We start from the raw sequence: 121,896 nt of genomic DNA, 5'->3' as shown, positions 1-121,896 counted from the left end.
ACAAAACAGACATACAATAAATGCTGGAGAAGCCATAACTCCTATTCAGTGTCTGACCAGGGCAGTAAGTAGAGAAAAATCACAGAGTGTCACTGCCTCTGTACAGAGCTCCAGTACATCCTTAAGCCACGCCCACACACCCAACCCAACTGCTTCAATGGGATAGCCCTGTAAAGGGATTCTTGGTGTATACACAGTGCTGGCTTTACTTTGCAGACACGATGCACCTCACCATGTATCATCTTTAGAAGTGAAAACTCAGACTACAGAGACAGGTCCTTAGCTGCTGCAGTTGCACCCACACACTCACTAATTTGACGGGTGATGCTGATGGAGTGAAAAGCTGATATTTCAGCTTTACCTCACTTGAAGACACTGAAAATGTGCACTGGGAGCACCTGGCAAAACCAGAAATACAGGGAGAGGCCAGCATCTCACACACTCCATTTATAAACAAAAAGAGACCACAGAACTCAAGGATGCACATAGTTAGGATTTTATTTGTCAAATTACAGTAGCTCAAAGACAGCTTTCTGGAAGGCAAAGCACACATGCATTTTTGGAGTTTTTTCCATTTACTCTACGGCCCCCTCTAGTGTTTGAAAAGCTCCAGGCCTCACAGGATGCAGGAGGAGGAACCAGAGTTGGGCCAGGACCTTTTTGCTCCAATAATGTGTCACTAAGAAAAAAAGAAGAAGAAGAAAAAACCAGGAATATGTGACCATAATTCATATTTCTAATCTCTGCTATGATTATCTGTCTCATCACCCTTGAATCTAGTAACCTTTCTGTTATTTACTGCTGGGTTACCTTTAGAAGACTTTGTTAATTAAAGAAAGGAAGCATATGATGCCTATAGAGGTTTTAATTTCACAAACAAGAAATATATGTAATAAACATTACCATATAACCTACTGAGCATGTGTTGAAGTTACTGGTAATTTACTTACTTGCTGAAGTATACACTTAAATCTGTTATATTTGGGAATCAGAATTTTAAACTTTGTATGTTTTAAGACCCCACCTGCATGGGATTTGCTGGTCAACCTGTTCAGTGTCAAGTGGAGATGGTGGTAATTGCGCCATGAGGATGGAGGTGGATCCAGGCAGGGCGGGGTAAAGGAACTCTGGAGGTGTCAGGGCGTGCTGAGCAAACTCAGCCCTGACTTTCAGGTGCCTTGGAAGAGACTGAGTGTAGAGGGGGTGACAAATAGTTCAGCTTCACTTAGTGTTTTCCGCTAATGTCTGCTCTGAGGCTGCACTGGCTGAGTGTTGCCACCACTGAGAGATAAAGGCCATCCATCATTTCATCAATAGCAAGCATCATACAGTCGTGATCTGGAGACTGACCGAGCAAGCTATTACCACATAGTCTTAACGTGGAGTATGATAAAATTTGGAATTCTATTGTTCTTAAACTTAATCTGCATAAACTGTATTTAAACAAATGACTAATTTGTTCCCCAATGTGCCATACAGCTTCTCTGCCTGAGAATGCTTTATTTTCAAGTTGTCATCTGCAAATATCACAAGTTAAGGGAGAAAGACTGGTCATTATAAAATGCTTTTTTAATAAAAGTCTATATTTATAATTGGCTTCAACATGAAGATATTTACAGTCAAAGGGAACAGGACATACTATGTTTAAAGTGCAACACATACTCTTTTGACTCAACATGAAAAATCATATAGCTGGAAATGACGGTGGCCTGTTCTCCTAGAACAAATTGTGAAGGCTGTTTTTAAAGTCATACACCAAATTTTAAACTGAGGAACACTGAAAAGTCATTTTAAATGAGCATATAAAATACAATTACAAATGAAACCAGCATAAGAGGTAGCACAAGTATAATCAAATAAATACTATATACAGTAACATAAAATTCAGCTTATAAAAAATTAAAAAGAGCATTCCAAAATAGCCATTTTCCTTGCTTTTGAGGATTTCACAAAAAAAGTAAAATCCAGATCTAGGGTACCTGGAAAGATTTCCCAAATGATATTAGTTACTGGCACTGTTTTTTGCCAAAACCTCTCTGATCTGCCGGTCGAGCTCGCTTATTATCCGGTCTTCATGGTTGTATACACCCGTTCTCATCAAAGTGTCCCTTTCTTCTATCAGCCGCGTCAGGTAGTCATCCAGGCCTTCTTCCAGCGCGGAGCTCCAAGGGCTGCCCTGTTTCCCACTAGCAATCTCTTTGTAGTCCTCGTACTGTTTCTGTTCTTGTTGCCTTAACCTGAGAAATCAAGAGCAAATGCCACTCCAGCAGACTATTTTGATTTTTTTAATAGCACTAAAGACAATTCAGAAGTTTCACTATTGTTTTCAGGAAGAAAACCAAAACCAACAATTATCACCTGATAGAAGTGATACATTTATAAAAACACAAGCTGTTTTTGTACTTACAGAATGCATGAAAACCCTAAGTTTCATGTGTAACATGCCCTTAAGCCCAGCACATGGGAGGGAGAGGCAGGAAGATGACAAACTCCAAGCCAGCTGGGTTATAAAACAAAATAATTTCAAACACAAAAGCCAGTGAGACAGCACCTGTCACTTAACAAACAAACAAACAAAACACAAACCACAAAAACCATAGAAACTCTGAAGCTGTATAAAGAAGACAGGTAGTTGTGGGCCACCTGATATTGGTGCTAGGAACCAAACTCGGGTCCTCTGGAAGACCAGTATATACTCTTAACCATTGAACCATGTCTCCAGCCCTAAGTTTGGTTTTATGTATGTATGTATGTATGTATTCATTCATTCATTCATTCAAGACAGGGTTTCTCTGTGTAATAATAGCCTTGGCTGTCCTGGATTCACTTTGTAGACCAGGCTAGCCTCGAACTCAGAGATCCGCCTGCTTCTGCCTCTCTGAGTGTTGGGATTATAGGTGGGCGTTACCATGCCCGGCTTAGCCCTAAGTGTTTTAGTGACACCAAAAATGCAATGCTTTGTCCTACTTTTTCACTTTTATCACATCTAATTTTGCAAGTCTTGATTTGTGTGTCTTCTGGTCACACTTTTTCTGACCTCACTGAGCAGATGCAGTTTGGGCATTCCAATATTTCAAACAGAATACGTTTGGCCACTGTTGCCGTGAAAATGGAGGAGTGGTAACAAGGTTACTAGCAGTGAAACTATGAACCCTGTGATGGGACATTTTAAGATTAACTTCAGGTCTCTAAAAACTAGTTACAATTCTGAGACTAAATGTGCACCCCGATCAGGAGAGAGGAAGCAGCAGAACAGGACACCTGGTCGCAGACAGTGCACCTTACGGCACTAAACAGTTTCATTTGCTCCAGTGGTTCTGGAACACAAACCTACAATTCTTTAAAAAAGAGAAATGGACACTAAAGTGCACAGCTAAAGAGGGAGTCAAGTGTCTTCATTTGTTCTTAGGGGAAAATGACAGTAGTGAGGAGCACTGTGTGCTGAGACCTCGGTGGGACTCACACAAATGAAGTGTAGCTACACATCCGATTTCCCACTGAACTCAGATGAGTAAGAAGTGATTTCTGGTTAGTTTCCTTTACTCTAATGTGTGTGTATGTGTCTGTGTGTGTGTGTGTGTGTGTGTGTGTATGAGAGAGAGCGAGAGAGTGCGCACGCATAGGCACATGTTTGCATGTCAAAGTAGATGTGCAGAGGGCAGAGGCCAACTTCAGGTGTTGGTCCTCCTTCCCGTGTTGAGACAGAACTTCCCTGTTGTTCTGTGCTGTGTGCCAGGCTAGCTGACCTGCAGGCTTCTGGGGGTTCTCTCATCTCCTCCCATTTCCCTGCAGGCGCAGGAGCATTGGTATTACTTATGTGCACTATTGTGAATTCTTTTCTTGTATTCTTGGGATTCAAGCTCAGGTCCAAATGCTTGCAGGTCAAACACTTTTTTATATTTTGAGTCACCTCCCTTCCTCCTCTATGTTAATTATTAGAGCTAACTAGGATGAAGGGACCTTCTAAACAAATTCATGATCCATGGTGCCAAACTATATACCAACAGGTCTAATTATGTCCCTTTTAGAATTACCTAGTTATGTAAGAAGGAAAAAATATAATTTTATACAAGTAATGACCCCTATCAAGTATTTACTGAAACTGTCATCATCATAATAGAATATTTACACTTGGTAGCTAAGGAAGCTCTCAGAATTCCAACAGCAAACTTTGCTAACATGCCTGACAAAAGCTGTGTGCGCCACTTACTTGCTTCCTGCCTCAGAACCCACAGGACTCTTGTTAGAAAGTTCCTTGTTGTATAAGCTCAGTTTGCCTCTTAATCCTCTTAATGCTTTTTGTTTTTCTACCCAAGAGGAGAGAAGCCTACTTCCTTTCAGTATGGCTGTCCTCCAAATATTTTCATACAGCTATTTACCCCTTTCCCAAGGGCTTGCTTCTCCATGGTCATTGTATCTCCAGGCTCCTAACTGTTTAGCTGCCATGACACATCATGTTTAGCTGGCATAGTCCCACTGCACTGAAGATGCTAGCCACCTGACTTCCTTTAAAGGATGTCACACACTGGTGAGAAGCCCAGAGACTTCTGAGTACAAACACGTGCCTCTGACTGTCATCAGTGGCACCAAGTCTTTGGCAGCAGAGCCACAATGCTAAGGACAGCCATGGCCTCTCTGTGTGGACTGCTTTCCATGTCTTTCCTATCACATGGTGACTTTTCCGCAACTGACACAGAGGACATAATATATCCGATCTCCCTGTTTCTGTTCTGAGTCATGATGCATGAAGATAGTATGTAGACGCACTGTGTATGGTTCACAGTTTGGTAGCACCTTTGACCTTCCTTTAAGCAGCCAAGTGATGTGAGCACATAGCAGTGTCCAGTTTCTGTGCTCTCCAGGCAGCAATGTTGGAAAGGGATCATGTTCTAACTCACTGTTTCATGGTTTCCAAGTGTGCAATGTTGCAGACACCAAATATTTGTTGAAAACTCTACCAAAGAGATTTTAACACTGTTTTATTTTGTTTTACATATCAAGCCTGTGCTTCCATTGACATTATTTAATACTTGAAAGTATGTTTTTGTGAGACTACTTGAGGATAACTGTTAATAAAGATTAAAGGGAACTCAGAATTAATACATAAGAAAATTTGAATTTAGTTGTTCATATCAGTAATACAATAACTCAAATTAAGTCCTATTGTACCAAGAATTGTTTTAAATGGTTTATGTGCCTTTTTTAAAACTGCAAGCAACTCATTCTTCACCTCTGTGCTACCCTGGCTGAGGTGTAGTGTTGTTTTCTCCTTTACCCCAACACCAAGCATTACATGTTAGGAGTCACTAAGCAGCAGACATAAACAAAGCAGCGGCATCCTGCCCTGTGCATGGCTCTTTCTGTGGTTTCAACTAACCCGCAGTACACTGTGGTCCAAAAGCATTAGAAGAAAAATGCCCCAAATAAGTAATTCCAGAGTTTTAGAGTTCATGCCCTTCTGAGTAATGTGCTGGACTCTTGGGATGTCCAGTAGATCTGGCCTGGTCATCATCATCTTTTTCGAGCTGTATCTGTCACCTGCCTGTTTGTCTCAGCTGTCAGATGGACTACCATGGCACCGAGGGCAAGTGCTCAAATAACCGGTCATAGTGTCCCACTCACCTATCAGGGACCATGTCATCACGAGAAGGATGAGCACAAGGTATTTTGACAGAGGCCCAATGTTCATATAACTTTTATTACAGTAGAGTGTTTAATTGTTTAATTTTATTATAAACTCTATCATATAGGAGCATACATAGGAGAACACAGTAAATACAGTGTTTAAGGCTCTGCTATTTGAGTGTCTTCTATGCAGTATTTTAGATAGTGATTTTGGAAGGAAAACTTTTCTGACTTCATTTATTCAAGAGACAGCACATTTTTAAAGGGCAGAGCACACTTACTAGGTTTGGGCTGCCGGAGCAAAATAGGACAGACTAGGTAGCTCAAAGAATGACTTATGCTTCTAGCATGTTCAAGATCAGGGTGCTAGCATGGTCCACCTTTTCCACTGTCCTCACATAAGAAGGCAAAGAAAAGGAGCATGTTCTCAGATGGTGCAGCACTAATCCCCATGTCAGAGCCCCACTTCCTCACGTCCTCTTCACCTGCCGGCTACAGACTCCATCTCCAAATACTCTCATATTGAAGGTTGGGGCTTCCAGGAGAGCATGGTCCAGTTCACGCACATCCGTGTCTATCTGATAGTCTATGGTGGCTCCATGTATAAAAATATGCAGTGACAACATAATGTAGGTCCAGAGCTCAACCAGATTAAAAGAACTTAGACCTTCACTGAATAATGTCAACTATAAAGGTCGTCTCTAGGTCACGATTAAGGGCTAAAAATGCACTACTATCATTCCCTTCAGCAAACATATATTTGGCAACCAAAGTGTTGTAAGCTTGGATGGTGTTGTCCATGTATGAAAACACATGACCCATACCTTCCAAGATGTGATGTCATATGAAACATTTTAAAGGAGCTGGATAGCTGGTTAAATGTGCTTGCTGCTCTTCTTCTAGAAGACCTGAGTTCAATTCCCAGCACCCATTTGGGTGGCTCACAATTGCCTCTAACTCCAGCTCCAGGGAAACTAACAACTTTACTAGCTTCCATAGGCACCCGCACAATGGCAGAAACATACATAGACACAGACATAACACATAAATAAAAGTAATAAAAGCAAATCTTTAAAACATGAAACAATTTAAACAGCACTGTGCTATGTGTTAAATACTGCTTTGGTAAGCAAGGATGGATGTCTTCTTTTGCCTATCAACTTGCAGGTCATACAAAAATGAACCTTATTCTTTTAATGTGCTTTATATCATATCAACACAAACATGTGCATGTGTGTATCTGTTTTACCAATCTTTGAATGGTCTGACCCCATACCCTCCTTGGTTCGGGGAGGACCAAGTTAAAAGGCTACGTGTTTGACCTATGTTGGTGAGAGAAGGAATCGTCTAAGGACGGCACCTGTTCAGTTCATTCCTTATATCCAGCAGTTCCTGTCGCTCCGTTCTCACTGTGTCCTTCTCCTCGGCAGCCATGTATCGCAGCCGCATCTGTTCCAGCTCCTCTTGCTGTTTTTTAAGTCGAGCCATTTGACTTTCTTGCTCCCTCTTAAAAGAAACAAAGAAGCTGCCATGTGACACTGGGAACACACCCATTGCATATGACTTGGACTTTTGATTGCAGGACAGTATTTGGGACAGAATGGTACGCTGCCAATTGTGGACCAGATGAAATTTAGAAATGCCCAACTTTTCTCCCAATTATCTTTTTTAATCCCCGCCCCCTCTATGATGAAGATATTCCATGACTTATAAGAGAGACTCTTGTCATGACAAACAGTGCTGCAGTAACACTTCCTATTATGACTATGTAACATGGAGCCTCCAAGTCCACCCATGTATTTCTACAAACAGTGCTATTCTTTCTTTAGGGCAGAACTTCAAAAGGCACAGCAGAGCCAACAGGTGGCATCTTCTGTGCCTGTGTTGCTCATTGCTGTTTTGAGATAGGATATCACTTGGTAGCCCTGACTGGCCTGGAACTCAAAGACATCTGCCTGCTTCTGCCTCCTGAGTCATGGGATTAAAGGTATGTGCTGCCATGCCCAGTTCATATTTTTCCTAAGTAAATTATTTTCTGATTATAGCCAATAAAAAATTGGCCAAACACAAGGGATATTTTGCTAAATTGTTACAATGTGAGCCACTCACATAACTACCATCCAGGTAATGAGGAGGTTACCATACTTCTGAGCCTGTTTCCCCATTCCCCCAGGCACTAACTCACACTTTCCAGAGGGAATCACTACCCCAACTGCAACACAGTTAAATGCTCATCATTCTGAATTCTGTGTGGAACTGTGAAGTCCAAATTACTCTGTATTGGACTTCTTCCACTTAACACTGACTTGAGGGTCATTTGTTCTGAGTTCATCGCTCACAGTAATGCACAGCCTTCCACTCAACTAACAGGCAGTTTATGCACTGCTGAGGGCCATTTGGGCAGCTTCCAACTTCACAGTGTAAATACTAGCAACGTTAAGGCAATTGTGCATGTCTTCTGCACACATCTGGATGCATGTCACCTGGCTCTGTACCTGAGACTGAAGCTGCTGTGTCAGAAAGCACAACAGCAGGGTCAGGAAACACGGCCTAGCTGTGTGCATGTAGACCATCACTGAAGAGTCACTATGGAAGTCCTTGGACCCTTTATTTTTGACCAGCTCTTGATGATTTTTTTTTCTTAACAGTTCTGACAGACCACAGTGGTCTGTCTTGATTTTATTTTGCACTTTCCCCAAAACGACGTTTCAACTTTATACATTTTAATAGCACTTAGATATGCTTATCTATAAAGTTCTTATGAATCTTTTCTTATTGGTATTTCATTTCAAAAAGAAACTGCTTCTTGGTACAGACAACCCCAGAACACTTGGCAAACTTAGTTACTTCCCATAGGGTATCTATGCACACTTCTTGGTTTTCTAAGTACAAGTGACTCCTAAATTAGCTTTTCACTTTCAATGCTATATGAGACATGTTCGGTACTTGTGTTGGGGGGAGTTACTCCCCTCAATCTCAGGATCATGAGTGCACTGTGCTGCAAAGCTGTGATGTTGGCCAGTAATGTACGTAACATATAGACTTACAGTATTTTCAGCTTTTGGTGAGTTGTCCATTGAGGGCGTTTGTACATCAATGCCCTCCAAGGAGAACAGAAATCTCATTCTCTCTCTGCTCTCTCTTCAGTGCACCATTCCGTCTACCCCCTTTGCTCGCTCTACCTTATGACACCAGGAACACTTAGAGCATAAGGTCAGAAGAAAAACAGAGTTTTAGGGGGGAACCTCAAAATTTTAAGAAAGATTTTTGTAGGCTTAATGTGCACATTTATTATTAAATTAAGAAATGTTGGTCAGGCATGGTGATGCACGCCTTTAATCCCAGCACTTGGGAGGCAGAGGTAGGCGGATCGCGGTGAGTTCGAGGCCAGCCTGGTCTACAGAGCAAGACCTGAACAGACAAGGCTACAGAGAGAAACCCTGTCTCAAAAAACCAAAAAAAAAAAAAAAAAAAAAAAAAAAAAAAAAAAGCTCTTGATTCTTGATTTACTATATATTACCATGAATGCCTGTAGATTCTTTCTATATCTATTCATTGATCTTATGACTTTCCTCCTGGAATGCTTTGTTTTGTTTTGTTTTGTTTTTCTTGAGACAGGGTTTCTGTGTAGTCTTGGCTGTCCTGGACTCACTGTGTAGACCAGGCTGGCCTCGAACTCACAGCGATCCGCCTGCCTCTGCCTCCCGAGTGCTGGGATTAAAGGCATCCGCCACCACGCCCAGCTCTTATTTTCTTTTTAAAGTCAGGGTTTCTCTACTTAGTCCTGGCTGTCCTGGAATTCCCTATATAGATCCAGCTAGTCTTGAATTCACATACATCTGCCTGCCTATGCCTCCAGAGTGCTAGGATTAAAGGTGTGCCCCACCATGCCCTCCCCTCATGTACTGTTTTTAAGGTAGTAAATAACCACCTTGATTAGTGAGCAACCTAGGGTATGGCCCTTCCAGGTTTTGTACGTGTTTGAGACTGACTGACTAGATATCCTCTTGTAATTTCTTTATTACTGAGTCTATAGATTAATTTTAGGATTTAGAATCATGGTTATTATGCTGTTTTCTTATAATTATTATTTTTAAGTAGTCTGTGGGGTTAAGGTTAGTTCTTCCTACACTGTTCACTTAAATCCACATGTTTGAGCCAAGCTTGTTTTCTGTATACACTATCCATTACAATTTGTCTAAGTGCTGTACAATTATTTAATTCTTGAATCACTTTTGTAGGTGATCCATTCACTTACCCCTATTTGTAGCATCCCAATCTTATCACATGCAGGAAGGCTCTGGAGTCCTCTCTCCCCTGTAACACTGATATTGATAGGGAGTCTTTCTCTTTCAAAGACTTCCTCTCCAAGAAACAACTTGTGGTTGTGTGTGAGTGTGCATACATGCTTGCATGTGGAGGCCAGGCGGAAGCCTCAGGTCTTCAGGCCTTGTTATCTGATGCTGAGACTTGGGGCTCACTGATAGGCAGATGTATCTAGTTGGTGTGGGCCAAGCATCTGCCTGCCTCTGTCTCCACAGGGATGGATTACAAGCTTACCACACCAGGGTTTACATGCATATGGGGTTCAAACTCAGGTTGTCAAGCATGGCAGGCACTTTAGTGGATGAGCTCTCTCTAGAAGATAAAATTTTTCTTATTTTGTAGTGCAGCTATGGTTAAATTTCTTACTGAGCACATACTCCCCCACTCTGATATATTATTTTTATTATTTTGAGTTCAAATATTTTCTAATCGCATGTGGTTTTCAATTTACAATGGGTTATGAGAAGTAAATACTTTAAAAAATATCCCATGGTATTGAATTTTTTTAGTTTATACGTCAGTATTTGGAGCACATTTTAAACTACAATTTTCTGAAATGTGTTGAATTGTGGCTTAATGTAGCTTATGCACACTGTGAGAAAATGTTCCATGTGACCTCAAAGGCATCCACTTTGGAACTGTTCATCCTATATATGCCAGTGGCTACATGTACTGTTTGAACTTAGTTTGTGGTCACATCATCAGGTCCATACACGTACACTATTGCTTTGGCTTTGTTTCAAGCTTGTATACACACCTATATTGTATGTTGAGTATGTCCTCCTTCATTCAGTTAACTTGCCTATTTTAAGTGTGTCCGCCGCCTCCAGGTTGCTTCCTGACTAAAGTCGGCCTGCCTGATGCTACTGCTATGCCAGATCTCTTCCAGTATTAACGCAGCCTACACTTTTTCCAAACTGAACAGCAGAGCACTATGGTGAAGGTCTGTTCCTTACACACTACACCACTGAGCTGCTTGGAGCCTGGGTTTTCATTTACATCTTCTCTATGGAAGCACTCGGTCCATTTAGTTTTAAAGCAATATGGAGAGTGTAGATTTCCATCTTTCCTTTGTGTCCTTTTCTATTCCTTAAATCTGTTTTGTTTCCGATCTTTAAATCTACTCTTTCATGTCAAATTTCCTCTCAGACTCCTTTTCCGTCTCTTTAAAAATAAAACATATCTACTTAACCGAAGCCGATATGGTTTAGAACTGTGACAATTTTATAGAAAGCAAAACATATTTCATACACTTTAGTCTGTTCTTCAATTATGCGTGTGTGCATGCGTGTGCATGTATGTAGAAAGCAGAGGATGCTGAGGATCTTCCTCTACCGTGGTCCACCTTAAGAAAAGGTCTCTCGCTGAACCCTGTTTTCAGTTAAGCTGGGAGAAGTGACCCTCTCTCCATCTTTTCCTAGAGCTGGGGTGACAGCTGTGTGTGTAACAACTAACTTTTTATAGATCCAAACTTAGGTCTTCATGCTTGCACACGAAGCTATGTCCCCAGCCCCAAACCTGCACTTGTGCTCTTTCTCCTTATTTTCCCCACTTCAGTCTGAATAGTTGTAACTGACCTATCTTCTACTTACTATGTCCTATTTCTGCCATTTTTATAATCTGCTTTTAATTCACCTGAAACAGATGAATTTTAGTTCTTAATCTAACTTACAATACTTTCTTTCAGAAGTTCTAAGATTCAAAATACTCGGCTTCCGTAACAATTCCTGCCACCTGTTTCTAGAGCACAGTAATTACAGAATTTTAGACTTCTTGCCTGATGCCTCCAAAATCTAGATTACTTCTTGACACATTTCTATCTATCAAACAAATGACAATCAAGTTTTCCACTGATGAGGACGACTGTGTAGGCCAATAAGCACACAAGAAGGATGCTAAAGGTCATTAGTAAATAGGAGAGTGAAAACTGATACCATAAACACTATTTCAACTTCATCAAACTGAAATTTTTATGACATTTAATAGTACGCAAGTACTGGCAACTGTGTAAAGAAAAGAAATGATCATTTCCTACTGTTTGTGTTGGTTTTGTGGTACTTACTGGGGCCTGAGCTTGCCTTACACATACATGCTAGGCAAGTCTCCCCAGGTCATACCTGTAGCCCTGTACAATTGCTGAAATGTAAAATTAGCAAAAACCATTTCAGGAAATAATTCAGCAACACTGAGTAAAACAAAGCAAAATGAATATATTGATGTATCTGAAATTCTATTTTTGGATATAAACATCTGAAAACTATTACCTGTGTGAGAACACTTCAGGAGTACCTTACTATAAGGAAACCTGTTTTTTTAAAAAAAGCTATTTACAGAGTTGTTTTTTTTTTTTTTTTTTTTTTTTTTTACAATTTTAAAGTTGCCCAGTGCTAGGCACTGCACATGGGAACTCAGACATGGGAGGCAATCACTTTCCTGACTTATTCCCAGTTCGTTTTACCTATTTTGTATGTGATTGCCATACAGGGGGTGGGGGAGGTGGGGGGAGGTAGGGGGAGGTAGGGGGAGGTAGGGGGAGGTAGGGAGAGGGTGGCTTAGCAGCGCTGCCCTATCACTCTCTTCCTTACAGCCTGGAGTCAGGGCCACTCACTGAAGCAAGGTCTCATCACCTTGCCCAGGCTGCCTTGCGTTCATCATCTTCCTGCCGCATCCTTTCAGAGAGTTGAGATTACAGCCCTAAGTCACTGGGCTTTCATGGATTTATTCAAAAAATATCTTATTGCTGAAATTACACAGAAAAGATTCAGGATAATGGTACTCACTGGAAAGCAAGAAGGCAGAGTTTAAAAGTACGAGGTTGAGGATAAGCTCAGTGTGCACAGGCACGCTGCACAGGCTTTCACATCCCCTGCATTACAAGCCAGGCTTGGTGGTGTGCATGCGTACCATGGTGCTGGGAAAATGGACACAGGCTAGCCAGCTGGTCAGTGAGCTCCAAGTTCACGCAGAAACCCTATCTCAATAGAAATAAGGTGGAGAACAATCAAAGCTGCGCGTGTGACCTTTGGGTAGGCCTTCATAGGTGCGTAATGGGTGTGCACGCCTATGCATACCTATAAATATATTCTTTAGAGAAGTTATTTTTAAGGAAGGAAAAATACCTGGGAAAGTACAATTAAATGTTTGTCTCTAGTTGGGGAGGAGGTAAGATTAACTGTTGACGTTCATGTCTCTGCTACACAATGCTGCATCTACAGTTGTTTGAGGCAGTGTCCTCAATGTGTAGCCCTGTCTAGCCTGGCACTTGGGGTGACTGATCCTTTTGCCTCTGCCTCCTGCATGCTGGGATTACAAATGTGTTCCACTACAACTGGCAACATTTACACTGTTTTTAAATAATGAGAAAAAGTATGACCACAAGGAGGAAAAAAGAACAAACGTTGATTATTTAGCTGTAGGCTACTTTATAAAGTGAACTTCTTAACCACCCCCCAACTTCACATATTTTTATTCTAAAACATACCAGAAAAATCTTTAAATGCCTTGAATTTTAAAACAAGTGTGCCGTATTGTTAATAATTACATATGCATGCAAAAACAAGGGCCAGGGCAAAGCCTTTCCAGTGCCAGGTGCTCTGGGTTACAGGCTCCTCAATCAAGTGAGTATAATCTTTATTTTGCCCTGGCTGCCTATAAATCCAGAACAGAGATGTAAACATGCATACACTAGACTAAACAGCGGCTACAAAGTGGCCACTACTTACTCTCCCACTCACACATACCATCCAAGTCTGTGGGAAAAACGCAGAACTAAACTAAGGAACTCAAGTCAAGTTTTCTGAAAATAACCCAGAGCTGACAAGTTAGTAGGAGGGCCTGGATGGTTTCAAGACACAGTTTTTAACCAAGACTTGGACCTCCAACTGTTTTCTTAAACAAAGATTTACATCCCTGTCCTTGGCTAAATTACTTATAAATTAATCAAATTAATTACTCGGAGTGGATAAGCAGGAGGCTGGACAAGATAGTGCTGATGTCAGCCGATGAAGTCTGTGCTGCTTTAACTAAATATATTGGCTTAGTTTTAAACACATCTACTGTGCACAAATATGGTAAGGGACCCACGTGCTACTAAATAAAGTCTTAGTTCTGTTTCCTGTCCTGGGAACAAATATACAGAGTTTAAAAGTATGTAACAGTGAAAATGTTAAATTTTTATGACTAATTCCTATTTCATAACAATGATTCATTATTTTTACACAATGGCAGTTTTTATTCTCCTTACAGATCTACATTCTAGAAGGGGTTGTGGTAACTATCATTTAGAGCATGAAGACCAATTCAGACAAGCTGAGGGATTTGTTACTATTCAAGCACTAATTTAGGTACCAGTTCAAAAACATTTCTACAGTGTATTTTTCACAAAGAGGAACAGGGAAACTAAATTGCCCCTGCAAGTCAACCAAGTATTTTTAATGTCCCAAGATACCAAACCCAGAATGTAAGAGTAGTGCTTCCTTATTTTCTAAATTGGGAGTCACTTGCTTTATTTATTTATTTATTTTAGCTGTTGCTATCAGTTTTTGTTTTTTAACTACAGAAAGCTTACAACATGGATTGAGGCTGAGAAAGAGAAGGTAAGTTTTCTTCTAAACAATTAGAAGGTTACAATTTTTTAATTCACAAATTGACTATACGAGGTCACCTCTGAGTAATGGAAATCTCTCTTTAAACATTGTTCTGGCAATGGGCACCACGCATTAGATCTTATTTCCAAACCTCACCAGCTGGGTTTTGTCATTAACATTTATTAACAATCTAAGATATGGCTTTCACCGTCTAATCCGTACTACACAAATGTTTTCTATGGCCCTCCAGAGGGATTCGGTGTGACAAATTACTGGCAGAGATTATAGCCTCGTGGCTATTCACCAGAGGCAATGTAAAATTAACATGGTACTAATCCAATTTAAACAAAAAGTTGCACAAACAATTCTCTGAACAAAAGCAGAGAGACACTTCCAATTTTATATTCAAATATGAAATAAATGTGTTTTTAATAAAGAGTTTTACAGGGAAAATTAAATGTAATTTTCACACATGTGAAATGTGCCAAATTTAATGAAGTTATTCATTTTAATCTTCCAAAAGCTGTTATTGGCATAGCATAATTCACTATGAAGACCCCATGGACTATTGCTTTTCTTAAGTTATTGCATCTCAGTATGGCCTGCAAAACATCAAAGGTCTCTACTGACCTCAAAACTTGTTTATCATATTGTTTCTAATGCAGAAAGTTTACGGGATAAAGGATAAAATTAGTCTACAGTGAAAAAGCACTAAACACATTGCATTAACTCAAACTGCTATTTTCAAATTAATATTTATTGTGCATGTATTTAGCATGTGTGTGTGATGCACACATGTGAGTAGATTACCCATGCATGTACATGTGGGAGGCAGAGCAGGACACTGGGAGTAAGAGTTTGCTTACTACTCTGAGGCAGGCTATCTCACTGAACTAGCAGAGTTGGCTGTTTTGGCTAGGCTTGCCAGCCAGCAAGCTCTCAGGTGAACTTGTCTCCTTCCACCAAAGCTGGGGTTGCTGGCACACACGCCACGCCCAGATCCTTATACGGGTGCTGAGGATGTAAAGTCAGGTCCTCACATGCACAGTGAGTGCGCTTATCCACTGTGCAGTCACCCCAGCCCTGAGACAGACGCTTTCAATTTCTTTAATGAGTTTGGAGAAATATTAATTCAACAGTTTTCTCTCCTTAATAAATTTATAATTCAAGAGAAAGAAGAAATCTGAATGTGATACTCTTATTAGGAACAAGTAATAAACATTATTTTTTTTTTTTTTGAGCCAGGGGGTAAAAAATGCACGAGATGGAAGAATAAATATGAAATAGAGTAAAAGGGAAGATCCAGAAGATACTAAAACATGAGGCTATAGGATTAAGAAAGAGGAATTTCAGAGGTGGGAAGATTCCATAATCCCCTGGCTTCCTTTTGTTCATGTCTTAGAATGCCCATGGAGGCCAGAGGTTGGCATCAGTGCCTTCCTCAATCACTCTCCATCTTACTTCTCTGGGACACAGTCTCTCAAAGCCAACCTGGAGCGTGCCAGTTTGGCTAGACTAGCTGGCCAGGGGACTCCTGCAGAGCTTCTCCAGTGCCCTGCAGCACCTCGCCTGTTTTAGATGTGCTGGTGCTCAGGATGGCATGCTTGCTCAGCAAGTATGTTACCCATGAGGCACCCTCCGCACACACAGCTTTTCCTTTGAGCCAGGGGCTCTCGTAGTCCAGGCTGACCTGTACTAGCTATAGAGGCAAGGAAAAGCCTCGGATTCTTGATCCCTCTGCTTTCATCTTTTCTTATTTTTAAAAATGACTCCAGCTAGATGCAGTGGCTCATGCCTATTATTCCAACTACTTGGGATACTGAGGCAGGAGCATTGTAAATTCCACACGAGCCTGGGCAGCTCAGGGCGAGGCCCCTTTAGCAGCAGCAGCACGTTGTTTTATCTACTTCTCCCACCACTTCCTTGTTTCTTGCTCCACAAGGCCTGCCTACACTTCTGTACTGCATGAAGTCCAGCTGCTTCTCCCTCACGGACAGTGAGTCTCATCAAGCTGCTCTTGCTAACAGAGGAGGACACCGTTTCTTCTCCTAGGATGTGCCAACTCATCACTTCTGCTCCAGAACTTATGGAAACCTTTGTTATCCGTGCACTGAAACTGCAATAGGAAGAGCTGGCACTTCAGTCTTAGTTTACCACTTAGCACCTAGACTGACCTCACACTCACAGCAAACCTCCTGCTTCAACCTCCAGAATGCTGAAAATACGGGTATGTACTACATACTTGCACAATGGCTCCAATTAGCTTCTTAAACTCCATTTCCTAAACTGGAAAACTTTTTCAGAATCAATGGCTGAGCTCTTGCATCATCTTCCACTCGAATCTTCTTGTTACAATTTTATTGCTACAGTTTAAGATCCAGACCTTGTTACCGGAAATGACCTTTAACACGCACCCTCTGCTTTACCACTCACCAGTCTTTGCAGTGACCACTGTATCACTGTGTTCTCCCTACTCTACTGCTATGTCACAACTAGTGTTGCTACTGATAACCTACTGACTTATCTCCAGAGATCCATCTGGAACCCTCCCCTTCAGACACCATCCCTACGTCATACTGAACAATACGTTTCCTGTGTGGTGCTCAGGTAACTGTTATAACTGTTTCTTGCCTACTGCTGAATCCTCGGCTCTCTCAGTGCAAGGCCCATGTCTTAAATTTAGGAGAATCTTATTATGTGAATACCCATGCTAGTCCTGCCAGCATTAAAACAATATATTGCTATTTTGAAAATGCAAAAATATAAAATGCTCTAAAATCCAAAACTGTTTGAGCTCTAGCATGATGGGGCTAACATTGTGGTCAGGAGACAGGCATAGTTAAAAACACTGTTAAAAAAAAAAAGAAAAAAGAAAAAAATTACCTCCTGGCTATACAATGCAATGGAACCACAAGTGGATTTTGTGTTTACATTAGGATAAAACACTCAAGATATCTCCTTACATATATGTAAATATCATAAAATACGAAAAAAATCTAAACTCCAAAATAATTCTGGTCCAATTTCAAATAAAGGCTACATAACTGAGTATACCCACTCTGTGCAGTATCAGTATTCCTGATCTACCTGAAGTGCACACAATCTCAGCACAGCTACGCGCTACACTAGAACACATGGCCAGCCACTTAGCCCCCACCCAGGCTGGCGGTCCTTTAAAGAGAAGGTAAGCAGTAGCATAGTATCACAAGGAGTTTGCATCGGATTTGATGTGGTAATATGGAAACATTTTAAAAAATACAAATCTGAAAGACAGCAGATTCCATTCAGAATAAAGCTGTTTGTTTGTTTTAAGTCAGAGTAAATTAACTACCCGTGGCCTTTTAATAGGTCCAATAAATTATATTCAAAGTAAAAGTATCATTCATATTCTCTTGGATCTTAACCATTTGAAAAAATTATGACCCAAATTAAGATTAATTTCTCATGAAAATAACTTTCTTGTCTAGTAAGGGAAAATGTCAATAATGATTTTTTTTTTTAACTATCAAACCAAGTTTAAAATTATACAAAACTTCCCTATGACAGCTTTCACAATTAAGTAATTGTGTCTTCCTTGGAAAATTGTTTTAAAATATGTTATGCTCTTAAATGTTGAGAAATGCTAAATTTAGCTTATCCCAAAACTGTCTCCTTTAGAGAAGTCCTAATGAAAATGAATCCTACGAAAAGAAGCACTTGTTTAAGTGAAAGTAAGTTGATTGTCTCCAACAAGATGATTGGTAACTAAAACTGAAGGATATGAGATTTTCAGCTTTTAATTATCAAAACAGAGGATCTGCATATAACACATTAAAAAACAATCCCAAGCAGCCTCTGCTCTCAGACCCCAGCACTGCAGATGCCAGCACAGACCTAACACAGGCAATGTCAAAATGAAACTTACAGAGCGGCGAGGGGAAGACAGTCCGTTCTGAACCACATACCTGCTTGAGTCGGGCAAGTTCTTTCAAGGCTCGGCCCCACTGCTGCTTGTAATGTAGCTTAGACTTGGTTGCAGATTCCAACTTTCTTTCAAGTTCAACCTAACAGTGATTAAAATCATATCAAGTGAAACACTATACCACTGTCTGCAATCACTGAAAGATAATATATACAAAGAGTCGGGCTTAAGAAAAGAGTTTATACAGTGTGACATATGACATCGTCTAAAGCTGTTATATAATTTACTATAAATATTATGGCACTTGAACATTTTCTTGTTTAAAATATAGTATTATTTTTATTGCCTTGCAGACTAGACTAAAAAGAACTGAATTAGTCTTAACCTCCAGACAGTTACTATAAATGTATTTAAACGTGTATATTCCACAGAGTGAAAAATACATTCATTTTTAACAAAAAGCAGCTCTAACTGTTAACATTGCACTTCAGCCGGCGCTCTGCTCTCAGTAGGCGGGTTTTCCTTGTGAAGCCTATCACTAGGTGGGATTCTGTCTTCAATAAGGAGAGCTGGGGAGATACTTTAATAACTTTTGGCAAAACCACAGAAAACTGGAAACAGTGCAGTGTTTTATCAGAAAGCAATTTACTAAGAAGTGCAAAGTCAAAAATGAAAAAATATTTTAAGAATGTTAAAATAAACCCAAGAGGAAGAAAAATAATGTTCCTTAGTAACACATATCTCACTTTTATTTTCTATCTTTCCTGAAATATATAAAGAAAACATTAAAGCGATTCAATTAAAAATCTGGTTATTTATGCTTGCAGCAGGCAATCTGTTGTGCCTGAACTAAAGCCAACTTGGCTATGTTCTGGAATGTACTCACTCAGTGCTTCAAACCATGCACCAAACAAACCCATGCAGCCAGCAGACAGTTTTACTATTAAGTGATAATGTAATAATCTGCTTGAATTACAGTAAAACACTGTTACTCTGAACTAGCTGATTTTTTAATATCAAGTTTAGTTTTTCCCATACATACAACTCCTAATGTTTTACAGAAAAACAAAAGTGAAGACACTATAAAAATTCTAATGTTAGAAAACTCAGAGCAAAATAAAATGACAGGAAAAGCAGACTGCCAAGTCCCTGTCACAAAAGGCCAGAACACTCTCAGCAGTTATATATGACTACTTGGAGTCGAGGTCTTTCTGCTTTACAAATCCCTAGTGCTTGGATTCTGATGTGTTGACATTTCACAACTAGACTCAAGCATCTTGAGTTGAATGATATTGCTGAGATTACTGGAGATAATCCCTCCACTTATGCCCAGTGATTCATATACATCACTTGGCGATTTAACAAGAAGCCATACCTCAGAGGAGTAGAGACGGTCTTTGAGAGCATGCATATGGGTCCTGGACAAGGTCTGTGGCTTGGACCAAATCAAGGATAAGGCCTAGCAGACCTGCTCCAACAGTAAAAAGGGGCAATTCTACCAGTTTTGCATAAATATAATTCATAATTCTATAGTCATATACACTAATTTAAAACACACTTGCCATTCTACATATAATATTTTTATTCCTAAAAACTTACTAACAAATCTGAGGCACAAACTCATCACTATCACTAACTTTTTTTAAGAATATGATATTTATGATTCTAAAGGATTATGTGGTTCCAATTTCTAGAATAATGCATGTAGCTAATTTTCTTGTTTTATTTATTATTTTTATTTTTTACTGAAACTTCAAAACATTAAAATATAATAACACTTCTTTCTTCCCTTTCCTCCCTCCAACTGCTCCCAGGCCCCTTCTATTATCGCTCGAATTTATGACCTCTTTTTATTATTGTTGAATGTGTGTGTGTGTGTGTGTGTACATACATATATATGCACAAATATATTTTTTTAAAAACCTAGCTGGATCCACTTAGTGTTGCTTGTATGTATACAGTCGCTGACCACTTTGTTGTAGATAACTAATTTGGGATAATTCCTGGGAAAAGGTATCTTTCCCTTTCTCAGCGGAATTTAGGTGTCTGCCATTCTGTGTCTGAGTGGGACTCAGTGAGGTTTCCCCTTCCAAGTTAGCATGGCTATTTACATTGCCTTTCTTTAGGTCTTGTTTAGAGAGCCATATTGCTGAGGCTGGTGGGGGGCAGGGGGAGCTTCCCTTTCATTTCTAGGACAGACATTCTCATAGAAGATTTCCAAATTGTTAATATAATTTCAGGACTCTTTTTTTAGGCAAGGTCTTGCCATGTACATCACCTGACCTTGAATTCTTGACCTCTCACATCAACAGTGCTTGCATTACAGGTGTTTACCACTCCTGGCTTTGTACTTGTAATTTTATTTAGTTTTTCATTGTCCTATGTCTGAAGTGACACACCACAAGATAAGGTAGATATCCCTGAAAGGAGACAGCTCAGGACCTAAGTCAACCCAGACTGCAGAAGACAAATTTCCTGATTCCCCTATCAAAGACATAGCACTCTTTTCTGTCATTAATCCATTCCCAGTCTAACCTGTCACAAGGAGCTACCTGTGTGTCCCTTGAAATATTTCCAGACTTCCCTTTCCCTTTCCCTTGACACGCGCACAGCCCGAGCTTCTCTCTCCTCACTTCAACTGTGTCTCCTACCATGCTGGCTGTAAATACGTCTGTAAGTCCTACAAATACGATGTTCTACTGAAAAATTTACTACAGCTATTTGCCTGGGATCCAAAATATAATCTCTGTACTTCTTGCTCCACTTTCTTCAGGATTCTTCAACAGAAACCCTACTGTCCAGCCATGTGCGTCCCCTGTGCCCTGCAACCCTCCCCACCCAACTGCCTGGCCTACTGACTCCTTTTTTCTTCTGCTTGCCTAAATCTTAAAGCTCACCTCAGATTCTACTTCTCAGGCTGTCTTGAACCTGTGACATATGAAACAGCCAACGATCTGCTTTGTACTGGATTAGTCATGGTCACTCACTCCTCAGTCATCTCTGAAAGCACCTAACAGTGTTTAACAGTAGAGAGCAACAGGCTGTCTTCTCAAAAGACTCCCTCTTTCCTGTCTCTCTAATTTGTTCTAAAAGTGGAAGCACTAGATAACAACATATTCTTAAATACTGCATGAATAAAAATTTTGACAATGTTTAACATGTTGATTTTTCAAAGTCTATTTGCCCTACTAAAACATATGCTTTCCATATTTTGAGTCTTAAAAGACCCAATAAAGTACAAACTATCAGAGAATATTTTCTAGGTGAAAGAAAACCACAAAGCTGGGTGCAATGGCTCACATCTAGAATTTCAGGAATCAGGATATTCACTGCAAGTCTGGAGGGAACCTAAACTACTGGGTGAGTGCCAGACCATCCTAAGATACAGTGTAAGACCCAGCTTCAAAGGGAGCTGTAAGATGGCTCAGGGGGCAGAAGTGATTGCAGCACAGAACTGATGGGATTGAGACAAATGCCTTGGAACACACAGGAGGGAACTGAGTCCCGGAAGTTGTCCTCCAGCATGCATGGCATTCAAGTGCCTAGATGTGTGTGCACACACACGGAAAATTTCTAAAAGGCCACAAACTATTTACTTTTGTAATAATAAAAGGATTCAAGGTTTGGCAAAACTTTATCTTAGTCTACTGTAGACTCTTTTGATGAATATAGATATATTAAGAATAGGTGGGCAGGCACTTTTAATCCCATCATTCAGATCTCTATGAATTCAAGGCGAGCCACAGCTACAATAATGGCTTTGTATGAGGGGGGGGAGGGGAGAAAAAGAGTTCTTCTTCAGGCACTGGTAAGGACTGATGAGCCAGTGCAGACACTGTCACACTGCCTGGCATTGCTATGCTTTATCTGTCACTATTTCAGAATAAGACTCTGCCCTCTTCTGGTTCCAAAAAGACTTACAAGGCAGAGAGAGAGGGAGGGAGAGGGACAGACAGAGAGACAGAGAGAAACCTAAAAATCTGTCTTATTGTACAATTCAAGTGTGCTGGAAGCATGCCTTAGTTCTAACACAGAGACAGTCCATGGTACCATTTCTCTTAATACATTCCTAGCATTTAAATAAAAAGTAGAAAATGCCCCAGATTCTATGCTAAGCACTTTGTTCACTTTATTAATCCTGTTTAAAAGCTCTGAAGTAAACTGAAGTGAAGCTGCCCACTGTGACACAAGTAAGTGGCTGAGTCAGAATGTGAGGCAGTCACATGCTTATGTGTTCAAGATAGTAACTGCTGTTATGCACAACTCAGAACAAAACCTAACTCCCTCGCCATGGCTTTAAAAGCCTGTGTTGCAGACTTACCTGGCACAGGCTACACCCTAGCCTGGCCTTCTTTCTGAGTTCTAGTTCTCGCCTCAGTGCCTGTGCAGGAGCTCCCTGGACACTTCTCACAGCTCTCTGCATTGCTGTCTCCCCCTCTTCTCAGACCTCAATGCCCATCTCTGGATGGCTGTTGGATATTCACACTTTTTAAAAAAAATGCCATATGGGGCTGGAGACACGGCTCAGTAGTTAAGAGGACTTGTGGCTCTTTCAGAGAACCTAAATTCAGTTCCTAGGGCCTGTAACTTCAGCTCTAAGGGATCAGGTGCCTTCTCTGGCTTTTCCAGGTACACTCACACATATATAAAAAATAGTAAAGATAAGTCTTATAAATAGCTAGGTGTGCATGTTAGTAGCAGACCCCACACGTGAAGACAAGGGAAACTGGCAGCAGTCCTTCCTGTCCTTCCTCTCAGGTCGGCAGGTAGGTAGCAGAGACAGCCCCTGGGGCATCTCGGTGTGCTGCGTTCCCACTGGGTGCTGCCTAGCCGCTGCACATCCTGGCTGTGGAAGAATTGCAACATCAATGGCAGCCAGGACCACATCCGAACCACAGAAAACCGAGTGGAGTGGATATCCGTTCTTCTAAACTAAAGGCTAGGGAGTGTGTGTGTGGGGGGGGGGGTCTCTGGGGGGGGTCTCTGCTCTGAGTGCGCCTGTGCAGGACACAGAGGGCAGAACATACAGACAGAGCAGTCACAAGGACCATCACAATACTGGACATTGAACACTAGAGTCAGAGGATCTGAGGTCCCAGACACGGCACTAGCAGGGGCACCCTAAGTAAACTGGGGCAGGACACTGGCTGCAACTTGCTTCTACACGTTCTGGCTCTTTCATTTTCTGACGGTTTTTAAAATTCCTTTATTCCTATAGTAGTCACTTCTGTTTGTGCAAGCTGTAACTGATAGAGAGCAACCAACTCAAATACAACTGATGTCACACTTTGCATTCTCTGCTGTGGTGTTAATATTAGAATAGAGTGCAGCACAGCAGGGAATGCACACATATTATTAGTGGCTTTATAAGCTGGTCACTGGAGTTGGTGATGCTGACAGAAGTTGACAATAGGTACCTTTTCCAAGGTGAGCAGATTTATTTCTGACTGCAGCCGTATTTCTGGTTTGCTGCTTTGTTGCTCCTTGAACTGCTGGAACTCTTTTTCCAAACCCTTATACTTATTTTCCGCATCATTAAGCTGTATTTAAAGAGAAAGTATAGTATAGTCATTATAAGCAAATCTTGATACTGTACAATCTGAGTTAACAGTGTCATTGTTAGTCTAAAACATGTTATGTTAGAACATCTGGAAAACAAAAAGAAAAAAGAAAAATGTTTGGTACTTAAGAATTTAGTGAATTAACTAAAAGCTTTTTCTTTTTAAAAACTAGGTAAAAATTAAGGATCAAAGGGCTAAACACCTAAAGGAATGCCAAAGACCCCAGGGCTAATCAGGAGCAGGGGCTCCTCATCCTGCAGAACTGGCTCTGATGAAAGCTCCCAATGTTGGTAAGTTATTGGTTAGGGGGAGGGCAGGCAGTCGGTGGCCTTAGTTAAGCAGAAAGATGTTCACTTGGCTGAGCGTGGTGGCTATATAATCTATGTAACACTTGTAATCCGAATGCTTGAGAGGCTAAGGCTGGAAGACTGCCAGCCATAAAATGGAGGTCAGCTTGGGCTACACAATGAATTCCAGGCTATCCTGAGCTACTTAATATCTTTCTTAAAAGGCAAGCAAACCGAAGTAATTTTAAAAGATCTTTTCAAATGTGACATTGTTTAGGATGACTTCTGTAAAGACACCTATCGCGAACCCTATAAGCTCTACAACATCAGATGTAACTAAGCTGAGACACTGAGAAGCTCTGTGGCTAAGGCAGAACTTAAGCCATCACTGCTGAGCTTTACCACAGCACAAGGGTGGCTGCTGAGCATGTGTGACGTTGCCTGCATGGTCCTGATGAGGATACATCATTGTTTCCCAAAACCAGCAGAAACCATTTTGAAGTGACCTCATTTTTAAGAATACATTCGTTTTGTTTTGTGCATGATGTACGTGTCTCTCTACGTTTGTGCATGTACACACACATGTGAAGAGGCCAGAGGTCAACATCAGTATCCTTCTCAACTGTTCTCCAACTTATACTCTGACAGAAGGTCTCTGTTCTCATGACAGGCTGGGATGCTTCCGTCTCTGCCTTCCAGCCCAGGGAAGACAGTACATATCACCACGCCCAGCTTTTTGTATGGGTGCTTGAGATCCCAACTCAGGTGTGGATGTTTGCGTGGCAAGCTGTTTCTTTGACCAAGCCATCTTCCTAGCCCCGACTTGCAGAAAATGTACTAATAGTACATTTGGTTCTTCACCTTTCGGGGTCGTTATCATAAGCAATTACAATCCAGTGGTAGAAGGTGAAAGCTGTTAGGGCGTGGAGAACCCTGTCCTGGAGAAGGCAGCTAGCACACCCACGCCTCCGAGTTGTGGTGCCTGCTCTTACCTATTTGAATACAGACACTTTCATCTTCATCAGCTAGTTCTCTTTGTGTTCAACTGTCTCTTCTACCAGTCTAATTGGAACAGCATATTTAATATATGTAAGCATGTCACTGCAATGACTGTAAATATCCCTTATGTATTTTCCTTGAGCAAATTGGAAAATTCACCAGCCTCTCCTCTGATTAAAACTGAACTTCAAGAATAAAGATGTACCTTGGGTAACTTTTTCCAAAATACCTATTTTCACCAGAACTCTTGCTATACAACTGTGAGTTAGTGACACCATCTTGGGCCAGTGTGGACATGACAGGGGCCGGTGTGACATGGCATGTGACAGAGGATGGACATGTGTGCTCTAAGAACTCCCTTGACTCTGCTTGTGATGCCTTTACTCTAGATGACTAAATCTGGAGCTGGAGGAAGAGCACCACTACTGGTGAGTCCCACGGCAAACACACACTTTTATCCGTTAAATGAGAGCCACAGTAATCACCAAATTGTTTCAGCCATGTAAACACTGTGGGCGAGCACCTTAAGCTACTATGGAAACTATTCATGACAGAAGGCCCTGAAGCATTCATCAGACACATCTAATCTACACTGAAATTTTTCAAGAAAGATTAAGCTGAATTTTTAACAACCTGATCTTTTCCTCCCTTTCTACAAATATTTATTGAGTCCCTATCACTGCCGACAGCTGGGCTGGGCTCCAGCACAGAGCTATAAACCAAGCAGTTTTTATGGAGCAACAATCTGAGACTGATTAAATTATCATTAAATGAAAATAAAAACTGGTGCACTGTAAAGAAAAAGAGCAAGTAAGCGATATTCCAGGAGTATATTTAACATAAGTCTGACCTGGACTTGGAAATATTATTGGGGTAAGTGACATTCTGCTGAAAGTAAAAGGACACAGAGAATTCACTGGCCCATGGAAAACAGTACACAATGACGTCTCGTAGGGGAAGCAAGCAGGGTGTTCTGACAGAAACCCATGTGGTTAGAAAGTACACAGCAGACGTGAAGGAAGTGGGGTTTGACATCAGACAGAGAGGTAAAAACGACGCTCAGGCTATCCAGCTACTGTCACCCTCTGTATGGTGAGAAGGCAGCAGTAGGTTTTCAAGTGTGCCGTGCTTCCTAAATTTGCAGAACTACCTGGCTGCAACACAAGCTCAGACGGCCCATCACTGCCATAACTGACAGAAGCAGGGAAAATGTAATGGAAAGACATACTGGTTTAAAATGTCCAGGTTAGGATATCAAAAAGGCAATGTGAAGTGGAGGTCTATTAGTGCAGAGAAAAAGTCTTGAATATACATGTGGAAGGGCAGATGTAAGCTCTAAGCTTGGAGCAAATTGGAAGATTAATGGCCAGCCAAGGGAAGAGATGGCCGCAGGACAGCCCGGGAGGCCTGAGCGGGGAGGAAGGGAGGAAGGCAGAAACAGTGGAGATGGGGACCGCGAACAACAGTGTTTACACGTGTCCAGCTCAGCAAACTCGGAAATGAAAACGCCCACTCCACCTTAGTGACCTGGCCACGGGTGGACTCTAACACAGAGGGACGGGCATATGAAGGGACTGTGAGCAACAGGAGGATGGCAGACACTCTTCTTACAAAGTGTAGGTTCTTGAAGCACTGGATTGTTTCGTATACTTAAGGCAGTAAGGCCCGAAAGAATGTCTACAATGCTAAAAGGAGATTTACAGAAAAAGCTTTTGCATTTTAAGTTACCTGGAATTGTACCTAGTTTCCCACTGTTTGTTCTAGGTGTAAGAAAATTATACTAACATAGGCCTTAGCTTTAACTTAGACTCAGACTCTCTGCAGTGAGTACAGTCTGGAGCGCAGGTGTCGCTCCCTGCGGTGAAGCATCTCTAGGGCCAGCCAGCGCTACCACCTGCTGCTGAAGTCGGTGCTTGTCCTCTTCCAGCTGCCTCAGCTTCAGCCGCTCCAGCTCCACTTGGTGGACACAGTCGTCTTTGACCCTGCGGACAGAGTCCTGAAGTTCTTGAAGGTTCCGCTCTCGCTCTAACTGCACTTCCTTTCTCTCTCTTTGAAGCTGAAAAGAAAAGTACCGTTAGGGGGCTAGCTTACCAGCAGTTGCATGACACTGTTGGTGTGCTGGCCTTGGGTCAGTCAGTGTTCAAATGCTATAAACTGAGCTGGGGAGAGAGTTCAGTCCATAAAGCAGTTGTCTTCTATAAACAATGACCGAATCATGACCCCCAGAACCCACTTATGAAAGCACAGTGGAGCACACTGCGTTCCTAGGGCTCGGGAGGAGGAGACGGGCAGATCCGGGAGCTCTGCAGCAAGCTCAGCCTGCTCAGGGAGCTCCAGGGTAAGGTAGCCTTGTCTCAAACAGGTGAAGGTGTTCCTCAGAACAGCGAGGCCAAAATGCACGCACACATGCAGATTCAACAAAGAGTACCTACCGACTTGCTTCATGTCCTCTTTAGTTATTACACTTAAGTGTTTATGTATATTGATTTTCAATCACTCAATGCTAGTAATATACAAACATATAGGAAAATACATGCCTACAGAAAAATCCATACACAACTTATATAAATTCAATTGAAAAGGTCCTAGCCACTTAAACCTCCCATATTCTTACTATATAAAAATGTGACTGAGTTTCTTTCTTCAACTAGAAGTTTCTAGTTTCTGTCTAACCATTTAGAAAAGTGGTTCTCATCCCCTGGGTCATGACACCTTTAGGGGTAGTCAAATGACCCTTCCACAGGGGTCACCAAAAAACCATCAGAAAACACAGATATTTACATTATGATTCATAACAACAAATTACAGTTATGAAGTAGCAACAAAAAGTTTTATGTTGGGGGTCACCACAACCTGAGGAACTATATTAAAGGATTGCAGCATTAGGAAGGTTGAGAACCACTGATGTAGAAGATAGATTTTAAATAAGCCGAAATAGTTAACTTACTAAAAAATGCCAGAGATGTAAAATGATAAGGTCAGAGTAAGATTTGCTGATGAAATCTTAAGAAACATTATGCAGAAGAGACATATAAGCTTAATAATCTACTCCCAAGGAAGTAGATACTTCCATGTTATACATAAAAGTTTATGTGTATTATACATTTATAATTCATAGAAAATCCTTAAGACCTAATGTACTGTTGACTATGTATAATGATACAATGAATATTCACGCATCTTAGAATCCAATCTCTTTTACTTTTTTCTGCTATGTAGCCCAGGCTGGCTCTAGACTCATGATCCTCTTGCCTCTGTGTGTTAGGATTATGGGTATACAGGATCAAATCTTAAATGTATAGGAGGGATATTCTTTTACCTCTGAGGCCCAGTCAGGTGTCTATGTCCCTGAGCATGACCCACTGGCTCTTCTTTATAAGAATGAAGTGAAAACAAAGCCACTCTTGCAGAGGTGAGCCAAAGTGGTTCAGTGACAGTGGCTTTTCTGCTGAATCCAAGCATCCTACTTGCTTTACCCAGCTGACAGCAATTGTCTCCATGCCTGAAACGCAATCTCCATACAATACATGCCACATTATGCAGAAGACAAGTGAGAAAGGGTGTGGACACCACAGCCCAGGGAACCGAGGTCAGAGAGACGTGAATACCTCTGTTTCCGCGCTGGTAAGCTGCTGCTCTCGGCTCTCTAGCTCAGCTAGCGCTTTTTGCAGTCTGCCTTCTAGAATACTGTACTCAGCTACCTAAAACACAGAAAAAGAAAAATGAGCTTCATGTTTAAGATGACACATACTTTCACAATCTGGTATAAGAAAGAGACACATACATGTACCAATCCAAAGTAGAAATTCTTTGCTTCTGCATGGACCTTTGCACGAGGGTCTCCCAAGGAAGCTCGTTGCACTCCCTCAGTTAACTCATCCGTCACCGGGATTTTCTAGAGCCATTTTTTTCTGCCTTTGCCATCACCCAGTCTCTAGGACCTGGGCCCTATCCAGATCTCCTCTTTCCCAAGACTAAAGAACACCTGGCTTGACACTTCTCAGAAACCTACCCTTTAATCCTCTTTCCACACCTGGACAGAGAAAAGAACAATTTGTCCTCACATCCCCGAGGCTGTGGCGGCCTTCTCGTCCCTTAACTGTTCTTCTTCAAGATGGACACACACTGCAGCTACTTCACATACTGTGACTTCTCTATTCTTTAATGCCTTGGATTTAATCCAGGAGACAGATGGCTAGGTTCTAGACTAAATCTTTTCAAAAATACAATATCCAGACACAACCTTACTGGTCCAGACACCAGTAACTGCACTGTCAAAGCCTAGAGCCAGCCGAGTCTACAGGCTCACTCTTCAATTCCCTTTGCTACTTATACATCTTAGTCACAATACAGTGGCAAAAATTATCCCTAAAACCTGGCACGACACCAGGTGTGGTGGCACATGCCTTTAACTCCCAGCGCTTAGAAGGCAGACACAGGCCTGTGAGTTCAAGACTAGCCTGGCCTTTGAAACCCTGTCTCAAAAAAGCAAAACGAAAACCAAACCAAACATGACTACCCTGTAGTGGATGTAAACATGGATGTAAACTGTCCATGTTCATAATCTGACACCACCACTTTGATTTCTCAGGCCCAGCACACCAATCAGTCTCCCAGCTCAGTGTTTAGCTTGGATCTATGTAAATCATGGTAAGCACACTTTACCACATCATAATGTAAAAGTACCCAACTGTCCATCTCTGTTCGTACCAGGGCTGTTTCAGGATACCTGTTCCGCTCATACAATACTCTCAGAGGACCAATCCAGACACCAAGGGCTCCCAGATTTATATTATGAGGTTAAACCTCCCTGTGGAGTTTCAGACATACAGACCTACCTAACTCCTGTTGAACATGTCTATTCCTTAAACATATCAAACTAAAAAAAAAAATGTATAAGAACTTCAAATCATAATCTTTTATTTTAGTAAATATTTATTATACACCTAGAATATTCTGGGCAAAACAAAGTCAGGGGGAACCTGAGTTCTGGAGGAAGATGGACTATAAATAAGCAAGTGCAAATCTAATGTTGGTCAGTGTTAGGAAGAAAACAGAGCCGAGTCACGGGAGACTTGATGCCTATGGCAGCAAAGGGGCACTCCTTTGGACATGGCTGACAAAGAAGGCTTCACTGAGAGTTTTCAGAGCAACCACGAAAGCCTCTCCAGAGAAAAGTGTTCCACACATTCCTAGAAATGGGGAGGCTTAGCACACGTGAGGAGTGGCAGGAACAGATAGAAGGACATGGGGTAGAAGAGGAAGCCAGGATGCTGATCATATAACACCATGTATGTTCTGCTAAGAACTCCACTTTATCCTATGATGAGTTTTCAATAGACTACGTAATGCTGTCTTGGATTTTAAAGGTGTGGTATCAGGCTGACAAGAGCACAAGGTAGAGGCCAGGAAGGAAAGAGAAATACTAAGTAAAATATAATCTGCAGTCTTAGAAGCAAGACCCATAATAGCTTAAACAAGAAGTACTTATAGAAAGTGGTTACGTTCCAAAATATCTTCTGAATGTGAGGCTAAAGGATGCGCTAATGGAGTAGGCACAAAAGAGAACTAAGAATGATTTGCTTATAGCTGAACAACTAAGGAAAGGTAGTGTCATTTATTGACGTGAGAATCAAGTAGAACACATCCAGAGAGAATGCTGACAAAAGCTGTGGCTTGAAACGCATGTCGGACAGTCAGCTGCAGTGCACACAGGCAGCTCAGAGGAGGCCCAGCAGAGTCCAGGGAAGAAGTCGGGTGGAAGCAGGAAAGGTGTAGCTTGCACATGTGTGTATAATATATACACTCTGTGCATACAATGTCAAGAAAGTGGGTGCGATCACTAAACAGGTGAGCACAGACAGGACAAAGACCACACACAAGGACAGGCCCCCGAGACAAGCCAATCAATTCAGTATTTAGACGTTGGATCCGGCAGAGAAATCATAAACAAAACAAGTAAAGACAGTAGAATGTGAGGGGCAAACAGAGAAGGAAGCCCAGGGTCTCCACAGAAAGGAGAAGCTCAGACAGGGAAAGGAGAGCAGGAATTGTTGAGTAAGAAAAGCTAGGACAGCAACTACCTTGGGAGTCGGAAGACCCTGAGTAGATGAAGCGCTGGGATTTTAGGGTAGCCCTGAGGACCCCATCAACTCTTACAAACCCGTTCCCTCTTCTCCATAATCCTCTTCCGTTCATTGCTGTGGGGTCAGAGGAAGGCCTGGGTGACTGTGTAAGGAGTGAAGGAAGCCCAAGGAAGTGTATTGTTGACATGGGCACAGCCAAGTCAAGGACCCAATGCCTCATTTACTAACAATTGGCCAGTGTGAGTAAAAACTGGATGAGGGCAGCTTGAGACTGCTCCCCTATAGAGACCTCCTCTTGTGCTATATATAATAAAAATACTGATAACCTTTCATGAGAAAGAGCACAGCCCACCAATCCCAGATTCTGTTTGTAGGCCTGTCATTGCTTCATACATTTTCATGTGAAAATACAGCTTTCCTGGTCTCCCTGACTTTCAGTCTTTTATTCCATACACATACATACACATACACATACACATACATCTTTCAGAATGATTATTACCTTAAATTAAAATGGAATCATCTAGATCCTTATACATACATTTGTATGTATGCAAAATCTTCTAAAGGTTTTCTAAATCCCTTCTTCTCAGCAAGGAGTCACACAAACCTCAGAACATAGAAAAGGCAGCTACTGTCCTCTCTTAAAATGGTGCAGTGCAGTCTAGACGTGCTGCACAAGAAGTTACCAGTGACAGCACTGCACACTTTGGAGCAAAAGGATGTCATGCTAAAAGGACACTGGTGAAAAAGCCTCCGCTCTACTGTAACCTCAGCTCTTTCAGAGCCTCCTTTATCAACCTGTCACACGTCAGCTCTGAGGCTCTTTTCCTTTCATCCTAAGTACATTTTTTGAACTAAGTATTTTGTCTTCAAGTGCCCTGATTTTGAAAGGATGCTGTAAACCAGGATGTGCTAATATGTTTCCTCCTCCTCCAAATCATCTCTATCTTAATGTGGCGCCTGTTTTCAAGCTTCTTTAAGGGGCTTTCTGTTTAGACTCACCTGACAGTGTCTACTAAATTCCAGAACTACGGCATGATCTTATCTGTCAAGTACTTCCTCACTCTCCCTTATGTATGGCCGCTACAGTCTGCTTTTGGGGGACCAGATAGCTATTTTATAGACACCTGGGTACAGCAGTCTAAGATTTTATTAGCTAGAATGCAAAACAGCAAGCAGGTGTACACTCATTCATTCAGGTAAACTACCAAAGTATTAAAGAAGTTATGTACTATTAAATTTTTTTCAAATGAAAATATCAAAGTGACAGAAAGGGCTCAAACACTGTGCACATAAAAATACTACAGTGAGCTTCTCAAAGAAATTGACTGTAAAGGACCTCTTAGTGAAGAAAAGTTGCCTGTTTCTCTCCACTGACGTGATTTTAGAGTGGCTTGTAAGGTTTTTAAGACCAGTCATGTATCTTAGCACTTCCCAGGTTACAAAATGCTTCAAAATAGAGCACTTGAAAACAAAATCTTTAGTTTCAAAAATGTATTTGGGATGAAAGAAATAGCAACTCCACATCTGCCTTTAAATGTGGGGAGTAAACATGAGGCAGCATTAAAATCTACTTAGTTTTCAATTTCCTTTCGTTATTTGTGGGGTTAGAGATGGAACCCAGGACGCTGTGTCTCTGCTAAGTAGGTGCTCTGACACAGTCACAACTACAGTCTCAGTCTGTTTTTCTGAAGAGTACTAGCTAAATTCAAACTCAGATGCTAGAAATAGCAGTATACATGGAAACCAATAAAAACTTCAACTGAAAAAAAAAACCTATCACCAAAGTAAGAGCAACCCAAAACTTACCTGGTGAGGCCTTTCTGTTGTGTTCTGCAGTGCTGAGGATCGAGCACGAGGCCACATGCACGCACCAGGTGCCTGCCTACCACTGCGCTGCTCCCTGGTTGCCATAGCTATCTTATTTTCTTTAAAACCTCATGATATTGAAACCAACTTCTTTGGGAAGGCAAGGGCATAAGATGGATTTGGCCCCTTATAGCAATTTTATTAATTTCTCAAATTAGTTCATCAATTGAATTTTATAAACTTTAATATTTAAAAACTCAATAGCATGAAAAGAAATGGTTCAAGGAAGAATTTAGCTAATCTTAAAGTAAAAATATTAACCTACTATCCAGCTCTCGTGCATTCAATAGTATGCAATATGTAAGTTATATAAGTAAACAAGTGCATTAAGATATGTGCAGGCCCATTTAAATGACCATTTCTTAGGAATGGAGACTTTAAAGAATCTTCTTCTTTTGGCTTTGCTCAAGGTGCATTAGTTACTTAAGTCTGTCTGGCTTGTGCTAGGAACTAAAAAATTTATTCTTTCCAAAGAGTCTATAATTTGACGGGAACTCAGGCTGAGACGCCATAGCAGGGGCCATGGAGATTGAAGAGGACATCCTCTATCTAACAAGACTCCCAGTGAAGGGCGGAGAACACCAACCCACCAGGGATTTGATCCAAAGCTTACCTTGCCTACAAGATGTGCAGGAATAAAGACAGAACAGATACAGCAGAGACTGAGGGAATGTCTAACCAACGCCTGGCCCAACCCAAGACCCACTCCGTGGAAGAGAACCAACCCATGACACTGTTAAAGACATTCCTCTATGCTTGCAGACAGGAGCCTATCAGAGTTGTCCTCTGAAAGGCTCCACTCAGCAGCAGTTTGAAACAGATTGGGTGAAGCATACAGAGTCTAGTGGAAAACTGGGGGAAAGGATAAAAGGACCTAGAGGCGATAAGAGCTGCACAAGACCAACAGAGCCAACTAACCAGGGCCCATAGGGGCCTGAGGAGTCTGAAGCACCAGCCAAGGACCATGCATGCACTGGACCTAGGTGCTCTACACAGATGTAGCAAATGGGCAGCTCAGACATGGTCTCTATCGCCTGCTTTTTGATCACATCCCTATGATGGGACTGACTTGCCAGGCCACAGGGAAAGAGGACAGACTCAATCCTGATGTGACCGGATGAGCTGGGGTGGGTAGGTAGGGAGGCTCACCTTTTCTGAGGAGAGAGGAGAGGGGAGGGAGGGGGCTATGACTAGGAGGTAAAGTGAAATTTTATAAAAATTCTATAATGCAGCTAGAAGTTACTATCATGAACATTTTCTCTTTCCTCTCTTAAGGTGTTTTTTGTTTTGTTTTGTTTTGTTTTTCTTTAAATCACTTTATAGCCAGGTCCCAGAGATGGCTCAGCTGTTAAAGGCTAGGCTCATATCCTTTCTCAGTTCTTAAACAAGCTTTTTCTTTACCTTTTTCTTCACTAGTGACTCTCTCTCCCGGTCCCTTTTTTTCCATTCTTCTGCAAGAGCTTCCATGTGAGCCAGTTCTTTCTGCTTCAGCTGTAAAAGGAGAAAAAAAAAAGTCACTTAAAAATGACAAACATTCACATAAGCTAAACAGTGTTGAGTTTAGGAAACAAAACTGATTATCAATGTCATATATTCTGTTTTATTCTTATTCTATGTAAATGGATGTCCTGTCTGCATGTTTGCCTGTCCTCGGTGCCCAGCAAGGCCAGAAGAGGGCATCAGGTCCCCTGAGACTAGAGTTATTGGTTGGCCTCTATGCTGGATAGTTTTATGTTAACTTGTCACAGGCTGAAGTCACCTGAAAGGAGGAACCTCAATTAAATGCTGGCATTAAATGGGGCTGTAGGCAAGCCTATAGGGCATCTTTCTAATCAGTGATTGGTGGGGTGGGCCCAGCCTATTGCGAGTGGTACCACCCTTGGACCTGTGACCCTAGGTTATTTAACAAAGCAGGCTGAGCAAGCCATGTGGGGCAAGATAGTAAGTAGCACTCCTCCATGGCCTCTACATCAGCTCCTGCCTCCAGGTCCCTGCCCTGCTTGAGTTCCCATTCCTGTTTCCTTCAGTAGTGATCAGTGTTGTGCAAGTGTAAGCCAAATAAACCCTTTTCTCCCCAAGTTGCTTTTGGGTCACGGTCTTTCATCAAAGCAATAGTAACCCTAATTAGGACAGCTCTATTTGGGTGCTGAAAATTGAACCCAGCTGCTTTGGAAGAGCAGCAATGTCTAAACTGCTAAGCCATCTTTCCTGCAAACCCCCCCTCTGCCACTTTAAGTTTATTTTTAAATTTTATGTGTGTTTTGCCTGCTTGTGTGCATGTGGCTGTCACCCACAGTGGAAATGGAGCTATGGATGGTTGTGAACTGCCACATGGGTGCTCTTAGCTGCTGAGCCATCTATCCAGTATCTCTATTGATTCTTTAAAATACTAGATAGATAGACAGACAGACAGATAAAATGAACCTTGGGCCAGGTGTAATAGTACATACCAACAATCCCAGCAATTGACAAGTAGCAGACCAGGAGTCCAAAGTCATCCTTGATATTATCATCCTATTTAATAGCCTGGCCTATGTGAGACAGTCTCAGAACCCAAATCTAGAGATCAGTGAGATGACTCAGGGCATGAAGGTGCTTGCTGCCATGTCTGAGAACCTGAAATTGAATATCCAGCACCAACAAGGTAGCAGAGAACCAGCTCTTACAAACCAAGTAGCTTCAGCAGCTTCCTTGCTCTCTCCCTCTCCTGCCCCTCTCTTTTGCACTGTCTCTCTCTCTCTCTCCCTCTCCCTCTCTCTCTCTCCCTCCCTCCTTCTCTGTAATTAAAAACTTTTAAGCATAAAAAGGGAACTTTCTTGGGGGCAGTTATCTCTTATGAGTATTATTCTGGAAACAGCAGAGCTGGTGGTGGGGTCTGGTCTCTAACTCTCCTTTTTTGGGACTCATGAGGTTAGAAACATGAGCCAGGCATGGCAGTGCATGCCTTTAATCCCAGCACCTGGGAGACAGAGACAGGCATATCTCTTGAGTTGGAGGCTAGCCAGGTCTACCCAACAAGTTCCAGGCTACCCTGGGGTATAAAGTTTATCTCAAAACAAAACAAAACAAAAACCCAAACCCACACCATTAATTTTTCCCAACAATAATGGACAAATTCAGGAAAATCTTTCTAAGTGGTGGCTGCAAAGCTGCTGTATCTCAAGTATTTGTATGTTTTCTTTGAGGAAGGCCCTGTAGGGATGGGGAGGGCGTGCCACCATTATGAGCTCAGGCTGCTCTTACAGGGAACCCAACCGTGGCTCCCGGCAGCCACATCACGAAGCTCACAGGCACCCGTGACTGCAGCTCCAGGGAGACGGTGCCCTCTCCTCATCTCTGTGGGCCACTCTGCACGCATGTGCTCATACCCACACCAACGCAAATACATGCACACACTTAAAAATAAATCTTAAGATGTTGTTAATAGTATAAAAACAACAACAACAACAACAAAACTGGGAAAGAACCCAGTTGTAGAAAAGGAAAAAATAAACTAGGTAAATCAAACAGAGATTTTAGAATACAATTTCACTCTACCTGGTTTTCAAATATGTCCTCCTGCATCTCTTTCCACATCTCAAGCTCGAGAGCAGCCTTATACTCTAGGGTCTCACGAGGCTCCACCTGGGTCTCAGAAGGACAAGGAGCTGGAGGGGGAGAAGGCAGCCTCTGCTGCACAGCAGACAAACCCTGTGGTGTGACAGGAAAGCGGACTTGACGCATCCATATACACCTTAGATCCTGGTTAGGGATTTGGTAACTACTGTATTTACCTGAGATGATTCAGATACAAAGATCTCACGCATTTTCACTAGTCCATAGTCTTCCAGAGTCACCGTGTAAGAAAGATCTACTATCCTGTTATTTGACCTACAAATAAAGGAAGAATTATGGTGAAGTTCACAGGAACTGATTTTTCCTTCCACTTTGCTCGCCTGTGGTATACAGGAGTAAGAACATCTCTCATACACCATTCTCAAGCTGGGCCAGCTTCTGTGGGCTTTAGGACTTCTCAAGTGTGGGCTTTTACTTGACCAGCACAACACCTTAATACTTACAGTATTAAAACTTACCTAAATAGCTGTTTGTTCCAAAAAATAAAAAGTTGTACAATCCACATAATTATTGCTAATGAGTATTTACTAGCTCTGCTATGTAGACCAGGCCAGCCTTATACTCACACAGATCCGCCTGCCTCTGCCTCCTGAGTGCTGGGATTACAGGCATGAGCAGCCATGCTGGACTGCTTTCTGCTGCTCTGCTCCGCCGTGGATGTACACATACGCACAATGACAGTTTTACCTTTTCTTGTTTGAATAAGGGCTGAGTTCTCATGTCAAACACACTAATTTTTAAATGTGAGGGTTTTTCTTTGTTTTGTTTTGTTTTGTTTTGTTGAGGGAGCTAGGGCTTTATACATGCTAGGCAACAGTTCTTCCACTGAACTAAACCCAGCAAAATAACGTGCTTTTTGCTACCTCTAAATACACTAATGAATTTACTCAGTGAGATATATTCAACACCCACTCTTGGATATGGTGGTTATTCAAAATTTGCCTACTTCCCTGGAATGAATATGCACACATGTTAAAATTTTCCTGGATATAAACAGTGCTTCAAGATAATCCATGAAAGTAAGATAATTATATGTTATTTTAGTCATAATTAGCATCTTCTATAACACAGAAGACTATTTACTTATTAAATAACAAAAAGCAAAACATTTAAGGAAAAGAAAATTTTAGCAACTAAAACAGTATTGTCTAGAGCAAATATCCTTTTAAAACAAAATTTTGATTTAAAGATCTCATATAATTAACAGCTCTTTAGTTAATCAAATCCACATTTTTTTCTTCCAGTTTCATAAATTAAAGAAGAAGGAGGAGGAGGAGGAGGAGGAGGAGGAGGAGGAGGAGGAGGAGAAAGAAAGAAAGAATTAAGTGATATAAAGTTCTTGGGTCAGCAAGATGGCCCAGAGGGTGAAGGCACTCACTACCAAGCCTGAGGACAGGAACCGGATCCCTAGAATCCAGAAGAAAACCCCACGATGTGTCTCCTGACGTGTGCAGACCACACACAAAATTAAGGGGAGAAATGCTTTAAATGAAGCATTATTATGATAAAGAAAAAATTCTTGAGCACATCTCAAGTTCTCATGTAGGTAAATCTAAACTTCTCTGGCCACAAAGCAGAGCAATAAAAATAACTACAGAAGCTTTAAAACTGTTCAACTACAAATAACTGCTCATACAGTCATTAGTCACTACTATATAATCATGTCATCTACTTATGTCAATAGAAAAGAATGCTAAGCTGTAAGAAAGAATTTTTTTCTAGAACAAAAATGAAAATAATATGAACTCTCTGTTAACCAAATAACTGGTTCTCCATGCACTGTTCCATGTCTACAAAGGAAGAAAGGTTTTCACATGCTTCTATGATAAAACAATGACCCAAAGCAACTGGAGATGTGAGGGTTTATTTGGCTGACAGATGACAGTCCATCACTGAGAGAAGTCAGGGTAGGAACTCAAGCAGGAACTGAAGAAAATATCATGGAGGAATGCTGCTTACTGGATCTTTCTGGCTCATTCTCAACTAGCCTTCTTATCTACTCTAAGCCCATCAGCCTAGGGACAGTTCCACCCACAGTGGGCTGGGCTTTCTTACATCCCTTAGCAGTGCCACACAGATATGCCCACAGACCTATCTGATGAAGGCAATTCTTCATTTCAGAGTCCTTCTTCCCAGATGACTCTACGTTAAGCTGAGAAAAAAATAGCCAGATCATTACTGTCATTCTTTTGTAGGTGCTGATGACCGCATCCAGGGATGTGTGTATGCCAGACAGGTATTTTAACCACTGGTATATCCCAAGCCATTAGTAATAATGTAATTTAGAAATTGCCACTGAATCGGGTGTGGTGATACACACCTTTAATCCCAGCACTTGGGAGGTAGAGGCAGGTGAATCTCTGAGAGTTCAAGGCCAGCCTGGTCTACAAAATGAGTCTAAGGACAACCAGGGCTGTTACACAGAGAAACACTGTCTCAAAAAAAAAAAATTACCTCTGAAAGCTGGCATTTATAACATTGTCAGTCTCTAAATTTCAGTCAAATTTTAAAATGTTTTTCAAGTAGAAAAAAATCCTATCATTCCTAATGAAAAATAACACAAAATATATTATAAACTTTACTTAAAATAATGAAATCAAACAGCAGATCTTAACAGTTGGGCTAGAGCTCAGCAGCAGAACATGTGCCCGATGTGCACAAGCCCCCGGGACTACAAATGAAACAAAAAAAGCAAACCCAGCATGAATAACAGTTCCTGAATTTTCAAATTATCAAACTAAGGGGCTGGAGAAGTCTCTAGGCTGTCAAGAGAGCTTGCTTCTCTTACAAAGCTGAAGTTTGGTTCCTAGCACCCAGATCAGGTAGCTCACAAGGGCCTGGAACTCCAGATCCAAGGAATCTGACGGCCTCTTCTGATCTCCACATGTGGTATATATACATATATAATAAGATTCACACATAGACATTAAAGAAAACTGTCAGGCCAAGGGCAGTGAGATGGTTTAACAACCTAAGTCCTATCCCCATATCCCACAGAACTGACTCCCCAGGGGTAGTTGTACACACACACACACACACACACACACACACACACACACACTTTTGTGTTCCCTCTCTTTTATAAAATATAAGTAAAAAAGTAAAATTTACACTTATCAGGCTAAGGGTGGAAAGGATAAATACTTAAGAATTATGGTATTGTAGCCTCAAAAATTCTTCCAGATTTCTAAATAAATGGGTATCAAAAAGCTAAAAAACAAAAACAAAACAAAACAAACAAAAACTACAATAAACCCACTCCCAGGTCAAAGAAAAGCCATCAGCAAGAAGACAGGAAGGACTGAGACTGTGGGCTTAGCCAGACTCATGCCAGGAATGAGGGCAAAGTGAAAGCTGCCGTGCAAGCCTTACCCCTGGGCTGCCATGACAGGCACACTGTCGCTGTAAGTCTGCCGCCAGCACTGCTCACCGTTAGCGCCTAGAAACCGGGACTTCTCGGAAGACAAGATGTTCGATAGCTGGATTCTTGCAATCCCGAGGAGTAAGTCTTTACTCATTTTATCCTTGTGCCATAATTCAACCAGCAGTGGGATCCTAAGAGAGAAGCCGTGTTCACATCGTCAGGTCTGCAGCAGCCCCTGCCACCTGAGAAGTTCTACAACACAGCTAAGGGCTCAGCTCCCCAGGGAACACACATGATGCCGTTTGTCTTCTGTAGCTCTAAGCAACAAGAAAACGCTTCAAACACTATTTTCTCACAAGTCGTTACAGAATCTGGAGCTAGCCTCCACTCTGCCTTTAAGAACTTTTAAGTCTGGGCTATGATTCTGAGAAAAGCAGATTTCAGGCCTTACTTCCATTGAAATATCTATTTCCTAACCTGGATTGAAATGAAACTGAAGAAAGCGTCCTACATTTGGTGGCTAATCTTTCTGCCTCCCTTCTCCTTATTCACTACTTTAACATGTTTCCAATGCCTATGCTGGGACTTACAATAGCCACGGGAGGCTCTGCAACAGGGCAGATGAGGCTGGCACCCTGGGGCAACATCTGCATCTTCCTTTCACCTGTATGGACCGATGCAGTGAAGGTGTCTATCTTATTGGCAAGGGCCTCTATGTTACCGTAGGAAGGTTCTATATGTTACTTTAGGAAAGTGTCTATATGTTACTGTAGGACGGTGTCTATATGTTACCGTAGGATGGTGTCTATATGTTACCGTAGGAAGGTGTCTATATGTTATCATAGGAAGGTGTCTATATGTTACTGTAGGAAGGTATCTATATGTTACTGTAGGAAGGTGTCTATATGTTACTGTAGGAAGGTATCTATATGTTACTGTAGGAAGGTGTCTATATGTTACCATAGGAAGGTGTCTATATGTTACCGTAGGAAGGTGTCTATATGTTACTGTAGGAAGGTGTCTATATGTTACTGTAGGAAGGTGTCTATATGTTACCATAGGAAGGTGTCTATGTTACTGTAGGAAGGTGTCTATATGTTACTGTAGGAAGGTGTCTATATGTTACTGTAGGAAGGTGTCTATATGTTACTGTAGGAAGGTGTCTATATGTTACTGTAGGAAGGTGTCTATATGTTACCGTAGGAAGGTGTCTATATGTTACCGTAGGAAGGTGTCTATATGTTACCGTAGGAAGGTGTCTATATGTTACTGTAGGAAGGTGTCTATATGTTACTGTAGGAAGGTGTCTATATGTTACTGTAGGAAGGTGTCTATATGTTACCGTAGGAAGGTATCTATATGTTACTGTAGGAAGGTGTCTATATGTTACTGTAGGAAGGTGTCTATATGTTACCATAGGAAGGTGTCTATATGTTACTGTAGGAAGGTGTCTATATGTTACTGTAGGAAGGTGTCTATATGTTACCGTAGGAAGGTGTCTATATGTTACTGTAGGAAGGTATCTATATGTTACTGTAGGAAGGTGTCTATATGTTACCGTAGGAAGGTGTCTATATGTTACCGTAGGAAGGTGTCTATATGTTACCGTAGGAAGGTGTCTATATGTTACTGTAGGAAGGTGTCTATATGTTACCGTAGGAAGGTGTCTATATGTTACTGTAGGAAGGTGTCTATATGTTACTGTAGGAAGGTGTCTATATGTTACTGTAGGAAGGTGTCTATATGTTACTGTAGGAAGGTGTCTATATGTTACTGTAGGAAGGTGTCTATATGTTACTGTAGGAAGGTGTCTATATGTTACTGTAGGAAGGTGTCTATATGTTACTGTAGGAAGGTGTTTATATGTTACTGTAGGAAGGTGTTTATATGTTACCATAGGAAGGTGTCTATATGTTACTGTAGGAAGGTGTCTATATGTTACTGTAGGAAGGTGTCTATATGTTACTGTAGGAAGGTGTTTATATGTTACCATAGGAAGGTGTCTATATGTTACTGTAGGAAGGTGTCTATATGTTACTGTAGGAAGGTGTCTATACGTTACCGTAGGAAGGTGTCTTGCAGTTGGTGGGGCATCGTTGCAAAATCAAATGCACAATAGGACTGAGGGAGAAAAACTTCCATGTTTTTCCGAACTTCTACAGGAGGGTTGGTCATAATCGGGGCTGCACTGCCAAAGAATGGGTAGGAGTACCTGGGACACGGAAGACACAACGTCATCTACAGACGACACGGAAGGCCAGAGGTTTTTAAAAAGAGTACAATAAATTATAAGCAAATTCAATTTTTAAGGTAAAACACTGGACTATGCGTTGTTTAAAGGGCTATTCAGAGCACACCCTTTTCTTAACGTTCCTAGGAACAAGCAATCTCTGCCATATAGAGGGACACATTTATAGTATGCTGTCTTTGAACGAAGAATCAAGATAAAAACCAAAGAAAATATAGTATGTATACACCAAAGGAGTGACACAATGTCTTCATTTAATCATAAAAATCACACTAGATTAAATATAAGAAACCTAACTGCTTTTTTGGCTTAAATTTTAATCTATAAATTGAGTTTAAGCTAAATTTAAGTCCAAATTTATAGATATTGTAATGTTTGCTTAAATTTCATATTGCATCTTGTGATTCATATATGAACCTATAATCAAATTTGAACTCAACTAGTAAAACACCGCTCTTCCTACAAAAACTATATCCTGTGTATCACTACCATCCTATGTAATTAATATCCACCCAACTAAAGCAAGTTATCCTAAGGGTCAGACGCTACAGCTCCAACTCCCACCATCTCACTATAGCATTTAGCAATTAAAGGAAAAACATCCAGACAGACCTGCAGATTACACTTATTTTCAAATACCAGTCTTATATCACAAAATTCATTACACATTGCATGTGTAGAGCATAATGATATAAACTTGGCCAAACAGAAGAAATTAAATGTTCAATACTCTAAAAAGTGCTTTCAATGAATCAAGCACCAATTTAGCATCTGGTGATTCCATGTTGAGTGCCAAATAGGTCATGAGCATGTATTTCCTGCTTAGAATAGTATCTCCCTCTTTCTTTACCAAGTGAATTAATTATTATTGTCCTTGATGCATTGGCTCATTTCTAAATCTGTCACCCTCCTAAATTAATTGGTTCATTGATACATAGTTAATATAATATGGGCACTTAACCACTACAAATGGTCCCAATAGTAAGAAGAAAAACTGGCACTGTTTAAGGCTCCTCGAATATCATCTAATCTGAGGTTATACCTATTTCCATACTCCTGGCCAGCATCCTCGTTGGGTGTACAAAGGCCAGACTGCTGCAGCAGCAAAGCTCTTAAGACGATGAAAGGGGTAAGAAGACCCAAACAAAACAAAACAGAAAAGAAAAGAAAACCTGTAATAATTCACTTTCTAAAATAGAGGAAACAACCCCTTTCAGGAAAGCTACATTCATGAGAGAATCTATTGCTAGTGTCTCAATTGGAGCATCTTAGTAATAGCCCCAAGCATTCTGTATGTCAACTGCAGAACAGAGCAGAGACAGAAGACTTTGATTCAGTGAGTTCACAGCCTCACCCTGTGCCGGGTCTCTGCTTCTGAGTATGATTTGAACCCAAGTATGGGAGATATAGAAACAACCTGAGTCAAGTGAAAAAAAAATCACACTCAAGTATAACTTGCTTTCTGCAGCTGAACTTAGGTATGCCTCCAATATCAGCACTGTATTCATTAACTTATATCCCAGTCCGCAATGTTGTATAAAGTCATTTAACTGATTATATGCAGCAATTGTTTCTATTGAATGGGGCGCGTTTCATTTCATGTTCATTAAGCAGGCTTTTATAAAATATAAAATATGGATGTCAGGAATACAGCATCCACTGTTAATATGGTCTTAGAGAGAAATGAGATACAAAACCATGGTTCTGACCTATAGTTCCTCTCTTTACAGAAAACAAGCCACTACAATTACCTCTTAAATGGCAGCATCAATAAATGGTTATAAATGCCTATAACTATTATACCAGAATAGGTAAGCCTGTTACTCCCCCATTCACAGAGCCTTTCTGGTTCAAATCTAGTCATTAGGATACTTTTTGTTGTTGTTGTTTTGAGACAGGGTTTCTCTGTGTAACCTTGGTTGTCCTGGACTCACTTTGTAGACCAGGCCAGCCTCGAACTCACAGAGATCCACCTGCCTCTGCCTCCCCAGTCCTGGGATCAAAGGCGTGTGCCGCCACACCCAGCAAGGATACTTTACTGCCTTTTAGGCCACTGGTTTCACAACAGCTACATATTCTTTGGTAATATTTCTCTGCACCAACGTGTACAGGAAGAGCATTTCCCCCAGAACAAAAATCAAACCACACCTCAATATACAGTTGACTGGAAAACTAATTTCCAAGCCATGGACGCTTCTCAAGTCTATGGAAAAGCAAAAGTGATGTGATGTTGCTGGAACAGCAATCTTCTGTCCTGATGTCACCACTTCAGACACACTGGCAGCTGCCCCAGGCTGGACCAGTGAAGCAGGTACGGAACTAATGCCTAAAGTAAACATTAAAAGAAAAGTTAAAGCTGTCACCTCATACATCTTCAAGGACAGGATCTACAGGTCTCCTTTATGAACATGTGAACTAAGTCTACCATATGAGCATTTTAAACAATGGTTGATTCTAAGTTTAATCCCTATTCTAGAACTATGTAAAGAAAAGGTTTCATGTGAGACATGGTAGGCTACTCCTGGTTCCAGCCTTAAAGGCTGAGGCAGGAGGATTACAAGTTTAAGATCAACCTGGGTTACACACTGGGAGCAAAGCCATTCTCAACACATTCTGCAAAACCTCAAAACAAATCAAAGTTAGGTAACAATGTCTGACCAAAGCCTCTCAGGTGGAAACTTCATTCTAAGAGGTACCTGTGCATAGCTGATCACTTGAAGGACTAGACTTAAGATTTACTATAGATATAATTTAACACTTTTTATAAATGTAAAGTTATTTGCACATATAAAATAGGACAACAAAAGTAACATCTTATTAAGACAAGAGATATGTAGTCCAATCCTAATGTGGACCAAGATGCGTAATGAGTGACTATGCACTACAGGTGCTCAGTGCTAGAGATTAACTTGCACTGCAGACACTGCCTCCTAGTTCACACTGCCTACTTCCACCACAGTTAGAACTATAGAGATTTAGGAATGGGTGGAACATTTTTGTGAAAGTGGCACATACGGGGCTGGAGAGAGAGCTAAGTGATGGTTAAGGGCACACACTGCTTTTGCACAGATCAAACTTTGGTTCCCAGTACCCACTCACAAGTGCCTGTAACTCCATGGGGAAATGATGCCTCTGACCTATGGGCACCTGCACTCATGTACAGACACATTAATATATAACTACACATAACTAAAAATAAAATAAATCTTCAAAAAATATATACATATAGATACATTCTCAAAGTCTCTAATTACAAAATTGATGATAGGAAGCCGTTAGTAGCTCTAATCTCTAAAATTTCAGTATAAACAAATCTATTTGAGGGATAATAGTCTTTCATTTCTTTTGAACAGACTATTTACAATATAAAAAATAAAATGTAGATTTCCCTTAACTTTTATTTAAAAAGTTATTAGGCTTAAGTGACATTAAGTTGAAATGTTTATACCCCCCACACTTTTCTGATTCCCAAATAAAGTTCTGCGATTTTCATTAGTGAATGTTCCCAGCCATGAATGGTCTCAAGTGTTTACTGACGGAAGGCAGACCCGCAAACCGTCAGTGTGTGAGAAGAGGACACCTTACCCTTTGCACTTGGTTTTGGGTCCTTGTCATACTGCAGGCTCTCTACTTCACTTTCGGTTGCATCATCTTTGGTTGGCGGTGTCTGGTTTTGAGGTGGGGCAGGGGACACACCTGGTGACTCTGGCTCCATGAGTGTCTTCTCCTTTATGGGGGTTAAAACTCTCTTCTTTGAATGCTCAGGCTCATGTCCGTTCTGGGTCTTTAATTCAATTAAAGACTAAAAACAATTTTTGAAAATAAAGTATAATTTGCAAAATAATTGCCTTCATAATTAAGCAAAACACTTGGCGTTGCTTTTTAGAAAGTACATGCTTCCTTTCCCAGTCTGGATATTCCTAGTCTACTTTTCTTCATAATTTGCAAATTTTCTTAAAGCATCTAGGACCAGAAAAAGGAAGATGAACAGAAGGAAATATAATATCCAGATCTGAGTCCGAAGTGCATCCTAATGGCTAAGAAGAAGTATCTGAGGAGAGAGGCCTGGCATTGACCCCAGGAACCAAGACAGTGCAAGGGCAGCACACCACACGCCTCATGGGACATTCTGCTCTTTGCTTGTGCACACATTTTAAACTCTAGTCCAGTCTTCCTATCTTCAGTTTATAACCTACATATAAATCCTTTGAAACAATAAGATAGTTAAATTTTTATACAGATAGACACAATAGAGTATATTCAGAGAGAGAGAGAGAGACAGACAGACAGACAGACTGGCCAAGGAGAGAACAAAGCACTAATACACCCAGAATCATGCTATAATTGAAGTCATGTCCAGCAAAGAAGAAAGCACTACTGCAGACTCCAAACCACAGGTCCGCTCCCACCAGCTGCCTCTGGCACTGTAAATAGCCATGAATTGGGAGCAGGAAGACATGGTTTCTACTAGGTTTCCTGTCCCCAAGGCTAAGGCCCTACATACATCCACAAACTGCAAAGCGGAGTCACTGGGCTTTCTGAAGTTTATTCAGAAAGAAGCTATGGTAAAATGCAGGGCACCAGTGAAAATGAATAAAACGCTTGTACGCCAGGGAATTCTACAATGTTTCAACCTTTGTAATCATGAGCAACATTGGAGAACTGGCAAATTAAAACAGCCACCACCTGCCTGGGAATGGATGTCTTCTCTCTGCAGAGCCACTGACACTCCTACGGTCGGGGCCAGCTCCAGAGGAACAGGTGCAAGCTTCTGCTTGGCTCGGTTTGGAGGGTCAAGGGTAAAAGCGCCCTCGACTGTGACTGGATGCTGGTTAATTTCTGTACTGCCCTTCTTCAGCAATCCATTTAAAGGTATTTCAGTGCTGCCAAGTGACTGGTCTCCACAGCAGAGATGGATCTAATATGAAGGAAAAAATCAAAACAGGGCATTACATTTCCCAGTCGCAGCATAGTTGATCCCACTGTGATCCCTGAGATTGTGAACTGTAACAACCCATGGTTGAGACCTAACACACACTTTAATGCAAGAACTTTGTTTACTATAAACAGGTGGATAAGGTGAGGCTCAGCCAGCCCTGGCACACACCTTTAATCCAAGAGCTTTCTGTACATAGAGTTTAATAAAGTTAACCCTAGGTCAAGAGGCAGAGCAAGAAACTAGCTGACAGGGACGAAAGAGCAGGAGGGACTTTGGGTTGACAGGCTCTTCAAAACTGTGTGTAGAAGCAGAGGTGGGCTCTTGGGCTCTTTAGCTTTTAACTCTTTAGCTCTTGAGTGCTTCAGCTCCTTGGCCTGTGGCTTTTGGGCTTTAAGCTAGCAAGCCTTTGGCCTTGGGTTTTGGCCTTTTCCTCCTGGGCTGTGAGCTGAGCCTTTTGGGCCTTTTCCATCTGGACATGAGCTGAGTAGGAAGGTCAGCTAGGTGCTTCCTCTGTCTTTCTGAGCTAGCAGGTGTTCACCCCAGCATCTAACTCATGAGTCTTAATTGGTAAAACTGAACAGTCAGGATTTTATTTAAAACAACATTTCTGGGGCTAGAGAGATGGCTCAGGGGTTAAGAGCACTGGGTGCTCTTCCAGAGGACCAAGGTTTAGTTCCCAGCACCCACATAGCAGCTCACAACTGTCTGTAATTCCAGCTCCAGGGGATCCAACAGAGACACGTGTGGGTAAAATGCCAAAGCACATAAAATAATAATAAACAAAACATTTCCCCTTTTTTCCTAAATATCATAAACTTTTAACAAGTTATAAAATAGTTGACAGAATGAAAGTATGAATTGGGCTAACTCACTGATTTCTCACGTGACTGTCAACACTGGTGAAAAATCAGTTTACTAGTGACTCAGTTTTATTACCTTTTCCACTTCTTCAATCACCAAGGATACTTAGATGTTACTGGCCATGTTTAGTGTCATAAATGAGCTGTGCTTACTTAGTATTTTCCTATACTACTTTGAATATACAAGTTGTATAATAAGTGTGAATTTAAATAGAATGAAACCGATCAAGCAGTTTTCTTTGTCATATTATTTATGCCGAGTTCTTTTGAAAAAGTCAGTGGGTCAGTCAGAGTTTGGATTTTAAAGCCACAAATAATTTTTATATTAATCACACAAACATACTTAGTATGTTCCTTTTTCTTTCCATCTTGCTTTCAGATGTTGTTTCTAAAACAGAATGTGAAACAGTAAGCCACTGGGAAAGAAGGCCTGATAGACAATGCCAATCAAGCCAGAACTCAGTGTCAACATCCCTTAAAGATGCCACACGCACACGTGGAACTCCCTTAAAGATGCCACAAGCACACATGGAATTCCCTTAAAGATGCCACATGCACACATGGAATTCCCTTAAAGATGCCACATGCACACATGGAATTCCCTTAAAGATGCCACAGGCACACGTGGAACCCCCTTAAAGATGCCACAGGCACACGTGGAACCCCTTTAAAGATGCCACAGGCACATGTGGAACTCCCTTAAAGATGCCACACGCACACGTGGAACTCCCTTAAAGATGCCACATGCACACATGGAACTATGTTTTCCTTTACCATGTTCAAGCCTTGGGAGAATGCACGAGAAGACAACAGGAAGTCACTACATTATGTTTCTTTCACATTTGTGGCAGTTTCTCACTACGTATGCAGAGCTGCCACTGAATTGTGTGTAGCCCTCCTAATCCTGCCTTCCAGCGGTTAGTGATACAGATGTATGCAACCATAACCGCCTGTAATTCAGTAGTAAGGCTGCTGGAGGGGACATCTTTTGTGGACCCTTTTTTTAGTTCTTATTGTGTGGTGTGTGTGTGTAGTTTATGCACACCTTTGTAACAGCCAGAGGAGAGCATCAGGGTCCACCTTCATCACTTTCCTCCACATCCTTTTGAGGCAGGGTCTCTCCCTGGATCTGCAGCTCATGTTTTGTGGTGAGGCTAGCAGCCAGCAGGCCCTGGGTATCATCTGTCTCTACCCACAATGGTCAAGGTTACTAGGTGTGAAACCACTAGCAGTGGATTACATGGGCGCTGAGACCCAAACATGTCTCAGCCCATGGCTGGGCAGCAAAGCAAATGCTTCTAGCATAGCCTAGCTAGGTTAGTTCTTTACAAGACTAGAAATGAAGTCACTACTGGCCTGTTTATTGGTAGTTTGTGTGTGTGTGTGTGTGTGTGTGTGTGTGTGAGAGAGAGAGAGAGAGAGAGAGAGAGAGAGAGAGAGAGAGAGAGAGAGAGAGAGAAAGAGAGAGAGAGAGAGAGAGAGAGAGAGAGAGAGAGAGAGAGAGAGAGAGAGAAGTGTTGAGGTCAGAGGACAGTTCTCTCCTTCCACCAGGGATCTTTTTTTTTCAGGGCTTTCCCACTGAGCAACCTCATCAGTTCTTACATATAATACTTTTCATATGCTAGAAACGATACATTTTCATTCATTTATTCATTTTTAAACTTATTTGTATATTCTAAATTAAATATACTTGAGCGTGTCTGTGTGTGGATATGTGCACATGGGAGCGCAGATGCCCAGAGTCTACAAGAAGACATGGGATCTCCGAAAGCCTGGATTACAGGCAGCTGTGAGGCACCTGACACTAGTGCTGAGAATCTCTGGTCCTCTGTAAGGGCAGTGTGCACTCCTAATCACTGGAGCATCTCTCCAGCTACCCAACAAACTACCTTCATAACTGTAATGTACTTTAGAAGCAGGTAGGTCAACCCTTTTGCTAAGGATATGATACAGAATAAAACTGAAAGTGCTTTTTCTCAAGTTTTAATATTTTATAAAGTCTATTGGGTTAAAAGCACTATCTGCTCTTCTAGAGGTCCTGGGTTCAATGCTCAGCAACCTGATGGTGGTTCACAAACATCTATAATGTGATCTGATGCCCTCTTCTGGAGTGCAGGTAAACATGCAGAGCACATAATAATAAATAATTAAATCCTTAAAAAAAAAGATTTAGTACCTCTTCTCACAAGCCCCCCAGACACATCGTGACTGAGATTTCTTTGTGAACGGCTATGTGGCTACACAGGCATCTCATTACCCTACATACTCATCTGATCACTTCTACTGGTTTCCAAGTCTGTATCTAAACAGAATCCAACTGAAACATGTTTACAGAAGCAGCTGTGGGCAGGCTTCATAAACATGTATACTCTGCCTTGAAGAATGCGATCTATGTACTGACAGCTGCCACCTGCACTAACAATAAAGTCAGCCTGTCTGTAGGCACAGGTCCAACATATGCCGATAGCCAATAGATCTATCTCTTCTTAGTAGCTGCTGGTAATGTGTTAACTTTAAAAAAATGATGACGCAACTGTGATTCCGATGTCATCATGACTTTAATACCTAAATAACTAACAAGGCAAAACCATCTCTCCTATGGAAACACAATACAGCTTTCTGCTCAGTGCTATAAAAACATCTCCAGTAGGAAATGCTTTGCAGAAACACTTACCTGCAGCTTAGAATGAAGAGCCAGGTAAGCACGAAGTATCTCCACACTGCTGCGAATGCGAACAGATGCTCTCTCGGGCTCAAAGTTTGGGTTGATCAAGTCATTGAAAGGCTCATTTGTAACATCATTTCCCAGTAATGAATAGTAAAAGAAAAACTCGGGCTGCCTTTCTGGAAGCTTCATGGTACATGGAATTAACTAAACACGAAAGGAAAAAGAGTATCAGAACCTAAGGCACACCACATGTGTCTGCTGCACTCTACAAATCTTCCAGAATGTTCACTGATTTCAAGTCTTAAAATTAACCGTATAGAAAATTTAGAGCTCTGCCAAGTTACTCTGTTTTCTTCTTTCTGTTTAGTTAGTAGTTTCTTCGCAATGCTGCTCGGAGCCAAATTGAAAGTTTTACAAGTGCTAGGCAGTCTTTACAACTGAGCTACAATGCCCACTTTTGGGTATTTTTTGAGATTTGATGTCATTCTATAATACAACTTGTTCTGAAACTCAAAATTGCCCTGCCTTAGTCTCCTCCTGAGTGGTGGATTTTAGGCTTGTACTACACTGCTTACATCTATAACTACTCCCAAATTACTCATCTGGTTAATTTTTAAATGATTTATTTATTTTTATTTTATGTATGTGAGTGTTTTGCCTGCATGTATGTAAATTCACCATTTGTAGTCAATGCCCGTGGAGGCCAGAAGATGGCAAAAGATTCCCTGGATTGGAATTAGGTGCTGGAAACCAAACTCAGTTCCTACACAAGAATAACAAGTGCTCTTAACAACTGACCCATTTCTTCAGCCCCTAATATTTTTGGGGGGTGGGGTAGACAGTCTCACTATGTAGTGCTGGCTGGTCTGGAACTTACTATGAAGACCAGGATAGCCTTAAACTAAGAGATCTGCTTACCTCTGCCTCCCTCACACTAGGATTAAAAACTTGTGCCACCACATCTAGCTACCTAATTTGATTAAATTTTTTTATTTTAATTTTATTAATTTATTCAGATTATAACTCAATTGTTATCCCATCACTTGTATCCTCTCATTCCTCCCTCCCTCCTGTTTTCACCCTATTCCCCTCCCCTGGGTCTATGACTGAGGAGGACCTCCTCCCCCACTATATGGTAATAGGCTATCAAGTCTCATCTTGGTAGCCTGCTTATTCTTTCTTTGAGTGCCATCAGGTCTCCCCACCAAGGGGAAGTGGTCAAATATGGAGCACGAGAGTTCATGTCAAAGTCAGTTCCCGCTCTCCACATAACTGTGGAGAATGTCTTGTCCACTGGGTAGGTCAGAGTAGGGGTTCAATGTTTACTTATTGTTTTGTCCTTGGTTAGTGCAATAGTTTGAGCAGAACCCCCTGGGCCCCAATCCACCTGTCAAGATGTTCTTGTTCTTCTTGTAGGTTTCTAGGACCCTCTGGGTCCTTCTATTTCCCCATCTCCTATATTTCTCTTACCTAGAGTCTCAGTAGGATGTCCTCACATCTATGCCAATCTCCTGGTAAGTGAAGATTTTCGTGGGACATGCCTTTTGAGCTAGTGCCCAATTATAAGTAAGTATATACCGCGTGAGTCTTTCTGCTCCTGGATCAAATATTCAAGTGACACCACATGCTGGCAAGGATGTGGAGAGAGAGGGACACTCCTTCATTGCTGGTGGGAATGCAAACTTGTACAACCACTTTGGAAATCTATCTGGCGCTTTCTCAGAAAACTGGGAATAGGGCTTCCTCAAGACCCAGCTATTCCACTCCTTGGAATATACCCAGAAAAGGCTCCACCACACAACAAGGACATATGCTCAACCATGTTCATAGCAGCCTTATTCATAATAGCCAAAACCTGGAAACAACCTAAATGTCCCTCAGTTGAAGAATGGATAAAGAAACTGTGGTACATTTACACTATGGAATACTACTCAGCTATTAAAAACAAGAAAATCATGAAATTTGTGGACAAATGGATGGGACTAGAAATGATAATGAGTAAGTTAACCCAGAAGCATGATTAAATTTTTTAAATGCTCAAAGAACTTGTGATGCAAGCCTGTAATTCAAGTACTTAAGAAGGCAGGATGATCAAAAGGTCAAGGACATCCTCTACTGCAAGTGAGTTTAAAGCCAGCATGGGCTACAAGAGACACTACCTAATTAATTTAACAAAAGAAAAGTCTGAAGAGACCAAAGACTTTGTTGTTTTCAGGCTGTCATTAGATTCAACATGAATGTGTGAAAGTTCTTTTTGAAGGAACCATGTATTTTAAATTAAGTCTTTCTTATTATCATATACTTTATATCTGATCCTTATTCTAGCAAAAGGCTCCACTCCATAAATGAGAAAATATTAAAATAAGAGTCTTAATCCAAGCCACTTAATAGATTAGCATGCTATTTTATGCCTTTTATTTAAAGACAGAAAAAGCAAACAAACAAAAAATTAATGTAAGACCAAAGCATTAGAGGCGGCATAATATACAGAAATATACTTCTCAGCTGCTGGCTTCATGGCAACATATGACTAAAAGATGGCGTTTTTGTTTTTAAGATAGAAAACATCATCTTTTTTGTGTTTTATTTGTTTTAGTTTTCTGAGTCAAGGACTCATGTAGCCCAGGCTGGTCTCAACTTTGCTAGAGCCAAAGCTGTCCTCAAATGAATTCTGCCTCAGCCTCCCAAGTGCTGGGATTACAGGCATGAGCCAGTACACAAGATACAAAACATTTTCTAACAGGCTCTGGATGGTCACTAAAACAATGCTAAGCATTAAGCTATGAACACTTCTTGTCTCAACAGGAAATGGGTTAAATACAGTCAGGTATCATAGGTCATGGCAGATAATGACACACTGTTATGAAATTTAAGTAAAATGTATTGCTAGGCTAAAAAAAAAGTTCTAATACAGGGCTGGAGAGATGGCTCAGTGGTTTAGAGTACTTACTGCTTTTCAGAGGACCCAGGTTCAATTTCCAGCACCCACATGATGGCTCACAACTATCCATAACTCCAATTGCAGGGAATCTGATGCCCTCTTCTGGCCTTTGTGGGTAGCAAGAACACAAATGGTGCACAGACATGCATATAGGCAAAACACTCATTTGTTTAAAATAATCTAAAAATTTTCAAGGTTATAATATAGTTCATTCTTTAAAAAATTTCTAAAAATAACACCACTTATAATAACATCACAGCATTGGACAGCTAATATTCAATAAATGTGCACTGATTATTTTAACCTACATTTTAATATATTTATCTTTGAGAGGATTTTAGTATAAAGGACACTAATTCTGGAGCCAAATTCCAACACCTACTTCTCAGCCTAGCTATGAAACCAGGAAACAATGACTTAATTGTTCTACGCCTCCTTTTGTTTTAGTAATGTTGAAAGGACAGAGTAACATGCCATGACGCACCGCTCAGAGAGCTGGGTGACAGTCAGTAAGAACGGGACAATAAACCGGGCGTGTTGGCACACACCTGTAATCCCAGCACTCAGGAGGCAGAGGCAGGCGGATCTCTGAGTTCAAGGCCAGCCTGGTCTACAAAGTGAGTCCAGGATAGCCAGGACTACAAGAGAAACCCTGTCTCAAAAAACCAAAAAGAATGGGACAATATCTGAAGGGACATGCACTGGTCTGAACCTCAGATACGTTTAGAGGAAGTATTTACTTTCTCTCATGATGAAAAAATGCTGTATTACTGTGGCTTTTATATATTTCATAGAACATTTAGCTTCTAAGTAATTCCTACTACAGGCAGAGAGTCTGCAGAAATTCCTTAGCATCCTAGAATTCAGACTGGATTTCATTCAAAGCTCTGAAGCCTTTCAGAGGACAGTAAGGCTCACCATCAGGAGTGACCAGGCTGCCGCTCGTCTGCGCACTCTTGTAGGAACCCTTCTGAGGAGCTGCTTGGCCTCTACAAAGGGACCATAGTTTATACTAGATGTTTTCTCCCTGCCTTTGACTAAGTGCTGAGAAGAAAACACCAAGTGCCTTAGAAGCACCCAAACAGAAACAATGTCACCAGTGAACAGTCACATCCTCCTTTTTCCTGTTCCCAGATGTAGGAAGGTCACAGACCTGCCCCTCCCACCATACCTGCCATTCGCTGCCTGTAACGATGGACTGTTAGACCAAATGAAGCCTTTCCTCTGTAAGTCGCCTTGCTCACAGTTTATGACAGCAATAAACATGTAACAAAAATATTGGGTAGGAGAAGCTGAAGAAAATATGCTGATTTTTATGCTGTTCAGGGTGCCGAGTGTAAAAGTCCTCTGATTCTGACACAGAAACATTTTGTCTTCTGCTAGGTGACACAGGCTAATATTTGTAAGTATATACACAGTAAAATATAATCCCAACCCAAATGTTCCTGACATTGCTAATTTCTTCAAAAGAGCAAATGTACAAGTTCCTTGCATTACTCCTTATAGTGTTACATACACAAGTGCAAACACTGTTTACTGGTGCTTAGTCTCCTTAACTCTGAAATTAATTTATTCTCTTGTTGCCAAGATACTGAAATGTACAACAAAAATGCTAACATGAAAACATTTTTAAAGATTTTTATACTTATTTTCAACAACATACATGAGGGTGTGTGCCTGTGTGTGGGTGTGTCCACATGAGTACAAGTGCTCAGAGAGGCCAAGCCTGATTTCAAAACTCTTGAGAAAAATCATTAGTCTGAGGGAGTGACTCACCTGTTCCAACTGGGTAGCAAATGCTATGGTCACTGACAAAATGAAGGGGTCAGTACAGTGCTCGGCTGGCCCGATCTGATGGTAGCCTCCCTCTTCGTTCAACACTGCAGCAATGCCCCTCAGGTCTACTCCAGGCAGGCTGGCAGGGACTGTACCGACAAAAACACAACTAGTTTAGACTGTCAATTCACATAAACTATTTTATTTTATTATTTTTGGATAGGATTTTGTTATAAAGCCTTGCATGGTCCAGAATTTACTGTTACCCAATCTGCCCTGGAGCTTACTATGTGGCCTAAGCTGTTGAATAATTATCCTATCTCAGCTTCTTATGCGCTGGGATTGCAGGCCTTTGTCACAATGCCTGGTCCATTATAAGCACTTAAAAACTGATAAAAGATGGAAAAGGAAAAGGACAACACAAAACTAGAATTAGACAATAGTGCTGGGGGAATGCAGGAAAGTGGGCATTCCCAGTGTTACTGTTAGGGTCCAGGTGATTTACTGAAGAAAGACCCCAAGGCAGTATGCAAAAGCAAAGAGCATTTTTATTCCAGCATGCTGGCATTGCCTCTCTCCTCTAGAGGGAGACCCTGAAATGAGCACACAGGCTCAATTTATAGTCAGGGGGATTTGTGACAAACTTTAATTGATTGGTCAGAATCGAGTCAGAGTATATGACAGGATTCAAGACTGGCTGCTTGTTGGGTTACTGGGGACTTTTTAAGTCATTGAAGTTGTGGCTCTTCCTCAGGAGTTGGCCTTTAGTTTGATCGGACAGGACCAACTGTGTTCTTTACGAAGGCCATGAAGTAATAAAAACATGGTATCTGGTCATTTTGACCTATAAGCTGATTGGCTGCCCATGAGTTGTTCATGAGTTAAGGCTTTTCCAGAATTGTTAGAAACTTGGCCTAGTTAGTCAGAGTGAAAACCTGAAGCCTGTCATGGAGTTGCTCTAGTCAAGCAAACTGGCGTCAGGAAGGGTCCCCTCACGACAACTAGCATGAACTCCAGCATGGCTTACGACAATCTGTGTACTCAGACCATGAGCAAGCAGTCCCTCTCCTGGAGTTCACCCCAAAGCACTGAGTTGCTGTAGCACTGGTGACAACAGCCTACGGTTAGGAGCAGACACATAAGCCAGATGCTGCAACCCCAAGCCCAGGGCCATTTACTACCATGTCAGAAAACTGTATGTTCTGCAGCCTCCGTTTTTCCTTTCACAAAGCTTTTATGTGGTTGCTGAAGATCAAATTAAACCCTGAAAGCAAAGCACTTAGCGATACTGGATACACTAAGCACTTTAACACAGGCAGCCACTGTGAGATAAGGCCAAGAGCTCAGGAGTTAAAAATACTATCTGTAATAGGTTTCTCCAGCTTGTGGCTATGCTGTGACCCCAACATTCAAATGCTGAGGCAGAAGAATTGCTATGAATTTATGGACATGGACTCCACAGTGAGTACTACATCGCAAGACTATCTCAAAACAACAAAAAATAAACAGAAAGCACGAGGCTCTTCAACCAAGGAAACAGCTGTAAGTATGGAAAGAAGGAAAATCTTACAACACAGAAAGGAATTAAAAGTGTCAATTTGAATATATGCTATATAATATTAAAAACATATGGATAAATATATATAAACAGGTATATCTATGCTAGAGTTCATGTGTGTCTATTCCAAAATTCAGGAGCTAAAACGTAATAGTAATTGTGATGATGGTATTAAGATCCGGGTCTCAGGCTGGAGAGATGGTTAAGAGCATTGGCTGTCCTTGCAGAGGGCCTGGGTTCGGTTCCCATCACCCACATCACAACCATCTGTAACTCCACTTCTGAGGGGCCCGATGATCACTTCTGAAAACTGGTGATATTCACACACATACATGCAGGCAAAGTCTCACACACAGAAAAATAAATCTAAAAAGGAAAAAAAGCAAGAGTCTTTATGAGGTGGTGAAGTCAAGACAGCTCTTTAAGAATGGGACTTGCAGCCAGGTGTGGTGGTCCCAGCACTGGGGAGGCAGAGGCAGGCGGATCACTGTGAGTTTGAGCCCAGCTTGCTCTACAAAGTGAGTACAGGACAGTCAAGGGTACACAGATCCTGTCTCGAAAAACCAAACCAAAACCAAAACAAAAGAAAAAGAATGGACTTGCTGTACTCACTAAGGGGCTGACAGAGGAAGTGCATTTCTTGCCTGTGGCCTTCTGTCACATGAAGAAAATCAGTAAAACACAGATCTGATGCTGGTGTCTTCTCAGACTTCCAAGCCTCCAAGACACTTTTCTTCTTTATTCAATACTCAGTTCATTCTGTTATAGACTAAGACTATTTACATCTTCAAACATATGCATGTATGTATGTGCATGTAAACACACGTGCACACATTACATAACTGTCCACAAAATGGTTTTGAAAGCAATAAGGAAATATCAACTGATACACCTAACACCTGGGCTTTTACTTCTAAACATTTTTAGTAAAAGGAAGTATCATTCCTTAGAGGAATGACAGAACCAAGAAATGAAACATAGGAAATACCAGATAAAACCAGAATTATCTTCCTGTGCCAGAAACTATGATTCCACTGGTATGACACATGAGAGGTAAAGCCACACAGATAGCAAGGAAGATCAGTAGCTGTCTTAGTGCGTTTTCTGTTACTACATGACAATACTTGAGACTAGATAAGTTACAGAGGAAATATCTTACAGTTCTCATGGCAGGGAAGTCATGAGGAGCCTTGTTCAGTAAGGCCCTTAGTAACAGGGACTCTTCAGGTCCTGAGGGAGTGCAGGACACATGACTTCAAAGACAGCCCCACTCTAATGATAACTAACCCACTCTCCTGGTAAAATAAGGTCCATTACTCCATGAACAGAATTAATATTCATAAAGGCAGAGCCCTGCAGCTCAGTCAGTTCTTAAAGGTTCCAACTGCAAATCCCATTAAGACTTTGGAAATTAAGTCCCCATCACATGAATTCTCTGGATGGACCTAAACTACAACCAAGAACTATGGGAAAGGAAGGCTGAACAGGCAGAGCACAAGAGGTACCAAATGGTGACTGTCTTTTGAATGCAACTACATTGGGTACAAGGCATCACCCCAAGCAAAAACCACCGACTTAGCATACAGTTACTAAAACCCAAACAAAGACAACACCAAAAGTGAAATCTGGACCGCAGAGATTAGGAGTACTAGTTGCTCTTGCAAAGGACCAGGGTTAGGTTCCCAGCACCCACATGGCAGCTCATATCTGTCTGGAACTCCTTCTAACCCCCACCAGCACCAAGAACACATGGAATATACGAACATACATGCAGACACACAGTGTGTGTGTGTGTGTGTGTGTGTGTGTGTGTGTGTGTGTGTGTGTGTGTGTATGTTATATATATTGAAATCTAATGCAGCCTGGACTTCTGGTGAGAATGCATCAATGATGCTTCATTAACTGCACCACCATCGAGGTGCTGAGCTGTAGTGGATGAGTTGCCTCTGTGAAGATACACAGAGGGTACGGGGAGCGTTCTGTGCCCTCCAGTTTTGCTATGATGCTGAAGTGTTCGCTAGGTGTGCCAGGTGTTCTAGCACATGGCTCTAATCTCAGCCCTCAGGTGCCAATGAGACTCTAATTCTAAATAAATGAATAAAGAATTTGAAAATGTACTTAAACTTTGTTAAACCATAGTTACATAGTAACATAATACATTGAGGATTTTCCTATATTAATCCTGGAAGGAAATTTTTTTTAAGTAACAATTTTTAAAATTCAAAATTCTCTGTTCTAGAATATATCAAGTTAGGAAAACAAAAGCTTTCCCCAGTTCTAAAATTTCAGAGCTAATGTCTGTCAACAAGTGTCACACGTGTTACCTGGGTTCATAATCTTGTGTGTACCTGAAGCACTGGGTAAAGCAGCCTATAGGCCTGCACACAGCTCCTGAGACAACACCCTTCCTAAAGTGAGTGCACAAAGCACCTTGTCCAAGAAAGTCCTTATGAGAAGATGCACAAAACTGCACGCGCCAATGCACACCTCTACCCCAAACGGTCGAGAAGCAGAGGCAGGGAGAAGGAGTACCAGCCCAGTCCCAGCTACACAGTGAGGCCCAGACCAGCCTGGACACTTCAGACCCTACCTCAAAAAATAAAATAAAATACCAACAATAACAACAACAACAACAAAACCCAACAACAACAACACCCACCTTTTCCATCCCGAGGCGGGGCTCCTTTTGCTTTAAAACTCTCCACCTGTGCCTTTGTGTCTGTTTCCAAAGTGATACTTATCTGTATCTCAGACTTGAATTTGGTGTATTTGTTGCTCAGCAACTGATACCACTTGGGTGCCTAGATAACAAAACAGAAAGCACTATGAAATTTACAGGGACAAATTCTCAGAATGCTCTCTGAGGTTTTCACTTTTTCCCGACATCCTTTTCAATACTTTTCACCTCTTAGGAAAACAAGCCTGATGTATGGTGCACAGCATTTACTCGCAGCACCCAGGAGGCAGAGGCAAGTCAACCTTTCTTCACAATGAGCTCCAGGCCACCCAAGGCTCCACAGTGACAACCTGTCACAGAACACAACAAAGTCTCTTTCTACATTTTCTTCAAAAAAGAAAAAAATGTAATCTTGATTGGGAAGCCATCAGTTAAGTGTCCCTCTGAGAAATACACTCAAGCGCTCAGACTGTCTTCTTTGTTCCCGTCACTTTGCCAGGTAACTACCAGGGGAGAGACAGCACACCGCCCTTCAGCCTCTGTCCGGTGTCAGGCCCTCCTCAGTAATAAAAGCCCAATTAACCATCCTCTGCTTAGTGTTCTTAGACCTCTGCTTTCTCCTCTGTCTTGTCATGACACCTAAGAAAATGAAAACTTGTGATAAGAACGGCATCACTTCTCGGCCTTTTGGCTAAGATCAAGTGTATCTGTTCTTATCAGTTTAATATCTGATACGTTCTCTATCCGAGGACAATATATTAAATGGATTTCTAGAAGTAGGAGTTGGAAGAGGAGCTTGCTTGGTCCACTGCACGCATCAACCTGGTAATGCAGGACTTCCAGGAACAGTGCACCCCCTCGGGGGAATTAAAAAAAAAAAAAAAAAAAGAATGGCTCCCATAGGCTCCCATATTTGAATACTTAAGCACCAGGGAGTGGAACTGTTGCAAAGAGTTAGAAGGATTAGGAGGTGTGACCTTTTTGGACTAGGGATAGCCTTAAAGAAAGTGTGTCACTGGCGGTGGGCTTTGATTTTTCAAAATCCCACACCAGACCCAGCTTCTCTCTCAGCCTGTGAATCAGGACGTCAGTCTCAACTACTTCTTCAGCACCAGGCCCACCAGGCCTGCCAAAGCTACTGCCATGCTCCCCAACATGGAGGTAACGAACTGAGTCTATAAAACTGTAAGCAAGGCCCTGATTAAATGTTTTCCTTTATAAGAGTTGTCACAGTGTCTCTTTATAGCAGCAGAACAGTGACCAAGACACTACTACTAAGTAGTATAAAATCTTAAGGAAAAGACACAATGAGTTCTGCATCATGAGCCACTTTCTGACAAGAAGGGCCTTCTCAGAGGATGTGGATAGACTAACCTACCTACCCACACCAAGACAGCACCCTCAGAAATCCCAGCCCAGACCAGCAAGAACACATGGCTCAAGCCAGGACAAAGTGCACCATAGGTGCAGGAACCAGTAGGCAGGAGTGCCATTTCACACCTGTGTACACATGTAAGCACATTTACTCAGACACACACAAATAATTTTTAAAGGCAAAGAAAGAATGGAAAAGAAAGAAAAACAATGAAAGAGATTGGGAGGACAATAATTTTGAAGTTAAAAAAATTATTTTTAAACGTAGCTGGACATTGTGGTGCATGCCTACATATGTAGCACTTTGAGAAACCGAGCAAGGAGTTCAAGGCCAGCCTTGGTCCACATGCCTGTCTTTAAATGAGTTATTGTTGCAATGTACTATGAAAGTCTTTTGGTTCTTTTTTGTTTTAAGCTCCATATCATTATTGTGATAATAAAAGAAAGATAAGATTTACATGAGCCTGAAAGAGACACAATCAAAAAAAACAAAACAAAACAAAACAAAACAAAACCCTTAAGCCTGGTGGCACAAACCTATAATCTCAATGACCTAGGAGGTGAGACCTACAAACTACAGAATTTTGAGGCCAGCAGGGGTAACTTAGTAAGACTCTGTTGTAAAAGGGAAGGATGCAGCTCAGTGTAGGATGCAAGGCCAGCAGAAAGAGGCCATAGGTTTAACCCTGAGACCTATGGTGGAGCCAGAAGCAACACCAATTGAAACATGCTCTGTGTTTTTATTACAGCAAAAAGCATTGTCTATTTTAATACTTTTTTTGGGGGGTGGGCATCAGGGGTAGGGATCAAGACAAGGTTTCTATGTGTAGGTCTGGCTAGAACTCCCTCTGAAGACTGGCTGGTCTCAAGCTCACAGGGATCCACTTGCCTCTGCCCCCACAGCTGGGATTAAAGGTGTGTGTCACCACTGCCAGGCCGTTGCTGTTTTGAGAAGTTACGATGCCCTGGGGAGTGAGATCCCACACAGCAGGCAGCACTCAGTGCTCTCGGGTACGGGGACTGGGCGGAGGCCTCCGTGCTTGCAGGTACGGGGACGGGGCGGAGGCCTCCGTGCTTGCAGGTACGGGGACGGGGCGGAGGCCTCGGTGCTCACGGGTAAGGGGCGGAGGCCTCAGTGCTCACGGGTACAAGGCAGAGCAGCATCAGGCTGCCACTACTTCAAACTGTCTCTAAAATCCATTTTGTGTTGGCTTGACACAAATTTTTAAGTGTCAGATTTTAGGAGCTATTTTGGAGAAGGCAAGGTCTTAGTATGTACTCCAGGCTTACCTCAAGCTTATAATCCTCCTGCCTCAGTCTTCCATGTGCTGGAAAGTATCAAGTCTCATGAGAAAGACTAGGGAAGGCAGACTATCACTAGTCAGGATTTAGTAGACACACCTGAGTAACTCAGCTACAACAATACACTACAACTAGCAAGCAAGGAGGCCAAGTAGGAAGTTATTAGGGCCAAGGTAAGAAGCAGTGGAGGCTTAGGGTGGAGCAGCAGCCGTGAGCTGTGAGCGTGCCATCCGAAGGCCGAGCTCCGCAACTCTCCACCACTGGCCCAGAATCCTCTTCTTTCCGTTCATCAACATCACTATAACTAACAAAGACAAAAGGACAATACCTGCTTTGTTTCTTGAGCTGTTCTTAAGTCCAAAACAATGTAGCCTATGGTTTCCTTGGCAGAAGATAGAGGATCCAAGGCAAAACACTGGAGTTTGATAGGAGTTCGCTGTAACCTGCATGGGGAAAGTAAGAGAGTCTTCTTACATTAAGCTTGCTTTCTCTTAGTCTTAAGAAAATGTTATTATCCAGATTACATGATTGTTAGACCAGCTATATCTAGTCTACATTTTCTTTTTTAACCCCCTTTTGTTTTTCAAGACAGGGTTTCTCTGTATAGACTTAGCTGTCCTGGCTTCACTTTGTAGAGATCCACCTGCCTCTGCCTCTCGGGTGTTGGGACTAAAGGCATGCACCACCATGCCCGGCCCAAGTCGATTCTTTAACAATAACTATTTTTTTTTAAATCTACTTATCTGTTTACCAACTAGGTCAATTCTTCCTATGCACCCATGATATATCCAGCCCTCTGCAAGTCAGAAACTATCAAGAATGTTTAAAAATGACAACAAAAATTATTTTTATACAGTACTATCCCATATAAAAGATACGTACTTGCTTACAGAGTTCTTTGTAGCTAAAGAAGAAAACTTAAGAATTAAGTGTCATAAAAATCTAACTACTAAAATTTAGAATACAACATTTCGCAGTGTCCTTGTTGACAGTAACTGGTACCGTGTGGTCTCTCTGTGCATCTGGGAAGCTCTATCCCAGCTCATGGACAGAGCTGAATAGACGCTGCTGCCACTTATCTCATGGAACCGCTATCAAAGTACTCTCTCGCATGGTGCTGAGACAGTTACAGCTCATAAGAGAGCTCAGTCTAAGCAGATACTCTGAATGCCAGTGAAAACCAACACTTTAACATTTACTAAGAATTTAATAGCCCTTCAAATAAATCTATGTTCTAATCCAGCAATAAAAATTCTTTTTTGTTTGTTTTGGTTTTTCAAGACAGGGTTGCTCTGTGTAGCCTTGGCTGTCCTGGACTCACTTTGTAGACCAGACCAGACTGGCTTCGAACTCACAAGGATCCACCTGCCTCTACCTCCCGAGTGCCAGGGCTAAAGGTGTGCGCCACCACGCCCTGCCGGCAATAAGAGTTCTTGAATTTTGTTAATTTTCTGTTCTGATTTGATTTAGTACAGAAGTGATCATGTGGGAGTTTTCAGAGTAGTAGATTCATTTTTCTTTTCTTTTTTTCCTGAGACAGAGTTCTATGTACCCCAGGCTAGCCTTAAACTCCTCCACCTCTACAGTAGTGGGATTAGAGACAAACCGTACTATGTATGCCCAGCTCTTAGAAATATATTTTAAATCATTTAATAAATAAAAGTACTGCTGTCCGTGGCTGTTTCTAGTCATGAAGCTTATTAAAGATAAATGAGCATTCTAAGTCTTTGCAGGGGAAGACTGACCCCCTGTGGGTAGTACCATTTCTCAGGCAAGGTACCGTGAACTGTATAAGAAATGGTGAGCTGAGCACAAGCATGCATGCACCAACGCATCGCTGCCTGCTCTTGACAGCAGACTGTGACTAGCTGCTAGCTAGCTGCTGCAAGCCCCTGCAACCCTGGCTTCCCTGCAATAAATGACATGTGTAGCCTGCGCTGTGGGCTACATCACCCAACCCTGGCTTCCCTGCAATAAATGACATGTGTAGCCTGCGCTGTGGGCCACATCACCCTTTCTCCCCGAGAGTGCCTTCATCAGGGCGCTCTATCACAACAACAAGAAATGAAACTGAGAGAGACCCTGCCTCAAAAGCAAAACATGTGCACACGTGTACACACACACTCAAATATGATTGCCACCACAGTCAGTAAGTTACACAGCTTACTTTAAAAGCTATAAAAAAAGGACAAAGATGCCGACACCAATCACCTATGCTGATGAAGAACCTTCCTGTCGATCTCCCACGCTAACTCAGTAGCAAACTCAGGCTGCTCAGTGTGGTCAACGGGGTCAGTAGCCAACTGCTCTCCATCAAACTTTGCTTCCACCACAAGCATATGCTTTGGACGTTTGGGAAAATGGCGACCTAAAGAAAGAATACAAAAACATACAGAAGTCAAGTAGGGTCACTTAGCACATGTTGTAGATAAATGTCCCAGGTAGCTGACTTACACACTGCATAAACTATCTCACAATTGCATCTGCACTTACTTCCGTAACTGAAAGCCATCATTTAGCAATTATTGCTTCTCCAGCATTAATGTGAATATGAATCACGGGGATCCTGTTCAAAAAGAATGAAATGCGTACTTGCCCTAAAAGGGAAACCAAGGGTCTAGTGGAAAGAAAGTTTCAAAGCTGGGAGCAAGTAAAATAAGAATCCCTAACAATTGCGCACTGAGGCACGTTCTCTGGCTTTTCACTCGGTGAGAGGGATTACAGAGAGCAGAAATTTAACCACTATTAAATAAATAGCCTCCCTCCCCTGCCAGTCACCCCAGGAAATCTCCTTGGTTAGTAATTAAGTGGATGGGAAGACGAAGAATTGTTGAGATGGTAGACACAGATAACCCAACACTTGCAAAGTGGAAACAAAGAGCCTGGATGACGAGACCCCTGAAACAAACCAAAGCCAGGGTCTCTCAGCAGAAGCAAGCTGAAAAGCAACTGTACCATCTGGAGAGCACTGCAACAAGACACACCTGTGGCACTGCTGAGACCCAAGGCCTACCTCCTTCAGAGGCCAGCCTGTGACACATGAGCTGAAAGAATTGCCCAGGGAGCCGGGCGTGGTGGCGCATGCCTTTAATCCCAGCACTTGGGAGGCAGAGGCAGGTGGATTGCTGTGAGTTCAAGGGCAGCCTCATCTACAAAGTGAGTCCAGGACAACCAAGGCTACACAGAGAAACCCTGTCTCAAAAACCAAAAGAAAAGAATTGCCCAGGGATGGATTCTATGAGTAACACCCAGACTAAGAGAAGAAATTGTTGAAGCATTCAGTTCATCTTGAGGATTTCAAAAATCAGCCACAAAATGAAAGAAAAAATGTGACTGCAAGTGTAAAGATGTCAGCTGAGGGACTGGAGAAGCGGCTAAGGCCGTACTTGCTGCTCAATCATGAGGACCGGAGTTGGCAATTACAAGCCTGGCACCTCCTATAACATCAGCTGTGAGACCCCAGGATTCCTGGGGTGTGCTGGCTTCCGGCTGCAGGGAGAACAGGCGGAGCAGCTGAGGAGCTTGGCGTCTGATCTCTAAAAGCATGAACAGGTGTGCACACTCACACAGACACAAAAGTACACAAATAATCTGAAAATGTCCTTTAATGATGCCAGAGTTTATTTTAAACTCTGAGCTGGTTAGGGTTTGCTGTTGTTTCGTTTTGTTTTTTCCCAACTTGTCATAAGCTGGAGTCATTGAGGAAGAGGGACCCTCAATTGAAAAAAATGCGTCCATCTGTGGGACACTTTCTTTTTTTTTCTTTTTTCTGAGACAGGATTTCTCTGTGTAGCCTTGGCTATCCTGGACTCGCTGTGTAGACCAAGCTGGCCTCGAACTCACAGAGATCTGCCTGCCTCTGCTTCCCGAGTGCTGGGATTATAGGTGTGTGCGACCACGGCCCAGCAGGACAATTTCTTGATTAATGATGTTATGATGTGTGCCGTGCCACCTCTGGGCAGGTGGTCCTGTATAGCACAATAGAAGCAGGCTGAGGACGCCATGGGAAGCAAGGCAGTAAGCATCCCTGTCCATGGACTGTGCTTCAGTTTCTGCCTTGAGTTCCTGCCCGACTTCCCTCAATGATGAACTGTGAGATAAAGCCTTTCCTCCCCGGGCTGCCTTTGGCCATAGTCTTTATCACAGTGAGAGGAAGCTGACAATAAGAAGCCTTGTCTTTCTATCCTGGAACTTAACACACAGTGATTTTGCCCAATGTACAAATTCTGTTCCTTTTCATAAAGAACATTTCTAGAAACGTGGCTCAGACACTATGAGTAGCTCAATCTAACTAGAGTCCTGGGGACATACGAAACCTAACGAGTCATATTTGCTACTCTAAGAGGGTAGACATTATCCCTTAGAACTCTAAAAGATCTTAAAACATCATCTACAAATCAGAAAGATTATTGCCAGGTAGCTCAGAGCAGTAGCTGTTTCTGGAAAGGAAGAACATGGTTAGAAGAGAGACTGAGATCATTACTACAGGCTGGGTGATAGTGACGTCAGAAGGCAGGCAGGCAGGGCAGACCCGTCTGAGAGTGTGTATGTAGCACCTAGAATAAAATCAACACTTGGTGACTGTTTGGAAGATGGGGACGGAAAGGGACCCGAGGGTGGCGATGAGTCCCAGGCACCCAGCCTGCATGTAAACACTACTAGAGCTGGGGCGAGGAGCCAGTCTTAGCTATGTTTGTGGTAGCAACCTAACTGACATCCCTGGTGCCTGGTTCCCTGTCCTACACGGAACACGAGTGAAGTCCTTTCCTCTAGTTGCAACTACAGCCATCAACTCTTTTCTTAAAATAACAACTCTAAGCTCCTTGGCTTTCTCTCAAGGTCCTCAAAAGTGACTCACTCTAGTGCTTTCTGACCAAGCACAACCTTCCTCTTTAGACCTGTTCCACCCGCCACGTTCACCCCTGCTACCATGGCTTATCTAGTCACCAGAAATGACTTTCTTCTCCCCCTGTCTGTGTCACGCTCAGGACAGAAGGCACCCTACAGTCTGTACCTCGTTTTTATAGTAGTGCAGCCCTACATACAGTGTCCTGCACGCTAATTTGCCCCTCCCAAGTAAACAGAGCCTTATATCATGGAGGGCTGAGAATCACAACAGCCCCTATCAACCAATTATTTCAGTCTTGCGGGGGTTTTGTTTATGTGTGTGTGTGTGTGAGAGAGAGAGAGAAGGGGGGGGAGATATTTGTTTGTTGGGGGGGGGAGGGGGTTGTGGCAGCAACTCACTAGGGGTCCAGGTTGGCCTTGATCTCAGAGATTAGCCTTGCCTCTGCCACCTGAGTGACGGGATGAAAGGCAGGAGCCACCACTCCCTGCTCAGTCTTGTGTTTTGAAACAGTAAAGGAACAATTATTATTGTCCCTGTTATTTAATAGCATCTGATCAATTTCTTATTCCAAACCTCAGAAACTGTTTTTGCGCAGGTTTTTCTTCTCTCTCCTCAAACAATACCAGACTTCTCCCAAGGGGAGTGAAGTCAAACCAACGCCTGCGGTTAAAATCTCCAGATGACTCCCTAGTGCTGGTAACCTGTTCCAATTTACCAAACAACTCCACTTTGCCGCCATCAGCTAACTACATTGAACAGAAGCAACATTGGTTGAAAATATCTGAGAGCAAAGCAAGCCCCTTTTCCCACACCTTTCAGTGCTCTTTGCAGCCAGACCATCCGCCCAGCCTTTGTCATCTGGTCCGTTCCTAATTAGCGTTAGGACCCACTTAAATGTTATCTCCTCGAGAAAACATTCCCCAGAAAAGGTGGTCATCCCAGCTTGACACACGGCCCACTTTAATCTCTTAGCTTCTAGACCTAGAGCCACCTGCACTGCCAGCACAGGCCTGACATTCAGCAAGTCCCCCGATAACCAAATGTCACTCACTCAACAAACATGTACGGATCATTGAGTAGACCTTAACAGCCCCGGCAATACATCCGAAACGGAACGAAGCTTGTATGAAAAGTCAATGGCGAAGTTCTTACAAATGGCATCAGCGGGGACTTGCTGAACAGAACGTGCTTTGCAGGCACTTTTAGCTCATATATAAAAGCCATCGACAGGCTGGTTCGGATGGAAATCGTTTTTTTCTACATTCTCTGGGGCTACGGCTACTCACGCTAAATATCACTTATCCCTAATAGCACTCCCGTTCCCCGGAGAGATGTTTAAATCAATTGCCTAACAGACCTCGCTCCGCGCAACTGAACAAGTCTTTGGGGACCACAAAAGCGGAGATGACAGGGTTCGTAAGGTTAACAAAGCCTGGGTCACTCGTTACTCTGCAGAGGTTCGGGAAGCAGCAGTTTAAAAAAAAAAAAAATACGAAGCCGCTCACCTTCGAGGATGGAGACGACGATGAGCAGCTGGTCGGGCTTGGAGACCATGGTCGCGGTGGTGGCGGCGGCGGCGGTGGCGGGGTCTGCAGGGAAGAAGCTGGGTGAGGCGAGCAGGCCGGACCCCGCAGGCCTCGGAGGCTCCACAGCGCCCGGCCCGGCTTCCCGAGCCGCAGACCAGGCCCTAACCCGTCCCTCCGCTTGGCTGCCCTACCCCGCCGCCCAACGAGCCCGCCGCCCCCGGCACCTTTTGCCGCCGGCTAAGCCACTTTTCAAACTCCCCGGCAGCCGCAGAGGACGACGCCGCGCCCAGCTTCCGCCTAGCAACCAGGCCCGCAGGCCCAGAGCCCGGCGGAGGCTGGAGGACAAAGGGTGATAGAGATCGGGGCAGTCGAGGCTAGAACGCCCATCAGCCCGCTTCACCTCCCGCCCTTTGACGATGTTTCCCGGCGCCCTAGGGAGACGTGACTGCATTTGCCCGCAGCGCCGCCTGCTGGTCGCTCGAGGAAAAGGCAGGAGATTTGAACCTCACGCAGGCCGCGCAGCCGCACTACTTCTCTAAACGCTTCCTGGTCCTGCGTAGCTTGGCTGTGTTTAAGGAGTAGGAGGGCAGCGTGCTTTAATCGCTCTACTCAGCTTTATTCTGAGAAATAAAACAACAGGGGTTTTGTTTTTTTTTCTTCCAATGCTAGTTCTCAGACACCCGGCACCAACAGAACTGAATGTATTAAGTCAGAGAAAAATAATGACCCGAGTGTATACTGTTCCTGCCTGTCTCTTCAAATATTTATCCTGTTTAAAGCAAGTAGCGTCAATACGGTACTTACTGTAACTGCTGGCGCTGACGTAATCTCTCCCAGCATAGGCTGTGCTTTAGAACTACCTCTTCTTAAAAAACAAAAACATTATCACGTGGGCGAGAATATTTAAAGGTGTGGGTTCCACACAGAGATTGTAAATTAGCAAAATCAAGGCCAAAAGTTAAAGTGTGGAAATGCCGTGAACCCGCATTTCTCCCTGCCAATTTCAAACTTTGTTTTTAGGAAAGATTAGATGCTTTTTTTTTTTTTAATTATCTAGCTTAAAACCGTAGAACAGTGAATCGGCTGGAGCTTTTGTGGACACTTTTAGTGTTCAATTTTGCAAAAATTCCGCTCGGAAAAGCAAAACTGGTAACAGAGGATAGGGCGAAAATTGAAACAGCTGACGTGAGACCTCAAGAAGTAGTGGACCAGGCCTGGCGTGTTGGTGCACGCCTTTCATCCCAGCATTTGGGAGGCTGAGGCAGGCTGATCGGTGTGAGTTCGAGGCCAGCCTGGTCTACAAAGTGAGTCCAGGACAGCCAAGGCTACACAGAGAAACCCTGTCTCGAAAAACTAAAAAACGACAAACGAAAAGAAGGCATGGACTTAAAAGTGCTGACTCCTGCTGGCTTCTCGCTCTGTAAACCTCGATGTTTTGAGAACAATTAGCATCTCTGAGCCCCATTGCTATCTTCTGCACTGTTGCCTTTCTCTTCTTTGTCCCCAAAAGAAAGGAAAGGGCGTGGATACTGGAGGAGATTACCTGTAAAACCGGTCAGGGCTCCTGAGAGGTTTTTCTGAAATGTGGTATTCATTTAAAACTGAAGTAACGTTTAACTTGGTATGTGTTGTTAAGCACTGCGTTCTTGTGTGGAAGCTATCAAAAAGTAGCATTATAAGTAGAAAGAATCATAGGTGGCTTATGCAAAAAGCAGGGGGTTTTTTTTCTATCAAAGGTGTAATGTTAGCGGGGCGCGGTGGTGGACTCCTTTAATCCCAACACTCAGGGAGGCAGAGGCAGAGGCAGGGGGATCTCTGTGAGTTCAAGACCAGCCTGGTCTACAAAGGGAGTCGAGGACAGCCAAGGCTACACAGAGAAACCCTGTCTCCAAAAACAAAAACAAAAATGTGTAATGTTACATGCTATCTAGTTATCTTTTACACAAATAATCTCATAATTTAATAGCTATTAAAAACTGATTTTTTATAATTTATAATTTTTTTAACTTAAAAATACATTTATTTTCCTCTGGGATATCCAGCAAGGCTAAAAACCCAGATTAGATTATCTGCATTCCAAAAAGTAGTCTCATCATTTTTTTAAAAAAAATCTGTAAAGTTAATCAAATGAGGTAAGATGAAGGCATAGGGAGATGGCTCCACGGTCACCAGCCCTTGCTGCTCTTCCAGAGGCCTTGAGTTCAGGTCGGACACCCAGGCAGATAACTCACAACTATCTGTAACTCCAGCTCCACAGGAATCTGAGGGCACCTGAACACATATCTCTCTCTCACACACACACACACACACACACACACACACACGCCTTTATTCTTGCAGTCAAATGTTTGACATAGTCCTCTTTTCAAAATACATTTTGTTACATTTTATGGTTGTGTGTGTGCGTTGTGGGGGCACATTTAGAGGTCAGAGGACAACTTCTGGAAGTCAGTTCTCTCCTACGATGTGGGTCCTAGGGATCAAATTCTGGTCGCCAGGCTCCGCAGCAAGTGCCTTTACTTGCTGAGCCACTGCTGGCCCTGTTTCAGCTCTTTGCATCTGGATTTCTTCACTAAAATATATATATCATTGGTAAAATCACCTCCCTGGAGTTTCTGAAAAGTCATCAACATTGTTTGCATGGTGCCTTTACTGCCACGGACTGTACAAAGGTAACGCTATGGAAGTTGTCATCTAGAATTCCGTCACCACCTCGGGCCGAGACGCCACACCCTAACTCCCTTCTTGTACTCTATTGACCTGCAGCAGCTTCGGCTTTAGCATAAGGCGTCTCGTGTTAGTTTAAATTTATGAGAGGAAATTTTATTATAAGTTAGGAAGTACCAATTACTGTACCCAGATACACAAAAAAATGTTTCTAGCATATGTAAATTGCGTCTATTAGACCATGGGAGAGTCATCGAGCCAGGAGCCTGGAGGTATGCAAATTCAAACTGACAGGCACTGAATTCATTAGTTTGTCAACCTGCTAGCTAATCACGTTAGGTAATTTTCTGTTTCTGTAAATTTCTGCAAACAAAAGGGCATCTTGGTTCACATCAAGCCTTTCTTTTTTCTGTATCTATTTCACTTGTTAGTATTCTCAACAACTTCTATAGCCTATTACAGAAGAGATTGTAAACTATATTAATATTTCCCTTCCTCATCCCATCCCCCTATATATAAACAGGTCCAGATATAGGTTTAATAAAATTAAAACAAGCTCCCAGGGCTAATAAGTTTAGTGTACTTATTGAATGAAAAAAAAAATACCAAAACCTACTTGCTGTCTTTTCAAGTAGTACTTTGAAAAACAGCCTCCATTAGGAAGACGGGATGAGCTGGGTTGCCAACATAGAGCTTTTTAACCCCAGTACTCAAGAGACTGAGGCAGGAGGATTCTTGTAAATTCTAGGCCAACCTGGGCTACAGAGTGAGACCCCTGACTCAAAAAAACAGCAAGACCCCTCCCAGGCGCAGGGCATATCACTGGAGAAAGGACAGAGAGAATGCGAGAGTTGGAGAATAAGGTGGTCAGTGTTGTAATAGGCTGGTGTGACATGGCCGTTGAGCTTACATGCACTAGACCGCCACATGGTCAGGGTGACAGGATCATCTAACATTCCAGCAGGCAACACTAGCTGGACTCAGTGGTCACAGGAAAAAGACAGACAGACGGGGGCTGGAGAGATGGCTCAGAGGTTAAGGGCAGTGACTGCTCTTCCAGAGGTCCTGAGTTCAATTCCCAGCAACCACATGGTGGCTCACAACCATCTATAATGTGATCTGATGCCCTCTTCTGGCCTGCAGGTGTATGTGCAGGCAGAACACTGTATACATAATAATAAAAAGTAAAACTTAAAAAAAAAAAGACAGACAGAGAAAAGAGAAGAGGTGAAGGGAGGGAGGCAGATGCCTTGGAGTGTTGAGGGCGAGGAGAGAGAGTTCAGAGTGCGCTCAAATACATTATTTACATGTATGAAATTGTAGCAGAATAAATACATGATATTCAAGAGAGAAAGGGAGAGAAAGAAAAGAAGAGGCAGAGTAGGGAGGGGAGGGGAGGAAGCTTGCCTTGAACTCACAGTGATCCAACTGCCTCTGCCTCCTGAGTGCTAGGATCAAAGGCGTGCACCACCATGCCCACCTAATTTAGTGCCAAGGCAAGTAGCCCCTTAAACCGGGGTCCTATAGAATTAAATTCGACGGTTTACTCCAGAGTCTTTAATCTTTTGAGAAAGGCATGCTAGGGCCAGAGAGATGGCTCAGGCATTAGAGGCTAGGCTCACAATCAAAATAGTAAGAGAAAGACCCACTACTGTCCACTTGAGACCATTCTTCTCTGTATCAGAAATAGAGGAATACCTGAGCTCCAAGTCACAGGACTTTTATGCCTTTGTGACCCTACCAAATAAAATTGGTTTGAGGCTCAGCTCCTCCATCAATAAAGAGTAGTTAACTGTTTTGTTTTATTTTTGAGACAATGTTTCTCTGTGTACAAGGCCTAGATGGTGATGCATAAACAAGCAAACAAACAAACAAACAATACGGTGGCTTACCGCTGTAATCACACAGCACTCAGGAGGTAGAGACAGAAGATCAGAAGTCCCAAGGCCAGCCTGGGATACATGAAATGGAAGGGAGAGAAACACAGACACAGAGATGGAGAGAAACAGGGAGAGAGGGAGGAAGGGAAGAAGGAAGGACGAAAGGAAGGAAGGAAGGAGGGAAAGAAGGAAGGAAGGAAAAGAAAAAGGTGGGGAAAGAAAAGAAACTCCTTACTTTTGCTTTAGGACAGTGGTTCTCAACCTTCCTAATGCTGCAACCCTTTAATACAGCCCCTCATGTTGTGATGATCCCAACCATACAATTGTGTGTGTGTGTGTGTGTGTGTGTGTGTGTGTGTGTGTGTGTGTGTTGATACAGGGTCTCTCTGTGTAGCCTTGGCTGTCTGGACTCGATTTGTAGATCTGGCTTGCCTTGAACTCACAGTGATCCACCTGCCTCTGCCTCCTGAGTGCTAGGATCAAAGGCGTGCACCACCATGCCCAGCTTAAACACAACACTTTTTTTTGTTTGTTTGTTTTTTTGAGACAAGATTTCTCTGTGTAGCCTTGGCTGTCCTGGACTCACTTTGTAGAACAGGCTGGCCTCAAACTCACAGGGATCTGCCAGCCTCTGCCTTCCGAGTGCTGGGATTAAAGGTGTGCGCCACCACACCCAGCCTCCATACAATTATTTTTGTTTCTACCTGATAACTGTAATTTTGCTACTGTCATGAATCATAATATAAATATCTGATCTGCAGAGTATCTGATACATGGCCCCTGTTGGGCCACTACCCCCTGGTTGAGAACTGCTGCTTAAAGCTGTCCCAATCCATAAAGGCTATTGTCATGCCTGATGGCCTGAGCTCAGTCCCCAGAATCCATGTAAAACTGGGTGCAGAGAACCAACATAGGAACTTGTCCTCTGACTTCCATATGCATATAGCTAGTGTGCCCACCTTTACTTATAATGCCCTTACACAACTGTATGTGTGCACGCATGCACACACACACACACAATATATATATATTTTGCACTGCACTGGTTAAATGACATTCTTGAGGCAGCAAACTTGTTAATTTGTTACTTTTAAGACAGGATCTTACTATGTAGCCCAGGCCATCATGGACCTGTGATGGAACCCAGGCTGTCCTGTAGCTCAGGCTGTCCTCCAGCTAAGGCAGATTGTTGAGAGACCTCCAGAGTGTGAAACTAGTAGCAGGTGTTGGAAGTAAGGACGCGCCAGGCCCTGTGTCCCTCTGGGGCTTTGATTCACTGATCAAATCAAACTTATATGTGCTGTTTGCTTCTCTCTGCAAAGCTTCCTTTTGATTTTGGTGAATGTGTGTGCTTTTCGTTCCTTTTTTTTTTTTTTTTTTTTTTTTGAGAAATAAATTAAAGTTGAGTGGGTAGGAGGAGGGAAGGAAGGATCAGGGAGGAGTTGAGAAAGAGGAAAGAATATGACCAAATATTGTGTGAAAGTCTCAAAAAACAAACAAACAAACAAACAAAAAACAAAGCCAGGTGTGGTGGCACATGCCTGTAATCCCAGCACTTGTGAGGCTGAGGCAGGCTGATCAGTGTGAGTTCGAGGCCAGCCTGGTCCACAAAGTGAGTCCAGGGCAGCCAAGACCCTGTCTTGAAAGAAAAAAAAAAAATACAGACATCAAAAGTATTTTGAAAGCCATATCTATAAAGAGGAATGAGGACACATAGCCTAGTGGTAGAGCATTTGCCTAAAATAGACTAGGCCCTAGATTCAATCCTCAGTACTGTATTTTACAAAGAAAGAAAGAAAGAAAGAAAGAAAGAAAAAGAAAGAAAGAAAGAAAGAAAGAAAGAAAGAAAGAAAGAAAGAAAAAGCACTAAAAGAGACAGGGGAAGAAAACAATTTAGCATCTACAAAATGTCAACAAATACCTGCAATTTTCTTTTTGAGACAGGGTTTCTCTGTGTAGTACTGGCTGTCCTGGACTCTCTCTGTAGACCCAGGATGGCCTTGAACTCACTGATATCTATCTGCCTCTGCCTCCTGAGTGCTGAGATTAAAGGCATGTGCCACCACCACCGGGCACACATTCCATTTTTTAAAGTGTTTGTCAGAAATCCTTGTGAATTCTTACCTAGTATTTATGTAACAGCAGCACTGAAGAAAGATCTGGGGTGCAAGACAGTCCCCATCACAAACCGGTTAGTAACAAACCAGTTCCCGTTACCTTGATGAAGAAATATGAACACAGCAAACTGAGCTGGTCTCCAACAGATCAGACTTAAAAAGGATATTGTGTGGCTTGTTATTTTACTGTAGCCATCTTAACACTGCCCACATATAAGGCATTCCTAATCTTTGTTGAAAATTAACAAGTCATTATGATGCTAGCACAAGTAACAACGAAATGTGCCCTGAATAGTTCTCTGATTTGTCATCTTGCTTGCTTGCTTGATCCCCAAGGCCTAGAAAGTTCCTAGAATGTGGCAGATGTTTAGTATATTTACTTCATAAATGAGAAGAACACACTTGAGACTACAAACAGATTCTAATCTAACCTGACACAATATATCTGGCCACTATCTTCCATCGTACAGTTATCAAAATCATAAACCATGTCTTAGCCTATTCATCTCTTCAAGACAGAAGATCATGGTACCGGTTTGCTAACAGGAGAGTAGTAGGGGTTGGTTTTTGTTTTTGTTTTGTTTCTTATTTGCTTTTTTTTTCACTTCAATGTTTTCCATTTAGAAAGCAGAAGTTTTCTAGGACTTTCTTCTCCCTCTTCACTGAATTAACACAGATCCAACCAGGCACTGCAACATTCCCAAGAGTTTCTTCAACTTTCAGACACTAAAGTCTACACAGCTTTCTATCTTGATAAGTCAACACAGGGGCATTGAATCAGTTTGCCATATATCTATTCCCAGCAGTGTTCACTTGTAATTTTTGTTTTTAATTAAAGTAAGCTTCTAAGTTTTAGGAAAACCGAGCATATTTTCCAGGGCTCAAGTCCGCTCCCATCTAAGAGTATTAAATGCTTTAACAAATGCATCTCCAAGCGCCCGGTTACAACCTCACCCGATAGCTTCCCCCTTCTGGGAGTAGAGCTTTAGGGGACACTCATTTTACACACGTAGTCGAGTTTCTTTCCTTGCCCTTTCTGTTGAAGTGTTTCTTCGTAGATCAATTAACTCTCCCCCTGTCCAACCTTTCCTCAGGAGTATGGCTCCCTAATGCTATGTTTCGACATGAAAGGGTAGAATTGTGCTGAGGAGTCTGTGCATTCATTAATTTCAAGTCCATTTGAGACAAGCATAGTTTAATTTGATACCTGGTAACAAGGCACAGTGCTCTCTCCCCACTCGCCGCTTAAATAAGCCAAGCATGGCTATTTTCAAAGATACAACATCCAGATACATTATTTATTTTTGTCAAAACTTCACTCATTGAGGCTTTTTAATGCACATTTTTTTTTCCTCAGTGGATTTGAGCTTTGAAAGCAGAAACCACAAATCAGCTCATATGGTCTGTTTAGACCTTATTGGATGTTGCTTTTCCATTTGAAAATCTCCACAGTGAACCTCTACATTAAAAGAATGGGGGACTGCCGGGGAATGGGGGGCCGTGGTGGGCGGTGGGGCTGGAGAGATGGCTCAGCAGTGAAGAGCACTGGCTGCTCTTCTAGAGGACCCAGGTTCAATTCCCAGCAACCACAAACAAGCAAACAAAAGAATGGAGTTAATGAATTTTTTCTTCAACTACTCAAGAGCTTTCTCTTTTGGTGTAGCTCACTCTTTCCTTTCTTTCTTTCTTTCTTTCCTTGGCTTTTTTGAGACATGGTTTCTCCATGCAGCCCTGGCTGTCCTGGACTGGCTATGTAGACCAGGCTGGTCTCAAACTCATAGCTACCCACCTGCCTCTGCCTCCCTAGGTACTGGTATTAAAGGTGTGTGGCAGCACACCCAAGAGTGTAGCTATTTCCACTTTTTGTGTCAACAAGATAGAAATCAAGTTAACACTTAGCTAGCTTGACCATGCTCTTTCCTTTGCTTTAAGGGCCATTATAATATGGAAAAACTGGAGAAGCCTGGAACATTAGAACAAGTGATGGAAGATGGGGAAGAAGGGGGGCAAGGGAATAAGGCTTTATAGGGTACAAAATAAGCACTGTCCTGCTCATGGAAAGAAAGTACAAACTCTACATAAGAATATGTGAAAGTCCCAAGATATTTTTTTTCTAACAAACTGTAGCTCAGGTGCTCACAGTTAATTGGTAGAAGACAATTTAGACATAGCTTTAAAAAAAAATCATCCACCCTCCTTTGCTCTAACGTAGTGATCTAGACACAAAAGGATAGTAAAACAATTTCACTTTAAAACCGGATAGTTTCAGCCAGGCATGGTCGCACATGCCTTTAATCCCAGCACTTGAGAGGCAGAGACAAGCAGATTGCTGTGAGTTCAAGGCCAGCCTGGTCTACAAGAGTCCAAGACAGCCAGAGCTACTCAGAGAAGCCCTGTCTCAAAATACAAAAACAAAAACAAAAACCGAACAAACAGGGTTAGTTTCATACCTTCTTTAAAAGAAACTCACCTTCTTTTTTTGATGCGGGGGGTGGGGTATGTTGGAGAGTCGGAGCCCAGTGTGACTCAATGTGTTATCTTTACTTTCATAGTTTCATATCTATGCTTCTATTTTTTTAATAATATTAATGTCTGTTTAATTATCTCAATCCATTTAAGAGCACAAATGATTTGACAACAAACTGCCTCCATAAGCACAAGGATTATTTTCTGGTTTCCCCCTGAAGAGCTCTTGCAATTTCTCTTCAATGTAATTCTTCAATTTGATGCCATAATGTATGAATTATTCACCATGAGATGTATTGTAATCACTTCTTATCAGCACTGATATTTTAAGATGCATGTCAAGGACATTACAGGCAAAACAGACTCTAAGCACAGATCCTCTCGCTGTGCTTTGAGGTCTTTGGCACTTTGTGATGGCTGAAAACCTCATCTTTTCACATAAGCCTCACATGTTGTATTTAATGGAAACTTTTAGAATGGAGAAATTTTGGTGTAGTCAGGAAGGGAGAAGCAGGAATATAGGCTGACTAGTACTATGCAAATGGGTAGCACTGTGCATCTGCTGCCGGCTTAGTTGGTAGAGTGCTTCCCCTAGCCTCACTGAGGCTGTGAGTTCGAGCCCCAGACCCTTTAAATTATGTGTAGTGGTGCAATTCTATAATCCTAGTACATTGGAGGCCAAGGCAGGAGGATTAGGAGTTCAAGGTTATCCTCAAGGTCATCCACAGCTATTAATAAGTTGGTTTTTTTTAAACCTGTGATGGTCATCTAAATATCAAATAAAACGCAATCATATACTAAATGTGATAGGACCTCTTTACACTTAAAAACCCCTTTAAAAGAATATAAAACTTACGGCTGGAATGATGGCTCAGGGTTTAAGAGCACAGTCTGCTCTTCCAAAGGTTCTGAGTTCAACTCCCAGAAACCATATAGTAGCTCACAACCATCTATAATGAGATCTGGTGCCCTCTTCTGGTGTGCAGGTGTACATGCAAAAAACACTATATAAATACTAAATAAATCTTTAAAAAAAAATATATATATATATAACTAAATCTCCCATTCTTCCACTGAACAACCACTGCTAAATAATATTTAATGCAGCTTGCATAGTTTTCAAATCATGTATGAATCCACTCTCTGTATATGTTTCTAAAGTTTAATGCTTTTTTCCAGAAATGATGTTTTCTTTCTTTCTTTCTTTCTTTCTTTCTTTTTTAATTACCATGAGCAGTTTTTCATACACTAAGAATCCTGCTAGAACTTTCCCAGGTTCACAAATAGGTTATTTAACAAATTTTGAGGATAAGCTGAACTCTCCAACACAAACAAATCCTAGTGTCCTAATGGGGGCTGCCTGGGCTGTATGCCTAGCATACAATCAGAAATCCAGAGAGGGAAGGAAACAGCCAACGTTAAAAACAAAAGAAAACAAGCACGGGAGAGAATTATGAATAAGATAGAGGGTTTCCTGGGTTTTTGGATACAAGTGAAAAATCGTTCCTCTGTAGTGATCTGCCTCAAACCGCGTTCCATGCTCCCTTATCAGACAAGGGCCTTCCTATTGTTAGGCTTGGCACCAAAATCAGAAACGGAGGTACACAGTGAACTGCGGCCTGCTCCCGTAGTCACGTGACAGTGTTTGGACGCATTCAAGCGGAAGGCAGCCTCTCCACGCTCTGGTCTGCACGGGCCCCAGTGGAGACAGCAACTAACTCACTATGAGAGGGAGACCATGGCCCCTGGAGATGAGTGAGGAACAGAAAGCTGAAAGGGGAGGAACAACATGTGTCATCCATCCCTTTAAGGAATGTCCCTTAGAAAAAAAAGCTCATGTTGGTAAGACTGGGTTTGCCAGTCTAGACCACACAGTAGGGCAGCCTTCCAAGACTTGAGATCCTCATAGGCCGCCTTCATCATTTGCCCTATTGACCTACCAATTTTAGTTTAAACATTATTGTCTTGTTATGCTGTTTCAGTTGGGAAACCGTATCACTTGCCACAAATGGAAATGCAAGCGGACTTTGTAAATACACTGAGAGTAACTACACAGAGGAAAAAATACTTAAGGGATGAAGCGGTTAAAAGCATCAGTGGCGGCAGATAGAATAGAACCGGAAGCAGTTGAAGAGAAGGAACAGGACGGGAGCCCACCATAGAGGTCCTCTGAAAGACTCCACCCAGCAGGGAGGGCCTCGAAGCAGATGCTGAGACTCACAGTCAAACTCCGGGGTGAAGCACAGCCTGCCTTATGGAAGAGTTGGGGGATAGAAGGACCTGGAGGGGACAGGAGCGCCACAAGGAGATGAACAGAACCAACAGATGCAGGCGGAGGAGGGGAGGGCTGGCACAGTCTCCTTGTGGGTCCCATAATATGGGGAGGAGGGTCCACTTTTGACATGGACTCTGGTGCCCCCACGTTGATCACTCCTCTCTGGTAGGGCGGCCTTGCCAGGCCACAGAGGAAGAGGATACAGATGAGATTTGATTGGCTGAGGTCAGATGTTAGGGGAAGTGGCTTTCCTTTTTCTGAGTACTAGGAGAGGGAGGGAGAGGGTATGAGGGAAGGAGGGTGGGATCAAGGTGATGAGGCAGGGGCTACGATCGGAATGTAAAGTGAAGAAATTAAAGGACAAAATAAAATAAAAATAAACCATTGAAAAAAAGCATCAGCTGCCCTCGCAGAGTAATGGAGGTGGGAGTTGGGGGGAAGGGAGCGGTGTTCAATTCCCAGCAACCACAAGGCAGCTCACAGCTAGCTGTAAACGCCAGTTCCAAGGGATCCAGCGCCCTTTTCTGGCCTCTATGGACACCGCATGCACGTGGTACATAGACAAAACGCAAACGAAATAGTAATACATGTAAAATAATAAAAATAATTTAAATCCCAGCACTCGGGGAAGGCAGAAGCAGGCAGATCTCTGTGAGTTCGAGGTCAGCATGGTCTACAAAGCGAGTCCAGGACAGCAAAGACAACACAGAGAAACCCTGTCTGGGGGGAGGAGGGGAAGGAAAAAAAATCATTAAAAAAATTTAGTCAAGCCTAGATACTCTCTATCATATTTCTGTTTGTTTAATAAAGACAAAGAATGGTCCTGGACGGCGTCGGGAAGAAGTAACAAGGGTTAAAAGCATTACTGACAAACCCAGACTGTCAGTCCAAGGACTTCCCTCCCCAGAACCGCAAGGAAATTAACTCATTTTCACTATATGAGTCAATGTTATTTATATCACCTAAGGTCCTGCCCAGGGGCCCACACCCCTCTCCAGCAAACACTGTGCTAGAGGAAGCTGGCCTAGGTAAAGAGAGAGCCGCCTCTGGTGTGGCCCTAAGCCAGCCTTAAGAGCTATTGGGGAGCAGAGGCATTACTCTCATCCTTGTATTCTGTAACTGCGTGCCATATTTGTCAGGGGATGCTCCCATGGTCACGAATTCTCCTGTTATGGGCTGGATCATGTAGCTCAAAACTTTTTGTTTTGTTCCATTTTGAGAGGAAGGTTGAAAGGGTGTTGATTGAGACAGAGCCTTGTGTAGTCTTGTCTTTTTATGTGGCTGAAAATGAATTTGAATTCCTGATCCTCCTGTCTCAACTGCCCCCATGTGCTGGGATTTCAAACATGAGACACCATGCCCAGACAAAATGCTTATGCTGAAGTCTTTTTTGGTTTTGTGGTGTGTGTGTGTGTGTGTGTGTGTGTGTGTGTGTGTGTGTGTGTGTGTTTGCTTGTTTTTTGTTTTTGTTTGTTTGGTTTTTGTTGTTGTTGTTTTTCAAGACAGCATTTCTCTGTGTAGCCATGGCTGTCCTGGAACTCTCTCTGTAGGCCAGGCTGGCCTCCAACTTGGAAATCCACCTGCCTCTGCCTCCCGAGTGCTTGGATTAAAAGTGTGCGCCACCATCGCTGCCACCACCGACAACAACCATCTACACTGAAGTCTTAATCTCTAGTACCCAAGATGGTAACTATTGAAAGTGACTTTGAAGAGGAAGTGTGCTAGCTAGGCTGAGCCCTAACTCAGAGTGAATAGTGTTCTGAAAGTAGACTGCAAAACACACAGAGGAAAGGAAGTCCGTGTGAAGATGCAGGAAGGCAAATATAATCTATAGACGAACAAGAAATGCCTTAGAGGAGAGCAGGCCAGCTTGTAGCCACATCGTGCTCTCCAGCCTCGAGAATTACGAGAAAGTACATTTCTGTTCAAAACGCCTGGTCTGTCTCTCTCTGGAGAATCAACATATCTCCTGAATGGAACAAATCCAGAAGACACAGCTCCCTCTCCCCCCGCCCCATCACTTTGGCTTGCTTCTTGAAATATGGCAGAGAAAGTGAAGTTCAGAATCCGTGCAGACAACTTATGCATGGCTCCATGGTGATGGAAATTTGTCAAGCTGCTAGTGTAGGTTGTGTATGAACAGACATATATTGCATACATTGAAGGCAGGTGCCTAAGCCCAGGGGCCCAAGCTGTCCTTTGTATCACTGGTGTCATACTATGTCCACCTCAATGCGACACGGCCCTAGGTTCAAAATGGAACCATATCTCATACCCTGTTCTCAGAGGTGCCTTGTCACAAGAGGCAATTAGAGCTTATTCCAAAGTGATGTGGGGCAAAAGGGATGGCCCAGTGGTTTCCAGCACTGGCTGCTCTTCCAGAGGAGCTGGGTTCAATACCCAGCATCCACATGGCAGCTTACAACCACCTGTAATGCCAATTTCATAGGATTCGATGCCTTCTTTTGGTCTTCATGGGCACCAGGCATGAACTTGGTCCACAGACATGCATGCAGGCAAAACACTTACATGTATAAAATATAAAATAGTTTTGTTTAATTTAAGAGAATCTGGATTCGTTTCTCATCACCTACATGGTGGTTCACAACCTTTTGTAACGCCAGATCTGGGGACTCTGATGTCCTCTTCTAACTCCACAGGCACAGGTGTACCCATGGTACAAGCAATACACTCCACATATGCAAGCAAAATGCTCATACACATAAGGTAAAAATATAGCTGCTTTTAAGAATGTGGCTTCCATAAAACCATAAAATCAACTATATCAATAACCCTCTGTCCTGGTGCACAAATGTCTGCTAGCTTCTGACACCAGAACCCTTTGAAAATGAGACAGTGTCAGGTAGTTATCAAAGCCACTACGGCATGAAGTAAGGGTGTTACGGCCCTTTACTTAGTCATTTGTTTCTGTAACTGTTGTCTGAGAATGCTCCCCTACAGAGGCCTCCTACCAAGCCTAGCTAGTGTACATCCCCCTTGCCAGGGGCTTCTGTGCCTTGAATAAGAACTGTAAACCCACGCAAACTCTTCTGTAAATTGCCTTGGTCATGGCATTTTGTTACAGCAACTGAAAAGTAACTAATACACCTTTTTTTTTTCTTTTTTACATAGGTGCTGGGAATCCAAACGTAGGTCCTCAAGTTTGCACAGGAAGTATGTTACCATTGAGCCATCTTTCCACATGGAGCTTTATGCTATACACAGGAAAAAATGAGACGTGAGAAAATGAAATAACCATAAGGCCCTAGCTTGTATCCTTTGCTCCCCACGTGCTTATTGAGGTGATTCTACATGTCACATACCTTATGACATGCTGAGAGCAGTGAAGTCACCTTTTTAGTGACTAATGTCAATGGGCTCAGATTTTTAGGGCCAAGCTGTGCTGGACACAGAGTCACCCTGTGGTTCCATTTAAGAAAGAAAGTAAGCATCAGAACACGCTTGAAAATATTTAGGATGCTACACTATAGTTTGATTCTTTTAAAGAATTTATTTATTTATTCTATGTATGAGTGCTCTATTTGCATGTATACCTGCACACCAGAAGAGGGCATCAGATCCCAGTGTGAGCCATCATGTAGCTGCTGAGAGTTGAACTCAGGGCCTCAGGAAGAGCAGACAGTGCTATTAACTGCGGAGCCATCTTCCCAGCCCCACACTGTAGATTTTATAATACCCACCACATTTATTTTTTCATTTAGAATTTCAATCTTCAAATGCAGTAGAACTAACTTAATGCAAAACTATAAATAGAAGGCCAACCCAGGGATTCACTAAAAGTAGACATTGGGCATTCTGATTGTTTTAAAAAATATCCTATCATTGAACAGATATTATTCAAGGTAACAGGATGATGGCATTAATGCAGACTATTATAAACACAGCAAGTAATGACTGGCATCTAAGCATCTAAATAAGATGCTTTTGTGAACAAAAGTGTCTATGGAAGGGCTAAAGAGACAGGCTCGGTTGTTAAAAGCTTGTAGTGTACTTAAACAGGACCCAAGCACACACGTGGGTCAGGTGGCTCACAGTGCCTCTAATGTCAATCCTCGAGGATTCAACACCCCTAGCCTTCATGGCACCTTCATTCACATGCATATATTCACAGCTTAATAAAAAGAAAATATTTTTTAAAGTAGATGTTGTACATCTTTTTGTTGTTGTTGTTATTGTTGTTGCTGTTGTTTTAGATGGGATCTCACTAGATCACCCTGGCTGAACTGGAACTCCCTGGATAGGCAGGCTCACCGCATTCCATCTGCCTCTGCTGCCCACGTGCTGAGGTTGATGCCTTGGGCCACTACGCCTGCCATGGTGTATACCTTGTCACCAGTCCATTGGAAGCACGCGTCTGTGCAGGTGCACAGGGGCATAGGCATCTTTTACTCATGATTCAAGGTTGATTAAATACAAAGACTATTGAAACCTGAGGTGTGAGTTCAGCTCTGTACATGTGTAACAGCAGCCATGTTTCTATGACGAGTGCTACTTTGATAGGAAAAGCAAAGTTTTTTGTTTGTTGTTTGTTTGTTTTTAACTAATGCACTGTTACCTAGAAATCAAGCCTTCACAAAATGTTCCGTTTTGATCTTTGGTCCAGACTCTAACTCTATAGCCCAACTGGCCTCAAGCTTGTGACTCAGCCTCCTGACTGCTAGGACTATAGGTGTGTGTCCCCATGCACGCCTTCTAGTTTTGATTGCTTACCAGGTTAAGGATAAAAAGTTCTATTCAGTCATACAGGGGACACACACACATGTATGTATACTTGGGATATGTAAACTGAGCTCTGTTGACTGCACATACCCCAGGCTCTGTGAAATGAGCAAACATGCCTTTCTTTTCAGCGAAGTCTTATCTTTCAGAATTTAAAAGTTTATAAAGCTTTTTCAAGGCACTATCTGTTTTATTATTAATAAAATGAGTCACAAGCATGTATATATTGTTAGGTCATTTTTCTGAAGCCTTGCAATAGGGACTTGAAAGATGACAAGGAAACAACCAAAGGCCCTGCCTCAGAGGAGCTCATTATAATTAGGAAATGAAACATCTTTACGAACAAGTAGTGAATGTAGGGGCAGAATAGGGTTTTGTAGACTAACACAAAAAATTACATTGTAATTCTACACTTATACAAAGGTTTCACACCATCCACTCTTTCTGTAAGTTAAAAGAATAAGAAATTCATCATTTTCTTTTTTGTTATGCATTCCTTATAGCTTGATCTGAGTTGATGACCCCATACCTTTCAGGAATAGAGTTTCGTTGGGCCTGGGACTCAGCAGTAGAGCACTTACCTCGCATGTGCAGGTTCAATTCCCAGGGCTGCAAAGCAAATAAAGGAACACAAGACTGCCTCACCAATACACACCAAGTCAAAAAGGAAGTCAGGGGAAAGCTCTAATAAACACTGTGGTGTCTGACTGTTTGACAGTCCATGAGGGCCAAGACTGTCTGCCTCAGATCTGTTTTGGTTTTGTTTGTTTAGTTGGTTTTGGTGATTCAGAATCAAAGCCTAGGACTCTAGTGATTGTTTTTATTAACAAGAAATGTACATCTATGGCTGAGGCTGTAGCTCAGTGGTGGAGAACTGGCCTTTTATGAATGATTCCATAGATTCAATCCTAAGTTCTGCATTTATTTAACTTATCTTCAATGGACTAAAACTATCTTTAAAAATATCTTATGTATTGGAAATAAATCACCATAAGAGTTAACCAGAAATATACAAATTGATACATATATATGTATATACCTATATATATGTATATACCTATATATTATAGGCATCATATATACATATATATGATAAATCTACATCTGTCACAGTTTCATCTCCTATGCTTTTATTTTTCTTAGCCAAATAGGGAGAAAGGAATCTATTTATTTTCCAGGTTCTGAGACAATTGGTGGAGCTCTCCTCTGCCTCTCTGCCAAATACTTTAGAGCAATAAATGTAATAAAACAAAACCTGGATAAGTCTGTGTCTGAAGTTAACGAGTGCTGCAGGAAACAATGGGCAAGCATTGGTTTAGGGATGCTGGCTCTCCCAGTACAACAGGGAGAACCTAATTAAAGTATAACTGGGGATGCAGGTGGCTCGGTGATTGCCAAGAAGGAAGGCCTGCACAGCTGTTCTGATTTACTTCTGAGTTTCCAGTCTCTCCTGTAAGAAAAACAGACGACAGGCGTATTCCACCATCTTAGAGTAGAAAAGAATATGGGAAGAAAGCTCACAAGGCCCATGAGCTGTGTGCACGTATAAGTTGTTCTGTCTTCTTTGGCCTTTGTTCTCACCGTCAGGATAAACAACATCTATCAATAGTGACTATTTAGGAAGTATCACTAAATAGAATCCGGAGTGGTGGCACACAGCACTCATGCGACAGAGGCAGGGGTTTCTTTGTGAGTTCAAGTCCAGCCTGGTCTACGTAATATGAACGCAAGGCCAGCCAGGGCTGCATAGCGAGAGTCTGTCTACAAACACATAATAGAAATAAATAAATAAATAATTTTTATAATAATCATCCAAATTTTATTTCGAGGCTAGAAAACAAAACTTTTTTGAGTTATTCTGCCCTAGAAACATGCATCTTTTCCCTTAACAGAACGTTAGTAATGCACCCAAACATTTAGGAGTCAAGGTCTACACAGTGGGTTTCAGAACAGCTAGGGCTGCACAACGAGGCCCGGTCTTGTTTGAAGCCAGCCTGGTCTACAGAGTGAGTTGCAGGATTGTTTAGTCAGGGCTAAGACAGAGAGAAACCTTATCTCAAAATACCAAACCAAGCCAAACCAACCAACCAACCAAACAAACAAACAAAAAACCAAACAAACAAAAAAAGAAAGGAAGAAAAGAAAACTCTTATCTAATGGAAAGGTGGGCAAAATGGTTGATGAGCAAATGAAAATATGTTTACTATTTAAAGAAATATAAAGATACAACTCATACGCAATTTTTCATCCCTGGATTTTGTGTGTGAGATGGAGTAGGGAGGGGTCTCACTACGTGGCTTAGACTGGCCTTGAACTCACCAGGAACCTGCTTCCTCTGACCCCCACATGCTGGACTTATAGGCATGAAAATAACATGCCCCACACAGCTAAGAACATCTGGTATTTATTGTGTTTACCTATAAAGCGAAAGCTCCTTTGTAACACTGGAGGAAGAATAGATTAGTACAATTTGGAGGACAATTTGGCAGAATAAATTCTCCAGAATATTTTTTAGGTATGGGTTTCTAGGTATGTGATGGATTTTGCACACCAAGCCAAGAAGTTAGAATAATCTAATTGTTGCTCATTGTTGGATTTACAAATAGCTTATGGTGGACCCATGCAATAGAGTAATATGCTGCTATTGAAAATTATATTTGAGGCCAGTCTCGGGGTTGTATGCCAGCAGTCCCATCATTCGAAAAACAGAGACACATGGATCTCTGTGAGTTCGAGGCCATCCTGGTCTACAAAGCGAGTCCAGGACAGCCAAGGCTACACAGAGAAACCCTGTCTCAAAAAACAAACAAACAAACAAACAAACAACAACAACAAAACCCAAAACAACAACAAAAAAAGAAAAAGTTAGATTGGAAGTTAGTATTTGACATAAAAGTGTATATAGACTATAACACAGATTTTTAAACACAGCTTATGTTAAAACATTTATAATATTATAATTTTCTGCACCTATGCGTAAGGAGATGCCTGGAGGCACATTATGAAGTTATTTATATAAAACTATCTCTTTGTAGCAAAATTTGAGGGGAGTTTAAAGGTAATACTTGTAATATTTCTTTGCCTTATTTAGAATGATAATAAGCATGTTTTCCAGTAAGAATGGAAGCTTGTTGATCAACTCTTATTCCATTTCGTCCTCACAATGGAAGTCTTTAAAAACTAGGACATACCTGAGCTCCTTGACTGGCTAAAGAAAACACATGTATTATAATTACGCACTATTTTTAGCAAATTGGCATAAGTGTTTGTGTTTGAAGTATTGTTGGAGAGTCACCAATTGAACAGGTGTGCTGGGCGGGGCAGACCATCTGTTTCTCTTTCAGGTGTTTTTTTTTTTTTTAAGGCACTGGGAAAGGATTTAAAAATCCTATCCTCTCTGACTAAAAAGCAGGAGAAGAAAATTAATACCTGCCCTACAATCTAGCACTGCCTTCTGTTGTTATTTTCAGTGGACTCCTTAGAAACTAACCAACAACTATGCACAAAGGGTTGGAATTCCTTGCTATGACTCAGACTAGTTTCAACGTGTAAAGTGCCCTTTTGCAAAGGAAGTTAATTAGTATCTGAAGTTAAGGTGGAAACAGCTGTAAACATTCTGCTCAGAATGTTTGACTTTGATTTTAGCATTGTTTTCTGCAAGAAAGTTTTAGGGCTCTTTTGAGTCTTAAGAAACCTCCCTCCTTTATCTGTTTGTAACACCCAGGCTGACCTTGAATTCTGGCTTCTACCTCCCAGTGTTAGGATTAGTGGCTGGTACCACCACACCCAGTGCTATGTGATTTATTATTCTCTTCTGCATATAGAGAAAATTATATTTGAGTCTGTAAGATGGCAAGATTTTCCAAAACTCTTATTTTTGCTCTTTAAAGTTAGAGTAGCTCAGGCCTGGCTGTGGTGGCACATGCCTTTTAATCCCAGCACTCAGGAGGTAGAGGCAGGCAGAACTCTCTGTGAGTTCGAGGCCAGCCTGGTCTACACAGTGAGTCCAGGACAGCCAAGGTTACGCAGAGAGACTCTGTCTCAGAAAAAAAAAGGTAGAGTAGCTTAAAAGAAAGAAAAGGAGAAGAAAAGAAAGAAGGAAGAGAAGGAAGAAGGGAGGAAGGGAGGGAGGGAAGGAGGGAGGAAAAAAGGAAGGAAGGAAGGAAGGAAGGAAAGAAGAACATTGGTGGGAGGTAGCCACTTCCAAAGGTACTTAGGCACTTTCTTACAAAGCTGAATGGAGTCAGTACATGATGCTGGCATCTGTCATACTCATTGGTTTTAAAAATATGCTTTGAGGCGGGAAGTGGTGGCGCACGCCTTTAATCCTAGCACTTGGGAGGCAGAGGCAGGAGGATCGCGGTGAGTTGGAGGCCAGCCGGTCTACAGAAAGAGTTCAAGAACAGCTAGAGCTGTTATCCAGAGAAACCATCTCAACAAAACAAACAAACAAAAAACCCAACCTCCCCAAACACACACACACACACACACACACACACACACACTTTGGCAGGCAGTGGTGGTGCACATCTTTAATCCCAGCACTTGGGAGGCAGAAGAAGGTGGATTGCTGTGAGTCCAAAACAGCCGAGGCTACACAGAGAAACCCTGTTTCCAACAAACAAACAAACAAACAAACAAACAATGTATGTATGTATGTGTGTGTGTGTATATATATATATATGTATATATGTATATATATATGCATTGAAACTTAAGTCAAACAAAACCTTCCATGTGAATGACAATAGCAGCTTCCTCCAGGTGTTCAACAGGTGAAGGCATAAACCAACTATGGTATAGCCATCCAGTGAGATCAAGAAATGAGATATCAGGCTTGAAAAGACTTGGAGGAACTTTGAATCTTATCACTTAAATCTGTATCTTCAATGCACATTTGAGAAGGCTACAGACAGGATGATATTCTGGAGGTGGCAAAAAACTACAGTAAAAAAAAAAAACAAAAAAACCCCAAAAAACTCAATGGCTACCAGGGTTTGATGTGGAATGACAGTTAATGTTCATTGTCAGCTTCAAGGGACTGAGAATCACCATGGAACCACAACTCTGAAGATGCCTATAGAGAAATTTCTAGAAAGGTTTGACTAAGATGATGGAAAGACGTACCCTCAACCTGAGTGGCACCATCGCAGGGCAGGGGAAGCTAGCTGAACTCCAGACTTCCTGTCCCTCTGCTTCCTGACTGGGGGCCCAATGTGGCTGTCTGCCTCCCCCTCCTGCCACCATGCCTTCCCTGTCGTGATGAACAGCATCCCTTCTGAAGCCGAACTAAAATAAACCCTCCCTTCCTTAAACTGTTGTCGCTGGGTTATTTTGTCATGGCAACAAGAATAACAACTAACACAGGTGGATAAGGGAGGAAGTGCTGGCACGCTGCTGGATGTTTAGGGTGATGGAACTGTTTGGTATGGGACTGTAATGGTGGGTACACGCTGTTAGGAAGTTGTCGAAGCCCGTAGGCTCTGCCACACAAATGCTATTTTCGCTAACAATGCATTGGAACTGACTCATCCAACATATCAGGCTATGCCAGGCATTAAATATAGGAGAAACTCCAGGAGGTGAAAGGAGGGAGCAGAAACAAGGCAGTATATCAAAATTTTATATTTTTTATTCAAAATTTCTATAAACCCCCAAACCACTCTACACTTCTGAGCTGACCAATTACTTTATTTTTATTTTAAATTGAGTTTACGCTATGGGTGTTTTGCCTGCATATATGTCTGTGCACCACATCCATCCCCGGTGTACAAGGAGACCAGGAAGTGGATGCTGGATCCTCTGGAACTGGAGTCACACTTCTGAGCCATGATGTGGGTGCTGGGACTCAAAGCCACAGCCAGTGTCATCAACCTTTGATCCATCTCTCTAGTCCCAAGCCTAGCAATTAAAAACAAAAAGCAAGTCGCTAGCAGCTGCTCTGTGTGAATGTAGGTCGTGACAGAGCTCTGCATGTGTCTACAACCTTGCTAGTGACCTTGTAGCAGCTATGATTTCCCATACAAGACAAGACCAGCAGAGGACGGGGCCCATCAACATCCTGCCAAAGAAAAGAGTGTAGCTCATGGGGCCCCACCTCGCCGAGGATTTATACATAGTTAAGGTTGATGCAAGAGGGAGAGGCACTTTCTTCAGGGGTATAGCCACTGGCAAGGTAACCATGCTCCTGTAAGCAACCCCAGTGAAACCAGTGAAACCATTGAGCTACATTAAAACAACAACAACAACAACAACAACAACAACAACAACAAGATGAAAATAGAAGCTCAGCTAATTGAGAAGAAGAGTAGAAGTACTGGGCGTGTCAGGGGGGAAATGATAGGTTAACTAGGATGGGGAAGTAAAATGAAAATGCATTATATACAAGTATGAAAATATCATAATGAAACACATTATGCATGATTAATATATGCTAATAAAACATTTTAAAAAAGCACTGCCAGACCTGTGGGCTTTCTTTTTCCTTTTTCTGTGTTTGTCTTGCAATATGCAGAACATGAGATTGGGCATTTTATTAGACGCATGAAAGCTGCCGGTCCATTTTTACCTTGGGATGCAATAGAAAATTTTCGTCTCAAACCACTCACCTTGTATGGTATAGCTGTGTTTATCCTTTGAGGCGTGTTTGTGGCAATGATATCTACAAAGTTACACCTGTGCTTTTGTGACAAAGACCCTGATATTCATGAATTGCAAAATTCTTCTGTGGCAGTAGTCACAAGCCTTGTGTGATTTTTCATTTTGGAAGTAATGGCTTAATTGTTTGTGACTTGTCATCATCGTTCCCCAATCGACATTGGATCTTTATGAGACGGTCCTCACTTTCCTTCTCCACAGTATGAAGAACACACACGTGTCACGCCAACTGCCTGGTAAACCTCTCTGATTTCTCTTTTAAGTACTATGGTGAGACCATCTTAAACTTCCAAACAAAAGTCAATATTCTTAATTATAAGAAAAAAAATCAAACTATTTTTAAGAGGTAGGGGTGTGTGTGTGTGTGTGTGTGTGTGTGTGTGAGAGAGAGAGAGAGAGAGAGAGAGAGAGAGAGAGAGAGAGAGAGAGAGAGAGAGAGAGAGTGTCTCATTGTGTTGCCCTGGCTGGCCTGCAATTCATTGTGTTCTCAGGCTGTCCAGGAATCGTAACCCTCACGCCACTGCCCTACACGCCCATGCTCATCACAGGTGATCACTGTCATGCCCAGAGAGCTTCTCCTTTTTGTTTAAAAAAATTTTTATCTTGAAAAATGTACAGCTTCACAACCAGTTATAAAAACAGCACAGAGGTACCATGTATATGCCATCATGTATATATATATTTTTTTTCAATCAATATCAACCATGATCAACATAGACCTTTTTTAAAAATATAAAGCAAAGTCTTCAAGCTTTAGGTATTAGCTGATGCTTGATTTATTCCCGGCCAAGCAAGCCAGATATCTTCTAATCATGTAATGGCCGTTTGGAATTCGCCATACTCATCTCATAAGATTTACCTAATGTGATGTCATTAGAATTCAGGACACGTCAAAATACTTACTAGATTTTACGCTTTGAATTTCAGATCTAATAGGCTGGAGTATTAGGAAGGGCTGAGTGATGTTAACAATGGGGCCTGGAGATATGCCTTACGAACCAAAAGATGAAAATCACATAGCCCATGGCTCATTTTAGGTAGTTAGCATGCAAAGCAAAATAACTCTGAAACTCATTTGAAATCAGAAACACAGCTGGTGAGACTAATCATTGTATTATCTCTAAATGTGTGACGGGAAAGGCCTGGGAATAGCCAACGTCACCCAAGGTAGAAACAGATCATGTGTAGAATGAAGTTAAATTACCAGAAAGCAGTCAGACTAAGAAGAACAAAACCGAATCGGATGAATGCCACACTGTCTGAAAATAAACACCCTGTGAGGTCTGTAGAGTTTCTGAAAAGGAAACCCTCCAGGTTGAAATCTGTAGTTACTCATCGTTGCCCAGAAGAACTTCTTTAAGGATTGATGTGAACAGTCAACTTGGAATAAAACGTAAAGTGGTCCTGCCATGCACCTTCCCCATCGCTGTGATGAGATACAAACAGCAACCGAAGGAGGAAAGGTTTATTCTGGGTTGCAGTACAGTTGGAGGACACATAGTCAGTCCATCAAGGGCAAACCATGGAGGCAAGAGTGGGAGCCACTCAGTACACCTCCGTTCTGTTGGGAAGCATTGAGTGAACAAGAATAGGGCCAGACTGTAAACCTCAAGGCCCGCCCCCAGTGACCCACTTCCTTTGGTGAGGCTCAACTTCCTAAAAGTTTCTGCCACCTTCCCAAACAGTGCCACCAGCTGGGACCAGTTCTCCCAACATTTAAGGCCAAGGGGGGCATTTCGCATTCAAACCATAATGCACGTATCAGACTTGATGACATTAATTATCTCTTTCCTTTTTATTTATTTATTTTTACTTAATTTATTATTATCACAACTATCTCTTTGGCTGATCTAGTTGCTTTGTGTATATGGCACGGTGCCTACCTGTCTTTCTAGGCAAACTTCTCACCTACTTAGAAATAGAGTTTTTCATGTAAATGAGCATAGTCAACATTACGGACTCTGTACCAGTTTCATATGAGTTTGGTTAGTCCCCTGAGCTGCGTCAACACTAGGGAGCCAGAAGGTGTAGCTCCCATGGGTCTACAGGGGGTAGAACTTCAGAGGGTTTATCATCTTGGTCAAACAGACTACCCCTGCCTTTTCTCCAGACAATGTATGGAGTTTTTTCAGTATTTCCCAGAACTTCAGAAAAGAGACCCTGCTGTTTTCCACCAGTTTCAAACACTCTGACCTTCTGAGGTTTTGCTGGTTTGCAAACTGTGCTTCACAATGTCAGTGGATGCAGGAAGGAGAGATAAAACTCGGGACTCAGAGACGAAGGTTGCCAGTAGCGGTAGCCGGAGCAAGGACTGTTGCCTTCGCTTCTCCACGCATTGACTGTCCCCGGACAATACAAGTGCAGTTAGAAAATGGCTGTAATACGCTGATGATCTGTTACTACAAAAGAACCTGAGCTTAACAAGCCAGAATCTCGTTTTAAAACGGGCGGCAAGCACACCTGCCCTTTGCCCTGGAGAGTGGTTCTATCTTTGTCGGACCGTGTGCACGCCTGCTTGTTGCTCCAGAGGCTGCTGTTGTAGCTTCGAAGGCAACGAGCCAAACTGTTCTTGGTTCTGAAGGACACCTTCTCTATTTTCCCACGTCCGCTTCCCCCACAAACGCCCTTGAAAAGGCGCAGAGCAAAAAGAAGTTGCAACAGGTGTAGAAATGTGAAAGATCAAGGAGGAAAGGCTTCTCAGCTTTCCATGTGTGGCAACAGTTCTCAGTCATAAAATCAGTAACGGAATAGAAGCTTGCATCTAGTACATTAGAGTTATCTAAAAGCCTGTTGCCCTGCCTTGTGCACTTTGAGGTAAAGTCTGATTTGCTGTAACAATGTATATGAACAAGGATCAGGAGCCGAGGACACTTGGCGTAGAGGACAGCTGGTCTAGCTCAGTTGGTATAGGGCTCACCTAGCATGCAGGAAGCCCTGGGGTTGTGGGTTTTGTTTTGTTTTCTTCCTAGCAGCTCTGGGGCTTGAACCAACAGCCTCATGCATGCCAGGTAAGTGCTCTGCCACTGAGTTATAGACCAACCCTAAATCCTGTGTTCGACTCCTACTGCCACGTAAAACCAGAGGTTGTGGTACAAGCCCATAATCCCAGCACTCTCAAATTGGAGGCAGTAGGATCAGAAGTTCAAGGACACCCACACCCTCAGCTACATATGGAGCTCAAGGCCTGCGTGGTCTACATGAGACCCTGTCTATTCCATAAAAAAAAGGACTGTGTATACATATACATTATGGATGTGCTTCTGCACATATGTTTTAATTGATCCCTTTGTTCCTCTTTATAGTTCCAGTCCCCCGCCCCCTCCCCCACTGCCATGTTTTATATAGCAAGCACTGACTTTCTGCTTTTCTCTTCTTCAGGACTGTTAGATATATCCAGATTCTGTTTTTTCCACAAACCAGCGGTTACCAATGGAGACTCATGTTTGACATTTAGACACCCTAAGAGAGAGTAAAATGCTGTTGTTTCACTATCACCCCAGCGGTAACAGTTTCTGTGTCCCCTCTGTTTTCTTATGTCATTCTTCAAAAACACTTTTGATCCTAACCTGATAATGTGTCCCAGACGCAATGTCTCCCATGAGATCTAAGACATTAGTGGGAGGCGGGGATCTCCATTGTCTGCTTATGCTAATTGGAACATACTGTGTTGTTCTCCTTTGCCAATGAGATGCAGACAGGATAATTTTATTGTGTTTAATTTTTTTAAAGGACTTGGCATTTTATAGAGAATAAGAAAATGGTTATCTTTTAAAAAGTACAACAGGTAATATTGAAAAAAAATCCATGTCTCATCTGGTTAAACTCTAAGGAAAAAATATAAACATTATTTTTAATTTTTGCAACTGTGATTGTTTATGGCAGCTTTATTTGATCTTAGAATTAGATTTGTAGAGACTGGAGCACCCTTCTTGGAGTCAGCCGTCATTTTATTAGAGGCAGGCCACTCATTGAAGAGATTAAAAACTCTTAGCCTCTTCAGAAGCCCATTAATTTAGGGGTCGGCTTTGGCTTGAAAGCTAGAACAAATTCTGGCTCATGGACTGCTTTGTTTCCTTCCACGCAAATATTTGGTGACAGAGGAGGCCCACAATGTCAGATGAAGGATGTCTTAGGATTCATCTGGCTTCACTGGCTTTCTCTCTGTGCCTCTCTTTGTCTCTGTCTCTGTCTCTCTCTGTCTCAGTCTCAGTCTCTGTCTCTCTCCCCAAGGTTGTAGCCCCACAGTAAATTCATGGTGTATCAGAGGATGACCTTGAACTCTTCGTCCTCCCGCCTCTATCTCCAGAATGCTGTTTTTCTAGGTGTGCTTCACAACTCCCATTTTATGTGGTACTTCGAACCAACCCCAAAACATCATGGCTACAAAGCAAGCAGTTTACCACCCATGGAGCTTTGACCGAGCAGTGTCTTCTGTAGGTGAATGCACTTGGACACTTGGGTCCCAGATGGTAGTGCTGTGTGCAGAGGTCACAGAACGTGGACCCTTGCTACAGGAGGCGGAGGAGCTGTGTCGCTGAGGATGGGCTTGGAGGGCGCACGAGCTTGCCCCACTTCCTTTTCTCTCCCTGCTTCCTGCTTGTGATGGTTTTCCTCAGTTTCCTGTTACTGCCACCTACTGCCATGACACATCGGCCGGAATGGAAGCTCCCTCTGGAACTGCAAGCCAAATAAACCCTATTACTATACATTGCTCTGGTCATGGTATTTTATCACAGCAACAAAAACTAACACGCTAACTGAGCCACGCCTCTAGCCACTCCATTGAGTTTAAATCTCTTAAGTGGCATTTATCCCCAGGCTCCTGGGTCCCCCACAACAGGAAAACCAATAGACAGCTGCAATAGCAGCAGAACCCAAAACACAACATTTTCTCTGAGTTTTATGCTTTCTTCCATGGTGATGTCCTGGAATTGTTTCAGAAGACTCTCGGGTGCTGTCTGTGCTAACCTGGGCTCGTGCTGAGCACTGGTTGAGGGGTACTGGTGGCTTCAGCCTGCATGGGTGACAGACCTAAGGGGCAGTAGTCGGGATTCTGGGGCACACCTCTTCGCTAAGCCACACTCTTCACCGTCTTCGCTCTGGCAGGCTGAGCGGAGGATTCGTGTCCTCTAGAATGACCTAAGGCCTGTTTCTATTTATGTCTGTATTCTGGGTGGAACTCCACTGGAAAAAATGAGCTAGCCTCAGGAATATGTCAAACCATTTTTATTAATGTTTAAAGGTCACTCTAGGGTACTATTTAGTAAGAGCCTTTATTTTAATTTAAATGGGACTTTAGTAGCCCAAAGTTACGTATACATCTTTAAGCACATTGCCTAGGACTGAGTGGCCAGTGAGCTGACTCATCAAATAAAGATGCTTGCCATGAAGCCTGACAACCTGCGTTTGAACACACACACACACACACACACACACACACACACACACACACACACACAGTAAATTTAAACCAGAACTGAGGACACATGGTATAGTAATTCAAAATACACAACTGTGCTTTCCATTCAAGAATTATTTTAGAGTCTACGTTTTTCACTTGTTGGAAATTCCTATTTTCTTCATATAGTCATCTTGTGGACTATTGCCGAGACATAGACTGGTCCTTTATTTATTCTTCTGTAGCTCTGACTTTTAGCCACTGGCAAGAGCTTAAGAGTAAAGACAAGTCTAACCGTGTCTGCTGCCAAAAGCTGGGAATCCCCACCACCCAGGAAGCCGAGGAAGGAGATTTAAGGCTATCTGGCCTGCAGAGTGAATTCAAAGCCAGTTTGACAACTTAACAAGACTCTTTAAATTAAACAAACAAACAAACAAAAAGGATTAGTAATATATATGCATGGTGGAGTGCTACCCAGCAGGCATGAGGTCCTCGGCCCACCCCTCAGTGCCTAAATAAATAAGTAAATAAATGAATAAAAGGAACTCAATGTTCCTTGAACTCTAGTTCAAGTTTGAGTAAGTCAAGTTACTCAAAATCCAGGAAAAAATAAAGTATAGAAACAGAAAGCCACTTAGCTGAAAAGGGACAAAGAGAACAAAGCCAGAAGAGACCATTAGGAAGTATATTATGGAATCACATCTATCTGTGGCAGTTTGTATAGGATCTGAGAATACAAGGTAATCTTGGCTATTAGTGCTAAAGCACAGTGAGCAAATACAATTCACTGAGCTAACGAGAAGACTCGGTGAGGAAAGGGGATGGGTACCAAGCCTGATGCCTTGGTGGGAGAAAAGAACTGACTCCTTCAAGTTTTCCTCTGATGTCTACATCCATGTTGTGGCATGCACCTCACGAATGCACGCACCCCCCCCAAATAAACAAAATGTAATATGCATGTAACCCATACAAAACACATATATGTGTAGGTGTATATTTATACCTACACATATATAACCACATGAAAGTTATGTATATTACGAATCAAACCATATCTAGAAATCTTTCACTGGTAATTGAAATATGGCAGTCTAGTCTTTCACTGAGATTTACAAAGGCTAGATGATATTACTGAAATCAAATAGAAAATCTCAGCCAGGTTATTTACATCACACTGCAAGACAGTGCAGTAAAGGAGTAAGGAGTCGGGTCTGACCTCAAACCACCCTGAGTGGGGAGGATTCTACATTTGTTCACTCCACGGCTTTAGGCAAATCATCATTTAGCTTCCCCTCTGCCTCTGTTTTCTCATAAAAAATGAATGATAGTGTCCATCTCCCAGGCTGACAACACAGAACAATCAGATGACCGGGCTTGCTATTTATGGCCTAACATTGCTGCATGTCGGCTACTCCTCACGGGACAGCATTGCCCTGGTAGCTAGTGCAGGGATTCTAGCTCCATTTAAAATCTCAGCGGTTCGATGCTGGGATTCCAACTATGATTTTCACAAATAACCCTCCCTCCCTCGCTCCCACACACACTTCATAGTCTCTCACACTTGGGGCTTTGCTGTCTCAGGGGTACTTTTGACCTCCCCTCCCCCTCCCCCGATGCTGGCCCTATGACATCCAGATGCTTCCAGAGTTGGAATGCCAGGAGTGTCACTGTGCCAAAGCCATGGGCCTTTCCACACAGAAGGGAGAGAAACACCCGGCTTCTGGATAGCGTGTCTTAAGAACATTCGCTTTTCGTGCCTCCTGCCTCTTCCTCTTGGAGCTCCATCCTTGGGCATCTGGCTTGCCAGCAGTGCTGTGTGAGGCAGAGACTTCCTGATCTGTTCTGTTTCCTTCTTACTCTTCAGTGAGAAAATGCTTTGGAGATGTGCTCAGGAAGATTCTGGAGAGAAGTCGGGGGCGGGGGTGGGGTGGGGTGTTGGATGGCCCCAGACTCTGATGCCCTCCTACTTGGCTGCACAAAGGTGTCAGGAAATCCTGAAACTGACCTACTTGAGCTGAGTGGACTGAATGTCTTCGCACTGTTCCCTTTGGGGCTGTGGAGCCTTCCTGTCCTATTTTCCACGTGTATGTCTTTAAAACAATGTAAAGCCTTCCATATGCTTCTGTGATGTTTCTGGCATGCCACCGAGTGAGTCCAGGAAAGGCCTGAAGTGTGTGCAGTGCTGTGAAACATCCTCAAGTGCCTATTTCCTTAAAACCAGTTTTCATCATCTTTTCCCACAACAACAAAAGGTTTTACGTTAACTTTTTTTAAAAAAAAAATCAAATACTTAATTCAAAGGTATACTCGTTCAGGCGATGTACTGATCTAGTATTACCTCGAAGGCTTTCTCTTTGAGATACAGGATGGCAAGCACAAAGGGACATGAATATGTATGAGGCTGTTTGGAGAGCTTTTCAAAGGCTGGGGTGAGAGGGACCATTCGAAGCAGCTTTTCTGCAGGGCTTTCTTGATGAGTGTACACACAGGCCAGTGTACCTGCATCACCACAGGCTCATCAGAAGTACAGGCTGCTATGGCTGCACACAGTAATCTAACAGCCAGCTGTGACTCTTTCCCTAGATTTCCCACTAATTTACCTCCCGATGGTGGCTGGGAATGCCTGGTTCACTAACCTTTTCTATCCTATTTTTGATTGGAGTTGCTAATATATCCTAAAGCACAAAACGGCCCCCATAGGCACATAGGGAGTGGCACTATTAGGAGGCGTGGCCTCGCTGGAGTAGGTGTGGCTTTGTTGGAGGAAGTGTGTCACTGTGGGTGGGCTTTGAGGTCTCAGATGCTCAAGCCAGGCCCAGTGTTTCCCTCTGTTCCTGCTCCCTGGGGATTCAGATGCAGACCTCTCAGCTACCTCACCAGCACCATGTCTGTCTGCATGTGGGTGGCCATGCTTCCCACCACGACCAGAAAGGACTGACTAAACTTCTAAACTGTGAGCCAGGCTCAATTAAATGTTTTTCTTTATAAGAGTTGCCGGAGCCATGGTGTCTCTGCACAGCAATAGAAACCCCAGCTAAGATAACACTTACGCACTATTGTTAGTTTTGCCTCTGGGTCACTATTAGTAGAAAAGGACAGTGCTCAAAAGGGTTGGTAACAATTCGGGTCTGGAGTGCTTGATCTTTGCATCTCAACAATGCATATATTTATTTCAATAATGCATATATTTATTTCAATAATGCATATATTTATTTCGATGCAAGAGCAGGGAACAAGGGTAGCAAGATTTAAATAGGAATTCACTGCCTAAGTCCCCTTGCCAGTGGCTCCTTCTCTAGAACTACCTAGCCTCCCATATTATACACAGTAACAAAACCCAAACAAATAAAACCCCTTTTGTGTAGTTGCAAAGAAGAAGGAAGAGAAGAGAGTTAAAGCCCTGTGAAAAGAAGGCAGGCAGCAGGCGAGTATGGTACACTCCTGGGAGCCCAACACTTGATTGAGAGCCTGAGGCAGGAGAGTCAGAAGTTCAAGGCTAGCCTTGGTCACATCATGAATTAAAGGCCAGGTTCAGCTACATGAAACTTTGACTTAAAAATAATAATAAATATATTTTTAAAAACAAAATATTAGCCCATTAATGAAAGCTCCAATATTTGTACTTAATATTCTCTGTGCTTTGATGACTTTTGGCAGATACAATGGGAGTAATTGATGTCCAGCCACCTTTGGCATTTCTCTCAGCTTATTCTTTATTGCCAGCCAGACTCCTTTGGAAACACACACACACACACACACACACACACACACACACACACACACCACCACACCATCCCAGGTGTGATGGTGCACACCTTTAATCCTAGTACTCAAGAGGCAGATGGATGCATATCTCTATGAGTTTGATCTACTTAGCAAGTTCCACTCCAGCCAGGGCTAATAGTGAGACCCTATCTTAAAATGAAAAAGAGCACATCATGATGTAGGTGTGAGCTTATGTAGGAACCCTGGCTATGAAGACATTGTTCCAGATTAGTAGATATTATTTTATATAACCATTATATATGCTCATTCAGTTCCTGGCAGTGACAAAGGCCATTTTAAAAAAGTCAATACCCAGGACATGGAACACACTATCTAATCATGCCAACAGACATCATCCTCCAAGGACTGAGAAGGAACCCATACGAAGAGTGAGCCCTTGACCTAAGACTCATAAATTACAGTGTGCCTGCCAATTGAACTAATTGGCAAAAGAGAAAGAAAGTATTAGAAATCAGAAAACAAGCAAGCTTTCTCCACATTGCCTGGTGAATATTGAATTATCCTCAGCACCTTTGTCTCAGATTAGATCATTCTATTTTTTTTTTTTCATGAATCGTGAAGCACTCATTCTGCTGAGGCGAAAACCCAGAACTGTGAACCTTGGTAAAACGTTTCGGGCTAACTGGAAGAGTTTAAAAGTACATTACACTGTTAAAAATTAAAGGGTAATAATGCTATTATAGTCATATGTACTTTTTTATTTGGTATTTTGAGGAGTATTACTATGTAGCCAGGGCTGGCCTTGATCTCTTGGCAATGCTCCTGTCTCGGCTTCTTGAGTTTGGCACTATGGGAATGCACCATCACACACAGCGTAAATGCAAATATTCTTAGGAGATACGAGTAAAGTACGATGAGTGCAGGACTTTTGTTTTGTTTTGTTAGAGAAAGGATCTTGTCACATAGCTCAGGCCTGGAACACTTTTTTTTGTTTTATGCTGGCCACAAAATTATGCTCTGTTTACCTTATTCTCTTTGGTGCTGGGACTATAGGTGAGCCACCATGTTCAGCTGACTATAACCTTCAAATAATACACAGACATACAGACACAGGCAACCACAGACACACCTACACACGTGTGGGGGGTAGATTATTGAAAATATAGTATCTGGTTATTCTCTTTTTGATTTTTGGGAATCTCTGAAATAAAAACTTGGGAAAATAGTCTCTCTTTCCCCCATATTATAGACCTCAACAATATTAAAACAGAGATGAGAACTTTCCTCCCAAGTTAGGTTGCAAAGAAAAGCAAATTTGGCTTACGTCTTTATTCATTCAACTAGTATTTGGTGGATAATCTGTGTTACATGAAATAGTAAGAATAACTAGGAACTCATAATTCAGTAATCAGCTTTAAATATTGTTATTCTAAATCCAGCCTCTTTCCAACCCCTTCAAAAACCAATGGTAACCATAATTTAATACTGCTGTGACTGCTGCCCAGTCTGTCCATCAGGTCTTACCTGGGTTTCTGAGACTGCCCCAGCTTCGGCACATCAGCTTAGACCTCTATGGTTAATTAGACCCATATTTGACTCTCACAGCTCAGACCTGAGAGTCTACGCAGCAGAGATTCAGTTGCTTCTTGTTTCCCCCATTGCCAAACTGCTTTCCACCTTTAGGGGTTTATGTGTCTCCCACTTAATGTTATCCTCACTCTTGTCTCTTCGCCTGGGTCCCTCTTACAAATTCTTTGGGGCCCCGACACCACATCTCCTAAAGGAAGCTCTCTTTTATCTCCCAAGCCTTCACATTAGCAACACCGCCTCTTCCTTCCTCTCACGTTTTCCTTATTTTACTCCATATCACACTGGCAATTTAATGACCCAATCCATGCTTAAAATTAACCCAGCACACTTACTCTGATGAGCTTTGGCATCATCTATAAGATAGGTAAATAACAGTGCACAGAAACATCAACTGTCTATTGGGAGAGTGTTCTGCTCTCTCTGTATATGGAGAAGCTGAAAATGGTGGCTAGCATTACCTGCTGCCTTGGAGGAAACTAGTTAAAAACTTGCAATAGAAACTAGCCTGGCAATACATTTTTCATTTGGAACTAGAATGTCTTTAGGAATATATTACCCTACTATACCTACACAATACGGCACTGTATACCTTTAAGAGCATCCCTGCATACGACTGGAGTGAAGCCGAATAACCATCCAGCTGTCTATTGTGCTGTTCACTACAAAGCCTGTCCCGGGTGCTCTGCTATTAGAAATAATTCTAATTATAGGACACTTCTGCTCCACTGTGATCTTGTTACTGACTGCTCTCTCCTTCTTTGCCTTTCTGTCATGGATTATTAATGATGGCTGACTGTGATTTATTATCTGCTCTGCACTGGGTTTCGTAAGTGTGCCGTTGACATTAGCTAATTGCCAATGCTGTACCCTGGCCATAATCTCTGTCAGGCCGCTCTCCACTTAGACACTTGCTGTTTGGCCCACCCTTCATTCATCACTGGTCTTCTGAAGAGAGAAGGAATGCATCACAGTCCACTGTTCTCTATTATTGGTGGCACTTTGAATCAGCACATTTACAGCCTGAAGTTTGGCTTCAAAGAATCTCAAATATGTTCTGTATTTTCATGCGTGTAGCCTTAAGCATTCCTTTCAAAGCTTTAAAAAAAATAAACTAGTTTATATAATGTAGAGTTTTCTAGGCTCTGGTGATAACTCACTGTCCCTTTGAAAGTAAAGGGTCACTCTGTGATTTGTACTTTAAGTTTAGATACTAAAATTACAAATTACAGAGTGACCATTTACATGTGGCAAAAGCATGGTGTCCAGTATTTTATCTTCTGACAACTCCAAATATATAGTAAGTGATATCTATAGTAAACGATACTCTTGATGATAAACATGAGGAGCCCACCAAATCCTAAAGATTGCAATAATAATAGTCTATACTGCTAAATACTATTTTTTAAATATTTATTTTATTTATTGTGTGTAAGTGCTTTATCTGCTGAAGAAGGTGTCAGATCACATTATAGATGGTGGTGAGCCAGCATGTGGTGGCTGGGAATTGAACTCAGAACCTCTGGAAGAGCAAGCGGTGCTCTTAACCACTGAGTCATCTCTCCAGCCCCTGCTAAATACTATTCATATTACTCTAGTCCGGTGTTCTCAGCCTTCCTAATGCTCAGCCTTTAGTACAGTTTCTCATGTTGTAGTGACCTTCAACCATAAGATTATTTCATTGCCACTTCATAACTGTAATTTTGGTACTGTTATGAATCATAGTGTAAATATCTGATATTCAGGATGTCTGATATGTGATCCATGTGAAAGAGTCACACGACCCGCCACGGAGTCGCAACCCACAAGCTGAACCACTGCTATAGTCTGTGTAGCAGTGTCATGATAGCTAAGCCTTTCAAAACGCAATGCCTGTGCCACGCTGCTGGTCAGAGGCCTGTGGCAGCTGCTCATCAGTTTTGTTTTGTTTTTTTTGTCTCTCCTTTCAGAGTATCCTGTGGACAAGGCTGTTGTTCTACCCTAGACATTTACTTCTTTCTCATTTAAATGGAATTCTTGTGTTTGGAAATAGTCATTTCAGAATTGGGGAGGGAGGGAACACATTGAATGAGTAAGCAGAATATTTTTCCCCCTGTGGAGTAAAAAAACATCTTTGTGCAACAGTTTCTCATCAGGAACACAGTAGAACTGCAGTGCTTGCACCAAAATAGAGACTCCTCCTCCCTCCCTCCCCGCCCTCCTCTCCCCTTTCTCCTCCCCCCCATACTCCTCCCCATCCTTGTCTTCTCCCTTCCTCTCCCCCCGCCTTCCTTCCCCCTACACTCCCTTCCCTTCCCTGTCTCCTCCTCTCCCCCTTCCATCTCCTCTCCCTATGCCCGGCTCTGTCCTCTTCTTCATGTTTAAAGGCGTTTAGGAACGAGGGCAATTCAAATTGATAGTCTATCCAGAGAAGAAGAGGTATTCTAAGAAAACTTAAAATCAATTCATAATTATAATAGGCCTAGGTGGACTTTTTGTTTGTTTGTTTGCTTGTTTTCGGTTTTGGTTTTTTTTTTTTCTTACAGGGTTTCTCTGTGTAGCTTTGGCTATCCTGGACTCACTCTGACAACTAGGGCTGGTGTTGAACTCACAGCGATGCGCCTGCCTCTGCCTCCTTGAGTGTTGGGATTAAAGGCTTGTGCTACCATGCCTGGAGTAGGCCCAGGTGTTTTACCGTGGAGCACTGGCTATTCTTCCAGGTTCAATTCCTAGCACCCACGTCGCAACTCACAACTATCTGAAACTCCAGTTCCAGGAGATCTGACAGCCTTGTACAGGCATACATGCAGGCAGAACACCAACGCACATAAAACAAAAACAAACACATTATTAAAAAGAATACATTTTATTACTTGCATTCACTCTACAACTTTTTTTCATAAAGTCATCAAGATAATCATCATGCCTCTCTTTCTGTTTTTAACCTTTGAATTTCAGTTATTTATTCTTTTCTGGGGCACCATGAAACAAACCACTCCCGGGGCACCATGAAACAAACCACTCCCAAATATAAAGTGATTGAAACAATAACTGTCCATTTCACTTGACTGCTTAAATTTTTGGCAATTTAAACTCTGAGTGGCTAAGTGGCTCTTCTGGTCTTAACCAAGCTTCTCCCTGGACTGTAGGCAACTGCTGGTCAGCAGATGATTATCCTAGCAATGATCAGTATTTACATCCTGCTATGTTCCTTTACTCCCAGAGAGCTGGAAAACCCCCCAGGAGCTCCCCTACCCTAAATCTCAGCCAATCAGCTTAAAATGCCTTGTCTAGCCACCTGGTTACATTGTACTCAGAACAAAATGGATTCTTCTTGTCCTTAGCTGATTAAAATGATGTGATGCTGCCCTCCCCCTTGCTTCCCACCTGGTTCCCTGGTTACGGTTTTTCTTATAAAAAGCCTGCCTTAGAAACAGACCAATGTCACAGTCTGAATTTACAGGCTGTGTCCCCTGACCAGTCAGCAGTGTTCAAATAAACTTCCATCAGTCTGAGTCTGGTGTTCAAGTGGTCATCATGTGTCTGTTCCTGAACCCTAACAATACTTTGTGTTGGTTTTCTCTGACCAGGCTTTTCTATCCTGAGTTTCCTTCCTTCCTTTGCTCTAAGTATATATGGTGTTGTTTTATTTTCTCAGACAACGAGGTCTCCTGAGGCAGGTTCATACACTCATAGCTCCAATTATGAGCCATGCATAACTGTGTCATTTACAGAATTGTGAGACTTGACACTGTGTTAAGTGCAATAAGCCACAGTCGCCTAAAGCCTCCTAGTGTCCAGACTATGGTCCTCATATCTATCCCCTGACTTTCTGGTTTTATTTCCTTTCTTATAACGCTAACTTGCTTCATGCTAACATTTTAACATTCTTTTCCCAGTATCTAAACTCCTTGCCCAATTGTTACTCAGGCTTACCTTCTGGAATTTCAACAACTCTAACTGAATCTGTTTGTTCACTCAGAAAATGCCACACTATACAGGTGAACATTGCTATATGTTTCAGACTATGAGCCTTAACCCACATATTACCTACAAAGATATTTAATTCCTTTCAAGGGTTATTGCAAAATGTCTCCCCTCAAATCTGATGCAGTTAGTATTAATCAGGATTTTGCAGAGGGCAAGGAGCATGAGAATATGTACATGTGCCAGAGGGAGGGTTAGTGCATTGGCTGACACACTCAGGGGCTGAACATCTTTGGTGGCTGCCTGGTGGCTGGGAAGCTTGAGATAAATATCAGCTTAGCTGAAAACAGCTGGAAATCTCAGGGAAGGAGAAACCAATGATAGAGAAAAGGCCTGGACGTTCTTGGAGAGTTGCCAACACAAGTCCATGTCCGGGGAGAAAAAACTAGAGTCTCATGCCCATGCTAACAATAGTAACAAAAACTGCACCTGTTCAGGAAGGGTCAAGAGTGAACACACTTAAGTTTCCCTCTTCTTCCACTTTTTCCTTCCATTCAGGCCCCAGCCTGTTGCATTGTGTTGTCTACGCTCAGGGTGGGTTTTCCCCACTGAGTTTTCTTACCCATATGCCAATTTTCTCTGGAACCATATTTATAGACACGTTAGGAGCACAATTTGCTAATTTTTTTTAGGTGCCTTGCAATCCAGTCAAGTCAATAGGCAACTGTGTTTTGTTTTGTTTTGTTTTGTTTTGATTTGTTTCATTTTACTTGAGACAGGGCCTCACTATGTATCCCAGGCTGGCTTTGAACTTGAAGATTTTTTTTTTTCAGATGGCTGGGATTATGGGTGAATGCCACTTTAGCCCAGCTCAGCAAACAACATTCACCATCACATGTCTTTCACTTTTCTAAATGCCTAAATGCCTAAATGGCATTTTCAGAAACTTCTCCTGTCTCCTAGTTTACTAAAAAGAGTAGCCACAAAACACAAACTCCCTCAGTTTGTCATCTTAAGCCCTACGCCCTTCCACCAGCACCCACCATTTCTTCCTTTCCTCTCTCTACAGTCTACTTAACATACACTAAGTCGATCCTTGTGCCAGACCTTTCTAGCAGCTATGAATATGAAGTAGAAAAAGACAGATGCAGTCCCTTACCTCCTGAAGCCTAGAGTCTGTCAGAGCAGAAATCCCCTAAATAGCTACCATAGAGATCAATTAATTATTCTTGTGAGAAATGCCATAATGAAAATGAAGTGCAATAAAATATTTATTGGAGGCACTTGACCTACATTTGAAGTAAGACTTCAGATGAGTGAAATGAGCAAGTGTTCTGGAAAGATGCACATAAGTGGGAGTTTTAGCCAAAGGCATGAGTAAAAGCATGAAATAGCTAAGAGAAAAGGAAAACGGGTGTAAACTGTGGTCCAGGGAAGATGGAAACTTCATTATTCACGATGATGATTTGTGCTGCTCTTCTGATAACAAGTGCATTTTAAGAAATAGGGTTTGTGTTTGTGTTGGCATTTTTCAAAAGGTGGGAGCAGTACAGTGGAGGCAGGTGGAAGAGATGCTTTACAGGAGGGTCTTGAGGGAAGAACGTGAGAAGAGGAAATGGATTCGCAAGAACTTTTGAAGCCCTCTGTGCTTATGAAGAGGAAGACACAGTGGATGTAGCTCAGCTGGTAGAGCTTGTCTAGCACGGCCGAAGCCCTGGAATTCATTCTCAGTGGTACACAAACTAGGTATGGTGGCACAAGCTTGTAATCCCAGCATTTGAAAGAGACCTCTCTTTGGATTAGAAATTTAAAATCATCCTCCAATGCAAAGCAAGCCAGGTACCATCTTAAAAAAAAAAAAAAAGACAAGAGCAAGAAAATGATGGTGACATTGGCTAGTTCAGGAGGACTTGAGGTGAGAGGGGCTGGCTTTCACTGCACTCACACCTGAGTGTTAATACTACAGTTGAAAGGGCAGAGCTGGGCCTATAGTTCAATGACACAGGGCTTGCTGGGGCTTGAATGAAGCCTCCAGTGCAGTGAAAGAAATAGAGAAAGAAAGAAGGGAAGAAATAAATAAAGAGAAAGAAAGAAAGAAGGAAGGAAAGAACCCTTATTTATTTTTAGAGACAGTAAAAATTAAGATAGCCATTTTGGAAATCAGCTTGGAGATTTCTTTATAAATTAAAAATAAAACTGCCTCAGTTATTTCACTTCTAGGCATATACCCAGAGAACTACATACCCCACCATAGAGGTATTTACACACTACGTTTATTGCTGCTTTATTCACTATGTCAAGGAATTGGAATAAATCTAGTTGTCCATCAATGGATGAATTAATAATGAAATTTTAGTAACACAAAGCAGAATATTGTTCAGCTCCAAAGAAAAATTATAATCACAAACTTGCAGGAAAATCGATGGTAAATTCAATATATAATATTACAAGGTCAGAAAGAAGAAACTGCATGTTCTCTCTCACATGCCAAACCTAACCAATAATATATGCATGTAAAAACAAATGTGCACATACAACATGCAGAACGAGAAAGGGTAAATATCAGGGAATGAGGGAAGACTAAATGTGGGTGATGGCCACGAGTTGTGAAGGGGGATACAAAGCTTATTGTTTTTCTAGTTCCATTTCTGTCATGGAGTTTTCACTTTTGGTGGTGACATAAAAATATATTTGGTAGTGAAAGTATAAAACCCAGTGTGAACCTCCACAGCCCCAGAATGGCTACTCTAACTGTGTATAGACTTTGGGGCTGGTTAATTTCAGTGTGTGATATTTTTACTACGAATTTTTTTTTAAATGCTAAAGCTTACAAAATTTAAAGAGAGAACATAAGGGAACTACAAAAGACAAGGCACGAAGAGTGTGTTTGTCATGTTATAAAGAAACTGATGAAAGATCCTCCCTAGACATGGCACAGGAGTGATGCCTAAGTTGCAGAGTTCACCTTGAGGGAAAGGCTGGGGGTGGGAGGCAGGCCAGGGCGGGCATAGTATGTATAAACTAAGCAACTAAGTAGACCGATCGCGTCCTGAGCTGTCTGGATAGAAGCCTCAATGCAAGAATCACTTCAGAAGAAGATGTCAAGCTAGCTGTGATGGCACATCACTGTAACCCTGGCAATTGGGACAGATGCAAAATAATGTCATGTGAATTTGAGACTAGCCTGGTCTATGTGGTGAATTCCAGACAATGCAGGTGCTCTGTGACACTATTTGGGTGGCGGGGGGGGGGGGGGGGGGGCGGGAGGGGGAGGATGTGAGCAAGCATCTGTTCATTCCAGAACCAATGACAGATCAAAGTAAGGACACCACTAAAGTTCAGCTCGGTGAGCCAATGAGTTTTATTGGGGTTACTTACAGGAATATGGGTGAGCAGTTTCTTAAAGGAGCAGATATGGCTTAAAGATAGATGTATCATGCGTCAGAGGCCAGCATGGGGTGACTGATGACCAAACCTAGGAACCTGGAACATACTGCATGACCTGCTAGCAGCTTAAACAGTTAAGTGTTTTTTTTCTGTGCACCCAAGTTGGTTTGAGCTGCTTCAAGGTAGCCCAGCTTATCTGAGCTTGTCTCTCAGTAGTCCTTAACACTTGTGGATGTTTGGAGTGAGAGAGAGGTGTTTAGCGTACCTGGTGGCTATGGGACTTCCTTAAGCCTTTATGTTCTTTATCTCCTGAGCTTAAGGCATATCCTTGCGGGATAGAACGCTTTACCTCCCTACAGTAGTTTTCAACCTTCCCAATGTGGCAAGTCTTTAATACAGTTCCTAATGTTGTGGTGACCTTCAACTATAAAATTATTTCATTGTTACGTCATAACTGTAATTTGGCTACTGTTAAGAATTTTAATTTAAATATCTGATATGCTGGGTAGACATCTGATATGCAGCCCCTGTGAGGATCGCAACCCACAAGTTGAGAATCCCTGCTTGAGAATGTCATATGTCCTGGCACTCAATGAGGCAGAGGCAGGTGGATTGCTGTGAGTTCAAGGCCAGCCTGGTCTACAAATCGAGTCCTGGACAGTCAAGGCTACACAGAGAAACCATGTCTTGAAAAACCAAAAAGAAAAGGAAAAAGGAATGTCCTGTGTCTTTAAGAGTTTTCTTTTGAAGTAATAAATTTCATCTCAGAGGAAGGTGCTACACAACACCAGGGCTAAATAGCAAGACCTTGTCTCAAAAAAAAAAAAAAAAAAAAAAAAAAAACCACCACCACCACCAACAACAACAACAAAAAACCTCAATATTATGCTTTGTGATTAAGCCACCATAGGAAGCTAAACTGGGGGGGACAGAGATGGGGGAGGTTACTTCATGGTTTCAAATCGTGTGTGTGTGTGTGTGTGTGTGTGTGTGTGTGTGTGTGTGTGTGTGTGTGTGTGTCAATGCCACTATATTTGGAACTGGAAAGCCTGCTGCTCTGGCTTTGGTTCCGTTTCAGAGATGAAACCTGTCCTGCTCAGTAAAGCAGGGAGCAAAGCTGAGACAAGACAGGGCAGTGGAAAACTGCAATGGAAGTTCACCTCGGCCAGCTAGTGCCTTCATTCTGTGGCTGGAGAGATGGCTCAGCAGTTCAGAGCACTGGCTGCTCTTCCTGAGGATGGGGGTCAATTCCCAAGACCCACATAGCAGCTCACAACTGTTTGTAGTTTCAATTCCAGGGGATCTGGCACCTTGAGGCATACATGTAGGCGAAACACCAATGCACATAAAATAAATATATGTTAAAAAAAAAACCCAGACACATGCACTTTGAAGAGTAAATCCAAAGTTGCCCATTTCTTTCTTCATTGGCAGAAAAACAAGAGAATAATAATGCCCGGTCCTGAAGAAGGTGCAGGGAAATCCACACTCATAATCAGAACTCGACCCAGGGAGCTCTGCAAAGGGAAGGAAAAGTTAGGTCCGACATCAGAAATTTGTCCCAAAGAATACACTGGAAAGAGTCAGTATTTCACAACAGAATCACTTATGGTAAAACATTTAGAAACAGAGTAATGGGGGTTGGAGAGATGGCTCAGAGGTTAAAAGCCCTGGCTGCTCTTCCAAAGGTCCTGAGTTCAATTCCCAGCAACCACATGGTGACTCACAACCATCCATAGTTAGATCTGGTGCCCTCTTCTGGCCTGCAGGTCTACATGCAGGCAAAACACTATATATTTAATAAATAAATATATCTTTAAAAAAAGAAACAGTAATGTCCACTATTTAAGTAATAACCAAAGTAAGTTAATTTTTTTAAATTTGTTTTCTGTGTATGGATGTTTAGCCTCCTCAACATCTGTTCACTGTGTGCACGCCTAGCATCTGGTGAGGTCAAAAGAGGGCATTACATCCCCTGGAACAAGAGATACAGATGGGCTGTGAGCCACCATATGGGAGCTGGGTATCAAAATGGGGCCCCCTAGAAGAGCAGCCAGTGCTCTTTCTTAACCACTGAGCCATCTCTCTCTGCCCCAAAGTATGCTTTATTTGTGTCAGAAAATTTCATGGAGTTTTATTAAATAAAAGGCAATGAATACATAACAACAGAAGACATGCACAATGTACACAAATTTGTTATCAAATGGTATGATATTATATATGATTTCAGTTAAAAAAAATACTTACTTTATAGTAGAGTCTGAAAAGGCATATAACCAGTGATGCCACAGCCCCCAAAACCACAACCAAAACAACATGTTAGAAGGCCATGTAAGAATCTAAAATGTGGCTGAGAGCATGCCTCGTCAGATGGGAAATGGCTCCATTTGGTTTCTTTTGCTTGTTTGTATTTTGTACTTATTTGGTCACTGACAGATATTCTCCCTTTCCCTCTCTCCCCATGCCCTCCCTCTGTCAGCATCTTGCCGTGTAGCCCAGGCTGGCCTGAAACCCCATATGTAGCTTGAGCTGGCCTTGGCTTTAAAATTCTATTTGGATAGCAGGCATGTGCCATTATGCATGATTTATATTATATTTTTATATTATTAATTAGTTGTTTGTTTTCATGTGTGCATGTACATGCTGTGCATGCTTATGTGTCTGCTTGTGTGTGTGTCTGCTTGTGTGTGTGTGCTTGTGAGTGTGTGTGTCTATGTAAGTGTGTGTATGTACATGTGCATGGGTGTGTAAGGATAGAAGCATGGGGAGATTGACATCGGGATTCCTCAATCATTCTTCACCATGGTTTTTGAGACAGAGTCTCTTAATTGAACCCAGAGTTTGCCCACAGGGCTACTCTAACTAGCCAGGTTGCTCCAGTGATCCTCTGCCTCCAGTTTCTGAGGGCTACACTTGTGGGCGGGCCACCGCGCTCACCTGGTAGTTCCGGGGAACCTGACTCCAGTCTTCACAGTGTGTGACAAATATGTTAAGTATTGAGCCATCGTCTCAGCCTCTTGTACTGTTCTTAAGGGGGAAAGCTATCTTTAAGTTTAAAAGTCCAATACCAATTGTTTTGGATACACATACCAGTGTTGATATATAACTGCATGCATAATGAACTATTCATCACAGAAGGGAAAGTAGCTTGGCCTTGTGGAGCTGGAAGGAGGTGCACAGACAAATAAGTCTGCTTAGGACCCAACACCATTCTACAAGTTTCTCTAGAGAGTTGAAAGCATTCATTCACTAAATTAGCCATCACAAAATCAGATAGAGGGTGTTAAAAATGGCTTTTCAATCACTGCCCTCCCTCGAGACAGAGTTTCTCTGTGTAGTCTTCTAGCCTTAGCTGTCTTGGACTCACTTTGTAGACCAGCTGGCCTTGAACTCACAGAGATCTGCCTGCCTTTGCTTCCCTAAATGCTGGGATTAAAGGCGTGTGCCAAAAATAAACAGCAGCCTGAGTAAAATTCAGTTAGTGCTGCTTCCTCAAGACACTTGTTAGCCTATGACCATATAGTGGGGGAGGAGGTCCTCCTTGGTCATAGACCTAGGGGAGGGGAATAGGGTAAAAGCCAGAGGGAGGGAGGAACGGGAGGATACAAGTGATGAGATAACAATTGAGTTGTAATCTGAATAAATTAATTAAATTATTTATTTAAAAAAAAAGAGTTCAGAATAAGAATCTATTTCTTTGCAGTGGGGCTTGATCTAAGCCAACCAGCCTTTTACAGACTCTCCAATGGACTCAGCTTAGTCTAGGGCTCTCGGGACATCAGCACATAATAAAGCACCTTTTGCTGTGAAGATGATAAATGATACATGTACAAATAAATTGTGACACAGTCATGAGGGGAGTCTGAGCAGCAGACATTGCTAGGACGTTGGACCTGAAGCACAGCACTACTTCCCATCCTCAACCAAGGCTCATCTGGTAAAGCTGCTACCACAACGCATCTGTGCTCACAGGTTTGGCTTTTGGAAGTTGATTGGATCAGGACTGTTCTAACATTCACAAATCCATAATTTGATGGCATTATTTGAAGTGGTAGAAACTTTAGGGCTTAGGATCTACTTAGAGGAAGTAGGTAACTGTTATTCCTTAAAACATTCTCTCTTCCTCTCCCTCCCTCCCAGCTCCAACCCTCAGCTCCCAAGCTAGCAGGAAGTGAAAGGTTTGCTCAAGCAAGTGTTCCTACCATGATGGTCGGCCTCACCACAGCCCAACAGAGCCGAATGACTCAGAACTGAAACCAGGATTGCAAATAAACCTCTTCTCCTATAAGTTGTTTCCCTCAGGTATTTTGGTACTAATAAGGGCATGTTCAGAAGCTGGATATAATGAAATAATGACAATAGCAACAAACAAACAAACCGTTGGAAAAGTCACAAAACAGTTGTTCCAGTGTCAACGAATACATACTTCTTTACAAGCTACTAAAATTGATGTGGGGGAAATATCAGGGGGGAAATGCTGGATTTTGACAGGTTGAGACAGCAAGCCCAGAAATTCAAGGCTAGTCTGGGTTACTTGAGACCCTGTGTAACAAAAGCAAAAATAAAAATACTGTTTTAGTGCGAGCTGCTATAACACTTGTGGCAGACTGGGGAGCTGAAACAACAGAGACCTCTTTCCATGTTTCCAAGTCTAAAACTCAAGACAAGAAAACAGTTAGGTTCCTGGAGAGAGTATCTTCCTGATTAAGTCCTCAAAAGGTTTCCTCAATGCTAGTCTTCAAAGAGATCTTGCCTTTCTTCTTTTTACAAGGACGTGACTCTCATCTCAGGAGCTCTATTTTAATGACTTTATCTAAACCTCACAACTTCCCAAAGGCATCTGAGAATGGCATCATTCTGGGAACTAGAATTTGAACAGGAATTTGGGGGGAAGGGAGGGACACAAGGTGCATTTATTCCATAGCACATACCAAGGTAACTTATGAAGCCAGAGACTCTTAGTTACATTGTAAAGGATCATGACTAGATGATGTCATCATTTCCATAAAGAAACAACTGAGACAGTTAAAATGTGGTTGTAATTGTGAGTCTTAGGAAAGACACCAGCCGGGCATGGTTACACACACTTGAATTCTCAGTTACTTGAAAGGCAGAGGCAGGAACATATCAAGGTCAAGGTCTACCTGAGTTACGGAAGAAGTTCAGCCTGTGTGGGAAATTGGACAGAAGGAAGAAGGAATAGACACACACACACACACACACACACACACACACACACACACACAGAGAGAGAGAGAGAGAGAGAGAGAGAGAGAGAGAGAGAGAGAGAGAGAGAGAGAGAGAGACTGTAAATGTGAGATATAAAGGGAGGAAAGAAGTCTGGCAACACCTATTCAATGTTCAATGAGTGAAGGACGCTTAAAACCAAGACTCCACTTGACTCGTAGCATATGACCTTTCTTTGGAGGCTGAAACACCAAATTATTAGAAGATGGCGTCACTGGATATGTAAAACGTTGTCTTTTCCCTCTTCCTCTCCCTGTAAGCCATCACCACCCTTTCTCTCATTCTACATTCTTCCCTAAACAGACTCGGATTGTAAAATGCTTTCCCACGCACATTTCCCACAGGGAAGGAATGTGCTGCCCTTGCAGCTTGAGCGGTCCACGGGATGGCTGCGTTTCTTTTCTTAGCTAGCGATCTGTCATTTCCATTTATACAAGCCATCTCTTTTGAGCTGTCTGGCGTATGCTGGGTATCCAGAAGCTAAATCTAGTCTAGGAATGCTAATCAAAGAGTGTAGAATTTTCTTTTTTACCCATTCACAGAATTTCACTCCTTTCTCAGTATACCTTATCCCTAAGTCTGACATCCTACCCATTACTTAAACACTCAAGTGGCTCTGCCCCACCCTGCATTCTAGTCTCTTGGTTCTTGGACAAGTGCAAAATCCACTTTTCCACAAAATAATTGGCTTTTCCTTCACTTCACCTCAGCCACCTGCTCCTGTGATCATACCTTGCATATTGTTACAGTCTGAAACCTTTTGGTCCTGCAAATCATTAGCTTCGTTACCTTCTCTGAGAACAACCTGTCCCTTCCTAGGGCTAGCTCATTTCTTGCACGTCAATCGCCTCATAAGTTTAAGGAATTAGAACAATACAGGGCTTATTTTTTTTTCATTGATTTTTAAATTTCCTTTTCTAAAGACTTCTACTTGTTCATTGTTCTTTTTGTGGTAAAATGTACCTAAAATAATACTTAGTTTTCATAGCATAATAAAAATTCTTATTTGTGTGGATGTGTGTGTGCCTACTTGTCTCGATGTGCACCATGTGCTTGGAATGCCCTTGGAGACCAGAAAAGGACAACAGATCTCCAGAACTAGAGTTTCCAGAATTTGTGAACTTCCTGATGTGGGTGCTGGGAGTTAAACCCAGGTCCTCAGTGACAGCAAAGAGTGCTCGTTATCACTGAGCCATCTATGCAGTGCCCCTTTATTTTTAAAACCTAAAGTGCCATTTTCCTGTAGCATTGAGTGTACTCACAGTGTGAAATCATCTGGCTTCAGACCTCTCTTTTCATGTCCCAAACTGAAGCTTCATGCCCATTAAACAATAACTTGTTTCCTCTTTCTCTGCATCCCTGACAACTGCACTCTCCCTTCTGTTTCTGTGAACTTGAATACTTTCCCCATGTAAGTGGAATCACACAGTATCTGCCCTTTTGTGACTGGCTTATTTCATTTAGCACAGTGCCTTTAACATTTATCCATGTTGTTCTGTGTGTCAGTATTTCCATGATTTTTATGTCTTGATAATAATATAATATTACATATACTTTTTAAATCTCTTGTTGGATATCTAGGATATGTGTTATGCTTTTCTTTGCTGTGACAAAACACCATGAACAAGGCACCTTATAAAAGAAAGCATTTAATTCGGCCTACAGTTTCAGAGAGTTAAGCGTCCAGGATGACAGAGCAAAGGTAGCAGGAGCAGCTGAGAGCTCACATCCTGATCCACAGGAAGGAGAGAGAGAGAAATACCACATCGGGATTAACGAAGCTTGCCCTGGTGACACACCTCCTCCAGCAAGGCCACACCTCCTAATCCTTCCCAAACAGTTCCACCAACCAGGGATCAAGTACTCTAGTGTATAAGCCTAGGAGGGGTATTCTCATTCGAATCACCACAGGGTGTTTTCCCTTTGGGATATTGTGGCTAATGCTGCTATGAACATGTATGTACTCATTTACTTTACTTTTATTTTATTTTGTTGAGCCAGGGTCTCATGCATCCCAGGTTTTCCTCAAATTCAGATGATAATGAGATTCAGAGCCTTCTGTCTCTAATTCTCTGACATTGGAAATATAGGCATGTACAACAATGTCAGTTTAATGTAGTGCTGGGAATTGAACCCAGGCTTTTGTGTATGATAGATGTATTTACTCTACCGAGAGAACTACACCCCCAGCTCCAGTGTAGTTTTCAACAAAGGTGTTTTATAGTTATAAAGTATGTTTTTAAATTAAGTATACTTTCCATAGGTATTCTGTTATAGCTGGCTAACTAATCCAATTTCATGAAACTCCAGACTAAATGTGGCTTTCTTCTGGAGGGGGGATTTATTTATTTATTTATTTATTTATTTATTTATTCATATAATATCTTAATCGTAAACCTCTCCTCCTTTTCTCCTTGTCCCACTCTCCCTCTCCTTCCCCTACTAAGCCTGGGCAAAGCTGTCCCACCAGAGGGAAGTGATCGAAATGTAGGCAACAGAGCCCATGTCAGAGACAGCCCACACTCTGCTTACTAGAGGACCCACATGAAGTCTAAGCTGCCCATTGGCTACATATGTGTAGAGGGCCCAGCAAATATAGTAAATGTGGTTTTCAAATAGTGTGTGTGTGTGTGTGTGTGTGTGTGTGTGTGTGTGTGTGCACGCGTGCGCGCATGTATGTGTACATGTATGTACAAGTTGAGACCAGAAGTTGGCATTGAGCATTGACCCAATTAGGGTTGCTATTGCTATGCTGAAGCACCATAACCAAAAACAAGTTATGGAGGAAAAACTTACACTTCTACATCATTGTTCCTCATCAAAGGGAATTAGGACAGAAGCTTAAACAGACCAGAACCTGGAAGCAGAGCTGATGCCGAGGCCCAGGAGGGGTGCTGCCCACGGCATGGCAGTAACCAGATCTCAAGACACTGAACTCAGCATTTGAAAACACAGGTGGACCTTCCTCCAACACTAGGCCCTTTGCCATCAATTAAGAAATAATTATTACTTAAGAAAGTGCCCTGCCACTATATCAGAAAACTGGGAATAGGACTTCCTCAAGACCCAGCTATTCCACTCCTTGGAATATACCCAGAAGATGCTCCAGCACAGAACAAGAACATTTGTTCAACTATGTTCATAGCAGCCTTATTCATAATAGCCAGAACATGGAAACAGCCTAAGTGTCCATCAGTAGAAGAATGGATAAAGAAACTGTGGTACATTTACACTATGGAATACTACTCAGGTATTAAAAACAAGGAATTCCGAAATTTGTGGACAAATAGATTGAACTAGAAATGATCATAATGAGTGAGTTAACCCAAAAGCAGAAAGAGTCAAATGGTATATACTCACTTATATATCTGGACACTAGCCCAAGGGGCATGTCCCATGAAAGTCTTCACTTACCAGGAAAGTGGGACAGAGGGGAGAACATCCTATTGGGACTCTAGGTGAGAGAAGCATGGGAGAATGGGGAAATAGAAGGATCAAGAGGGTCCTAGAAACCTACAAGAAGAACATTATGATGGCAGATCTGAGCCCAGGGGTCCTGCTCAAACTATGGAACCATCCAAGGACAATATGTACAGTAAACTTCGAACCCCTACCCAGATCTAGCCAATGGACAGGACATTCTCCACAGTAGAGTGGAGAGTGGGGTCTCACATTCACACAAACTCTGGTGCCCCATATTTGACCACATCCCCTTGATGGAGAGACCTGGTGGCACTCAGAGGAAGGACAGCAGGCTACCAAGAAGAGACTTGATACCCTATGAGCATATACAGGGGGAGGAGGGCCCCCTCAGTCACAGTCATAGGGGAGGGGAGTAGGGGGAAAATGAGAGGGAGGAAGGAATGGGAGGATACAAGGGATGGGATAACCATTGAGATGTAATATGAATAAATTAATAAAATATACTAGAAAGAAAGAAAGGAAGGAAGGAAGGAAGAAAGTGCCATGCAGGCTTACTTACAGCTCAAACTTACGAAGACATTTTCTTAATTGAGTTCCCTCCTCTCAGATGACTTTAGCTTGTGTCAAGTTGACACAAAACTGCCTGGGATAAGCATCTTTCTCAGTCAACCTCCACCTATATTTTGAATAGACTCCCTCACTAAACCTGCAGTAACTTCCAGGGATCTATCTGTCTCTGTCTCCAGAGACAGTAATATAGACATGAAATTGAGCCAAATTACTGCTCTATCTATCTATCTATCTATCTATCTATCTATCTATCTATCTATCATCTTCTAGAGGATGTTGCAGTCTTAACTCTAATAGAACATACATTTACCTTGAACCGAAGCAGAACACGCATTTATGATATATTGTTTTATTCTAAGCAACAAGCATTGAATCTTCCTAGTTTCGGGCACATAGGGCCTGAGGACTTGAAATTTCACTTTATAGTCGAAATGGGGACTCGAGAGTACACTTGCTTCTGATATGCTAAGAGCAATAGCTGATGTTAACAGAGAGCCACAGTTAGCCTAGGAACTAAAGTAGGTCTCAGCGGAGGGGGTATAGAATTTAAGCAGGTTACAACACTCGAAGGAGACAACCTACTCAACAGCCCGGCATGGTGGCACACGCCTGTAAACCCAGCACTCTGAGGCAGAGGCAGGCAATTGCTGTGAGTTTAAGGCCAGCCTGGTCTACAAAGTGAGTGTAGGAAAGCCAGGGCTACAGAGAGAATCTCTTTCTTGAAAAACCAAAAAAAAAAAAAAAAAAAAAGAATACGAACCATTCTCATTGAAACCACCATAGCTCAGAAGCACCCAGGAAATAGTACTCAGTTATTCCATACTGTGCATTTTCTTAACATATACTTTGACCCTTCCTTTTCTCTCTTTGTTTGTTGGATTTTTCAGTGATATAAATAGCATTCTTCATAGGGATGTCACTCATCTTTTTCCAAGAATTCTGAAAAAAAGACCTTTCAGCCATGTAAAGCCACGGTAGTTCTCTCTTCTCTCTTGTGTGTCAGTTTCTAACACGTGAGAAGAGTCAGTGCGTCTGCTAATGTGCAGGAGACTTTAAACAAAAGAAGCACACAGTGCTACACGGAAATGAAAGTCAAAGAGGTGTGGGGAGAACACATGTAACTTGATGAGACAGAAGGAATCACCTTTCTTTCTCACAGGCAAAAGTAGCCCTGTGACCCAGAAAGGAACATGAGAGGCATCCACCAGTACCAGAGGACTCTGTCTCCCAGTAACTGTGTTGTGCGCACAGGTACAGGCAAAGCACAACCGACTTTATTGATAGTTACGTTTGCCCATACCAAAGTCAAGAGACTTTAACACTCCAAGCTGCTCTTAGTAACTCAGTCTCCCCTGTCCAGCCCAGACAACTTCTGACTGGTTCCTTATCGTTTTACAGACTGTTGCACATTTGTATCTTTTCTAGACCCTATGCTAAAAAGCCTTTGCTCCAGCATTTTCACTTCCGTATTTAGTCTCACTTTCCCCAGTATATGGCACAATTCATAATTTGTTCTTAGCTTTTGCTATCTGTCTCCTGTCATAACTGATACTCACTAGCAGAAATGTTTCATCTGTCCTCAGCCTCCGCTTCCTCCCGGGATTCCACAGGAACATCTTGTCGACATCCTTGGATGGAATCTAGACAAGGAAATAAGGGGCCATTCAAGAGAATCAGCCTGCCTAGGGATACAGAATTGGTCATCACAAGTATGATAAAGAAGGATGACAACTCGTCATTGAATTTGCGTGTATTATATGAAATTCCTGGGGTGAGGAGGATGGCCCAGGGAGGACGGCCCGGTCAGTGAGGCACTTGCCAGCAAGCATGAGGATCTGAGTTGGAGCCTCGGCACCCATGTTCAAAACCAGGCATATTGTGGTATCAGAGTGAAATAGCCCCCACAGGTTCTTTTATTGAAAATTTGGTCCTCAGAAGGTAATTCTAATTAGGAAGATAGTGGACCATTTGGGAGGCAGAGCCCCATGGAGGAAGTGGGTCACTGGAGGCAGGTCTTGAGGCTTCATAGCCACAGGCCACTTCCTGTTCGGACACTGTTTCTCAAGGGTAGGTACAAGGTGACTGACTGGCCAGCTCCTTTCTCCTGCCACTGTGAGTTCTGCAATGTCTCCTCTACCATGATGGACTATAAAGTGAAAAGCAAAATAAGCCCTTTTTCCTTTAAGTTCCTTTTGTCAGGGTATTTTTTTTTTTACCACAACAAGCAACGTGAAGAGTCGACAAGGCACTATAACGCACACACGGACTCCCAACACTCAGGAGGCAGAGGCAGCAAATTCAGTGTTAGTATGGACTACAAAGTGGGTTTATGGCCTGCCTAGGCTAAATGGAAATCTATCTCAAAGAGAAAGATGTGAGAGGGGCAGAGGCAAAGAAACAGAGACAGAGATAGAGAGACAGAAACACTCAGAGAGACATAGAGATAGAGACAGAGACAAAGGGGGGGGGAAGGTAGGTGAGCTAAATCTCATTTCAATAAATTGCAAAGAGCACTAAGAGGCAGAGACTGGGGGAGCCATCAGGTCATTGGAGACATGCCCCTGTGACAGTTAGTGTTGTCACCTTGGCACAATATAAAATCTCCTGGGAAGGGTACTTCTGAGAATGCTCGTGGAAGCATCTTGGTTATGTCAATTGAGGGGAAGTTTCCCTCGAGTGTTCCATCAGAGAGTTCGGACAGCATAAGAGTGAGAAAGCAAGCTCAAGAACTGGCAAGCACGCACTCACTCAGTATTCTGTGACCGTGGGTGTGACAAGACTGTAGCTTCAAGTTCCTGCCACCTCACCTTCCCGACAACGATGATGGGCTTTGCCCTGAAACTCTCAGTCAAACCCTTCTCCCTTGAGTTGGTTTTCTCATGGTATTTTGTTACAGCAACAGGGAGAAGA

At 42.2% G+C, this 121,896-nt stretch overlaps 1 protein-coding gene across 2 annotated transcripts; it reads right to left on the bottom strand.

Annotated features, from left to right (window-relative positions):
• Nucleotides 1-480: 480 nt before the first annotated feature.
• CEP120 (centrosomal protein 120) lies at nucleotides 481-69,347 on the bottom strand. Of its 2 annotated transcripts, XM_084778808.1 has the most exons (22): nucleotides 69,165-69,347; nucleotides 68,920-69,003; nucleotides 64,777-64,933; nucleotides 62,894-63,008; nucleotides 59,872-60,013; nucleotides 55,655-55,803; nucleotides 50,944-51,141; nucleotides 47,161-47,388; nucleotides 46,056-46,272; nucleotides 44,619-44,796; nucleotides 42,285-42,434; nucleotides 40,231-40,413; nucleotides 37,017-37,113; nucleotides 36,781-36,933; nucleotides 34,645-34,734; nucleotides 28,894-28,986; nucleotides 27,180-27,341; nucleotides 23,856-23,978; nucleotides 18,482-18,580; nucleotides 6,986-7,131; nucleotides 1,980-2,237; nucleotides 481-679 (listed from the first exon to the last, which is right to left on the bottom strand). In XM_084778808.1, exons 2-21 carry the CDS (start codon nucleotides 68,966-68,968, stop codon nucleotides 2,003-2,005), a joined length of 2,964 nt encoding a protein of 987 aa, XP_084634934.1. In that variant the 5' UTR covers nucleotides 68,969-69,003; nucleotides 69,165-69,347; the 3' UTR covers nucleotides 481-679; nucleotides 1,980-2,002. The 2 variants fall into 2 exon arrangements, with proteins under 2 accessions (XP_084634934.1, XP_084634933.1); XM_084778807.1 differs by lacking the exon at nucleotides 481-679 and having other exon boundaries at nucleotides 1,549-2,237.
• Nucleotides 69,348-121,896: the final 52,549 nt, after the last annotated feature.

Source organism: Acomys minous, assembly GCF_964271855.1.
Source record: "Acomys minous genome assembly, chromosome: 4".
Taxonomy (NCBI): domain Eukaryota; kingdom Metazoa; phylum Chordata; class Mammalia; order Rodentia; family Muridae; genus Acomys; species Acomys minous.
This window is presented reverse-complemented; position numbering and strand designations above follow the sequence as displayed.

What these genes read in the sequence shown, in the direction of transcription:
- CEP120 (XM_084778808.1), bottom strand. Translation starts at nt 68,968, where the DNA reads ATGGTCTCCAAGCCCGACCAGCTGCTCATCGTCGTCTCCATCCTCGAA. An exon ending in CCAGTCAACTGTATATTGAG is followed by an intron (nt 42,435 to 44,618) that starts GTGTGGTTTGAT and finishes TCCGTGTCCCAG; the next exon opens with GTACTCCTACCCATTCTTTG. An exon ending in ATCTGCTCACCTTGGAAAAG is followed by an intron (nt 18,581 to 23,855) that starts GTACCTATTGTC and finishes AATCACTGTTAG; the next exon opens with GTTGAACTTGAAAGAAAGTT.